This window comes from Osmerus eperlanus, chromosome 8, assembly GCF_963692335.1.
Source record: "Osmerus eperlanus chromosome 8, fOsmEpe2.1, whole genome shotgun sequence".
Taxonomy (NCBI): Eukaryota; Metazoa; Chordata; class Actinopteri; order Osmeriformes; family Osmeridae; genus Osmerus; species Osmerus eperlanus.
Genome location: NC_085025.1, coordinates 12,408,519 through 12,551,085, shown reverse-complemented (window position 1 = coordinate 12,551,085; position 142,567 = coordinate 12,408,519). Strand labels below are relative to the sequence as shown.

At 45.1% G+C, this 142,567-nt stretch overlaps 5 protein-coding genes across 26 annotated transcripts; 1 reads left to right on the top strand and 4 right to left on the bottom strand.

Moving 5' to 3' along the window:
• Positions 1–23,050: 23,050 nt before the first annotated feature.
• Positions 23,051–28,103, top strand: LOC134024787 (creatine kinase B-type). Its single transcript, XM_062467477.1, has 8 exons — positions 23,051–23,205; positions 23,949–24,153; positions 24,958–25,112; positions 25,579–25,711; positions 25,990–26,161; positions 26,666–26,789; positions 26,990–27,179; positions 27,647–28,103. Exons 2-8 carry the CDS (start codon positions 23,961–23,963, stop codon positions 27,823–27,825), a joined length of 1,146 nt encoding a protein of 381 aa, XP_062323461.1. The 5' UTR covers positions 23,051–23,205; positions 23,949–23,960; the 3' UTR covers positions 27,826–28,103.
• Positions 28,104–29,057: 954 nt separating this feature from the next.
• On the bottom strand, positions 29,058–70,523 carry LOC134024784 (MAP/microtubule affinity-regulating kinase 3-like). 18 transcript variants are annotated; one of them, XM_062467466.1, is made up of 20 exons: positions 70,111–70,523; positions 69,839–69,949; positions 65,163–65,354; positions 64,707–64,760; positions 49,538–49,586; positions 46,654–46,719; positions 46,409–46,479; positions 44,160–44,216; positions 43,072–43,308; positions 42,023–42,163; positions 40,807–40,906; positions 39,610–39,722; positions 38,932–39,082; positions 38,570–38,769; positions 37,918–38,021; positions 36,404–36,571; positions 35,313–35,585; positions 33,885–33,911; positions 31,684–31,728; positions 29,058–30,754 (listed from the first exon to the last, which is right to left on the bottom strand). In XM_062467466.1, exons 2-20 carry the CDS (start codon positions 69,887–69,889, stop codon positions 30,379–30,381), a joined length of 2,475 nt encoding a protein of 824 aa, XP_062323450.1. In that variant the 5' UTR covers positions 69,890–69,949; positions 70,111–70,523; the 3' UTR covers positions 29,058–30,378. The 18 variants fall into 18 exon arrangements, 14 of the variants coding, with proteins under 14 accessions (XP_062323450.1, XP_062323456.1, XP_062323457.1 ...); XR_009930926.1 differs by lacking the exons at positions 69,839–69,949; positions 70,111–70,523 and adding exons at positions 33,055–33,129; positions 68,919–69,054 and having other exon boundaries at positions 30,663–30,754; XR_009930925.1 differs by lacking the exons at positions 69,839–69,949; positions 70,111–70,523 and adding exons at positions 32,186–33,129; positions 68,919–69,054 and having other exon boundaries at positions 30,690–30,754.
• Positions 70,524–73,407: 2,884 nt separating this feature from the next.
• eif5 (eukaryotic translation initiation factor 5) lies at positions 73,408–82,974 on the bottom strand. 2 transcript variants are annotated; one of them, XM_062467460.1, is made up of 12 exons: positions 82,896–82,974; positions 82,419–82,650; positions 81,269–81,548; positions 80,828–80,909; positions 80,368–80,540; positions 78,298–78,409; positions 76,660–76,778; positions 76,318–76,479; positions 75,893–76,054; positions 75,418–75,582; positions 74,440–74,580; positions 73,408–73,890 (listed from the first exon to the last, which is right to left on the bottom strand). In XM_062467460.1, exons 3-12 carry the CDS (start codon positions 81,338–81,340, stop codon positions 73,792–73,794), a joined length of 1,287 nt encoding a protein of 428 aa, XP_062323444.1. In that variant the 5' UTR covers positions 81,341–81,548; positions 82,419–82,650; positions 82,896–82,974; the 3' UTR covers positions 73,408–73,791. The 2 variants fall into 2 exon arrangements, with proteins under 2 accessions (XP_062323444.1, XP_062323443.1); XM_062467459.1 differs by having other exon boundaries at positions 82,886–82,970.
• A 3,810-nt stretch (positions 82,975–86,784) lies between these two features.
• tnfaip2a (tumor necrosis factor, alpha-induced protein 2a) lies at positions 86,785–102,114 on the bottom strand. 4 transcript variants are annotated; one of them, XM_062467458.1, is made up of 12 exons: positions 102,011–102,114; positions 100,141–100,311; positions 98,387–99,062; positions 97,988–98,102; positions 97,668–97,790; positions 97,460–97,554; positions 97,054–97,146; positions 96,547–96,673; positions 93,589–93,714; positions 93,347–93,505; positions 91,214–91,335; positions 86,785–86,866 (listed from the first exon to the last, which is right to left on the bottom strand). In XM_062467458.1, the coding sequence occupies exons 1-12, from the start codon at positions 102,084–102,086 to the stop codon at positions 86,806–86,808; spliced, it is 1,944 nt and encodes a 647-aa protein (XP_062323442.1). In that variant the 5' UTR covers positions 102,087–102,114; the 3' UTR covers positions 86,785–86,805. The 4 variants fall into 4 exon arrangements, with proteins under 4 accessions (XP_062323442.1, XP_062323438.1, XP_062323440.1 ...); XM_062467454.1 differs by lacking the exon at positions 86,785–86,866 and adding an exon at positions 89,507–90,552; XM_062467456.1 differs by lacking the exons at positions 86,785–86,866; positions 102,011–102,114 and adding exons at positions 89,507–90,552; positions 100,452–100,784 and having other exon boundaries at positions 100,141–100,375.
• Positions 102,115–125,302: 23,188 nt separating this feature from the next.
• Positions 125,303–134,092, bottom strand: si:dkeyp-72h1.1 (uncharacterized protein LOC799956 homolog). The gene is made up of 4 exons (XM_062468190.1): positions 133,894–134,092; positions 129,053–129,165; positions 127,300–127,468; positions 125,303–127,038 (listed from the first exon to the last, which is right to left on the bottom strand). The coding sequence occupies exons 2-4, from the start codon at positions 129,137–129,139 to the stop codon at positions 126,977–126,979; spliced, it is 318 nt and encodes a 105-aa protein (XP_062324174.1). The 5' UTR covers positions 129,140–129,165; positions 133,894–134,092; the 3' UTR covers positions 125,303–126,976.
• Between the last annotated feature and the right edge of the window lie 8,475 nt (positions 134,093–142,567).

Sequence of the window (142,567 nt, the reverse complement as noted above, 5' to 3'; positions counted from 1 at the left end):
GCCCAGTGTTTACTGTGTCAAAGGCCCCTCCCCCCATAGTGGGGACAGCCCTATTTCATCTGCTATTCTCTTGCCACTAATATTATCATGGCAAGTGTACTGGGTGCCCGAGGGGGCCTGTAAAAACAGGCGCCGAGTCATGCACAGAAGAGACAGAGGACGTGTGTGTGTTCGAGATGGGAACTTTCTCCACAAAGATTCAAGCCTAGGGAACAACTGAGACCGAGTGTTCAACTGATACGGCACCTGTCAGGATTTCTCGATCTGGACTTTGCAGACAAGACCTTTGCGTGCCTTGTCTGTTAAATGTCAGCCTTTCTTCTTGCTCCTCCCTTGTTGCTGTGTTTTAGGTTTTCAACCCTCAGAAGCCTGTTGTGGATAAGAAACAATACTGTTGCTGGTACAATAAATGGAAGGTGTTAGATGTATGCTCTTGTATAGCTGCATAACATACTGCACAGCAGGCCTGAAAGTAAAAATAGAAAAACAAAAAGAGAGCAATTGTCCTCAGTTGCTCTGAGGCAGACAATTTGTTTAAAAAAGACCTTGCGAGTATTCAATCCAGACAAATCCATGGGGGAGAAGGTTTCTAGATTCGAAGCGTATAGGGGCTTGTATGCAGGACATGCATTTGGTTCCTCCTACTGTAGGAAGGATCAGCAAGCGTGATTCTAAGCATAAAGAGAGAGAGAAAGAGGAAGAGCGAGAAAGACAAAGAATAGCCGACCTGTACTCAAATACACCCATACAAAATGACGCTAGCCTGCAATAGCCATGTTCTGCTATTTTACTCACAAACCCTCTCTCACTTTTACTTCCTATTCCCCCCCCCCAGACAACACTCAAATGACCCAAAGGCTGGCCTGGTAAAGGTCACAGACAGTCTATGAAAACTAGAACACCACACCACACCATGTACTGTATGAGAGTTGTAGGCGGCCTACGGTGTTTTGTAGACATTTGAGACATGGATTATAGTGTAGAAGGCTATATTCCTTGTGCAAATGCAATTTCTACTGTAGTAATACGATAGAGAAATACTACAGGTTAGATTTGAACCACACATTCAAGACTGAGAGGCATTTCCACATCTGCATTTTCAAGAATTTCATATGTAAGACCTTTAATACCCCGCCTTCTCATGACTCATATCTACAAAAAACCTGACTACTCACTAATACTAACGACGTGAAGGCTCGAAAGAGAACGTGCATACAGAGAGACTCGAAGCGAAGAGGAAAAGCTGATTACGTAACGTGTGGAGCTCGTTGTGGGAGCTGTCGTTGAGAGGGCGCAAACGCTAATCCACAGCGTGCGCACGCACCCCAGCAAACGTCTACTACGGCTGTTGACAGTCCGACTGTAGCTCCCCTGCCACTATGGAGACTATTTCAGGAATTCCTAGCAAGTCGTTAAAGAGCACCTATTAATGAGGGATGTCACAAAGCTGGTCTTAGGAAGTAGCTCGTCAGAATCCTCCCTATAATGAGTAACAAGGAAAGGAAGCTGAGGAAACAGGAAGCTTGGCCCGAGGTTTAGTCGTCTGAAGAAGGTTAATGCCGTTAGACTATAGCCTTTACCACATCTCAGACAAGGTATTCTGTATTGTTAGATAGCATTACAACTAGCTGTTAGCCACTAAGCAGGTTGTTTACGTTTTTTTTAATCTAGGGTATCTGCACAGGCTCTACCTACTGGTTTACCTACAGTTTCAGGCCGATGAAGCAGTATTGGTTAGCCTGTACAATACAACTAGCATTGCATCGACCATGGAACCATTTGGTTCACAAATGTTGAAGGGTTCTAGGTTACTCAAATTTCACCCAGAAAAACCACTATATTTATTTTACGTTTATTTACATTTACATTTAGTAATTTAGCAGACGCGCTTATCCAGAGCGACTTACAGTAAGTACAGGGACATTGCCCCGAGGCAAGCAGGGTGAAGTGCCTTGCCCAAGGACACAACGTAATTTTGCACAGCCGGGAATCGAACTGGCAACCTTCAGATTACTAGCCCGATTCCCTAACCGCTCAGCCACCTGACTCCCTTATTTACATTTAGTTGGACAGTGTCCTACAAGCTAGAAAGAGGAACAGAAACCAAAACCAAAAATGGTGACCATCAAACTAAAACTCTGCTAAAACCTACTATAATTCAAAAGACTGTGTGAACCTATATACCCCCCCCCCCCCCCCACACACACACACACACACACACACACACACACATGCACACACACACTAAATCACATTTGTCCCGCTATATCATCATATACGTTCCCAATTTTTTCACCAGACCTCAGTACTCCCAGCTGTCCTGCAAAGTCACCTTAGGGAATGTGCCCATTGAAGCAGGATTAGTGCCAACACCACAGAAGAGACAAGCTACCCCCTCTCACCCACCCGGTACTAAAGAGGCTTATGGATTATAACCTGGACTTTACTGAACTCAGCACGGTCACGTGACACACTCATACACAAACTGTACCTCAACTAGCTGACCATTACCAAGTACAGTAAGAGTCTGAATCATGTGCTACTACAGTATCAACGGTTTTGTCAATGAGGGAGGTCAAGGAGGGTGTGTGATGAAATAGAACATAGAAGCCTTTTGTGGGTCTTCTTTTATCAATGCATAATATATATATTTGTTATATATATATATATATAAGGAGCATACAGTGGTAGAGGTTTTATGATTAGAGGAATTCAATAGATGAATAGTGTACATGTAGCGTATGGTCCTTGCTGTGCGGGTGTTTGCAAGGGCTTACCCCCACACTGTGGAAGTGAACCCATTAGAGCCGGGCTTAGAGTAAGCAGATAAAGGTAAGCAAGTCCTGAAACCACAAACTGTGTGAGTATGTGTGTATGTGTGTATTATTTTCTGTGTGAGCATGCATGTGTGTGTGTGTGTGTGTGCTGCAGGCTTTAGTCTTCAGACAGCACAATCCACTTTACTCTCACCTCTGGTTTGATGTGCCACAAATCAAGGTGACCAGGGCTGAGCCGCAGGCACTGTAAAGGTGTGTGTGTGTGTGTGTGTGTGTGTATGTGTGTGTGTCTGTCTGTGTGTGTGTGTGTGTGTGTGTGTGTGTGTGTGTGTGTGTGTGTGTGTGTGGTTGGGGTCAGGGTGAGTGCGTGTTCATCCATTATCGACTTCATTAAGATTCCTGGCTTGAGAACGTGGATAAGCACATCAACGTGCTCCATTTTCATTGTAACATGAGTTGTGTGTGTCAGTCTCCACAGCATATGAAGTTCTGTATGTGACACACAACTATTTAGTTTTAGGGGGTTCGTGTCATTAAGGTTGGGTTTAGGAGTAAGGGATCATTTTTGAATGGGACTGAATTGTGAGTCGAGAAAACCAATACAAACCTGTGTGTGTATTTAAAGTAGACCATAGTCGGCATGAACATGCTAGCCAATTAAACAACGACGCATTCAATGAAAAGAGTACAATCATTAAACTTCAACGGAACTACAACCAGTCCCGGTCCCGGCAGTGTCCCAGTGTCATCCCTGTGTGTTCGCCCTTTGCTTGTTGATTGTGTTACCTGCACCTGTCTTGTTTGCTGTCTTTGTTTGAATGAGTATCTGCACTAGTCCTTTTGTATTCATGGTTGCTTCCCTAGTCTTGTCTTTGTCTGTTTGTTTGTCTTTTTGGTAGGTTACATAGGTTACACATGACATTCTTTGGTAAAGGCTTTCTGTTCTTTAGATCCTGCCTGCTCTGCCACACGTGACACAACCAGCCCCAGATATCTGCACTCTCGTTCCAATAGTGTCTCGATGAAGACAAAATGGATCATGGGATGAGGGGGCTATGCAACAGTTCAGAGGTCAAAGGGCGCACTGGAGACATCTTGGGTCACAGGCGCAGAGTGACTAAGGAGATAACTCACTCTCAGACCAGCAATCTCATTATTTCACCAGGAGATCAATTACCTTCTCATCTGAGCCCGCGTTAACTGTGGTCGGGTGCTAGATTGACACAGTACGGCCAGCGGGAAACATGAGCAAACCCTGCCGTGCAGAGAATGTACTGTACATTCATTTCTGGGGAACGCTATGCAGCTTATACATAGTGTGCAAAACAATAGCATTCAAACATAGCAATGGAGTAGATCACAGGCTTCTGAGGGCTTATCTCAATCTGGCAGGGCAGCTAGCTGTTAGCATAATTTGACAAACACACACACACACACATACGAAGACGGGTGTCTATTCTCTGTGTCTCGCTCGCGCAAGCACACACACACACACTCACAGGCATCCTGTCAGCCTGTAGACATCCACAACCCCCCCTGGGTCCGTGCAACGCTAGCAACGTCACTCCTACGTAGCATTCCAAGGACAAGTGTCATTCTGACCTGGCCAAGAGACACTCCCAGAGCGGCAAGACATTATCTCTGAGGTACCAAGGGAGGCTTTCAGCATCGGTGTAGCCTTGAAGCAGATAGCTAGTACATTACAGAGCCAGACGTCAATATTTCCAATACAACACCATCAATATAACATGAAGGACAACAAAGATCCCGAGGGGAGGGGGGACAGTGTTCAAATTTCAGGCAGCCATGTTTTATGTTTACAGACAGTCATGCAAGGACATAAAAACAAAGCAGGTTGAACCATACAACCTCTGTGCCTCAGGTCATGTTAGGGAACAATGCATGGATGAGCAATGTCATAACACCTTTGGAAATATTGTATGATTGAGCGTATGTCAATATCTGCAAGGTGTCACATAGATTACAGTAGAAAGTATTGACATTAGCACAGCGGGCATTTCCATGGGACACTTTCAATGGCAAAATAATGCAGATCTTTTAGTCATCTCATGAACACATTGTAAATTGTTATGTATAGGCTACTGTGCATTATGTACCGTGCTGTTATTACTTGACTTCAGGCAATATGAGAAAAGAGAAACAGAATAAACATGGTAGACTCCTCCTCCTCTCTCGCACAGCTAAGTAGGCCATTGGTTCGCTTTTCCTCCATTGTATCCATTTTCAGGGCTGGTGTTTAACCATGCTGTGTTCCTAATGCTAATGAACCGAAATACACATCCAAACAAACCGAATTGGGTTGTAACCCATTGAATGCAAGTGCTAAGTGGTAGTCAGAATGCATGCCCATGATAACAACACATGAAAACAATGAGGAACTATCTTGGGATGGTTGTGTGTAGGCCTCCTGCTCAGTTTAGGTATTTGGCAAAGTAAAACATGAAAGCTAAATTACAATAGACATATTATCAGTCAATAGACATATTATCATCTGCCCAATAAAGGTAACTTTATTAGCTATTTTCAAGACAAGTGCTGATCTTGGATGTTTGTGTGACTGGCTGGATGAATGCAGTGATGGTTAACCCTGTGAAGAGAAGGTGGAAATTGTAGTTGGAACCTTGCAATGGGAAATTGAGTGAACTGTTTTCTCAGCTGTGTGAGTTGTGTGGGCTCTGCCTTATAAGTGGCTCATCAATACACCCATCAATCGATCACATCGATTCCATTCATCCTTGACACAATCACAATAATTTGCTGAAGTGGATTTATGACTGACGACGGTTTCGGTCTCAGTCGAGTTATCCTAGGGTATAGACAACAAGACACCACCCTCCCAGATCATAGAAATCCCTCTTCTATCAAATGAAGTAAACAATTTGTTTGTATGCACTTATTTTCCCATGCAATACAACAAAGGACTAGACTACACAAATGCCAAAAATGAACAATGATTTTCCATATTATTTCATTTTGTTGTGTGCACTACAGTGACAAATGTATGGACGGATAAGCTGTGTATAATTTGATATTGTAAGCAAAAATGTCAAACACTAATTTCCTTGCAAAATAAGAAAAAGTACACAGCAATGAATAATCAGCCCCTCTACATGGTACTGTACTTTTTACGTTTTATTGTCCTTAACCGTAATGTTATTAGTGCGTTTTGACGTAAAGTTTACGCTCCTGTTTCGCCCGCGAGACAAAAATGCTGCCTCCCCCTTCCTCAGTTACGACGCACTAAATTCTAAAAAATATATTTTTTAGACGCTACACATGTTATACATCGTTGGAAAGCTACGATTCTTGTGCTTCCATTGAAATAAACCAATTCAAGATCAAGTCGCAATAGCAAGCAAAGTCAACGTCTTTTTCCGGTGAACATTCCTTCAACAATGCCAAAGAAAAAAGTTGTACTCACCCTAAGTTGTTCAAATAGGTCCAGGTGTGCAAATCATGCCATCAAAACTTGATCTGCGTAAGTCCCAAGGGTTCAAAGTATCTAACCATGTAAAGTAATTCGTCCAAATACAATGTTTTACGTTCATGAATAGCCATTATCCTTTGTTTCATTATGCAAGTTAGCCGACGGAAGAAACAACTTGTTCACATAAAAGTGTTATTTTCTCCGATTTATCAACGGAGTATTTACAAAATGAAGGTCTCAAAATGTCCGTTGAACCCTCCCCTTTTGATTGACACCTTGTTCGACCCAATAGGAGCTTCCATGCCCCGTTGACAGCCCTCTAAAGCCAACTAGGTCTGTGCGTCCTGCACCCCACCCGCCCCCCCCCCCCCACACTCGTTCTAAACAAATTTCTCGAACTGGCTTCGACTGGCTCTGAAATTAGCTCGTTAGCCTTGTAGCTGACAGCTAGCTGAAAATGCCAATACCTCATTTGTATGCGTCTGTGGAGCCTTCAAAATAACAGTCGATTGCGCAATATGGTTGACAGAATCAGTGTTCTTTGTGCGCCAATCCTTGGAATCAGATAAAGCACTCCAATGTGTTCATGCTTCAGTTTTTGTGTTTCAGTATTACTAATTAGGGATTTAGCTATTATATATGATATTTCTAAGTACCAGAGATGGGCCAGAGATAACAATTATGAAAAATAATACCTTTTTATTTGACCTTGACCTTGGTTACAAAGGGTCATTTTGGAGTCTCCAAAAGACCCTTTTAGAAAATTCCTGGATGTACTCTTATAAAAACATGTGTCAAATATGAATATATTGTGGTATTATGTTTGACTTTTGATTTGAATTGGGTAAGGCTTCAACCTGTGGTCCAATTTAGTCTTCCAGATAATACCTACCACCTCTAGGCCTCTTCAGGCCTCTGTTTTCAAAACAAAATCTAGGCGGAAATAGAAATTTTCACTTTCCTTGTGTTCAAGCTTCTATTACTCAACACTAGAAGGACTGACAGGGGTCCTGACAACAGGGGACATAACTTCAGAGTGTCAGCTTTCAAAAGAGATCATTTACATGCATGTACTCCAAATGGTTCAAGAACAGCTTCCAATTTACTTTGGGTATGCTGTTTAGGCGTTTTCAGGCAAATTTAACAGGAACATGAAAAGGTTAAGGAGCTACTCATGCACACACGTCATCACACGCTGGACCGTTACTCTGGATCCTACTCTGGTACGTTTCAAGAGCACCAGCTAATCCTTAGCTACCTTCTAGACGGACGCATAATAGAACTATTGCAGGTAAATCCTGTCGTGTGGACACACCAGGGAGTACGGAAGATGAGGGAGGACACGGCAACAGGAAGTAAGAAGTCGTTTATATTTAATCTGTCTCCCGGCGTCTGTCCTGTCATTGGCGTGCTCACATAACACCTAATCTTATTTGGGTTTATGACGGAGAGAGACTGGCTGTGCGGAAAGCTGCGGTAACTTGTCAGTTGCCACAGTGCTAATGCTAATGTTTGGAGCTAGCCAAGTGGACGCCGCTGCTTGTTTTGCTTGGGATTTTGGTGTGGTCACGGTGGCAAGCTGGTGTTTAACTTCATTTGTCTCAAAGCTTGAGATTGACTGACTAACTCTTGAGTATCACCCAGCCACCTTTACACTCTCAGCCAATCAATGATCAAGTCTTTGTGTATCTGGGCAGAGCGTCCGCCTCCCGGTCAGAAGAGAGCGAACACGTTTGCTTGCATTCTATGAAAACACACAGTCAACAAAATAATCCAAAGCCTTGTTTCTTGGTGTGTGTGTGTGTGTGCCTGATGTGTGTTGATGGTGGTGACCAGGGGCACCTCATATTTTCATTCCAAGGTTTTCCAGGGCCTTCTCTCCATTGGGGCCCTGGGTCGTCAGTACCACTTTCCCCCCCACGTCGACGCCCCTGGTGGGGACCGATCCTTTAGTGTTGTTACCGACACTGTGGGGGATCACCAAACCTTCCAAACTTGCATGTGCTTGCTTATGACCAAAGGAACCCCCCTCACTGTCTTGAATGGAATCACCCCAGAATCAGTGAACTTGGAGATCTAACCTACATTTACATTTACATTTAGTCATTTAGCAGACGCTCTTATCCAGAGCGACTTACAGTAAGTACAGGGACATTCCCCCGAGGCAAGTAGGGTGAAGTGCCTTGCCCAAGGACACAACGTCAGTTGGCATGACCGGGAATCGAACTGGCAACCTTCGGATTACTAGCCCGATTCCCTCACTGCTCAGCCACCTAAGCTACCCCTGAGGGAGCACCAGGAGATTCATCAGGCCTCAAGGGAGCCCAGCTTCTTCCCTGGTCAACGGCAAACCTGTTCCTCCAGACCAGAGCTAACACCCAGATGAGGTACTACCATCCCAGACAGTGCAACCTCTCAATGGCATGTGAAGGTAGCCATTTGGTTTTGCAAGTTGTTACAGTAGGGATAAAAACTGTAGGCATAGCTCAGTGGTAGAGCATTTGGCTTTAGATCAAGAGGTCGCAGGTTCAAATGTCTCCCTGTCACTTTGGATAAAAGTGTCTACTAAAGAAATTAGTATTATGACTGTATTTGCTGGACTGTGGAGAAAATCTATAGTATTTTCACCAAGGCATGGGTCCAAATGAGGCAGGAATCGGTGCATAATCATTAACTGAAGGTGTTCCTCCATGGTTTCCGACAGCAACCGTGAGACCTTGAATGGTAGCGACACTGAGTAGTGGCACAGAGTCTGTTTCCCTTGTGTAACAAGTCGTCCATTGACAAATAAGTCAGGCAGTGTGGTGAATGCAAGCATGGCCACTATTTGCAGGTCGCCTGGCAACAAGGCCCAGGAGAGGAGCATCCAGGGCCATACTGAGTCAGCCTGCACTAAATTAAAGAATGAAATTAAATTATTAAATTAAATGCTGGCTACCTATAAATAATCAAGAAGTACCAGAGAAGCACTCAAAGCAATTCCACTATGTGGGAATTGTAACAGTATATTATGTGATTATGTGAAATATAATTTTGGAGATATCATATGGTTTATATGTATTACAAATGTACGGCTTCACATTGCTAAGGAAGCATCGTCATCTGATGGAAGTTGGGAGTAGGAGATCCTCGTATGTGTCCACGTGCATGTCGGTCTGAAGGATGCTCGCTCGCTCGCGTGAGAGAGAGAGAGACCCCGGGCGATGAGAGCTGACATGCTCCAACCTATAGGAGGAAATGGAGGCAGCTGATTGGACAGTGCCCAAAATAGCGTGCAAGAGCATATCTCACTCCACGCTCCTCCATTTCACCAGGGCTGCGTGTCATGAATAAATGAGGGCTGCTGTAGAGCAGAGCGATGCCGGGCTGCAGTCTTGTCTCCACTGTGCTGTGAGGATGTAGCTGCAGGCTGGTATAGAATGTAGTCTTTAAGAACAGAGCGAAGGACTACATTTGATATACACGCATGCTAAATTCATACCACACAATCAATACTGGGAATAACACTGTATTCACAAAGCATGCTATCGGTAAAAGGAATTGTTTTGCTGTTTTGTCAAGTCATTTTTAGTGTTTGTGCTGTACTTTAGGCGTGCTGTACTCTAGCTTCTGTCTTAATGGAGGTGAACTCACCGTGCTCAACGCAGACTCAGTAAAGCTTTTCACGCTTCACCGTGATGGCGTTGTTGGCGAAGCTATTTTTTGCGACATGTCATGGTAAAAAGGGACAGAGCACAGAGAGTGCACATGAATAGCAAAAGACACGAGGGGAGGGGATGAGAGTGTCACAGAGGATGAGAGCAGCACGCGTTGAACGCGAGACACGGAGAGAGGGAAGCGTTAAGAGAGGGATGAGGGAGTGAGAGAGGGTGATTAGAAGGGGGAGGAGGGGGGCGGGGGGGTGTTGGTTGGTAAGACGATAGTGGCAGCAGCACTTTCTCTGTCAGTCAGCCGATCATTAAAGTTTTATGCAATCAGAGCTACCAGGCTTGTGGGCTGACAGGCACAAAAGGGTCCAGTGCTACATGTCGGGGGTGAGAGGCAGGTGAGAAAGATTACCCTGCTGGATACGGTTTCACGGGTGTACGCGCGACCCTCTGAAACCTCCCTGCGACACGTGTGTCGTACGTTTCCTTTGAAACGGTAACGGCAGCGTTAGCGTTACCGAGAGTTCCCTTTGAGAGCGTTGTCTGAAGTTACCGTTCTTGTTGGCGAAGACGGTCGCCGCAAAGCTTTGACGGCTTGAGATGGGACATTGTTCCGATGCTTACCATCCTATTACATTCTCAGTCCTCCCTCGTTGACAGGAAATGGCTCGGTATTAAAACAGCAGCCCCAACACGTGCCACATCAAACATCATGCCAAACAGGATCGCCACAGATAGTAGATCCTTTCAGTGAGTAAAGCATTTACCTGTTGAAGCTGGCAATGGCAACGACGCTCATCCATCTCGGCCAGTGTTGTCTCTGGTCAGTGCCCAGCCTGGTCTGCTCTCAGACACTGGCTCTGCCTACTATGTCCTGGCTTCTAGTCTGCCCTTGGTAGCTAATATCCAGACAATGTGTGTTGTTTGGCGCTGAGACAACCAGCCAGGGGGTGTCGTACAGGGGCAGTGTGTGTGTAGGGCATTCATGACGGTGTGTGTATAGGACAAAACAACCAGAGGAGAGGACAGCTGGAGAGAGGGATGAAAGCAACAGTGAGGGAGGGTGAAAAATAGCACATACACGCACTGATCGACACAGACCTGGTCAGCCAGGTGCACTCTGGGAGATTGCAGCACTGCAGCAGTGAGCTACTGCAGCGCTTGGCCCCGCCTCCTCCCCCCACCCACCCACCCACCCACCCTCCCATCCCATCATCCCTCCCCCTCTCCTCGGTTCATCACACTTTATCCAGCCCACTGTCCAATTGCATTCCTCCCCTGGACCAGGGGAGGGGGGCGTGTGGGGTGGGGGGGGTTAGAGAGGGACTGTAACTTGGAGAATGTGAGACCAGGGTCGGGGAAAAACTCGGAGCTGCAGGTAGAGCCATTGCGAGTGGATGTACCATCCTCAGAGCTGTGAGCATCCCGACGCACGGCCTTCTCGCTGACCTCTAAATCATTCATAGTACGACGCAGGCCTGGGAGCACGCTGGTTCGGTACCGAGGCTCTGACGGTCTAATCTGCAACGCTACGGAAGGGGAAAAAAAGCCATCTGTGTCCTCCAGCACAGTGTAGAGAGTTATGTAAAAGGTCCCAGGGAGCTTGTGTGTGTGTGCGTGTGTGTCATTGAGTTCGGGGTATGGAGAATGGAGCGAGAGAGGGGGAAAGAGAGAGGGAGGAAAGCGCTGTAAAGAGATGAAAGGGGGAGGGAGAGCTGGACAGAGAGGAAGGAGAGAGGGAGTTTTCAATATGGAAATGGTGCTGGGGGAGAGGAAATCAATCTGTATTTTGAAATACAGAGACAGGAGTTCTATGAATAGTAAGACATGCACAAATTGGAAAAGGGGGGGGGGGGGGTGGAAATGCAGAGTTTATGAGGAATGGGGTGATGAGAGAGAAACGGGAGGATGGAGAGGGCAAAGGAAGAGACGGCAACACAGTGGGAGAAAGAGAAGAGGAGAGGTAGAAAGAGAAAGAGAGAGAGAGCCTGTACACACGGACCCACATTACAACCACCTCTGCTATCCCAATGCAGGGGTGATCAATACCTTGTGACAAACTCACCCAACCCCCACCTCTCTCTCTCCCTCTCTCCTTCTCTCCTTCCCTCCTCCTCCCTCCGTTCGGCGGTGTCCTCCAGCCTCACAAGCAGGCTGCCGCACTGGCACGGGACTCCTGTCATCCAGTCATAATGAGAGGAGGCCCACACCAGGCACGGAGGCCTTCGAGGCCGGGGGGACCATAAATAATACAATAGCCCCCCCCCCCCCCCCCACACACACACACTATAGCATACAGGCCCGCACACTTTTAGAGTACGAGGACAGGACTGCCGGAAGATCGTAAGCGGCCATCGTTTGGGTGGGTCTTGAGTCGAGCACTGAAATCCTCCCTGGGTGTGTGTGTGTGTCTTTCTGGACTTTAGTACTGTACAGTGGGTGTAGGTGTAGGTGTAGGTGGGGTAAAGGATGTCGTCGTGATCTTGACTTTCAATAGCAGAGAACATAGACAGAAAAGTCCTGCCACGCGCGACTGCACAAAGAGGGCGTGAATGAGAAAGCAGAACCCAGTTGAGAGCATTGTGTACAGCAGGCTGTTTGTTTGTGCTGTGTGTACATTTGGGGGGGAAAAAAATGTGTAGTAGGTCTCGCCGACTGTAACTGTCAACCATTAGCAACAAGCCGGCATGGACGACTCTTCGACGTTTCAGCACGCCATGTTATTGACACGTCTTTATTTGTACTGAATCATCTCAACCTCCTCCATGCCCCACACACTTACACACACACACACACACACACATAGAGGATCTCCCCTACCAAGACCAAGCCGGTCTAAACCTGTTTCACCTGTCGGTTGGCACAGTGGCCATCAGTCGTCATGGAGACCACCACGGAATGGTCAATATCACTTGGTCTCCTCCTTGGCATCCATTTGAACAACGTGTATGAACTAGGAGCGCGTGGGTGAAGTCACCTCACTGAGCTTGGAAAATCATTTCAGGCATCTTGTGTCATTCGTATCCATTTCTGGCCATCCCACAGAATGTTCAGTTCCCATTAGGCAGCACAAAACACATAGTGACTCAGCATAACAGGACCCCATTTGGATTGAAAGGGAGCAGACACTGTATATTAAATACACTCATTTCCATGCAAGAGATGGGACCAGGGGGGTGGCCATGGAGAGTGCCTGTCTGTAAACCAACAACTGGAAAATAATATTATTTCAGCAGATCATGTTGGTTGTCATACGCAATCTCTGTGTCTGACAATCAATAGGCTGTGGACAGGGAGCATTGATTGCTGCAATAAAGCTCTAAATACTATATAACCATACAATACATGAATGAGCACTGAAACAACATGACATTTCCATCACTGTGATGGAAATATTCAAAAGTGACCAGTACCACAATTTCCCATTAGCTAGACCAGAAATCCCCTTACATTACAGTCCATAAAACAAGGCTTGACAATGAAACTCAACCAACCATTATAGATGGTATTTTGGTATGCATGCTAGGGGTGAGTTTCTGCGTATTGCAAGAAGAAAATGGTGGGAATGCAGGACCTTCCTGTACAGAGCTTCTCTCCCCTGGAACAGACTTGCTGTTTCAGTCAGGGAGGCTGACACTGTCTTGCTATTTAAGGCTACATGAAAAACCTTCACTTTTAGTCTGTCTTAGAGCTGAACTGCTGCACTAGTTCGCACCTAACCCGGAGGGGACTTCAGTGTTACTGTAGCTGCTATTTGTTCTCCCACATTCTCTGATCCTACTTTCTTCTCTCTCTCTTCCAATTTTTGTCTCAGAGTTTTCCTGGGAGTTTTTTTCTTGTCTTCTTTGAGGGTTTTAGATTGCTTCAGGTGCAGTTCTATGGGCGTATGTGAAGACTTTCGTGACATCTCTTGTGAAAAGGGCAACCCAAATCGTATTGGATTTGACTTGATATACCTTCTGAGCAGCATAATGGTACTAAAGGTGCCTGTTGTGAGTATCTGGAGATGTCTTTGTTTTCAACTTTCTCTCCTTAGACAGTGACCAGACATCTGGGGACTGTGGGACTTGGCCACAGTGAGAGAAGCCGACCTCGCTAGCAGGTGTCCCTCAGCCAGGGGTCCGACTGAATAGAGCTGCGATAGAATGAAGACATAAACCACATCGCCAGCAGACAGGTTCATTAGACCTCCGACCTGAAGACTGACCTCAATGTCTTTTAGTCTGAGCTTAGGGAGAGTGTGTGCGCGCGTGTGTGGCGTGGGGGGAGGAGGGGGCGAGGGGAAGGGGTCCAGGCACATATATCCAATCAGAATCCCCAAACGGCGCCCGTCGGTATTCCAGGAGGAAGCAGAAGGGGACCCTGACAGTGATGGATGCTGGGTATTAAAGCGCTCAAAGGTACAGGGAAAGGGGACAGTGGTAGATCGGATGGAGCGAGGGGGAGAGAGAGAGGGAGCGAACAAGGGAAGAAGGGGTAGAGAGGTCTGAGAAACACAGCGGTGGTGTAGCACATGCTTCGAGAGAAGAATGTTGCCCCGCAGAGAGCTGAGGGAAACATTGGTCCAAAAACCTCTGTTCTTCAAAACAGAGAAGGTCATTCTAACCTCTTACGTACCCGTCACTGTTTTACACCGTGATATTTTCGCTGGTCTTCCTTTGCAAAGCTCACACTAAATTGTTTTCATCAACCTGTCCATAAACGAATTTCCATATCAAGCGACTTGACAGCCAGCCAGGATCTAAGCAAACATAAAAGGCTTTAGAAAATTGCTTTAGTGGATCCATGAAAAATACCGAGAAACATCATTCTGTAAGGCTCTTATCAATGTATGTTTGTAGACAGCATAAATTAAAATAAATTATATGTGTTGCCGGTTGCCATTGAATTTCAAAACCAACTCCATGTAGTTTTGTATATGCCTTTGACACTCATCCATCAGTTCCCAGACTGTGATCCAATAAACTTACAAATCAGCTGTAAACCATTACTTTAATTAAAAAAATAATAATAATGAAACTGCCTCAAATAGTTCAGGCCTAAAATCACACATTCAACAAATGAATCACTCGACTTTAATCTGCACCGTTTACACAAGGGTCTGTGTGTTTTTTTTATTCATTTATCTCCAATGGAGGACATGAGAGATGGATGGTGAAAAACCACCTTTTGAGAGAACCAAACGTACTCCACTCCACTGCCCTTTCTGGCAGAGCACTCACGGCCAGCCCACCTGACACTGCTGTGTAGGAGGTCCTTGTGAAGCCCACTCGTCTGACAGACAACCTTCTGCTACCTCCACTCTCCATCGGGCTAGGTCTGGACTCTAAACAGCCCCAGTGGCGGCCATTTTCTCTCTCTCTGCACGTTAATTCAAACTGATTCGTAGTACATTTCATGCAGTGGAACTCACTTGGTATTAGGAGCAGGCTTCTTTTTCAAAGAAACCCAAATAAGATTTTTATGTTTTTTTTTTGCAAATCACAGTGTTCACTGCCCACCTGTCAGGTTGTGTGTGCGCCGCATGTGTGTGTGTGTGTGTGGAGTGAATTGTGCATGTGGGCATTCAGGCCACCACTGTGCCGCTCACATTTGGGGACCCGTGAGTAGTCTGGATGTGACTGGCATACCCTGCTTGCCGAGGCAGAGAGGAAGGCAGGGGGTCGGGGGCAGAGAGGGGGCATCAAGCGAGAGAGAGAGAGAGAGAGAGAGAGAGAGAGAGAGAGAGAGAGAAAGAGAGAGAGAGAGAGAGAGAGAGAGAGAGAGAGAGAGAGAGAGAGAGAGAGAGAGAGAGAGAGAGAGAGAGGAGAAGCATTACGTCAGGAGTGTTTTTGTTCTCATGGCAACAATGGAGCCAATGTTTCATTAATACACTGGCTCCAAGTTCATATGCAAATGAGAGGCCGATGAATGGGACAGGAGGAGGGCGGGGGGGGTGTGAGGATGTGGGGAGGACAGTTGAAATCTTGACGGTGTGTGTGTGTGTGTGTGTGTGTGTGTGCCAGACAGAGATAGTGTGTATGTGTGCCAGACATAAAATAACAGACTACACAAGTAAACGTTCAGACGGTCTGACAGACCCTTTGTCTCCTGTTTACACACACATACACACACTCCACATACAGTATATGTACTATACTGTATATAGTTCCTTGTATGGTCATGGAAGTACTCCATTAACTGTCCTGAGGACCGGAATCAATTAAGACCGACAGACAGGAGAGCAAAAAATAGCTCCTTTCCACCCTCTGATTGCCGCGAGGCTTGCAGAACTGGGTAGCAGACAAATGAAGGTGACCGAGGAAGTGGATACTGCACTGTGGGGGTGCAGGGTGGGTGTGTCTATGTGTGTGTGTGTGTGTGTGTGTATGTGTGTGTGTGTAGGCTGAACAGAGAAAAGATTGAATAGGCTCATATAAAAAACATCAACCAACTCCACTGGATCTCATGATGTTACTGTACACCATGGTCGGAAATCGACATGGTTGCTGTTCACATCCTGTAGGTTGACCACAAGAGGTAGTTTACTCCTTTGATTAAAACCCATCAACTCGAGATATACGAACCTAAATGCTACACTTGCCATCCAGCAATGGAAAATGTCCATCCAGTGCGCTTGTCCATAGTTCAACGTGCCGCAAATGAAAAAGAATAAATCTTTAGTAACTTTTCTGACGTCTACTTCTGATCTAATAAATTCGATCTTTCCAGTCGATCAGCTCTCAGACAGAGCAGCTGTGGAAGGGAGGGGGTGTCTGAGTGTGTGTGTGTGTGGGGGAGGGGGGGCATGGGGCTATTAGACGCACCCCCGCCGACAGCTTCTCCACAGGACACCCCGTCGGTCCTTCTCCCCCCGTCTCCTCCAAATGTCACCACCTCACAGCAGATCTGGGGTACGGCCTTGACACCTCACCCCGTTCCCCCTCTCTCTGCTCTGCAAACAATGACAGAACCTGTTCCAGATGACCTGTTCCTCTTAACCAACACGGTGGAAGACCCACGAGGATCAAATCAGAAAGAATGTTATCTCGGCAATACGGTTCTTTCAACCATAAGTGGGTAACTGGGTAACGCTCCGATAAAAAACGGAATTTCAGTTACACGACAGTTATACTGACATGACATTATAGATGTACTGTACCAAGGACCAAGATAGACCTGGGACCACGCTGCACCTCCCTCCACAGTGTTGACACTCTGTCTTGCATGCGTAGCATTAAGGGCCGGGAGGGCTGTGGGTTCTGGGAAGGAGCTAAAAGGCTTGATTCAGTGGTGAGGTGCTCTGCAGCACATCAGCTGGCCCAGGATAACAGTCCCATCTGTGCGAGGCGAGTCACGTGACACATGGTTGACATGGAGGAGGGCAGGGATAGATCGGGACGTCGAATCAGAGGGGAGGAGGAGGAAGATCGACTGGAAGGTTCGGTAACGTGGTATAGCTTTCACATGCATTTACTCACACAAGCGCACACACACAGTGGACTGTGTATACACAGACGCACACGCACACACCCAAATACAGGAGGGTACGTGCACACACGTTCACATCGACACACACTGGAACGAATGCGTGCAGAGGGACATTCACACGCACACGCACGGACACACACACACACACACAAATACAGTCAGTTGGCTGAGCGGTGAGGGAATCGGGCTAGTAATCCGAAGGTTGCCAGTTCGATTCCCGGTCATGCCAACTGACGTTGTGTCCTTGGGCAAGGCACTTCACCCTACTTGCCTCGGGGGAATGTCCCTGTACTTACTGTAAGTCGCTCTGGATAAGAGCGTCTGCTAAATGACTAAATGTAAATGTAAATACAAACACAGGAGCGTAGGGATCCAGACAACATGTTTAAAAGGTGGCACGCGCCTGGCACAGACCAGGACGGTCGGCGCGGGGATTTACAGAGAGCGGATCCCTCACCTCACCGCGCGCGATCGAGGTTAGAGCCAGCGGACAGAATGACCTCGCACTCCCCGTAATAGCGCTCCAATCAAATCCGCTGCCATCGTCATGCCTTCCCTCCCCCGCTGAGCCCTGCGGCAGGCCATAGCGTGTGTGTTTGTGTGCGCGAGGGGGAGAGAGCGAGCGGGTTACGCAACGGGAAATCTGTGTGTGTCCACCGACTGCTCTTTCACTTCCCCTGCAGAGGTTTCTGCTCTGGGCTGTCACAGCCAAGAGTACATTCCAGCAGTCCAGAGTGATGATGTTCTAATGCTACCGCTAAAGCTAATACCCCTCATAGGGAGCTAAGGGATGTGAAGGACCGATCTGCATTAGCCGAGTCTTTCTGACACGAGCTAAAAGCCAAGTCTTCGTCACAGTGGGGCGAGATGGATTACGTAATCCGTGCATAATACACGGCTTTGCTCAGATGTACACAGTGACTCCTTCGATGAAGCCGTCGACTTACATTTAAGGGGGAACTTCGGTATCGGCATTGGAAGTGGGCAAAGAGGTTACTCGATGTCTCCTATTGTCGCCCGGGCCACCTTAAACACACCTGCTCACTGATCAAACTGGAGCAGATTGTGTGGGGGATGGGGGAAGGAGAATGTGACAAGGGGAGGTGGGTGAGAACCTGATACCCTCCGAGTCGCTGTGTTGATTAGCAGCAGTACGAGTTCTTCATCCTGGCTGCTGACTCATCTCCATTCTCATCCAGCTTCTCCCATAGGCTCAAAAACAACCCTTGTTCTGTTGCTCAAGGTCAGACATTCATCGAATACAAACAGGCGAGCTCGCCGCTGTAACCCACACAGTCCCAAACGAAGCCTTTGCCGGGCACGAAAGCACACACACGTGCCCAAAGACACACACGCAAAGCACACACACGTGCACACACACACGAAAGCACACACGCGGGTTCCAAACGCAAGCAAACAGTGCGGCTTGATTAGGCTGCCATATGCTGAACCTGCCTCTCATTCGTTACTCTGCTCCAACAACCATCCCGAGGACAAAGGCGTCCAAGCCTGTCTCAACCAGCACCACTCGCTATGCAATGCCGGCTTTTCCCTTTTGCTGAGAGAGTGAGGGATGGAGGAAGGGGGCTGAATTCATTATTCAAGATAATTGAGGTCTTCAAAAATGCACCGCTGACCTAAATTTACGCCACTGTTTAAAAATGCAGGACGACGCAGCATTGAATGAATAGTGCGGTGGAAGAAATGGAAAGTCAGAATTGTCTGTGACGTTGGCCAGCAGTTCAAATTTGTGTTGTTTACTTTGACTTTTATTAGCTTTCCAAGATAGCATTTTGGGAAGGAAAATGAGGATGGCTATACTACAGCAATGCCCTTCTGAGGGCAATCACAACTTGCAGTGAAGGATTATCATGGCGTTGGATGCCTGTACTTGTACTTACTGTCAACTGTAAAAGAAAGATCAAGTCATGACCCATCATTGGGAAAATCCTTGGTTGATACTTCAAGTAAGTCCAGCAACCACTTGGCCCATTTTTCCACTCCTCAGCCCAAGCCTGACTTTCGAAGTCACCTTCTAATTATAAGGCCTGTCAAGCTGTACTGCTAGAGGCATATCTACATCAATAATATAGAGACCTTGGCCTAAAGCCTGGCGCCTTGCCTGGCTTTTTCCTGCCATGAACTCCAGCATGGGGCCGCCCACAAGGACACGGATGGTTACCATTGGCTTGGATCCCTGTCTGGCCCTTAGCTGATCCAATCCCGATCAGCAAGATGGTCATGTTGCTGAGAGGTTATTGTGCTTTTCAATGGACAAAGTAATAATGAAGTCTGATGTGTTGACAAAGCGGGTTGGAAAACACCAAGACCTCTAATGAATTGGCAGTGGCTTGCCAGTCGAGGTGGACGGAAAACTACCAGAGTTATTCAAGAAGGTAGACAGTCCAAGACAGTGACCTTGAGGATTAGGCATCGCAATGCATGATCACCTTCAAAATTGTTTGCCACCGAAAGGGTGCTGTACTCTGCAATGTAACCCAAAGAAAATAATCAATTTTCAAATATCAACCCAAAACCTTTAGAGAGTCAAAACAGAGTCTTGAAATTGAAAGGTGAGCTGAATCTTGAGACACACCTGGAACGAGACGAAGAACATTTTTATCTACTATCATTGTTACCAACCGATAACACAGGGAGACCAAGGCTAACTGTCATGTGTGTTGTTTGAGAGGCACGAGGGCATGATGACCGCCGTAACAGGTGATAACAACCTCCCTGGATCGCACATCGTGTCCTACACCCCACAGTGTGGCAGGTGAGTGGTGAGGGTATTCATCTCGCACACATCAGCCTTAGGATTGGCTGTATACTGGCGCCCAATCCTCCTCGTCTTCACAAGCCTGGATGAAGCCTGCTGAGACAATCGAACATGAAAGGGGATCAATCATCCAAATGAAACTGGCGTCTTCCGGGGAATTGGCAGGAACAGGAGTGTCCCTTTGCAAGATGGGGTCAGATGGCTAAGCGGATAGGGAGTCAGGCTATTAATCAGAAGGTTGTTGGTTCGATTCCCGGATGTGCCAAAATGACGTTGTGTCCTTGGGCAAGGCACTTCACCCTACTTGCCTCGGGGAGAATGTCCCTGTACTTACTGTAAGTCGCTCTGGATAAGAGCGTCTGCTAAATGTAAATGTAAACAGAGGATTTGTTTCCTCGTTTGTTCCTCTTGTTCCGACCTTAGGCTCCGTATTTTGCCACAATATTTCACACAGAGCAAGAGACAGTGTTTCTGCTCTCAATGTGTGAGAGTGGTAGCCATTCCCCCGGGGTTGCTTTGGCACATCGTTGTGCCGACAAACATGACTGCGAGCAGGGAATGCGTTTAATTAAATGTTGTACCCCGGCGGGATGGAGAGAGACTGTGATTAGCATTGTGGAGGTTAGGATTGTGTGTGAGGGGAGTGCGCATGTAGGGGCTGATACCTGTGTCCTGCAGATACACAGGTGTCCTCAGTGATGGGAGAGCCAGGTTATTCATGTCAAGTACTGTAGTACTCTCAGAGGCAATATCCCGAGAGCGACCTTGACATAGATGAATACACAAGAACTTTCCGGACTCCTGACTGAACTCAAAGCCTAGAGAATGAAGCACTTTTTTTGAAACTCCATTTCTTGTCATGTCATTCGCACCAACCGATGCAACAGTCACTCTTTTGGCAAATTCAGCTCCCCACAATCATCAGAGACTTTGTAACATATCATTTCCTTCAGACACTGAAAGAGCCATTTGAAGAGCCGTTTCCTCCTTTGCGCTCTAAATGACAGACTCAAGTGACGCTTGGCATTTGCAATTCTCTCTTTATTACAGTGTGCCGGCTGAGCCTTTGTCGCCTTCCTCCCCTGGCTCTCTCCCCAATGTGTCTTCCGATCCCGCCCCCTCATGAATATTCACAACAACGTGTTAGTCTGACAGAGTTGGGCGGCCAAGGTCGCCTCTGGCCCGAGTTGCACAAAGTGCAGCCGACTCGGACATTTCCATGTCACCTCTGACCAGACTGCAGTAAGACAGTGCTGTACCCAGCTTCCCTTCCCCTCCTTCCACCGACAAGGAAGCCGAGCTTGAAAATGGCGGTGATTTATCGACGTTGACAGAATCCAAGTCACCGTGCAGCATCTGGCTTCAGGAAAGCAGCAGTATTCTTGGGTTGCATCAATTACATTCTAAAAATGCACGGACGATCAGACACACAGCAACTTTTCCAGAAGGCATGACAAATTGTAGTTACTGTATATTTTGACTTCACACTAAATTCGCTCTATACTCCTGCAAAGATGGATGCGAGGAACCTTTTGCGTGATCGATACACACTTTGAACGGGTGCCATCCTCCTCGGCATGCGGCTACTGCAGTGCTGTGCTTCAATCCCCTGTCCTCTATCTTCAGCTGCTTGGTCTAGCACAGAGGGGACAGGCAACCATTTTGGCTCTGTCCAATCCAGTCCTCCACTGTCAGGGCGAGAGGAAGGGGCAACACTGCGGTGTGTAAAACAGAACCGGGGTGTTACTCGAGACTCCGACCCGATGGGGGCGATTGTGCTGGAGGGCAGTCGGCATGGGGCAGTGGGAGAAGAAGCTCACAGCGGATTGGGGCTGTGGTAGTCTGCAGAATTTGGGACAAGGGTGTGCGGTCAGATTGAGGCGGGGTGCGTGATGGAGTGTGAGTGTGTGTGTGTGCCACAGAGAGGTGGCAACGCTTCCCTCTTTGCTGGCATTATCTATCTGAACTCCCTGCCCCCTGCCTATATCCACACCCCACATCCCATTAGCATACAGTATACAGACACACACATCACATACACACACATTATACACACAAAACCATCCCATGCACACGCACACACACACTTCTATCACTGATGAATAATTCAGATCTGCAGAGGAAAGTGCACTGTCACTGGTGGTGGCCCCTCCCCCACCTCTCACACAATACCGACCAGCAGCGCAGCAGCTGTGCCAAGATCCATGCAAATGATCCCAGACAGGAACACAGACAGACACTCTCAGCATTCGAATGCACGAGACACCTTTCGAAATCACAGGAAAGCCGATTAACCTTTGATTTGAAATAGGGACCTTCTCTTCTTCACATTGCCATCCAACTGGTTTCCTTTGTGTCACCAAGCGACGACACACACCTAACTCACTCAGGATGTGATATTGATAGAAATACTTGTGCGGACAGTTTTAGCATTTGGCATTCACACTTTGACTAGGCTATGCTGGGTCCAGCCTTACACACACCCATACACACAATCACTATAAAACTAGGCTATTAATCAATGAAGGTATTTTACTGAGTACCTACTGACATTTTAATTGGACAGCTTGGTAACATGTATGTAAGTGAAAATAATTAATATTAAATATTAAACTCAATGTAATGACCAAAAATGAATACCGTTTTTATTAATGGCCTGCATATTATGTCTATTAAGACCAAGACCTCTAAACGTAGGATTACGTGTAACTACTTAAACACTCTATTTCAGTATATAGGTCTACCCGTAATCATATTAACATGTTCGTTTAGTTGTGTAAACAAATGATGTAGCATTCAATTCTTTCCTTCTGCTGTCAATCACTTGAGAACTGTCAAGGAAAGGACCATGTGACCTGTGAGGTCTGCTGTTAAATTGCGGTACTGTCGCTATATGCAATTGCGTTATGTCCTCTCCAATAGAATGAATGGACTCTAAATAGTAACCAATCAAATGAGAGCTTGTCTGGCGTATAAAAACCTAGCAAAGCAGCTTAATTCTGGACACCAGTATTAGCGTTGGTGTGTTTGTTCCTGGTCGAAAGAAAGGATTTTTGTTTCTTTCCCAAAGAAAAGCATCATAAGGTAGGAGTAGTTCTTACGGGATTGAAACCCACTAATTTTCACTCACAATGCATATTGCTGGTGGCATTACAATAGTGCGTCGAATATTGCGTCAATACCTGTGTCAACTGTATGATCAATTTAGAAAGATTGGAAAGGTTTCGGTTATTTCAGACGAACAAAGAACTCTCCATATTTAATGTCAATATGCACGTTCAGGGGATGGGGAATTATAGATTTGGCTAATTGACCTGGTCTATTTCCAATAGAAAGTGAATGGTGCCATTTATTTGACGTTTAAAAACCAAATACATTTGGGTCGAAATGTATTTGACGAGATGTATCGCAGTCGACATGACTTGCATCGACAACGACCTTGCAGTCTCCCATCTGCAAGGTCTTGGTATTATCGTGCTGCGCATTACGCCTTTGCAAGCTTTGAAACAAATGTCTAAGCTACGATGCATTACGCACTGCATTGCTGTAAGTATAGACTTGCATATAGAATCACATTCCATCGTATTCGTTTTTATTTAAATAATTGGTAGTAGGCAATGATGCTGATATAGGCTGTACCTTAAGGATTGGGCACATCCTGAGAATCTAATAAATTGGGAACAATTCTGTGCGACTCGAATCAGAAATAGGATCTTATCTTGACAATTGCATCATATGTCTTCAGTCAACTTTATATCCTACGGCTATGGATTTCGGTCACGTTTGAACGACTGTCATTGATATCCCATTGTTTCGTCTGTGTGCAGGTGAGCGCAATCATGCCTTTCGGTAACACGCACAACAAGCTGAAGATGAACTATTCTTCGGAGCAGGAGTACCCCGACCTCAGCAAGCATAATAACCACATGGCTAAGGTGCTGACTCCGGAGATGTACGCCAACCTGCGGGAGAAAGAAACTCCAAGTGGATTTACCTTGGATGATGTTATTCAAACTGGGGTTGATAACCCAGGTAAATAAGCATAGCTTCTTACGTCGGCCAAGTCGACTGCATTGTACTGTGCTGCCTGCCCCTGAGTAATTTCGAGAAAAGCTTCCATGTTGCAATGCCAATCACGGGTGAGATCTTTCCCGTTGCAACGTGACCTTGCCAAGAGCCCCCCTTCCACCCTCACACGTGCGTGCGTACGTGCGCGCTCACCACACATGCACACATGAGTGTCTTGCATTAGGCTTGCCAATATATTAATTGACGCAATTAAATGCAGTATATTGACATTTACTGTAAAAGGCCAAGCTTACTAACTATGGCTGAAAACGTAACCATTACTGCTCAGCAGTGGGTTGAAATACGGTCTAGGGCCTCATTACTAGGCTCCTTCAGCTTGCCCTTCAATGTTTTTTAGTCAATGTAAACCCCAAAGCTCCAATAAGGGCATTCAGAGGATTTTGAATGACCTTGAGAGACATTCACTGTGCCACAAAGTTCAAGATTCCAAAAAGAGATTACAAGCTCAATCATGTTATGTAATCCTAAGCGGGCATAACCAACATTGCCTAGGTCTTTACCGTAGACCTGAAGCAACAGGAAATTAAACATTTATCCGAAACTGGGCAATTTTAAATGGCCAGGCCAAGGTATCACAGGAAATTGCATTTCACAAAATGTACATCTCTAATATTGTGTCGTATTATAGTTTAAATCCGTGAGAAATTATCACAAAATGGATGGGGGAAGGTGAGTGCTACACTGACCTCCCAGTCGGGAGTCTGCCAAGGGGAAACTGACCCCATGTGTGCTTTCTCCCTCCTCCAGGCCACCCCTTCATCATGACAGTGGGCTGTGTGGCTGGAGACGAGGAGACGTACGAGGTCTTCCAGGAGCTGCTGGACCCCATCATCGAGGACCGTCATGGCGGATACAAGCCCTCAGACAAACACAAGACGGACCTGAACCCAGACAATCTCCAGGTAGGGTGGGCCCGCATGCATGCATGAGCCTGGCATGCTACAACCTTCCAATATGCGGTACTGCAGAGTACATGATGTTCTCAAAGCGTGAAAATGTGACCTCGGGGAAAGAAATTGTCTGAAGGGATATAGTTTGTTTTCCAAAAAAGGAATTCGGCACAAGATTAGTCATGTCATTAGTCAATAACCATTTCAATACCCCAACATGGATTGAATCAAATCCTTTTATTGTCACAACCATTTATATACACGTGCAAGAGTGGGTGAAGTTCAAGGCAACATGGCAGTATAACAATTACCCTAAATTCTAACTTGCACATCATACTTTACACATCTGTTACACAACACTGTACAATATGCCGTATACACAATACAGAATAGAAGATACAGATCAGTGTGTACTTTCCCATGAAAACCCCACATCTGTTAGCATCGATGCTACATGCTAACGCCTGTGTTTGGGCAGGGTGGCGATGACCTGGACCCCAACTACGTCCTGAGCTCCAGGGTGCGCACCGGCAGGAGCGTCCGTGGCTTCTGCCTCCCCCCACACTGCAGCCGCGGGGAGCGACGGGCCATCGAGACCATGTCCATCGAAAGTGCGTAGCTCGGTCTCCTTCGATGCCTTGTTGGAGCTTAGATCCTTTTGTGTGCAGATGCTGCCCCCTGTCAGTATTGGGGGAGAACAGCAAATTGATGGTCTGCTATTTGATATGTACCGGTATAATTACCTCAGTTTTACATTTTCGACAATGGGTTTCCATGGGAATCGTGACACCACATCATCTGCTATTGTCTACAAATCTGGGGTATTGAGTTTTGTCAACTACTCAACACCTTGTACATGGGCAGAACTAATTCCTTGTTTCTTGTGTAGGTTTAGACTCACTTGATGGGGACCTTCAAGGCAAGTACTACGCCCTGAAGAACATGACAGACGACGAGCAGCAACAGTTGATCGATGATCACTTCCTGTTCGACAAGCCCGTTTCCCCCCTGCTGCTGGCATCTGGTATGGGCCGTGACTGGCCCGATGGCAGGGGCATCTGGTGAGTACCCTCCCAGGGATAGATGGGATATGTAGTGCTCAGGTGGCTAGTGAGACGGAGGGGGGGTTAATCAACAGTGCAAAAATCCTGATGTTCATGGGCAGTGGCCTTGGAAACATTGCTTGACTTTAAATGTAAACGATCCCAAACATTAACAACCATTTTTTGATGGTCATTTGCAGATCTCATATTCTTCGTCAGTACAAGCACCATGATCAAAACTCATGTACACATCTTTTATGTGCTTAATATCCATGTTGTAGGTGTTTTTTGGGCTGGGAATTAGAACTAAAATTACAATATGTCCCGTCAGTAACTGCTGTAGGTAGGTTACCTTAACCCTATAATCTCGAACAGAAGATGAATGTCGAATGACGGGAAAACCAGAGTGGCTATATAAAACTAGGAGATATTTTGGTTTCAGTCGCCACAGAATGCAAATAACAATGTCTGGATTCAAATGGATTGAGGCCTTCCTGACGAATCAAATGTGTTCTCGTCCAGGCACAACGACAACAAGACCTTCCTGGTCTGGGTCAACGAGGAGGACCACCTGCGTGTCATCTCCATGCAGAAAGGTGGCAACATGAAGGAGGTCTTCCACCGCTTCTGCACGGGCCTTACAAAGGTGGATGTTTCAATTATGCAGACTCCTTTGAATACTGATTAAGGGGGGGAAATGACTTCAGTGCTAAATTACAGACAATTGGTCAGTTCATGGATGATGTAGTTTGTCGTAGTCTGCTGATTGGTGCCGTTTCAAATACATTTGAATGAATTTGTCTTGATATGTTGTCTACATTCAACTGCATCATATTTCTCCTTCAGATTGAGAGCCTGTTCAAGGACAAGGGCCATGAGTTCATGTGGAACGAGCACCTGGGCTACGTGCTCACCTGCCCCTCCAACCTGGGCACCGGGCTGCGCGCCGGCGTACACGTCAAGCTGCCCAACCTCAGCAAGCACGAGAAGTTTGGCGAGGTCCTCAAGAGGTTGAGGCTGCAGAAGCGCGGCACAGGTATTTCTTTGTTTAAAAGTTTGTGTGTGTGGGGGAGAGGGGAGAGGAGAGAAGAGAAAGGAACATTGAACCTTTTTTTCTTCTTTTTTTTGGGGGGGGGGTAGTAAAGAGAACTAATTCATTGACATCACTTTGTGAAGGCATAATCGTTGTGGCATTGGGCTTGTCAAGGAAAATGAGTCATGTGTCCAGGCACTTTCCAGCATGTGGCAGAATATTCAATATTTTGTTGAACACTGTTCCTCGCGGGCAAGATTTGAAGCTTTTAAAAGATCAAGCCTCATTTGACCCAATTTTTACACACTGAAGGATCTGTACTGCATTTTTGGCAATTGGATTTTGTTTCAGTGGTAAACAATGTTTTTTTTATGTCATAAAAATTTGATAGGAAATAAGTTATGGATGCAGATACATTTATATATTTTCCCCATCGAATGCATAAACTGACATCTGTCTCTCTCTCTCAGGCGGCGTGGACACCGCAGCTGTGGGCGGAGTCTTCGACATCTCCAACGCTGACCGCCTGGGCTTCTCTGAGGTGGAGCTGGTGCAGATGGTGGTGGACGGAGTCAAGACTCTGGTGGACATGGAGAAACGCCTGGAGGCCGGCCAGTCCTTTGACGACATCATGCCCGACCAGAAGTGAAATGCTTTTTCGCTGACCTTTTGACCTCTTTGCCCCGCCCCTTACCCTCACCAGTATTTCTCCCCCCCACCCCGTCCTGTGTGTCTCTCCCCGAAAACCAATAATCGTAATTACATCCAGGAAATACACTCCGCCCAAGCGTTTAGTGGCACTAAAGTTAGACGAGTCTTCCATCAAGTGTGATGAAGGATTTTGTATCTCAAAGCCGTCTTGTTGCAAAAAAATGTCGAGGATGGATCCTAACACCTGAAATAAAGTCTCTTGGCCCATGGAAGATACTTGTGTTTTGCTACTTTTGTTTGTTTTTATCGGCCTATTACATTTGTTGGCAAAATAAGTGCACATTAACTACTATGTACATTGCAATTGCATTAACATTACAATTGCCTATAAATCCAATGTTACTATTTTTAGTTACATGGACTGATTCCTTTGGTTCCATCAACCCTACAATACATGGTCAACAGAGCAATGGGTGTGGGCCATTATCATAGCTAAACAAACCACTGGTTTTGACATACTGCTGCAATATATTTACTATGACAATGTCCATAATTGTAGCCTGAACAAACAAGTTGGGTATAACTGCCCAGGTAAAAAAAAAAGTTTGTTGTATACAAGTGGATGAATGGGTGATTGTCGTGGACATCCGAGGCTTATGTATATTGTTTTTGTACATGACAAATCTTTGTTCAACCTAATTTAAAATCCTTCATATTTCATGGCAAATCAAAAACCAGGAATAGAGCACGGCAGTGTTAATTGCACATGGGCCAAAAGAGAAGGTCCACCTGTTACCTGGTGTCAAATGAGGGCCCATTTATTCATTAGTGCTCAACTATGCACATTCTATACTGTATGTTATGTAACTAGTGAGTTGTGAAATGACTGTGGTGCTAGGGTGTTAGTACTTACCAGTCAGGACCAAAAGGGGAAGAACCTGTGCATCTAGTACACCTGCATATTATAATGACCTGCTTGCAGTGTCAGCCCTTCATATTCTGGGACACAAAGTAATTGGTTTTCATCCCAGGACTTTTAGTATACATCCTATGACTGGGATTTGAAGCCCAGTCCTGAAGTGCATTGATGTTCATGAAGAAATGATGTGCACAGTGTTAGGAATATTTTAAACTTAAGTACTAATGTCTAATACCTGCGACATTTCCTTAGTGTCGGTGTCATGAGCTTCTCCATCACGCACTGCAAAATCAGAAAGACACGAGGCCTGCTTGCATTTTAGGTGTTTTTAATGGAGACACTGTTTAGCCTTACCCGATGCTGTGTTAACATTAATTCCATAACTCCCGGCTCAGAGCCTGGACTTATAAAACAAAACAAAAAAGGAAGTATACCAATATGCAACTGCTGCAAAACTAAGGTACATTATTTACATTTAGAGGGAAAAAAAAGGTGAATGAACAAACAAAAAAACAAAACAGTGCCAACGTTCTTAGAAGGGGTGTGGGAGTGAATACTGAAGTTTGTTTTTGAAAAACTGTCCCAGAAGTGCCATTTATACATAACTCCGCCCAAAGGCCCAGTGGGAGGGACCATGTAACACTTGGCATTTCAGCGACATCACAGGAGAACAATAATAAAAATAAAACACTAACAGTGTCAAAGGAAATCAGCTAAATATTCATACGTATACCAAGAAGGAAAATCTTACTGATTTTCTGTAAAGTCTTTAACAAATGACTCAAAGTCCCATGTTACTTTGCGGCAGTCCCTCTAATTTTGGAGAGTCTGCAGAAGTGCGTCCTCAAGGCATGGTATCTTCTGGCCCTTGCTTTCTGGGCTGTGTGACACCATATAGCCTTGGCCAGCTAGTTTTAACCATACTTATGAACACTGGATAAACAATGGGTTGTTTTGTGTCTGTATCTAGGCTGCCTAGTAAAGGGGAGAAAGTGCCAAACCCTTTCGGGTTCTGACAATGATAAAAAATACCATCATGTTTGTGCAAGTAGCAGAAGTATCAAACTTCTCCATCTGGGGGTTATACTGTTAGAGGCCAATACTTCAACAAACGTCCTTACCCTACTGTGTGTGTGTGTGTGTGTGTGTGTGTGTGTGTGTGTGTGTGCAAGACTGTGTGTAACAGAGTTTATAAATTCCCACTTTAGGGGACATCTCCAGGAGCCTCAAAGGCAATAATGCATTAGTGCATTCAGAAACAAAATGAGATCAAAAATAAGATTTACTATCGACATTTCATCCAACATCTCTCCCTCAACTGCTCAAGACCAACTTTTGCATCATCAACAATAATAATAATAATAATAATGCTCCAAAGATGCAGAAGTTATTGCCTAAGCTATACATAACATGTTCAATACATACTTTTTTGTAACAGTGTATTGGAGGACAAACCGTTGTGTATCTGCTACTTAAATTGTTTACGAATGTACAGCACATTCCGATGTTACGTTAAACTTCTCAATTTCCAATCACTTTGTCAGTGAAAGTACTTTGGATACTGGTCAGAAAAACTCCATGTCCCGTTTCCGTCCCCCCCCCCCCCCCCCTTAACAGAGTCTTACTGTATCCCTACAACTTGAGTTCATTGGCAATTTTGGACGCGATGTTCTTGAAGGCGATGGACGTGCCGGAGATGCGCTTGAAGCGCACGCCGTTGAGCGAGAGGCGGGGCAGCTTACACACCTCCATCTCCCATTGGACCAGGCTCTCGGCGTGGCCGTCGCCGTGCACGCACAGCAGCAGGAAGCGCTCGCGCTGCTCGTAGTCGCAGTTGTTGGCGTCCAGGACCTTGCGGATCTCCCGCATCATGTCCACGGGCTCCATGGACGACGTGGTCTTCATGCTCCAGGTGAAGCGGAGCGAGCGCGGCTTGGTGTCTTTGTAGTGGGCCGGCGGCGGCGGCTGTTGCTGCTGGTCGTCCTTCTGGTCTCCCGAAACGTGGCGACTGTTCAGAAGGGGAGAGGAAAAAGAGGGCGTTCAGAAGGTCTCGGGAGCGGGTAGATGGGGCGGGGCTGTGTGGTTGGCATTTCAAGCAGACAACGTCGAGATGGAAGATTGATTGGTTGTGGTGGAACGAGTCTCGTGCAGGCGAGTTTTAGAGGCATGCAGCCATTGACGCATTGGGACGCACGATGCACTGTCATGTTTGTGTCTTCTGACAGACCCACACATGCATTCCTGCATGCAGCCTTAGATAGAGGACCTTTCTACACAGGTCCAAGTCCAACTTATCAATCCAACTTATTAAAACTGATATGCTTACCAAAGGTAGGTTTGCTAATATGAAGAATGTACATATTTTCAATAAAAAGAACAAACAACAAAAAGTGTTTCTTCAATAGGTTTGGAAGCTTCTTGAAGTCACTTGTGAAAAACCCTGTCCTCCAATATTGACCAAAAGGGAAATGTAAGTGTTCTAGCATTGCCCTCTATAGGCAGTCAAGCAACAGTGCAGGTGAAAATAGGTATTGTGCTGGCTACGGAACAACATTGAAACCCTTTATAAAGTCAGCAGTGTCTCTTGGCATACAGCCCAGGCTGTTTTGGGGCCATTGTAACGCCAGTAGGCAACTTAATCTAGTCCAGAGCACACAAGTGAGAACATTTAGTGCTGTGATGCCAAATAGGATGCTTAGCAGCCAAAACCTAACAGTCAACTTGTTCATTAACTAGGCTCATTTATATCCAATTAAGTGATGATTTGAGAGACACGATTCTATTTTTAGTCTATCAATTCCAGGTCCTCGTTTGAGCCTTCTCAGGCAACGTCCTCACCCAGCTTGTGGCGGGTTAGAAAATACAAAAGAATGGGGTGGGACAGAGAGAAACAGAAAAATGCAGATGAATATCTAATAACTGAGGATCCCATCTCACCTTGATCCCTCCAATCTCCCGTTTCTCTCAAACTCAGCTGTGCCTCTGACAGGAAAGGATGCGTGAGAGCACAGAGATAAAGAGAGGGGGTAGAAAGAAACAACACAAGCTTACAGTACATTCCAGAGAGGAAAAAGGATGCAAACTCCATCTCACTGGGGGAGGAAATGATATCAGGAAAACAAATTAAAAAGAGAAGGGGAAAATAGTGCTTTCTGGATGGGTCCCCCACTAGAGACATGCCTGTGTTGCTGGCTTCAGAAAGGGGCATGCACAAAGTGGGTGTCAGAAATGAGAAATGAACAGTGAAATTTCATGTTGAAATGTACAACTATGTTGCCATAATCTAAATAATCCCTGCCCCCTTAATGTACCCTGGTCCCAACTACAGTATCTCAATACTTAAAGTATTCATTGTTCAATTCAATGTCATAATTTTTTTTGTGAACCCACATTCTTTTTAAAGATCTTTTCACTCTAATGAAAAAAATTACAAACTTACAAGGAATAACATTAAGGTGTCAATTCATACTTCCTAATGAATAAATCACATTGCTGGACAGACAGAGGATGAAAACAGACATCAACAGACAAACAAACGGCATTTGAAAACAAACACGATTCAAAAACTAGGTGTCAGTCATGCGGATGGAGGGAGTGCTGGAGCTGGTGTGCTGTGAAAGACAAGAAAAGGTGGGAAAGAGACAGGAAGTTGTTTGAGGCTCAGACAGAAGGACCATCTGTAGATAGGATGGGCTGGACAATGTGAAAGCTGTTGATTAGATTCCCCTGTCCGACTATATAATTACACAGAAGTCGAGGAGATTACAGGACACAAAGCAGTTAATCACTGCATAGCTACGCTTCTGCTTAGCTGTTAAAAACATCTCTTTAGAACAATGATCAATAGCATGAAGACTTCTTAATGCATCACAGTGAAATCTTTTACAAAACCTTCATACTGCAACCGATTCATTATTGGTGTCCTGCTTTAGGGTCTAACTTATCCTAATTCCTGCATGGAGAAAATAGTAGCTAGCCAAATAACTAGCCACAAAGAAACTTCTATGACACTGATATGGTTCAATTATTATGCCATTGATCAAGGCATCACACTACTAAATTTGCAGTCTGGTACATATCAACATTTTAGCATATAACAAGACGATCGCAAACAAAGTCTCCCAGTAGCTCTACCCACAAATTGTCAAGGGTACAGTGGGATTGTATCGGTGCTACACGCTAGCAGGTCGGGAGAGATCAGGAACAAATTGTGGGACAAGGAGATTGTTTCTTTGAGGATACCGACATGAGGGGAAAGCGAGAGATCTGAGGGGGAGGAACTTGCTAGGGTCGTCGTCGTTGTGGTACCTGAGCATCCTGCAACGACCCACCTCTCAATCGTCACTTTGATCGGCGGCAACATTTATAGCCCAGAACGGTGTCCTAAATTGTACAACCAAGAAGGTGTCACACTGTCAAACAGGAGATCATATCAAGGCATTGCGTTGCTAAATAGGGGAAAGGGGAAACGGTGTCTGGCCTACCCAGTGCTGCGTTTGAACAGAGGGTGTTTCAGCCTGCAACATTTGGAAGGATTTCGAATAATGTGATGACATCTTCATTTAAACAGAACTAAAATCTCAATGTAGTTTCACCAAAGCATTGTGAATGGGTTGGAAACCCGCTGTAGTCACCAGTCTATCAAGAAAAATAGATTGGAGGAGGGAACAACTAGGTGCTTTGTACAAATTAGGATTTACAAATACAAATTCACTCAAACCCCCATAATACCCATTTTCAGGGAGAACACTTCTGAATAAATCAATACATTCGACCATGTCCACCTCTTTCACAAGACAGACAACAAACATTGAATCAAAACAAAAGATCAGATTGATGTCTTAGGAGTAAACATTAGTGTTTGCATACACGCCTGCTCAGTAAAGAGCCATGCATGGTTGATTAGTAGAGTCAGACTTCTGCTTTATTCAAAGACCGATAGAAAAGTGACAGGTCTTAAGACATGCTCAAACACACTCTGTTCAATGCTCAGGAGGCCGAGACGGCTTCGTTTCAGGCATTTTAAGTTTGTCCACAAAACAGTTCAAGTTGATTACAGTTGAAGACTCAATAGTGAAGTGTATAGATTAAGTGTATAGATTAATTGCATGACAAGCCAGGCCGAGAAGTCCTCCTACCTTTTGGAAAACCTGAATGACATGTTTCTACAAAAAGAAAAACAATAACAACCAGTCAAAAAAATGTGACGAGAGATATATCTGGTAAGAAAGATTTCGGCTCCACTTTGTGAAGATGAATATTTAATTACAAGTTTCAATTTTGATAACTGAAGAGTGCCCAAGTTTGAAATGTACACAGTACTTAAACTGGACTGTCAGCTCTTGCTGAGATAGCATCTGTTACTGGCAGATTGTAGACAGATTATATTTATTAGTAGCCTCCCATGGGTACAGCTGAGGTGTAAGAACAGCTACACACACACACCATACAGCACAGGCTGGAGAGACTACAATATTACATTGTACAAGTGCATATTTACCCGCAAAGACTGCAGCTTGTTTTGACTTTTTTATTTATATTGGGAAACCACAAAGACGGTGGCTCGAGATACCGAAAAAACTGCGGCTTGTGTGTTCTGGATTACCGCAAAGACTGTGGCCTTTGTTATTATTATTATTATTATTATATATTTATTATTATTATTATACTATTGTTTTTATTGATTTTTTTTTGTTGATTTTTTTATTTCGGGCCTGTTAACTCTTCGTGACCACTAACTGAAGAATCCAACACAACCCTATTTTAATCAGGTGAATGTAACATGCCTGGGACTATGATTAATAAAAACTTTATAATAAAAGACTAGGCCCACTAGTCTTACTGAGCCTTGAATAAACCTACTTATATGCCTTGACAGAATGGATGCAAACCAAAAAAAAATAAAATAATTTGGAGTCGTCCGGCTTTTCGGGTTAGGTTTGGTTGTCAAGGGAGACGAGCAAACATGGATATATATTATTGAGGACTACAAACAAGAATGAGATATTCTTGCGACATAGGTTATGGCGAGACAGGGCTATTAATTAAGTTATGGCTACACACATTTATAATGCCTGTAGGTAAACAAGGTTCTGAAGGAGATTGTTGCAGCTCCATCTCTGTTTCAGACCAGCTCTCTTATTCCACTCCGAATTTGCATATAAACTCTGTTAATATTGGATTGGTGATTGATGGTATGTCTAATGGTTATGAAATTACAAGGACATGCTTAATAATCATTAAAAAAATATATGAAAAGATAAGGTATAGTAAAAACTAATATTCAAGTCCAGGTCTGGACTGGGACTGAAAAATGGCCCGGGACTTTGAAACGCAGACTGGCCCACGACCGTGTATTATTATTATTATATGTATATATATATTTTTTGCATTATGCCACAGCTGTTTAACCAGCCGTTCGGGAAATCTCCCGACTCTCCCGACGGCCAGTCCCATCGAACCCTGTTCGATGTCCCATCGAAAAAAACAATATCCTTAAAACCCCCCTGACGCCAGGTAATCCGTCCAGGTGCAGGGTGGAGGTGGCGGTTGGGGGAAGGTCTTACCTGCGCGTGAGCTTGGAGGTGAGCTTGGTGAACAGGTTGCTGGTGCCGCGGCTGCGGGACTGCGAGAGCGGCGTGGCGTCGTGGGAGAGCGTGGGCGAGGCTGGGGGCCCGTTGTAGGTGGCCGTGCGGCGCTCCCTCAGCTGGCCTCCGTGGAAGGTGCTGCGGCTGGCCGTGCCGCGGGGGAAGCGCAGCCGGTCCGGGGGCGTGGCTCCACTGCTGATGCTGTGGGTGGAGGCCCCGCCCGGGTTCCGCTGGCTGGCCGTCGACGACGTGCTGGAGGGGGGGAGGGGTTTACGATTCACCGTTTGAAAACAAACTCCACTTGCGGAAAATAGTCTTGCTGCTGGTTCGTTTGTGCCTTCCGACATGATGGCGATACCGGCAACCACATGACATGACAAAAACTTCAATATGATGTTAACAGGAGCCAAGTTGACGCCAAGATGTAATTTAATATACATAACCGAAAGAATGTCAACACACAAACAAAACAAACACTTATCTTACCTCAAAAAAACTGTTGATGTCAAGGCTCGGTTATGGTTAGTTTGTCTAATCAACTACAAATGACAACGTGTTTTTTATTGTTGTAATTACTCACGTACACCTTCAACGAACCCAGAGATTTGACTCTTTCAGGACACAGGAACACAGTGGGTGAGAGGGTCTACGTTTTGGCTACATTAGGGAACGATTTGGCTCGGTAAGAGTCGGCACTACTCGAACAAACTACATTAGGGGTCGGTTAGTGGGGGAGAGGGAGTATCGTGCAAGCGACACATCTCGCCCCTCGTCAAACAGACGTCGGCTCAAAACGTGACCCCATACTGCTGTAGGGACCTCGAGGAGAGTGCGGAGCGAGGGGGGGTAGACGGATCCCAACGGGGGTGGGAGTGTTTGGGGGGGGTGGTGAGGTTACCAGGAGCGTTTAGCGAGCAGATGCAGCGGCGTTAAGATGGGGAGGTGAGAAGGAATGGACTGGAAGGGGAAACGACACGAGGCGGTTAAGACACGAACAGGACACGTCGAAAGCCCCCCCCCGCCCCCCCCAGGGAAAGAGCGTGGAGAACCCCCCCCCCCCCCCCCCTTACTTAGGCCGGAAGAAGTCGCCCTCCGGCGGCAGCGTTTGGCGGCAGGTGTGGCCCGAGGCCGACAGGGACACGGCCTTCTGGTGACGCAGCCGGACCGAGGCCGAGGAGGTGGTGAAGGCCTTGGCGTAGGCAGAGGGGGTAGTAGCACAGGCTGACATTTCACTCATGCTGCCCCCCCCCCCACGGTGGATGGGTGGTGAGTGGTGAAAACAAAAAGAGCCAGGGCAGAGAAAGGCGGTTTTAATAAAGCGTGGGCACAACAGAGAAGCTCTTCGCCACCGTGTGAAGGAAGCAAAGGACAAAATGAGGAATGCTTTGTTGTTGTTGTTGTTGTCCTCCTGGCTACCTGAATTGGTTGTCTTTAAAGCGAGGGAGCAACGATGCACATGAAAAATACGAGGATTTAGAATTGTGAATTGAGGAAGGAAACGATAACGGACACACTTCTGCCGCAGCCCTCGTAAAAAGCAGCAGTGGTTGCAAGATAGTTGAGAGAAAAAAAAAGAAAACAAAACTTAAACTGATGACTTTGCACAAGGGTATGTAGCGATGGGCCAAACTGCATGTTTATGGGCTTGGAGAAATAAGTCTGCGCGACCTTTAACACTTCCCAAAAAACGACCAAGTTCCTTTCAGATGTGGTGAACGACGCACACATGTGCTACACTGAAAAGCCCCCTTCTGGGCACTACACTTTGATAACCTCAACAACTAACAGGAGGCTCAGACGAATGGCACCTCTAGGGTATTTGTTAACTCATTTAACATAGGGAAGCAATCAGAACACTGTGCAGTAACAAACTGTGTTCCGGAATGAAAGGATAAATCTAGAGTCAAGCTAAAAACCCTGTAAATGGGTCCATCCCTTACTTGAGATTCAATGAGGATCAAACGGGAGGGAAGCAGACCCAACTCCACTTCGGCATTGAAGGCTCCTCCTTAAGCCCTGAACGCCCCTCACTGACTGTAAGGTCACAGGTGAGTTTGTGCGTGCTTGGCGAATGACTGCACATCTGAACTGTGACGTCACACAGTGGATGGGTAGAATGGAGAGCTCCCCAGAATAACATGACCGAAATCGAAGACAAAATATCTTCTTGGCGCAAAAGAATCCTTTCAGCGAACACATTTGTTTCGGTGTGCGCTCAACGTTTACCACCCTCCCCCCACTGCATATTCTAGAACCTTCTGGCATTTGTTTTGAGACAACAACCCCTGCTATGAGCCGTGTAACTAAACCACCATCTCCAGGGCCTGCATGAATTTAGCATGGCGATGCACAGAGCTTCCAGTGGGAGGGAGGGAGACAGGCTTTCTGGCAGGGGTGTGTGTGTGTGTGTGTGTGTGTGTGTGTGTGTGTGTGTGTGTGTGTGTGTGTGTGTGTGTGTGTGTGTGTGTGTGTGTGGAGTGGTGCAGGGGAGAGACCGTGTGAGGAGTAGAGATGGTGGTGCGCCCGTGTGTACACGTGTGTACACTTGGTGTGCGAGTTCGGGAAGCAGGCGCCTGACGCTCACCTGTTTTCCTTTCCGTTCTGGATGACGGCGTGGCGGTCCGTGGCGTTCCTCTCGCTGCACACGTACGTGTTCCTCCTCGTCATGCCGCCCGACGCCGCCGTACTCTGGGGAGGACAGACTCACGGTGAACACTTTCAGACCACGTCGTTACGCGGCGCGTTCTAATCACACCTCGATTTCATTGCCGTCGTTGGCCACAGTATGACATCCTTAGTTGTGATGCTGCCAGCGTTTCTTCAGGAGAGCGTGGGAGAGATTGGACGGATGGAGAGAGAAACAGACAAGGAGAGGGCACAAAAAGGAGAGGGAGAATCAGAGGGAGCGAGAGAGAGAGAAAGAGAGAGAGCGACAGAGAGAGAGAGTCACATAGCCCACAATACACACTAGCTCGCAGCAGTGTATCAGGGTAATGGACTGGAAAATACGCACTCCAAGGGACAATACAGAAAGAGGAGGCTGAACAAAATGAACATGTGGCTTGTGTGTGTGTGTGTGTGTGTGTGTGTGTACGAGTATATTACGTGTGTTACTCCTGCGGGCTTCCGAGATTCGGCAATGTTGTATTCCCCCCCCCCCCCCCCCCCATCCCTCTCATGATGCGTGTCCTGTACTAAGAGTGTCAGCGTGCATCGGCACATCCCGTGTTACTCACCGGGGTGGTGGAACCCTTTTTGCGGTCGGGTATGTCAGCCTTGTTGGGGTTGTTGGCGTTGCCCAGCAACGGACTGCCAGGGGCGCCTCCCCTGACGCCCGACTTCCTGGCCTGGCCGCCGCCCTCCTCCTTGATGTCGTTCTCCACTGTGCTGGTCTGGCTCCTCTTGGGGTAGCCCGCCGAGGGGATGGACGGCCCGGCTGGAGAGAGGGATGGGGGAGGAAGAGATGGAACCAGATGGAACTTCAAATCAAGGGCATGTATGTATTTATCTGTGTTTTGTAGTGAAAAAAAGACGGTTTTTACAACACGTTCTCTCCCTCGACCCCCCTCCCCTCCCACACCTCCCCTCCGGGTCTCACCTTGGTCGCTGTAGCGCCGCTGTTTCTGCGTGGACGAGACGGAGCGCTGGGCCTTGAGGTGGGCGGGAGACTGGCCGTTGTTGTGTTCGCTGGCAGGCCGTGCCTTGGCCAGGGACAGGTTACTGCTGGAGCTGGAGTCACTTACCTCCAGCTGGAGGGGAAGGGGTTGACATAGATGAGAAGTTCCATGTTGTGTCTGGGCTGTGAGTGTGTGTACATGTTGTGTCTGGGCTGTGAGTGTGTGTGTACATGTCGCGTCTGGGCTGTGAGTGTGTGTGTACATGTCGCGTCTGGGCTGTGAGTGTGTGTGTACATGTCGCGTCTGGGCTGTGAGTGTGTGTGTACATGTCGCGTCTGGGCTGTGAGTGTGTGTGTACATGTCGCGTCTGGGCTGTGAGTGTGTGTGTACATGTCGCGTCTGGGTTGTGAGTGTGTGTGTACATGTCGCGTCTGGGTTGTGAGTGTGTGTGTACATGTCGCGTCTGGGTTGTGAGTGTGTGTGTACATGTCGCGTCTGGGTTGTGAGTGTGTGTGTGTACATGTCGCGTCTGGGTTGTGAGTGTGTGTGTACATGTCGCGTCTGGGTTGTGAGTGTGTGTGTACATGTCGCGTCTGGGTTGTGAGTGTGTGTGTACATGTTGTGTCCGGGCTGTGAGTGTGTCCACGCCTTCCCCTCACCTCTGTCGACTTCCTTCCCAGCAGCAGGTATGTGGCTGTGATCTCGTCGTACTTCATCCGGGTCAGAGAGTCCTGGATCTCCTCTCGTGAGTAGCCCATCCCCACCATGATGTCTGGGGAGGGAAAACAGCGCAATGTGACGAGGTGTGGGGGACAATGCGGGGGGGGGGGGGGGGGGGGGGGGAATGACTGTCCATCCCATTCCCAGCTGAAGGCTCTAATGCTACAGATGTGGGCCAGCCTTAACCAGCGGTCAGGATGGAAACCACTACTACCACGTTAAGACCAAAATGTCATACTATCTTTATGAGGTACGTGTACCTCGCGATATCGTTATTCATTCGTTATTCCCCCTGAAATGTTAGAAGATATATCATATATGAAAGATTTAATAATAACAGTGAAATGTCTGTTTTAAATGGAGGAGTGGAACCGCTGTTAGTGTGTGTTTAGACAGAGCTAATGCTCGTCCCATGTGCCCCCTCGTCTCTCTATCCCAGCCTCTCCCCACTGCAGGGATCGATCCTGGCACTGACAGGCAGAGGGCATCGCAGGGGGCAAGCCCTGGGGGGCATCCCAGTGGAAAGAACAGAGCCACCCAGCCTCCGTATCGACCACTGGAGTGTGTGTGGGTGTGTGTGTGATGTAATGAGTGTGCACGTGCATGCAGCAGCAAGCTTGATACATGTCTGCATAGTGCGTTTGTGTTGGTGTGTGTGTGTGTGCGCGCGCGCGCACATGTGTGTGTGAGACAACTGGTCTTAGAAACATAAAACAACAAGTCCGGCTCACGTTGGGCAGAGCATGCCAGGTTAGAAGGGCAGGACTTGGGCCAACCATGATAATAACACCAGCCCACTTATGGCAGCGAGGCCACTCGTGGCTGGGAGCATCTCAGTAACTCAGCAATAAAACTGACAAACTCCTCCGAATGGATCCATCAGGCTGACATTGTGGTATTAAATTTAAATGACCGTTCCCCCCCCCCCCCCCCCCCCCATGTATTTACTCCATTATCCCATGAATTTACGACCTTTCGCCGTGACTTTAATGCGGCATCTCATGGATTTACTGCCTTCTTCCACGAGTCGACAGTTCCGTTATTCCCCAAAGCTACTGTGTTATTCCATGTGGTTGTGATGTGTCACATAAGTCTGTTTGTGTGTCTGGGGGGGGGGGGGGGGGGGCACACTGTACCTATCCTCTTCTGGTCACTGATGTCCAGTTCAGGCTCTACGAAGGGCTTCAGCTCGTCCTCCTCGCAGCCGGCGTTGATCCAGCGATCCTTCATGATTTGCTACGACGGAAAAGCAGCAACTTAGGACAGCCTCCACTCTCAGTAACGAGCGTTACCGGGGTGATACTACATTTTACAGTCCTCCTCTGAACTGGTGTTATGTTCATTTGAGTAGGTTTCTTTCGAATGGCTCCATACGGACATGCACTATTAGACAAACTCTGTCTGTCTAAGTGCCCTCAACACTACAGTTCATCTTCGTCGCTTCAGGGTGAATAGAAGACTGTAAAATAGAGAACCAAAACATTGCACATGAAATGGTTGTAAAAGGATGTTTGTGTCCCTTGTAGGGGTGCCGTCGAGGGGAACCGGACACGGATGCTGGAGTGGTCACATGCACGCTGGGAGAGTTACTCCATTATTTATTGGGTAGAACACATACTTTTTTTTCTGACCCTAGCTGACTTATTGGCAGGGAGAGATGGCGTCTGAACACGGACATTAGGCTTCTTTCCCTTCTATCCAGTGAGTGAGTTTCGGACGCCAGTGCCAGACGTCAGACACAAAACAATTCTCAATCGAGTTTTGTATGGGTGGGAATGGATTGTTTGTGGTGAGTGAGTGTGTGAAAGTGAGTGAGTGAGGGTGTGAAAGTGAGTGAGTGTGTGAAAGTGAGTGAGGGTGTGAAAGTGAGTGAGTGAGGGTGTGAAAGTGAGTGAGGGTGTGAAAGTGAGTGAGGGTGTGAAAGTGAGTGAGTGAGGGTGTGAAAGTGAGTGAGTGAGGGTGTGAAAGTGAGTGAGTGAGGGTGTGAAAGTGAGTGAGTGAGGGTGTGAAAGTGAGTGAGTGAGGGTGTGAAAGTGAGTGAGGGTGTGAAAGTGAGTGAGTGAGTGTGTGTGTGTGAAAGTGAGTGAGGGTGTGAAAGTGAGTGAGTGAGTGAGTGTGTGTGTGAAAGTGAGTGAGGGTGTGAAAGTGAGAAAGTGAGTGAATGGATGTGCGAGAAACTGTGTGCATGCATGCCCTAAGACAGAACACATCCCATCCTAAACATCCACACAGGAGGGAACCAGACAAAAGGCACGCAAAAAAAAAAGGAACCACAAAGGGAAGACCAGACTGACGTGCACGGAGGAGTAAAAGGAGGGAGTAATAAGTAGTAGTAAGCGGAGACATATTTACATTTTGGCCTTCCTCCCTCACCTCCAGAGTCCCCCGCTTGGCTGGGTTGAGCACCAGGAAGCGCTTGAGGAGGTTCTCGCAGTCGGTGGACATGTAGAAGGGGATACGGTACTTCCCCCTCAAGACACGCTCACGCAGCTCCTGCAGAGATAGAGAGAGAGAGAGAGAGAGAGAGAGAGAGAGGGAGGAGGGAGAGAGGAGGAGAGGGAGAGAGAGAGAGGGGGGAGAGAGGAGGAGAGGGAGAGAGAGAGAGGGGGGAAGAGAGAGGAGAGAGAGGGGGGAGAGAGAGAGGCACGAGAGAGCAGGAGAGAGAGAGAGAGGGGGGGATAGAGAGAGAGAGGGGGGAGAGAGGGAGGGGGGGAGAGAGAGGCGCGAGAGAGCAGGACAGAGAGAGGGGGGGATAGAGAGAGGAGAGAGAGAGGGGGGGAGAGAGAGAGATTAAGAGGGGCGAGAGAGAGAGAGAGAGAGAGAGAGAGAGACAGAGAGACAGAGAGAGAGAGAGAGAGAGAGAGAGGAGAGAGAGAGAGAGAGAGAGAGAGAGAGAGAGAGAGAGAGAGAGAGAGAGAGAGAGAGAGAGAGAGGGGGGAGAGAGAGAGGGGGAGAGATCTTTAATATAATCAATTTGGCAGATGCTTTTATGCAAAGCGACATGGGACCGATTTGAATCGGCAGCCAAATGCTTTACCACTGGGCTATCCTCATCCCCAATCTCATTGTCTACTGATGGTGATCATTAGCCAATGAGAGACAACCAATCCCTTCCAGTAGCATGTGCACACAGCTGTGTGAACCCCACGGTCGTCACGCGCCCCAACAGACCCGCACGCACACTCTCACACACGCCCCAACAGACCCGCACGCACACTCTCACACACGCCCCAACAGACCCGCACGCACACTCTCACACACGCCCCAACAGACCCGCACGCACACTCTCACACACGCCCCAACAGACCCGCACGCACACTCTCACACACGCCCCAACAGACCCGCACGCGCCCCCCCCCCCCCCCCCCCTCCCACACTCCCAACCCCCGTCTGGGACCCACCTTGAGGTTCTGCCCGTCGAAGGGCAGGGAGCCGCTGACCAGCGTGTAGAGGATGACCCCCAGGCTCCACACGTCCACCTCGGGCCCGTCGTACTTCTTCCCCTGGAAGAGCTCCGGGGCGGCGTAGGGGGGGGAGCCGCAGAACGTGTCCAGCTTGTTCCCCATCGTGAACTCGTTGCTGAAGCCGAAGTCGGCGATCTTGATGTTCATGTCGGCGTCGAGGAGCAGGTTCTCTGCCTGGGGGGGAGGATAGAGAAAGAGGTGGTGAGTGTGTGTGTGTGTGTGTGTGTGTGGGTGTAAGAGAGATAGAGGTAGCATGTGTCTGCTGAGTGCAGTAAGTGACAAGTGAGAATGTATTTATAAGCTCTTCTCAATAACAAATACTGTAGGCTACATGCACCAACATTTACTTTTGGCCATATTAGCAAACCTTACGAAATCCATCAGTCACTTGAACACACACACGCGCTTACTCGGCAAAGCAGAAACTTTATTCTTTCAAATCAAAAGGCAGGACACATACAAACGGTGAAAATGTTCAGGCTAGACTTCTTGAACTATGCTGCTATATCACCCAAGGTGATAGATGCAATATGCATGGATGTGCCAAACACGCATTTCTGTAATTCAATAGAATGTTGTGAAGCATCAACCTCAGCTGAGAAAGGGAGGGAGGGAGGGAGGGAGGGAGAAATAAGCGAGAGAAAGGATGATGGCTCAGACCCGAGACATAGAAAACAGGAGCGGAGGAAGAGGAGGACAAGAGGAGAGGTGTGCACAGGACACACTCCCCCACCGTTCCCCGCTCTCCTATCTCTCCATCCCTCCCCCTCCTCTCCCTCCCATCTTGTGGCCATGCATCATTTAAGGACGTGCCGCTGAGCGGAAACAGAGCGCGCACCGCGCCACACGGAGAGCGCTGCCGCGTTGTTCAACAAACACACACACACACACACAGTCAGTTATACACACACAAACACACGCACCCCACACGGGTATCCCAACACGATGCGGCAGGGGAAGCCCCTGCTGTTGGAGCAGGAGGTGATAATGACTTTGTGTTTTCTTGTCGGTGTGTGTGTCCTTACCTTCAAGTCTCTGTGCACAATGTGCTTCTGGTGACAATACTGCACAGCTGATACGATCTAGAAAACAAAGAGACAGAGAGACAGACAGAGAGAGAGACGGAGAGAGAGAGACGGAGAGACAGGGAGAGACGGAGAGAGAGAAAGCAAGCTGTTTAGACGGCCATGCAAAGGCAGATATCTTGCAAATGTAACTCATGTCTGTGTTGTTTTATGAAGACATGAAAACGGACATTCACGTCACTGTAGACGCCACTGTGCATCGTGGGGGAGGGGGGGGGGGATATTCAGTAAGAAAAAAACTACATTTGTCAAGTGGGGCAAAAACACACTCAGTGGCATCGACCGACAGGGAACACTGTCGTGGAACACCATCGATTGGCCGAACTGTGTGGTGTTAAGGGCGCACACAGAAGTTGTGTTAGAAAGTTGTAAAAAAAAAATTGGGGGGGGGGGGGGGGGGGGGGGTGCATATAGATCATGTAACGTGCGTCATAAGGTTTGGCTCCTCTGTCCTCAACAGTTCACTGTCACACGCACACCGAAATGCATCGTTCTAACAGCGGTTGGATTTCGACGGCTTTTCTACCGTTTCGACAGTCTTCCCCAGAGTGCTCCATGGTAGATGGGAGGAAGGCATGTTTTCACGTACACGTACACGGCGGGGAGTCTCTCGCACACGCGGAGAGGCTCAGCCTTGTGCTGTACACATTGTACAGCAATTGTCATGTACGCGGCGCTGTACAACGCCCACCCACACAACTGCACTCATCCATAACAGACGGCTGGGATGAAACCTTTCACGCGGCGAGCGTGCAGTGCCTCCTCTCCTCCCTCGTGTATACCCCTTCTCCCCCTCCCTCCCTCCCTCCCTTTCCACGACCCAGATATCCCACAATCTCCACAGCGACACGTGGGCTGCACCAATCAGGAGTGGGGAGGGGGGGGGAGGGGCGTGGACTGGGACAGCCCCTGTCTGGAAGCGTGGGAGACCCCCCCCCCCCCTACCCCCCACCCCCTTTTTCCCCCCCCGGGGCATATTCATGCATGCAATACACTATAGGTTGGCTGGAGTAGAAGGGATATTCCATGTGTGTGAAATGAGAGACAGGTTGGAGAATTGAGGAGAACGAGCGAGCCAGAGGGAGAGAAGTACAGCCTTGTCGGAGAGTGAACGAGGAGCGATGTGATATCCCCTAATGGTCGTCTCCATGTAGGTGTCTCTGCTCTCTGCCACTTCATTCCCTCTCCCTCAATCACTCCCACCTTCCTGTTTTCTACCGTGTCCTATGAAGGAGGGAGTTGAAGGCAGCCTGAGAGGCAGATATCAGACTGCTAGTACTACGCTTCACTGCTGGATCACGGCCACCACATCTTAATGAGGCTAAAAGACGTCCGGATGTTGAGGGAAATATGGACTGCACGTTCCTTCAGCCACAAAAAGATATATAAGCCTTCAATATACAAATGTAATTGTATACACACTTTTTTTTAATATATTTTTTTTGTTTGTTTAAAACGTTTCAGCACACGTCAGAGCATGGAATCTCTCGAACGTGAACCCCTAAAAGGCCTAATAAGGAATGCGCTGTACCGGCAAGCGACAACCAATCGCAGAATTTGGATCGGCATACTGTCGTCCGATGGGCTGTTGGGCGGCGCACTGATCGACGCACGGGGTCGGTGGAGCCATCGACAATTGGACTATGTCGCTTCTCGACCGTGTCAGACATGCGTACGGCGCTCCGACGTCCAAATTCGCATTCGCCTTTCTTTGTTTCCCCCGGCCCCCTGTCTAACACACCGCCAGAGGACTCAGAGATCTAGTCCAAGGAGGGTTATATGACAGCCTATAAAGGCTACGCGGGAGATCCTGGGTGGGTAAAATGGGGTTTGTATCCCTCCTCGAGTTCCGCCGAGCCAAGTCTGACGCCTTTAAAGAGAGGCGTGCGTGTGTCAGTGTGTAAAGTGAAAACGCGCGTGTGTGTGTGTCAGTGTGTTCGTGTGCATTGATAAAACGTGCGTGTGTGCGTGTGTATGTGTTTGTGTGAGTTCGTCCCTAACCGGAGGAGATGTGAGAGGAGTGGCCTGGCTTTGAACCTAGGCCATTTGAAGTGTGTGTGTGTGTGTATGTGTGTGTGCGCATATCTATGTGATGGCCCATGCATCCGTGTGTTTGTGTTTGTCTGTGTGTGTGTGTGTGTGTGTGTGTGTGTGTGTGTGTTCAGCCCGAATCCAGTCCACTGCAGTACCTGTCTAAATTTAGCCCTGGCCTCCTTTTCCTTCATCCGTCCGTGCGCCACCAGGTAGTCGAACACTTCCCCTGGAAAGACAAGCACAAGGATGGGTCAGCACACTCTGCCTGCGACCGCCACAGCCTTCCCAGGGAGACGGCGGGCAGACTGGACCGTCGAAGGACGCACGCCACGCGTCACGTTTCTCTACGCCGTGGCGTGCGTCGGGCGTCACGCCGTGTTGAGGTGAACGCGTGTCTCACCTCCGCTGGCGTACTCCATCACCAGGTACAGGGTCTTCTCCGTCTCGATCACCTCAAACAGCTTGACTGTGGGGGGGGGGGGGGGGGGGGGAGGGTGGAGGGGAGAGAGAGGATCGGTTAATCGTGGTTTTTCGTGCCATGCTGGTGAGCAGCCTGTGTGTTTATGCGTGTAAACAGGGACAGATGATGTGAGAGACAAAGAGGAAAAGTGTGTGTGTGTGTGTGTGTGTGTAGAGAGTGCTGTGGTGTTCCTGCCTGCTGCCACATAACAACCAGGCCCAGAGGGCCAGAGATCTCTCTCCCACGGCACACTAGCACCCAGCTCTGGCTTCTGCCCTTGTGTGTGTGTGTGTCACATGTGTGTGGTGTGTGTGTGGACAGGAGGCGCGAGTGTGCCTGTAGAACAGGGAGTTGGGAGACAAAGTCAGGGCTTCAGACAAGACAGGAAGGACACGCATACACACAAACACACACACAAACACACACAGACAGGAGCACTCCTAAACCAGCTCCTCGGCTGCCTGCACTCCCCTCCGGAGTCTTCTCCTCCCCTCCTCTCATCCCTTTCTCCGCCTCTCCTCCTGTGTGGAGCCGCTTCGCTCTCCCTCCCTCTCTCTGACCCTCCTCCGCTGTGTCCCTCCATCCGTAGCGCCGCCCGTTCCCTCCCTGCGTCCGTCCCTCCCGCCCTCCTCCCCCCCCTCTCTTTCGAAGGAGATCTAATTCTGACTCGACGCGCCTCGCCGGCGTCGCGATTTCGCCACCGCGGTGCGTTTCAATCCGCTGACCCCCCCCCCCCCTCTCTCTCTCTGCCCCCCCTGCCTCCACCTACCCCGCCCCTCCTTCCGTGCTGACCTACCTGGCTCGGCGGAGGGGTGGGGGAGGAGGATGAGATGAGGAATGGAGGGAGGCGGAGAGGAATTGGGTCAGAGGGAGGAAAAAAGAAGAGAGAGAGAGGGACTCGAGCGCCAGACGCGACCGATACGAGAAAGAGAGAAAGAACGGAGAGAGCCCACAGGGGTGACATTCCTCAGGCCCGACCAGACGATCTCCGAGCGCGCGTCATGGGCGGATTGAGGCCGGAGGCTGCGGGCACGAGGAGCCGATGGCAGATGCGGACCGTTGCGTCTTTGTTGAGGACACGAACCGTGAGTCGGTTTGGGGCGCTCTACTTGTGTGGGTGTTCACAAAGCCAGACGAATCCCACCAGCATGGTTCATCAGAAGATCCTGATGGGATCTGATGGAACGGATGTCATCCGTTCTCAATCTCTACTCCCTACTTGGTTTTCCAAAGGACTGACACAGACACACACACAGACAGGTTCTAATCCTTTGTAAGAGTCCTTATCTGTCCACTAAGCTAAAGACTAGCGATGACCCTGAGGAGGATGACTCAGGTCTGGTGGTTGTGCATTACTCATCCACACCACCGTGAGTCACACACCTCCACCACCTCAGTCACCTCCGGCAACCGATCAGCCTGGCTGTCAGACGCACCGAAAGCAACGAATGAAAACCAGGACTGGTTTAGGGGGAACGACCATAAAAGGAGCGCGCTTCCCGGTTCCGGAGACAACCGGAAATTTTCCCCCCCCTCCCCCCTCCCCCCCCCCCCCTGCCTGCGTCCAACACCTCCGTTCAACTTCCTGAGGGTTCATTTATTTTTTTATGTTTAATCATTTTCCCTCTCTCTCTCTCTCTCTCTCTCAATTTCCCCTGCTGCCGGAGCTATCCCCGTTTCCCCCGCGGGTACACGCACAAGCCCGGCCTTGGTGTGACCACACACACACACACGAGGAGAGGGGGGGGGGGGGGCCGTGATGCTGGATATAGCTGAGGGGGCGGAAGCTGAGTGATGGAGGTCCATTATCCTGCTTTTCTGAATGAGAGTGACGAGAGACGACTGGCAGGTGCTGATGGGGGACGTGGGGGAGTAAGGGGGGAGGGAGGGGAGCGTTATGGGGTGAGGGGATGCTAATATCTTAACGCCCCTGCCCTCCCTCCCCCCCCCCCCCCCCCCCCATCGGCACCTGCTAGTCTCCCCTCCTCACTCTCATTCAAACCCCTCCCCCTCCACCCTCCCTCTGACATCCCCTCCCCCTGCTGTGTTGTTGACCAGAGAGAGGTGTGGCAGACGCTCATATCGTTATGCATGGGCTTGGCACATGTACACACACACACACAGAGGTACGGATGGCCCCTGCACACAAGTTCACGTCTACTACAGAAGAAGGTCATATGCCGTCTTTTATAGGGCCGTCCCGATCTGGGTGGGCGTGTGCACGCACGTGTTGACATGCGCCGTCCAGAAGTGATTTATAGGAATATTGGGTGTGTGTGTGTGTGAAGGTGGGGGGTCAGGAGCAGGAGATGTCAGATGGACACGCGCACACACACACACACACACACACACGTTCATTCAAGGGAACGCACACACACACACACAAATAGACATTCCCAACCCCATCTGGATCTTAATCCATGTCCAGGAATTCCACAGTCTTTTCCCAGGCTGTTCCCATTCTCACACACACACAGTGACCCTTTTCCAGGAGGCACAAAAGCCCGTCTGTGCCTCTCTTTGTGTGTGCGTATGTGTGTGTGTTTTCAAACACGATGGGGGAGGGGAATGCCAATGTCACCCATCAAAATAGAGAGATTCCCAAACATCCAAACAGCAGATGGATGGAAAACACACCCATTCATTCATTCATTCATTCACTCAGCTCATGAATGGAAATGCGATTCACAAAATGCCAAGACTATTTCTGAATGTGTCGACCGAATTTCCTGAATTGAAGTAAGCTTTCGCTATCCCTCTCAGGCATGTGACATTAGGAGGATTTTCGGTGTCCTTTTTCTTTTTCTTCTCCCAGAGCACTTACCGATGTTTGGATGGTTTAAGATCTTCATTATTCGGACTTCCCTGAAGAGCTGGAAAACACACAAAAAACAGAGTTTAGACTGAGTGGTGAGCAGTGAAGTGACTGTGGAATTCCACTCCTTTTGACGGGAACCACTAGTGTAACTCGTAAGTTACTTAAAAGTAACATTAGTTACTGAAATGTAACTGGGCTCATTGCTGGTTACTTTTGTATTGCGGTTTCTACCGCGGAGGGTTACACCGGTTACCAGTTGGTTTCCGTATGCCATCGACAATGGCATATTCTTCGCAATGCCTATTTATGTCAAGTCTGGCCTCGACCGCCATCACACACACACACAGTTTCATTTCCTACTGGCGATTCCCACAAAGAACCACATGGTGAACTATGGAAAGAGAGATTTGAGAGTTACAGAGACAGACGGAGAACGAGACTAGGACTTCCTGTGAAACGCGGCCCAGATTCCCTTTGTCCCTTTTCTCTCCTTCTCCCTTCCTCCTTCCTCCCCTCATGACTGGACGACCAGAATCATGTCACTCGCTCTCGGGTCGCGGGATTGGCCGGCTGGGCGCAGACGACCTATTTTACCCCCGCCGACGTGGAGGCGACGGGATTGGGCAGCTGTCGACGAAGGTTGCCGTGCGTCGTGCGCACAAAGGGGGAATTCCCCTCTCCCTCTCTCTCTCTCTGTCTGTCCCTCTCTCTCTCTGTCTGTCCCTCTCTATCTCTCTCTCTCCCTCTCTGTCCCTCTCTCTCTGTCCCTCCCTCTCTCTGTCCCTCCCTCTCTCTGTCCCTCCCTCTCTCTGTCCCTCCCTCTCTCTGTCCCTCCCTCTCTCTGTCCCTCCCTCTCTCTGTCCCTCCCTCTCTCTGTCCGTCCCTCTCTCTGTCCGTCCCTCTCTCTGTCCGTCCCTCTCTCTGTCCGTCCCTCTCTCTGTCCCTCTCTCTGTCCCTCTCTCTGTCCCTCTCTCTCTGTCCCTCTCTCTCTGTCCCTCTCTCTGTCCCTCTCTCTGTCCCTCTCTCTGTCCCTCTCTCTGTCCCTCTCTCTGTCCCTCTCTCTGTCCCTCTCTCTGTCCCTCTCTCTCTGTCCCTCTCTCTGTCCCTCTCTCTGTCCCTCTCTCTGTCCCTCTCTCTGTCCCTCTCTCTGTCCCTCTCTCTGTCCCTCTCTCAATTCTTTTCCTCAACGCCCTTTTGCCTTCTCATCTCTTTCCCCCCTGATACAGTTCCAATAAGAGACCCTTGGAAAAGGACAGGGCCCTGCAGCGGGGACAATCTGAATCCATTCCTCCCTCTGTCCTTCACGGACGTGAGAGAGATGGACGTGGGGAGACGGAGAGGGCAGGGGAGGAAAGGAAGGATGGGGCTGAACCTCCACTGTGTGAGTCCAGGCCGAGGTCTCTCTTCTCTGTGTGTCGCCAGCCTTCATTTCCGTTCTCCCTGTGACCCCCCCCCCCCCCCACCATAGTCCAGTTTCTCTCCTCCCCCACTCCATCTTTTCTGCTCTCTCTCTCCCCTTCAGTCCCTATGTCTCTCTCTCTCCTGCTCTCCAAGGAAGGTTACGGTTGTGACTGTGGAGCCCTTGTACACATGAGTCGTGACGCGAGAGTGTGTTATTATATGCGAGGTGTGTGTGTACACGAGCCTTAGGTTTAACTTCCTGGCAGAACTCGGCCCTTTACATAGTTTCAGACTAGAGCAAGCGGGCCTTTATCCCACACACACGCATAAAAACACTACTCCGCGCTTCTACACATATACCACTTCACACGCCTCTCTGCACATTCTCCTCCTCGCAGACACTCAAACTCCCTCCAGACACACGCGCGCGCACACACACACCTTCGTTGACGCACACGGAGAAAACGAGGTCACGCGATGACGTCCGCCTCCTCACTCCACCAACGCCGGACCTCCGTTTCAAACCGTACGTCAGAAGACGCCTCGCCGTATTTCCCTGGCTTCCGAACGTCTTCCGACAAATATCGATAGAAAAATCCCACGATTAAAAGACGAACGAGGTTTCAATCAAGGGGGTGGGGGGGGTCTATGAAGTCAACAATGGCATCCTTTGCGATATCAGGGTGATATTTAGGCGATGGAAGTTCGTACTGGGATTCGAACCCTTGCGGCGCCGTCCTTCACGCCTCGCCGGGCTGCAGGCGTGGGGGGAATCACAGGGGCTGGGCGACACGGGCGCCCCCCTTTCCAAACGCCACATTTAGCACGCTGACCCGGTGGACAGACGTGACTATCCTCTCCAAGACCTTCTGACCACTCAGACGTGGCCTCGGGTCTGTGTCGGGCCGTGTCGGGGAGTGTGCACGTGTGAGGGAGAGAGACACATACTGAGGAGATGGAGAGAGAGTGGGAGGGACTGTGGAAGAAATTGCGATTTCCGGTGTGCTTACATTATTCACTAATCAATATAACTAGTCATTGGATACTAGTTAGTATGTTCTCATGTAAGCTTGCTATTAATAAGAGTAGATTGTGTCAGGGTTAATAGATGTTCGTGATCAGGAGAAAGTACTGGGTAAACGTCCTTTGTCATGACTACAAGGAGAGCGCCAACTATGATCTCTCTAGTCTGAGTGGTCATGTGTTGGGAGCTGTGAATCTCTTCCTCTGAGACTGTTGTAACGTCATTACTACCTGACTGTCACTATCTATGTTTACATTCCTGTGCCCTATAAAAGATGGTCCTCCGGCTTTCAGAGCTGAGAGAGACATGATTGAGACCTAAGCCTGGTGTTGTGTTGTCATTTATTGTCAGAGGTCTGGTTTTCTCTCCCAATCTGCAGATTGATAAATACGTATTAAAATCCAGAAGTCAACTGAACTTAGTCACTCCGTTTATGAAGAGACGGACAAAACATTTTCTTCATCAGAGACAGAGAGAGAGACAGACAGAGACATGGAGAGAGACAGAGAGAGACACAGAGAGAGAGAGAGAGACAGGGAGAGAGAGACAGGGAGAGAGAGAGAGACAAAGAGACACAGAGACAAGAGAGGAGGATCTCCAGTCTGTTCACGTGTCATTCTTTTTTTTCTGAGTCCCTAAGAAATGAATTTGAGAGAAGAAGCTCAACAGCTTCTCCCTGCCAGTCAACCCAGGTTCTCCTGAGGAGGGACGAGAGAAAAGGAGGAGGAGGAGGACGGAGGAAGGGAGCTAGGAAGCTGAGGAGGACTGGTGAGACCTGCTCCTGAGGGAAGGAGAGATCACAAACTAGAGCCTGGAGCCAGCTTCTTCTGGTCAGCACTAATCATGGAGTTTTAATTACACACACACACACATACACGACCCTCCTTCACAGATATGCGGAAAGCAGCCAGACGCATGCACACACACTTTTTGGGTTTCCAGACAGAAGCACCCTGAAGTGTGTGTGTATGTGTGTGTGATATTTTACCACTTTGCCTCAGCAACATCTGCCTTCTTCGCTGTGGGGGGTGATTCACTGAGGTACACTGGTATTCAGAGATGTCACCTCAAAAGCTATGCGCACACACACATACATACGAACACGCGCAGCACACACTAAACTGCCCGTGTGTGTTGGCACACATACACACCACCTGCCGTCACACACGGCAGAATGCACACACAGTCTGGCAGTGTCTAGCCAGCAAGGTTGTACTTTTTTCACTTTATGAACCTGCGGTTTGTGCGTGCGTGCGAGACAGAGAGTGATATTAGGAGAGGTGCCGTTTTCCTGGAATGAAAAGGCGTCCGTGTGTGTGTGTGTTGGCTGTACTCAGGATTCTTGGGAATAAGGGAAGAGAGTGGGGGGGTTCTAGACTGGAACATCCATAAAGTGACGGGGGGGGGCCTGGCCGTCTGCACATGCCCGCACATTAACACCTCGAGAAACACACCGTGTCCACCCGTAACGGCTTATACGACGAATGAAAACACACACACACACCTTTGATCTTGACATGGGTGCGTATCCTTGTGTTTGACTGCCCGGTCGCCAATCCAGCTCGTCTCTAGTGGGAACCATAGGTGTCGGAGTCACCAGGGACTCCGAAATCTTTTTTCCCCCCTTTGAGCACTTACTCCCCTCCCCTCCCCTCCCTCCCCCCCCACGCCCACCCCCCACCCCCCCCCCCCACCCCACCCTCTCAGACAAATCTTGACACACACTGCGAGCTGCAGGGACATAGCAGGACTTCTGCTGCTGCTCTGATGCTTCACTGTAATGAAGCATCAGAGCATCCAGGCCACCATGACATCTGGAAGCATGGAGACATCCCTACCAGCATGTACATGTGTGTGTGTGTGTGTGCAGGCGCATGGGACTTTTTACAGAGTCTGCCGCACATATGCGTCTGTGTGTACTTGAAAGTAATTATGCACAAGTATTTACGGGTGTGTGTGTGTGTGTGTGTTTGTGTGTGTGAGAATGTAGGAGCAGATGTGTTTGCGTGCGTCACCCATGTGGACACAAGCTCTTGTTTGCGTGTTCAAGGCAGGGCCTGCCTAGAGTTTTACTGCACGAGGGCTTAGAATGCGAATCTCTAGGCAAGTGATCATACCTGCTATGACCTGCTGACCAATAACTATTCACAGAAATAGATGTATATTTACAGCATTGTGTGTATGAGTGGATGCATCCGTGAGTGTGGTGCATGTGGGTATACAGTGTGTGTGTGTGCGTGCGTGCGGGTGTTTAATGTCACCCAAGGGAAGAGGCAGTTTGGAGGATTCTAAATAATTGACTCCAGTCCTGTGAGTCGAAACGCATGCTCTCCTCTCACACACAGTGATTATGAGATGAGACAGAGAGAGGATCATCTGCAGTCTGTTCCAGCGTCATTCTTTTCTTAGAGAGACAACAGAAAGGAAAAAGGCAGAGACAGGAAAAGAGAAAGAAATGAAACAAGACAGCACTGGAGGATGAGCAATGAGACAGAAGAGAAAAGAAAGAGGTGAGGGGGATGGAGAGAGAGAGAGAGAGAGAGAGAGAGAGAGAGAGAGAGAGAGAGAGAGAGAGAGAGAGAGAGAGAGAGAGAGAGAGAGAGAGAGAGAGAGAGAGAGCGAGAGAGCGAGAGAGCGAGAGAGCGAGAGAGCGAGAGAGAGAGAGAGATGAGGGCGAGAGCGAGAGCGAGCGAGAGGTGAGGGCGAGAGAGAGGGAGAGCGAGCGAGAGCGAGCGAGAGAGAACACAGAACAAAAGGTGCTGGCGTCCCAGACAGGCCGGCAGCGCCGTGCCAACAACCACACACTGAGGAAACTGTGTGCCGTCCCAGAAAATAGGAACGACAGAATAACACAGACACAGAAACCCCTGCTCGCCCGGGAGCTCCCTCTTCTCCTCCACTCTCTATCCCTCTCCTGCCCTCTTCTCCTCCACTCTCTATCCCTCTCCTGCCCTCTTCTCCTCCACTCTCTATCCCTCTCCTGCCCTCTTCTCCTCCACTCTCTATCCCTCTCCTGCCCTCTTCTCCTCCACTCTCTATCCCTCTCCTGCCCTCTTCTCCTCCACTCTCTATCCCTCTCCTGCCCTCTTCTCCTCCACTCTCTATCCCTCTCCTGCCCTCTTCTCCTCCACTCTCTATCCCTCTCCTGCCCTTTTCTCCTCCACTCTCTATCCCTCTCCTGCCCTCTTCTCCTCCACTCTCTATCCCTCTCCTGCCCTCTTCTCCTCCACTCTATCCCTCTCCTGCCCTCTTCTCCTCCACTCTCTATCCCTCTCCTGCCCTCTTCTCCTCCACTCTCTATCCCTCTCCTGCCCTCTTCTCCTCCACTCTCTATCCCTCTCCTGCCCTCTTCTCCTCCACTCTCTATCCCTCTCCTGCCCTCTTCTCCTCCACTCTCTATCCCTCTCCTGCCCTCTTCTCCTCCACTCTCTATCCCTCTCCTGCCCTCTTCTCCTCCACTCTCTATCCCTCTCCTGCCCTCTTCTCCTCCACTCTCTATCCCTCTCCTGCCCTCTTCTCCTCCACTCTCCTGCTCTCCACGGCTCCCTGACATCCATCTCTATGTCTAAGGCCTCCATTTCTCCATTTCTCTGCGTTTTGTTTTGACTTGCCTTCTCCATCCGTTTTTTGTGACATTTAAAACGTCACGCTATCAATATGTCTAGATAAAGCGCATAAAAAATGTAACGTAATTGGGGTAATTGGGGCACTTCAAGACACTAAAAGAGAGTACTTAAGTAAACTAAGGGGATATGGAATGATCAATTCCAACAAAATACATTGAATGGAACCTGCTCTAGTTAGGAGTCTTTGTTTCTGTGGTCTGCGGGGCTGACCTCTCAAAAAGTGTGGCCAGAGTCAACAAGGTCACTGGTAGCACTTCAATTTGCAGGCGTGCTCCAAATCATTAGAACACTAGTGGGAAAAAAGGGTTTGTTGGAGTTCACCCGGTAGAACCAAGTGAACAGACCACACCACCTAGCAGAAAACCAAGCTGAACCTCCAAAAATGGACACAAGCCAATTTAAGGCACGCTGGAGCACAGTGAAAGTATCTGAAAGGATTACGAATCGTGTAGGAGTCCAGGTTTGTCGGTAGCCGACCGTGGTAACAGCAGGTAACAGTTTGGGGGCCTTGAATAGTCTGCTACTTGCACATAGGAGAGGGACCTGGAGACCATCCAGGGTGGCCCCAAAGCCATTTCGCTTTTACAGCACACCAGTGTTCCTGGCTTCGTGCCAGCGTCGCGGTGACATGTCATGTGACAGGTGTGGAGTGGATGAGGGCTGGACCCCAGTCTGCTCTTGGTTTGGTGTTTTGGAGGCTTGGCTGTTTGGAGTGTTGTCAGGATCAGCCATGCCCTGTCGACTCCTTATCCAGCTAAGGTCATGTGCAGCAGGGTTGTTTATAGTCCCCTCCAACACTACGAGCACCTCGCCAAGGGAGTGGGGAAGGGGGTCCCCTGCGGTAAGCCGCGACCCAGTTCCCCGCTGACGTACGGCCAGGGCGACGCGTCGCGAGCCGACGGCCATCGCTACGGTTACCTGGAGAGCAGCGGCGAGAGCGTCGGGGCGAGCGCCGGTGCCCGGCGGGGCGCGGGGCGTCCCTGCGCAAGCCCCCGGAGAGCACAAACACGCCTGCCTGTTCAGACATGCAAGGTCATGGGCATCTACGCGCTCAGATGTGATGCACGCCTCCCTGAAGAAACACACTGCTTGGAGCACCGTCCACACAAACTTCTGTCGGTTCCTCAGCAGCAAAAATAGAAAGAAAGGTAATCGAAACTGGAAAAACAGCGTTTAGATATGAGGTGATATTTTGACAGCAAAAGATAAATGTAAAGCGTGCAGCACGGTTGTCAAATCAAATGGGTCCCTTCAAATAGTCGGAAAAGCAATTATACAGCTTTTCTTTGGAAGGCTAGAGAAGGGTTGCTAGAAATATCAGACTGGAATTGCATTCTTGCAAGAACAAACCCAACAAAATTGGGTCCTATTATGATAAAGCTATTCCCCGTCTATTTCAACGCTAAAACAAACGTTCAAAACTTAATTCAGGTTATGTCAACTGACTTTACATTATCGGTTAATTTATTCAGCAAGTTATCGGAACGACAATTCAAGTGATTCAAGTAAATAAATAGTAAGCTAAAAGCATAACTATGAGCTGTCAACTGACCTGATATGTCATGCAAATGTTAATTAAAGAGCCTGCCAGGTAAAATAACAATTAACTGAGGAAAAAAAATATCTTATGACCTGTGAAAGCTGGGTGAGTGCCAAGTTATCTGGAGCTGGATGCTGGGTGGCTTATCAGTGTTGTTGTGTTGGATAGCGGGGTTGTTTGTGTACGGCCCAGAGGGGCTGGCTAGGGAGTCAGGCTTATTAACACTTCCTCTTGTGGAGCAAGACAATAATGCCTGTGGTCAGCAACTGCAGGCTGTCCTCTCGTATACTGAAGAACACACACACACTGACCCATGATAACACACACTTCCCTTCATGTAAACACGTACATGAACTACCTGCTTAGGCCAAACTCACTTGGCCTGACAACCAGACCTTGTGTGTGTTGGTTCATAGGACCTCTTAAGTTATACAAGGTATGCAACTGGAACAGACATGGGAAGGGATTAGAGTGTCGTGAAACATTTTTGACAACTTTAGGCTTACTGCTCCAAATCCAAGCTTATTCTGAAGAGTGTACCCACACATCAAGACATAGAGCTTCTGTTGTAGCAGACCCAACTTGTTTATAACTGGCTGGCTGGCTTTAGCAATTGTGGTTTGACCTTGACAGTCCAAGAACATTAAGCAAACAAAAGCTGGGCTCTTGAGATGTAAACGGTGAAATCGAACACGTCTGGTGCACTATTCTGTGTCAAACACCGGCGTGGGATCCAGTTCTTTGACGTCTGGGTGTCGACGGGCGCCCCCTCACAGGAGCAGGTTCGGAGAGACCCTCCAGCCGTCACGACGCCACCATAACCTCACGAGACACGGCCGCAGATGAGGGGAGGGATTCCGCGAGAGGCCAACTCCGTCGGGTGTGCAGCGTGCCGAACGAGGGAGGGAAGGCAAGCCCGGCGGGGAGCCAGAACGAAAAAGGCACTTCCACGAGTGACCCATTTTCCTGCGCTTGCAACGCAGTGCAGGAAACAACACAGTCCCGGTCGAGACTGTTCTATACTCAGGAGGGAAAGACAGCTGCTGTGCTGTTCGACAAGCCGCGCAGAAGAGGTGGAACTTTCCGGTTGTAATGAGGCTCGTCTCTTTTGTATACGTCTTGTACATCTTGAGACTCTTTTGTTGGGGGGCGGTTTGTTAAGACGAACCGGTGTCTCGTCCAGTCACCTTCCGTGTCTGAACTGACCTGATGGAACAACAATAACAACATCCTTGGGAAATGGGACCTCTCTCTCCTCATGTCGGCGAGGTGGCCAAACTAAGAGAATGTCCTTATAAAACGGGTAAACAATATCATAAAACACCGGAGGAAAGAAAACCAGATATTTCATTTCTCATTTTCCAGGGGTTTACCCTAGTAAACTTTGCGGTTCTCTTTAGTAAAAAAAGTTTGTGTAGATGTCAGGACCCCTTCACCTCTGGTTCTAGGCCATGGAAATTGATGATAAACAAAGGCCCGGTTGCGATGGCTGACACATCGTCTCACAAACACTGACCGGGGAGGAAGGAAGCAGGCTGGCCCGGCTGAGGGTGTGTGTGTGAGAGAGAGAGAAAGAGAGAGTGAGTGAGTGATAGAGTCTCGTTTCTCAGTGGTGAGGCTGCCTCGTCTGCCTCTGCGGGTCAACGAGGGACAGGCTGCTGGAGATGAAACTTCAACGTGTGTGTGTGTGTGTCCCTTCTCCTCCCCTGAGCCTACACTGCTACCGGCCCCGATACCCACTCTCTCTAACACATGAGATGAACCAGACAATACCTTCAAGGTCAAACCCCACTGAGGGAATTAGGGGCAGAAAAGATACTTGTCGACAACCCTGGCGAGACTACTAAGAATACATTTTTAAAAAAAGGTGCGCCAGTCACAGCGCTGACTAATGAAATGTTCTCTCGAGCCGAGTGCTGCAGAGAGGTTTTGGGTCAGGTAAACACAAGGCAAAGGTGACTAGTGTTGGGGGTTGCAAATCAGGGTTTTGTTGAAATTAAAATTGTGTCGTGTAAAGTGAATAAAAAGAGAAAAAGTAAGAGAGGAGGAAAATGTGTGAAGAATAATTGTAGGGCAAAACCACCTTTTGCTCGTGGAGAAAGAATAACAGGAAAGGAAATGTTCCAGTCACATCTGATGGCAGAGTGCCTCTGGAGTGCGAGCGAGAGAGCGAGAGAGAGAGAGAGAGAGAGAGAGAGAGAGAGCGAGAGAGAGAGAGTATAAGGAGAGAGGGAAAGAGCGAGAGAGAGAGAGAGAGAGAGAGAGAGAGAGTATAAGGAGAGAGGGAAAGAGCGAGAGAGCGTAGGAGAGAGAGAGTGAGCGAGTCGGTCTGGCCAAGAGCAACCACTCACAAGCCTGGTTTTCCTCCGCGGAGCCTGACAATACCCTTGCTGATGTTACAATTCAAAACCTGGTCCACAGTCTCACAAACCCCTCACAAGCTATGCCTCCTCAACATAACTAGGTTACGTGGGAAAAGCTCTTGCCCGAGCCGGTCTATCAACGTAATTAAACTGCCTCCCTCCACTCTGAGGTCGACAATGACACCTCGATTGTCCCCCTTCCCCAGATAAACCTCTGTTGTTCAAGACGTGAACTTACCATCAAAAAGGTTCCATCAGCACTTGGCGTAGCGGAGAACACTATCCATTCTTTAGAACTTTAGTTTGTTTATTTATTGCATCTATCCAATGTATTAATTTACACCTTTCACACTGAGAGCATAGATACGCAGGTAGAATGATAAGCCTACACAAAAGGACTGAAATGTCTTGGTGCTATTGCTTTGCCCACAACCTCACTTCCAGTGTGCTCCAGTGACATTTGCCAGCCGGTGACAGCCTTGCTGTTCCAGCCCACACTGCGAGGAAGACAGCCTGGTGACTCAGTCTTGGAAGACATCAGCGGAGTGGAACACCAGAGAACAAAGTAACCAAACCCCCTCCCCCCCACAAAAAAAAATGAAGCAAGAGGATGCATGGCTGGCTTCACACAAAGCAAGCTCGCAAAATAACTTCTACCTTTGAAGTGACCCCCACCTCTTCAAAAAAAGAAAAAGAAAAAGGGGAAAAACGAGCTATACTCAAAAGCCAGACAGGCCTCTCAGACGTTATGAGAACTCGCCGGTTGGTTCCAGACACAATAGCTGCACAGATGAGTAAACAAATGGGACGCAATCTCTCTCTCTCTCTCGTTCTTCCTCCCTCTTATCAGTCTCCTCTGCTGCTGTTGCCGGGGTGATGTACACGACTATGAGGTCACTGACAGGAGGGGGACTGGCCTACATAGCTGAGGGACGACAGACAACGCCCCGGTCTTCCTGTGAGCGTTCCAGAGGATCCATCAATTATTAAGGAAGTCCTCCCTGCCTCAGGACAGTTGCGTATTCACCTGTTTGTTGAGTTATGCCTTGACATGACACTCCTGTGTGTGGGGGGGGGGTACTAAACCTGTTCAAGCATGCACCAGGAAGGATACTGTTCCACATTTCCCCTGAAATGATTTGTCTAGACCTAATAGACTTTTGGATTGATATTTTAGATGCTAAAAATCACAGAAAAAGGTCAACATAGACATTTGAGTTTCAATGGTTGATGAAACATACTTGTGTCGGTGAATGGGTGGATAAGGTTACTGAACACTAGGGTGCTGAGAGACATACCACCTGGCAATATAACACATGTTGACGTTTTCTAGTCATATCCTCCCTAACCCCTTCACACACACACACACACACACACACACACACACACACACACCCATACCCACCCACACACTGTAAGCCGACCAATGCGACCCTCAGGGAACAGCGAACGGATAACGTTACAGGCCTTTTAGCCGCTTCCAAACTGTGGGCCTTTTGATTTATGTGTCTCCTTTAGACTCTGGGTCTTCACTTCTATCAACCATCCTCGGTATCTGACCTCAGCACAGCAGCGTAGAAGGAGTTCAGAGTATCACTTTATCGATCGCCAGGGGAAGATTGCTGTGTTACAGTGAGCAGAGGTAACAACAGAATACAAAACATCATTCTTAAAATGGAGAGCTGGACCTTCCAAGCACTGCCCTCCTCCTACACCCTCCGATTATATAAAAGGGAAGTCATGCCGAAGCAAATGAAAATATCTACGACAAAGAGTCTACGAGCAGATTGACGAGCTAGGTTGAGAGGGTGGTGGGGCTGGAGGTGGGTGGTGGGGCTGGAGGTGGGTGGTGGGGCTGGAGGTGGGTGGTGGGGCTGGAGGTGGGAAAAGGTCTTATCAGTACAAAAGGTGGCCATTGTCTGAATGAGGTCCAAGGATGTGTGGGTGGACAGAGTATTTTAATCCCTCGACTACCGTTCTAAAATAAAATGTTGTCTGTCAGTGAATCGCAGGCTCTGCCCTGGGCAGCAATGACCTCGGACGAGCATTGTTTTGCCCGCACTTCACTGCATAATCCTCGTTCAATCCAGAGCTGTTCCCAGGCAGTTATTTTTAATCCACACTTCTAAAGTCAAAAGCTTTTTTCCTAATGCAGACGATGTTCAATGATGAGTTGTCTGGTAATGAATTAAGCTCGGTGCAGGAGATGTAACTGAGTTTTTTGATGAAAAGGTTTGTTGCATCCAAGCGGCAGATCTGTCCGGAAAAGGCCCGGCAGCTCTAAACTGAAGAGGTGCTACAAATAACAATAAATAATAATAAGTTTGTCCGCTTCGCCGATTCATCAACGGCATGATTGGGAGATCCTGAACCGTCCTGAGGACAGCGAGGTCACTGACGGACGGACAGCCCCCCCCGTGTCCTCACCTGCCTCCCGTCCAGCACACTGAGCAGTGAGGTGGCGGACTCACTGGGACGCCCACCAGCGGTTCAGTTACGCAACCCAGGCAGTGCCCGTGGCAGCATCCAGCTTATGCAACCGGAACACTTGGTCTTGCTCAACATAATTTTTTTTTTTTTGCCTTGACAGATGGGATCTTAAAACTAATGCCGTACCTTAAGTGCTACACTTGCTTACCTTGTAGGACAAGGGGATTTTGCATTTGCCATTGGACGTAATATTGAATTGAAAAAAAGCACCCTGAGCTATTTCAGGCAAATGTTGCGCATGGATTCCGGCACTGGACAGCAGCCAATTAAAATCCATGAGTGCGCGTCCATGTCTTGTTCCAGAAAGCGGACAACCGTTTAAGAACCTTGCGTGGGAAAGCGAATTGCCAATGAGCACGTTGATAGTGACCGTAAAGCTCCAGACAATACAGTCGGTGCAAATGCAACAGACAGTCATGGATGATGATAATGACAAGTACGTATGCAAGACTACATTGAAGCACATGCATCGACTGACTGACAGCAGGGGAAGAAAAAGTCCCTGTCATCTGCATGGGAATGCAATAAATTACGCCCTAATTAGCAAAGTAGTGCAACTTGCCTAAATAATTTAACCTGGAGCATCAAGCTCTGGCGGCAAGGAATAGCCATCATTTAGAACATTATGCTAGCTTTTTTGTTGATTTATTTTGGTTTATTTATTTTTACAAAACCATCTGCAAGTCTAACACGTTCATGCCATTACAGGACTGAGCGCAAGCCTCACTCACACCGTGTGTGTATCCAACAGATTTTCTGTCTGTACTGAAGTCCATCCCCATCATGTTCCCACAACCCAAGTTACAATACGACAGTGGACGTGACGAGAGACCAGTGATCCTCACAGGAGAAAGAACCAGACAGTTGGAAGTTACCTGGAGTCCAACTCCCCCTCTGAGGGCTTCCAGTAAGCAACCATTACGACTTGGGACAACCCATAACAGTTTCCCGGCAGAAGTAAACTGATGCATTATGGATGCGTCTCCAGTGAGGTTTCAGTACTTATTGGAAGGGACTGGAATGCCATGATGTAAGTGTGGTCCATTTGGATACCTACTGGGGATAGTCCAATTCCTGCCAGCAGTGTGCCGGCACAGCCCACACCTGGCTACTGTTTCAGAAAGCTTTAGGTGTCGTCTAAGAGTCCAGGACCACTTTATAACTCAAAAAGGTCCATTCGTTTAGATTTGGTAGTCTACCAAGAAAGCACTGGGGTTCCAGGCAAAAGGTGCCAAGCTTCAGGAGGGAACGTGAGAAAAGTAGGAGAAAGAGAGAGAAGATTTGTTCTATCGCTCATTGACGCTTTGCCTTGCTCGACCTCTCTCTTCTATCCCTCTCCGCCCCCTCCGCACGTCCTGTGCTCACAGTCCGAGCCACGGGGGATGTCGATTGCCCGTCGAATGGAAAACAAACTGAATCGATGGCCTGGAAAAACAAGCGCTGGCTAATTATAGGGGTTGGCGCTGGTGATGGAGAGAGTGTGTGTGTGCGTTTGGCTGGAAGGGGAGGGTCGAGTGAGGGGGACATCATCAGTCTTTCACCAACCCCAATGTGACAGCGTGATCTATATAGCTGGAAGGAAGGGGAGGACAGTCAGTGACAGAGGCAGACAGACAAGCTCCGTAACAGCTACCCCTCGCCCTCAAAACCCTACCCTCTGAATCAGCCGAAAGGCCAGAGGACCGGCGTTCGCCCCGGAGCTGTTCCTTCCTCGCCGTTATGAGAATGTTATCAACCTGTTTTGTTCAAAGGCAGTGTCTGGGTCCAGCCATGAGCTTAAAGTGGAAAATAGTAACTGCAATAAGCTCCTGGCCTTATCGCAATCGTCATAAAGGTGTGAAAAAGAGCAACACCCAAAATGGTGTTTATAAACCCATACATCCCTTTTAACACAATTGACAAAGCACGTGTTCCTTCGCCATGCATTTGAAAACTCTTTGACGACGGTACAAAACGACATCTTTTTCTAGAGAGAGAAGTGGACCTCAGCAAAGGGTTAGGTTTGTTCTACAGGTCAAGCCCCCCCCCCCCCACACACACACTACCCCTTTTGGAAAAAAAAAAGCTTTTCTTTCCATGCTTGTAGTGCCAATTGCATGTTATTGTACGAGCAGGCCTTTCTGATTTCTCCTCTGGGGGCTATTATTAGGAACCTCTGAGAAAGACCACAGAGGGCTCCTCCAACCAGCTCCCACTCTGCTTCCCGCCAAGCAGACAGGCTCTGCCGACGCCGGAACGGGGGGCTTTGCCTCAGACCTCAGTGCTACAAGGCCATACGTGAAGATACACTTCAAACAGTTTATCGCTTTCTGTGGTGAGGGCTGGTAGTGTGTGTGTGTGTATCACAGTATCAATTCATCATGGGTGTTCACCTCAGTATCTAAAAACTTCTACAACGGTTAGAAAACGGCAAAGCTACTTCGGAGGAATCATTTATCCTGTGCACAAAAGCTCAATTACAATAGCGAAGGCATGGCGTCCGAAACAAATTTCCCAGATTGAGCAACACTTGCAGGAGCTACAGAGTCACAGTACATGAGGCAAAAGGTCATTTCACATGACATTTCACGCTCAACAGGATTATTCCTAAATATTTGGGCACACAAACAAGTCTTCCGAGGACATTTGCATATGTTTCCCAAAGTTCAGATATAATTGCAGCCAGCCCCTCCCAAAAGAAGACAAACTGCATTGAGACCAAAAAAGCATGTGTAGTCATTTCGACATTTACCTTTTGAAGACTAGTGGGGTTCAACTGGGTCTTATCGATGATTTTTATGGCAACCTGTCACAGGAGGCAACGGAAGGAAATCGTTAATTCACTGCTCAGGCACTCAAACAAGATTTAGAAACTTGAATGTTCACTCTGCTAAACAATATGGCTTCTTGAGATTTCCAGGGTGCAGTTTCAGAGAGTGTAAAGAATGTGGCTTTAAGCAGCACTGTTGTGTGCCTCTTAAAACAATTAAAACAACAGCTTTAGTTGGGCCCCATTTTTGGTTGCCTCAGTAAGTGTCATTTATTTCGCATCAAGAGAACCTTTCATTCTAAATCTTAAAACAAGAAAGAATTACTTCTCAAAGAAGTCTATAGTGTTGTAGTCTACGTCATTCAATTGTCATCAAATACGAATATGTAACATATTTCAACAGCAAAAACTGTATGTACAATGGTCCCAGTGACTCACCTCTCGGCCTGTGAGGATATGGCGTGCCAGCTTTACCTTGGCGAAGTTGCCCTTGCCGATAGTCTTGAGCAGCCTGTAGTTACCAATGTGCGGCTGCTCGTCGGCGCACGATGCGATGGAGTTCCGGCAGCGGGCGCCAGGACGGCCTGGCCGCGCGCTGACCTCGTTACGGCCATCAGTGTGCGAGGTGTGCTGTGGAGAGACAACTCAAGTGTCAGGGGATGTACGTTTCAGAAACCTGCTGTGTTTCTGAAAAATTCTCCAGAGAACTGGATTCAGTGTGTGTATGACCCGGGAATGTGTGCGTTTGGTTCAAGTTCAAAATGAGAGGGAAACAACTTCAGTTCCACGGTGCAACTTGAATAAGATGAGGAAAATGTGTCCTGTTCCTATTGCAGCCATGTAAAGGGTAGATTATTGTAGCTACCACACACACACACACACACCACATATAGATATGCAATTACTACCACGTAAGTATTACAGCTAAGTATTCCTTTTTCAGTGGAAGCATATTGTTTTAAGAAGGTATTAAGTACTAGTTGGACAACAACAAGTTGTAAACAATTTGTCCAAATAGTTGGGTAATTAGCTTCCTCTTCCAGGAAAGAACAAAAGGAACTGTCTCCAAAGCCAAAATACCAAATGTTCCTGGCCTAGAGGGCATTGATCAACTGTGCAGCTATCGACAACTGCAAAAAACCTTACAGGAATCAATAAGGGCTGATGTTTTGAAGGGAAAGTACTGTTGGCAAACTCCTAATGGTGAGTAGAGGATGCAAATGGTGGAAAAACTAAAGTGAACTTTAGAGTGAACCGATGCTTGTGAAGAACAAAATGTTGTGCTAATGTCGCATGGTCAGGTTGACTCAGGTAAAGTGGGTCATACATGTAGAGGTGGCATTCAATATCTGGGCAAATATAGTCGTGGTAGAGTGGGAGAGTCAGCATTCGAAATTCATCTGCACAAAAGCAAGCAGATCTTCACCACCTTGTCTGTGAAAAACCTTCAAACGGTGCAATAATTCATCTGGAACAGTTGCTCTCATTTTAGAACACAGTCAGCCCTTAAAAGAGGCTCAAAATAGCTGGAGAGGAGTGCCTGTCTACTTGACGACTATGCTTGACTAAAACAACTCGAGACCTCTTTTGAGGTGGCCAAAATAGATCCGGATGAATCGGATGTTTGTATGAATTAATGAAACTAAACTTTCCTCTAGCATTGATCCTTTATCACCTCATTAGGCTGTAAATCAGTCATGGAATCGAGTGACAGACTGACTTGTCTACAGAATATTCTGTGGCATGCAGTTATTGATTGATACATCACCCATACATAGATAAGGTGGATATGTCGAATGGGGAAAAATGAATTAATCTCTTCTCTTAAACCTAGTAAATTATGACGGGTAAAACTCGTATGACAATAGTTTTAGTTCATAATTTTATAGTGTTGTGATGAACAGGCTAGTAATTGCTGTGAGTAATTATAGCAGCAGAAAAAATGTATGAAATGTAGAATGCATGACTCTTAGATTTCTAGTTTGGTAGAATAATGTTAGCAGAGGTCTGTAGGCGACACTATGTTGTTGCACACAAGTTGTATCCATTAGCATTGATATCCTACAGCATCCTAGGCTGATATGAAAAACATGCTCAACATAAGCCTGGGGTGGTGACACAGGTCCAGACAGTTAAATGGGTCATCTCTCAAACCAGGATGTCTGATGGACCTTCAGAACCAATGCACTGCCCTGATTTTACTCTTGGCCCAGCAACCCTTGTTTATAACACTTTTTCTTGATTGCTGGGACATCACAATGCTGTGAACACACCAACACATTTGTTTACTCTTGCATCCGGATTTAAACCTTTCTCCCGCAGTGTTCTTCAAGAGACACGGTGCAGACCTCTTTCTAGATGTAAAACAAGACTAGCACAAGTGTAGGATTTTGCTACCTTGTGCCCAAAATGTGTTTCTTCTTCATTATCTCGGATGCTTATGTGCTAATTTGAGGCAAAGCCACCTTGCCCATCCTACAGTAACCCACTTCTGACAGCGACGATGAGCGAGCATGAACATGCCATAAGCTCCAACTGACAGGAAACCCAATTTCCCTATAACCTTTACAAAGGTTGCCAGTGCAAGCCAACTATGGGTATTTCAGCCAACTGTGAAATATCTGCCCAAATCGTACAAATGGAGCGTGTGCGCTTACTGACTAAGCTGAATAATGGTTTTAACCCTTGTGCTGCCTTCGGGTCACATGACCCAAAGGTTCATAACGAACCATCGTTGTGTTTACCCAATTTTACCCAATACAAAAACAAATAAAAATAATTTTCTTTTAACCTTTGCAATGTGGGGGGTCTGAGACAGCCCGACGGTTAAAATAAAATGCTTCATTTTGTTTTTGTATGCGGTAAAGTTGTTGCAATACGACGGTGGGTCACAATGACTGATGGGTCAGAATGACCCGAAGATAACACAAGGGTTAAGGACCAAGTAGTTTATCGCAGGTATTGTGAGAAGGATATTCTCTGTTCATTAACCCTCGTGCTGCCTTCGGGTCACATGACCCAAAGGTTCATAACGAACCATCATTGTGTTTACCCAATTCAAAACCAAATAAAAATACTTTTCTTTTAACCTTCGCAATGTGGGGGGTCTGAGACAGCCCGACGGTTAAAAGAAAATGCTTCACTTTGTTTTTGTATGCGGTAAAGTTGTCGCAATACGACGGTGGGTCACAATGACTGATGGGTCAGAACGACCCGAGGAGAACACAAGGGTTAAGGTGTTGATCCAATTAACATGTTTGAGTCCCATCTGTCCTTACATGTATCTTACCCAGCTGGACCAGCAAGCCAGTTAAAAGGCTTACACTGCAGAGGGGGGCACACAATGTTTGTCTGCTATTTGACTATAGGACCAAAACAGGCTATACCCATTCTGCCTCAGGGGTTTCAAAGACATCCAGTGGCATTTAGTCCGATTTAAAAAGGCACAGTGAAAGGTCACGTATAATTATGAGTTGCGTATATGCAAGGGGTCTCGTCTTAGACACGACACCGGTATTTCAACCTAAACTTGAATGTGTCGCAAGCATACTGATTTACATTTACATTTAGTCATTTAGCAGACGCTCTTATCCAGAGCGACTTACAGTAAGTACAGGGACATTCCCCAGAGGCAAGTAGGGTGAAGTGCCTTGCCCAAGGACACAATGTCAGTTGTCATGACCGGGAATCGAACTGGCAACCTTCAGATTACTAGCCCGACTCCCTCACCACACTCTGCGTGTGTTCTCAACACACCTCATTCCCTAGCACTCTCTATGTTTTCATTCAAATGCAGGAAACAAATCAAATGTATCACTCATTGCAGGAGAACTGAATATCTATGCAAACTATCAACCTTATAGTAAAATGTTTAACACAGCTCATACAGATACGTCCTAACAAATTTATAATTTATTGTAACCACAACTATTACAGAAGCCCACCAACAGATTATTCTTCATTTAAAAACTATAAATAAATGTGGCCTAATTGTGTAGTTGTTACATACACAATACTACGTCACTAAACATTTACAACATAAAAACGACATGTTAGAAGTACGCCCTGGAACTTTCTCAGAACACAAATTGAGCAACGACTTCTACATTTCCTTATTTTCCCATTGTGGCAATTGTCTTGAAGTTCCCAATATTCATTCAAAAATGGGTCACCTCGAAGAAAAGGCATACTTACTATGGTGATACGATGTCTTTTGACGGAGTGGGAGACCTTCATCCTAGCATTGGCAATCTGAATGGCATTGAAACAGAGTGCTTGTCCCGTTTTGTGCTGGTGGCAGTTCATTGATCCGACTGATATTCAGAGAAGCGTGAAAACCTTTTGGGCACCTGTCTCTCAACTACTAGGGGGTGGGCTCTAATAGCTTGCTCTGATTAAATGGTGGCATGTGATTGCCCTATCAGAGGCTGGAACCCACAATACCGACACAGCCTGGAGGTGGCCACACGATAAATAGAGCCGTTGACTCCTCTCTCTATGAATGATGTTTATAGACAGACCAAGGAAGTTATTTAGACGACCAAGTTAATAGATGACCGTTTCTGCCGTACACAAACACGTATGAATGAATGCCGACTGGATATAGGCTTCTCAAACAGTAGTCATCGTGCATCGCATTGGTTCTCATATTGCAGTTCAGTGCTGACTCTCTGACCATGCATGTACTGCAAAACGTTATTGTTTAGGAAACTGCCGTATGTGTGTGGGGTCTGAAACAGCTCTTGGTTTTCTGAAAGTTGGAGAGCCCTGTTGCATTTCAGTGGGTTGATTCGCAGAATTGATTGCAGCCAGTTATAGAACTGTGAACCGATTACATCAGACATGTATAGGTTTCTGCCTGAGATTTGTCAATTAGTCTGAAATCGATAGGCTACGCGTTCTGCGTCACAGGACAGGCTCAGCCACAAACGTAGGATACATTGGCATGTGGATGACTGGCAAGTTGGTCACTTTATAACTCTTTGTGCCGCACGATCATCGGTTACATTGTAATGCAACGACCACACAAATCTGTGCAACATATGACTCCTAGCATAAAAGTTGGTCGTTGGAATGAGAAATTAGTGTTTATTACAATATGAGCATATACTTACATTTTCAGTGTCGCGTTCATTGACAGTAGGTAGTGGCGTTCTGGTTGACATTTTAATGTGTTGATCCCCGAAGTGGTTCTGCGCTCTTATATATTTTAGACTTTGTTCCACCTTAGTCCAATAGATGAAGAAAAGCAGGTTCAGGGCTGCTTTTGAAAAACATGAACTTGTGCATCCACCGACGTGAAGTTCCAGCTAAATTAAACGCTGGAAGAATTGAATCCTCTACTAATTAAGCAAATTAACAATCTGCATTACTGTAGACAACTTACCAGACACCGGCAGTGGGACAGAATGCGAAAAAGAGACCTTCCCCCTCAAATTTGACCATGAACAAACCATAACACTGAAGTAAAAAGTGTCCGAATCCCTTTTCGGTCAAAAATAGTCTGTTGAAATGCTAAAAGAACTGTAGCAATACTTCATAGGCCCTCAACAACTGCACAGAACGTTCAGACAAGGAAAGAGGGGAGGGGAGGGGGAGTTCAAGTAAAACCGGTCTCAGAATTTGCTGCCAGTTTTTTGACGTTTGAGTTCTGTTGGTTTCCAGCTTCCGATGCCCACAACCTCGCTTCCAGGTGGTGTTGGTTCCTTAAAACCCCAAGTTCCGTTAAAGTCCCCACATCTCAAAAGTCTGGGTGGTTTGCTTGATTGCTAGATCCAAGATGGCGGCTTACTAGGTAGAGTGCCAAGCCAAACCCAATGCGTTCAGAGGAAGTGAGGAAAGAGACGGCTTTAAAGCTTATTGGCGCTTCAACCGGAGCCGTGCTGTTTGTTGTTGCTAGGGTGATTACTGAAGAGAAAAATCTACCTGATATACAGTGCATGGCATATTGTACATAAAAGCTTCTCCTCTCCTTTAGTGCACTATGAATAATTACAGTAATTAATCTAAGCGCATGGAATTTGGAATTTACTATTAGTGTCTGTTCTATCACCCCTCCAAATGTATTTGGTCGTAAATACCTCTGAAACATACCAAAACTTTGTCTTCACATTCCACCTTATTTCTGTCTCACATACACAATACACAACGCTACATGCAGAATGATGAATGATTACTGGAGTCCTCTTGTCACTGTCTGAGACAGCTCTCAAAAGCCCTCGTTCTTCTAGAAACACAGACACACACACAGGCAGCGTCCTGTCTTGTGTTTCTCACATGAGAAGGAGGATGAGCCGCACCTCTAACAGTTCACTTCCTGTGTGGCCCACACACACGATCAAAGACTCTATTCACCCAAAGAGAAAGATGGAGAGAGAGGCAGAGAAAGTGAAGGACAGAAAAAGAGAAATAGATGCAGGAGAGTCAAAGAAAAAAAGGAAGAAAGAGAAGGGAGTGTAAAAGAGATATAGGGAGACGTTAGAGTTATGAGAGGATAGAGTTATGAGAAGGCAAGTGAGAAAAAGATCTATGGAAAGAAAGAAAGATCAAATATGGAGATACTAATATTTTTATGTTATAGAAATACAAATATGTATTCCCCATTTCTGGTAAGACTGTTAGTGTCAAATGGTAAAATCCAGAATAGAGAAATATACACAGAAGGCAATGAAGGATACTTCAAAAAATGACTGGCTGAAGGAAATAAATACGCAGTGAGACTGATCGATAAGGACGTTCCTGTTTTTGTGTGATTTTAGCTTGTGATTGGAAAAAAAATCTTATTTCTTCACGTGTGAAGTCTTCCCAGAAGTCTCCCCCACGTGATGGTCTCAGGGGTAAAGAGATAGAAAGAGAGAGAGAGAGAGAGAAAGAGAGAGAGGGAGGGAGATCTCAGGGGTAAATACATGATGTTTCACTCTGGCTGTCACCAAAAGAGGATAGAGCAGAGAGGAGTCTGGGAGTTCACTCACATGTCACACTGACCTCACCTCATTAACACAAAGGTGTCTTTGTACGGATCCGGTGTGATCATCACACACCCATGCACACACACACACACACAAGAGCATGGGTTTATGCGATCACGCAGTCATCTACTGTACACACATGACAATGGATTGTTTTCTACTAATGCAAACACACTGGAGCCCAGTCACAAACAAACACACACACACACTACCACTGCATGAAGTGCTCACACACACACACACACAGTGTGCACACACACGGATGACTCCTTCCCCCAACGTGCACATAAACACTCAAAACAAACAACCCATCAAGTCCTCAGTCAAACACACTCACCACTTGGAGTTGCGTCATTGCAAATCAATTACATTCTGATCTCTCTGGTCAGTTGAGGTGTCTCTATGACTATCTGCTTGTAAAACACAAACCAAAAGTGTTAGTATTATGTTTCATACTGGAGAGTGGTATAGAGTTGTTTCACTCCATTTGAAGTCACCATGGAAAGATCTGTAATGCTTATTGTTGAAAAGGGGCCTTAAGGTCGTTCAGAACTATGGTTATTATACTTCCTGTAATTTAGACAACATATGGGATGCAGGGAATGCAGCACATAAAATGCTTTTTATGTGAGGGATTGGTCTAATTACTGATACAAACAGTACACAATATTTTATGATTGCCAAGTGTACCGTGTTTAGTAAAAGGCACAAACAATAAGCACACCGTTTCACAGACCAAATACATATTTACCCTCACCTATCATCCATTCCAATGCATGTTTGACACTGATGTACAGCATGACCATCACAGTGCATACCAGTAGTTAAATGGAATCGAATTTCCATGAGAAATATAAAACCGTTTCTATTCTATACATTAATTGACTCATTGTTTTATTTGCTCAATGGTCTTGTTGGGTAGACTGCGGAAGGTTGGATTATAACTCCCTCTAGAGGTTATGTTGGCAAACTGTTGAAATTGTAATTCACTAATGCAGCCTTTCTCAACCCTGGTCATTACCAGGCTTCTGCTGAGCTTGATAAACCATTAGAATCAGGTGTGTTGGAGCAGGGAAACATCTAGAACATGCAGGACAGTGGATCGGATTGAGAAATACTGCACAAACGGATATTTTTATGTGCCACAACATTTAAGTAGAAAACAAGGACCCCATCTAGTGGGTACATTCGCATCCTGAAAACAGTCCTCTTCATTTGAACCTTGGTAAATACTAATTTATTGACACAGATGACATAGGCTACAGTAACAACCTTAACACCCCTTCATCGATCGACAAACCCGTTTGATAAACATGGAATGTGAATCTCCTATTATGCGCATTAGAAGTATTACTGCCCTTATTCAATACATATACAGTACTAAAGTAAACAACTAAATTATCATTTATAGTGACACTGTCCAGTACAGATGATAAACAAATTACACTGTAAAGTGGTGACTTTATATACAAGATAACGGAACAATGTCATAAGTTAGCCAGCATTGAACTGCATGACTCAATGTTCCCAATCACTTGTCTCCTCTTAGTTGAGGAAATAATCATGCTTGAGAATCTTTTATATGTAGACCCTGAAAATACATCTTCCCCGTTTAAAAGAAACACAAAAAGTCAAGTGAAATGCTTTCCATTCACAGCTCAACCATTTAACACCCCCAAAAGCTACCATCCTCCTCCACAAACACAAACACACACTTCAGTGTTAAACATTCTTTAATTGATTGGATAGAAGAAAAAGTACAAGAGGAAAAATACAATGCGTGTGCATTTATAGCTCTGTCTACCTAAAAAGACTCCAACGATTATACAGAATACAACAGCAATTTCTCACCACTCTAACCAGCAGGCTAGATATACTGATGCAAAGTTAACAATGCACCTCGGAGCCGGAAGGTTAGCCAAATAGCAAAAGCAGCATTGGAAAGGAGTTGAGGGTCAAGACTGACCCAAGGCATGCTGATATTTTGTTGTTGGTCAGGGGGGGGGGGGGGGGGGGTGGTTGGGGGTCATCAATAGAGAACTTGGGGAATAGGTAAGAACAGGGTTTGGGGATTTAGGTGGAAAACAAGGTCGGTTTTCTTAGATGGCATCGATGTCAATGTCGTCCTCTTCCTTGTCGGGGGTGGGCCTTTTCACCGTCTCCACTTTCAGCTCGCGGGCGGTCGGGGAATATACCACCTGGAAAGGTAGTGGTGTGTGTGGGGTTAAGAAAGAGTAAAGTAGGAAATCCTTACATTGCTTATGTCCCAGGAAGAGAACGTACACTTTGCATATCTGTAAAGTCATTTATATTTTGTCAGCTACTGAATGTTACATTTTTTTCCGCTAACATCATTTTGTACCAGAAGACTATGGTATGGCTAAAATGTATTTAGTCTAATCCCAATGTTAAGGCCGACTTGACTGTGTGACTGACTGAGGGCCCAGGTGTGGGAGGGCCCAGGTGTGGGAGGGCCCAGGTGTGGGAGGGCCCAGGTGTGGGAGGGCCCAGGTGTGGGAGGGCCCAGGTGTGGGAGGGCCCAGGTGTGGGAGGGCCCAGGTGTGGGAGGGCCCAGGTGTGGGAGGGCCCAGGTGTGGGAGGGCCCAGGTGTGGGAGGGCCCAGGTGTGGGAGGGCCCAGGTGTGGGAGGGCCCAGGTGTGGGAGGGCCCAGGTGTGGGAGGGCCCAGGTGTGGGAGGGCCCAGGTGTGGGAGGGCCCAGGTGTGGGAGGGCCCAGGTGTGTGATTACCTCCACGTTGTCTTTGTCCTCCTCCTCATCCTCCCCGCTCCCCTCGCTCTCCTCCTCCGCCTCCCTCAGCCACTTCACGAAGGGAGCTGCCTTGGCGTGGATCTCTTTGGCCAGCTCTTTGGACACGTACTTCTTGGAAACCTGGCAGGACGCCAAAATGGACATTTCAGTGTTTTTTTCTTATTCTTCACACAACAGTGGTTACTTCACATCTTCAAATGGCATTTAATGCAGTGCAGTAACGTGTCTGTAGAGTTGGATGGATGTTCCTTATCAAAAAACAAAACCTATATTTCATGAGGCGAGTTTGTGAAAAGCCTCAAAAGAAGGGACATTCAAATGCCCACTACCCTTACTCTACTGTAGCACAATAGACAGAGACAGCTACAGTGCTGTAACAGCTGTGTACTGGAATCAACATGGCTTGTGCATGGGTACAATAACTAACCAACTTATGCTGGGTACACACCACAAGATAAATCGGACTGATTTTGGGCCGATTTCCCCCTTCCGACAATCCTAGGTGATGTCCCAACAATCGTAGATAATGTCCCGATTATCTACAGATTATTTTATCAGATTTTCCCTTGGTGTGAGGTGTGTTAAGAGTGACCGAACTTGCTCGGAAGAACGTCGGAGCGGCCCCGATCGCGAAATCAGAAATCCTGATGTGTGGGGGGAACCCCGAGGACAAACACCACACACTATAGGAGCAAAAGGGATCAATCTAGGATTTTTTTGTCCTCATGTTTGTGGTCTCTCACATTTTTTCAAACCTTTTAGTGTGTACCCAGCATTAGCTAGCTAGCTAAACACTAGTCCTGCAGATGTTTCTTGGCTCCGACACACCTGATTCAAATGCATGTTCGTTACCAGACTTCTACAGAGCTAGATAACAACCCAGATACGAGACCCAACATCTAAAACATGCAGGACAGGGGTGAGAACCACTGCACTAAACGGAGCGGTAAGGTTCACCTTGTCGGCCCAGGCCAGGATGACGTCTTCCTCCAGCAGGTCGGCGTCGTACAGGTCCTTGAGGACCAGGGGCACACGGCCCAGCAGCTGGGCCTGGTACAGCTTCACCAGACACTCGAAACCCCCCAGCAGGTACTTCTGGGCCTTCTTGTTGTTGTGGCAAAACTACGTGACCCAGAGACAAGAGGGAGCAAGGGGGGAGATATTCCGGTCACTAGCATGTTAAGATATCTTGTCCTGTTTTTTTTTGCTCTTACCTGAGCAAGTTTGAACAAAATCGTATCAAAAACCCCCAAAACTGTTTGCTTGCATTTTTTATTGTTTGGCTTCATATGCTGTAACTAGCTTCCTTCTAAACAATAAGAGGAAAAAGTCGGTGATTGGCAAAAACTGCCATATTTACAGAAACCCTTCTTTCAAATCCTTCAAAGCAAACTTCTGCGCCGTCCCCGACGGCGCGCGTGTGGCAGCTTACCCGCAGGAAGTGGCGCTTGTACTTCTTGATCTGGTCGCGGATGTTCTCGTCAAAGAGCAGCTCGCTGAGGATGAGCGGCGCCATGGCCTTCACGTCCAGACGCTCCGCCTCCGCCAGGATCTCCTTGTCCGAGGTGTCGACGGTGCCCTCCTCCTTCTTTAGCTGTGACGGACGAGAGAGAGACAGAGAGAAGGAGGGAGAGACAGAGAGAGGGAGGGAGAGAGAACAGTTAGGTACGCGCGCTGACATGTGACTTCTGCTACATCTCGAGCGTCGGTCCTCCTCTGCCCTTTACGTCTGCTAAAAAGCCGCAGAGAAGGCAACGCGGGGGAGATTGATTCGCCGGGCAGGACCGAGGCGAGATGACGCTGAGCGTTACGGCAGAGCGGTGCGTGAGGGGAGGCGGCGGTGGAGGAGGGCGGCACCTTGACGAAGCTGTAGAACAGGTTGACCCTCTCCTCCAGGGGCTTCTCCAGGTCCTTGCTGAGGGTCAGGTTCTTGGCGTGCTCGCTGATCTCCTCCATGCGCCGCCGCTGCGCCTCCTCGGTCGTCTCCTCTGCCCAGTCCTCGTCCTCGTCATCCCGGTCCTAGAAGGGGGGGTGGGGGAGAGAAGGAGCTAGATCAGACACCGGGGGCTTCAAATTCCCCTTCCTCGGTGGCCAACGATGACCAGTGTCTGAGAGACGCTGACGTCGTAAGTGAAGCCTAACGGGAAGACAAAGGCCCACCGAGAGGTGTGTGTGTGTGTGTGTGCGTGCGTGACATACCACAGCATCGGGGGCGTCTATGTCGTTGTGGTTCCCGGCTTCGCTCCCACTGGAGCCGTTCTCCTTGTCCTTCTTCCTGTTCTTCTTCTCCTTCTCCTTCTTGGCAGACCCGCTGTCCTCTGCCGAGTCAGAGAAAGAAAAAAGAAAAAAACTCAGTTTGAACAGTCGGACCCTCGAACCTCTACCCAATGCCAGCGACTGTGCTGCGTGTCTGGCGACGCGATCGATAGGCCCGGACGAGATGCGACGTTTACATTTGAATCATTTTAGCAAATGTTTGCATGAAGCAAAACCAGCGTGCCGACCTATAAAAACATCAGCGCGCGAAGGAAACGAAGACCGCCTTTCCAGCTCGACGAGGTTTCCACCGCTTGTGTCAGTATCAAGGGGCTCTGGTTCCACACCGGGCGGCCATCCAAGACGCCTTCATTTTGTCTCATTCGCTCGAACGACTGAATCAATCCCTCTCTGTTTGCTCTGCACGGGCAGCTGGGCTAGCGACTCCCGGCAGCCGGAGCGAGGTCTCCCCTCGGCTCCCTTGATCTAGAATCTTCCATTTTGACATTTGGAAGGGTACACACGCGTCAGCTACAACCCCTGAATGGAGGGTAAATAAAGTCGACGAGGCTGCACTTCTGGGCTGCTGTCGAAGAACAGATGGGCCTGCAGATGTTCTACTCTAAAAGGAGGGATCACAGGATACTTTTTTAAGCCGCGAAACATACTGAAGGTGCATTGCTCATCCCTCAGGTGTGACTGGTAAATAGTACGGGGTCTGCAAACCTCTACTGTGACCCCCCCACCCCCACCCCACCCCCGACAGCAGGTTCAAACCAAATGCGTTCGAGTCACATGTTGACCTTTGGCTCGATGGCATTGTTAATATTCATATTCATTCAGTCAATAAAAACCAGGCCCTGAAAAACATTGACATCAATTTGAAAGCTCCCAGGACACATTGGTTTGAGAGACTGGCAGAGGCAAAGCCCGTCATCCTCATCCTCACAAACGAGGCCTCTCTCTTTAAGTAAATAAAAGCCCATGTTAAAAGCTAAATCCTCCCTACATTTTTCTTCATAGACTAGGCTATGCACAATGTCCATGATTCTTCCTGGTGGAGGTGTGTGTGTGTGTGTGCGCGTGACTGGTGGAGGTGTGTGTGTGTGAGACTGGTGGAGGTGTGTGTGTGTGCGTGTGTGAGACTGGTGGAGGTGTGTGTGTGTGTGTGTGTGTGTGCGCGTGACTGGTGGAGGTGTGTGCATGTGAGACTGGTGGAGGTGTGTGTGTGTGCGTGTGTGAGACTGGTGGAGGTGTGTGTGTGAGACTGGTGGAGGTGTGTGTGTGTGCGTGTGTGAGACTGGTGGAGGTGTGTGTGTGAGACTGGTGGAGGTGTGTGTGTGTGTGCGCGTGTGAGACTGGTGGAGGTGTGTGTGTGTGTGCGAGACTGGTGGAGGTGTGTGTGTGTGCGCGTGTGAGACTGGTGGAGGTGTGTGTGTGTGTGCGTGACTGGTGGAGGTGTGTGCATGTGAGACTGGTGGAGGTGTGTGTGTGTGCGTGTGTGAGACTGGTGGAGGTGTGTGTGTGAGACTGGTGGAGGTGTGTGTGTGTGCGAGACTGGTGGAGGTGTGCTCGCCCCACCTGGAGGGTTCCTGAGGATGAAGGTGCAGAGCTTGTGTCGAGTGTCAAGCATGCCCCGGTATCCACAGGCCTTGCAGGAGTTCCCGATGGTTTGTTTCCTGGGGTTGATGTGCTAGAAGATCAATCCAAACACAAGACAGTTTCAGTCGATAACGATGCAACTGGAAGGAACTTCTCCCTATTATGTCCCTTTAAAGTATAATCAAGGGTGCGTTTAACAATAATGAAGTTGCAGGATCCAACTTATTATTGACCAATAAAACTGTACTTTCGTCAAGTGAGCAAAATAAGATAAAACGCAAGTCCTCGTAGCATTGAATAATGTAAAATAGCAAGTGCTGCAGGGGCCTTGCAGAGGTCTATGAATAATACAAGACTGTTCCCTGTCTTGGAATAGAACTCATTTATCAGGACATCTCAAGCACATGACCATTATCGCCAGATCTATGAAGGATCCAGGAGAGGTACGCAGAGAACAGATTTTTGTTACTTGCTTGTCACAAGGGGCAGTCTGAGATACAGTGTGGAAACATCTAGAAGACACACCCTTAGTACATGTTTATGTAGCAGATATATCGCATATGTCATCCGGGCGATGCATAGCCATTTTCCAAAAAGCTGGCTGTACACAAAACAGGCTAGAATGTTCGGTAGAAGCTACCTAAATATAGGCGTGTCATGGCAATGAAGTCAAATCTCTGAGCATAGATGAAACCTCTCCCATGAACTGATGTTTGGTTAGCTGTACGTTACCCCTCTCCTTTCCCAATAATAATAATAATTTAAAAAAAGGTTGAAAATAAGGAGTGTGGGAACCCTATACCAGAATGCACTTGTGTTTACCCAGCACCCCAGTGTTCTGCAAGTGTGTGTGAGAGAGACACACACACACACATCTGACCGAGAGGTGTCAGGAGACGAACAACAACATCCTCACTGCCGCAGCGTCGGGGATATCACGACGAGGCGTCACGTGACTCGGGCCGTCTCTCTGCAGTGCAGAAACCCCACACGGCCGCCACGGTGACCGAGAGCGCCCGTCGTCCTCAACCGAAAAAAACACCGCCTAGCCCCCCCATGAAGACGTTGTCAGATGTACAACAAAGGGGGTTTTGTATCTTGTAATGAGACGCCATCTGCCCCCATGACACAAAAGGTATTTTGTGACAGGCGAGTGTCGGGGGGAAACAGTCGGTCCGGATATGGAAACCGTCAACAGACACCCGCACACGGGCACCATTAAACGTTAATGTGTATTGCTCCTGAGTTATAGGGGTCCGCATGATAAACTACGTCATTCGCTAGCAGGCACTTTCTTTTGTATTTTTCCTCCCCCACTTCCAAGAAAAATGACCACTTAATCCCCAATCCTTTTCCGCCTCACAGCTACATGGGTTACATAACAGACGCAAGTTTGTTTTTTGCCCTCAGGGCAGCTTCACGCCCCTTGCAGTGGGCTCAGCTCAGCACCGGCTAAAGCGCTGTGGAATGAGTCGCAGTCGCACATTCCATTCATGCTTGCTCGCATCATCCGTCGTGGGCCCCGTCCCATTATATGCTAGTGGTGCTATCAACTCGTGATGCAGGGCTTGCCTGGATATAGCGCAGCAACAATAACAGTGTCCTCTGAGCTGTACGCCAACAGTGCTGACCTTATTGGAAACTTGCTCGGTCAGCGTAAATACGGCAAAAACAAAGGTGGGGGGGGGGGGGGGCACAGAGTTCAGACCCAACTCTGCTAACTGTACAGACACAAAAGAAGTTCCAGGCATAGGGACGGCAGCAAAGTCGAAAAACCAAAAGGAAAGGGCTTCGACATGTGACCGATTACCTGCTAAACAGTGGAATCTGTTTTCAAAGGGAAAGACTGTTCTGTTTTGGAAATAAACGCGTGTTGGGCAGAGCCAAACTCTACATAGGAGTGGGAACAAATGAATAGTGCTTCTTTGTAGTCCATTAAAGCCCATTTTATTGTACTTGGCAAAAATGACCCCACTGCCTGTGATTATATTTCTTCAGAACGAGCTTCGAAAGAAAACATGACGTAGAAAAAGCTTCCTAAATATTTACCAGGTCTGTTTCAGGATTATCGCACTCGGGGCACAGCACAAACTTCCGGATGAATCCATCCAGCATGTCCTGCAGTTTGTTTGCCTCGTGAGAGCCGTTGACAATGTAGCGGTCGTTCTTGGCATCAAACTGGGTCTGGGCACCCAACTCACAACCAAAAAATTTGGTGGGATCTGAGGGATAGAGGGGAGGCTTGTTTGAAAGAAGAATAGTCACAGAATGAAGCCCTACACTGGTCAGGGCTCATCTTTAAAGACCAAATCAACACCTAAAAAAAATTATAATAAACATGTTATAACTTGGTGTCACTGAAGTCGCTGATAGTGTACAGGAAATAAATGTTCAAGGAACCATTTTTTATGTTATCTGTCAATTATTAAAAGATGCCAAGTCTACAGGCTCACAGTCAATGTTGACAGATGGGGCACGTTAGGGGGTCGATGAACACCTTTCTACTTACAGGTGGGAGGCCTATTTAGGGCCTTGGCCACATCCGTCATGTTCACTATGACAGTCTTAATTCCATTCCCCTTGCCTTCCACCTGGAGGATGAGGTCAAAAAAACAAATTGAGAAGGAAATCGTGGCAGCCGCAAATACTATATATATATATTTTATAACCCTGTCAAAATGATGGCATGGCAAGTCCTGAATCCTGTCAGAATCAAACTGTCTATGGATTTACTATACACAAATGTCTGGGTCACGAGCTTAAGGTCTCTATTTGAACTGAAGGTCTAGGTCTAATCACATACGTTATATGACGAAGGGTTAGATTAGCCAACTGCTATTCCAAACTTTGACTAAGTATTCAATGGTTTCAGTGTGGACATCTAGTTCCACTGTGCTTCTACTGGAGGCGCCATGTAACACAGCAACTCCTCTCCTGCTAGGAAACTCACCTTTGCGATCAGACGGGGCATCTTGTAGCGGTAGAACTGGTCCGACACGCTACGATTGACGTTGACAGACATGTTGGCACACTGTGGACTCTATCAGTACGACAGGAAGATTTTGGACTGACAATTTTTGGTATCCTCTGTCTGGCCAAGAGGGGATGACATAAACAACTGCAAGAGGAGTCGGGCTCGGACATGAAAAAGGTCTTGCCACTGAGGCTGCAAGCTCCGTGCTTGTAGGCTAAGTTTCCCCCACACAGGTTCCAACAGCTGCGCAACAGCTCTAGAAGGAGAGAGGGAGAAAAGGATCAATGCGCAGGGAAATATGGGGGGAAAACGGATTCACACACATCAAATGAAGCTGACATATGATAAGACCAGGGTGCGAATTATGGGGGGGGGGTCTGACCCCCCTAATTAAGACTTGGACCCCCCAAAATAGGTAAAAACAACAGGTGGTGGTGGGGTCGATACACACCTGGAGAAGAAGTTGACCCCCCCCCAATTGCCATTGTATAATTCGCACTCTGGATAAGACAAATCTAAATCTAAGCTAAATGGAGGCTTCCCACCATTGCACTTCATTCCAAATAAACTGTGGTCAAAAGCTGCTATAGAGTTGCTTGGTGGGATTATGCATTTAAAACGGGTTATAATGTAAAATCTTAGAATTACTCGTCCCTGATGAACTTGGATCTGATTTCAATTAGGACAGTTCAAAGAGTTATCAAACAGTCAACAAGGAAACTGTAGTTGACCAATGATGAAACAAATGATGCATCGCCGGAGCAATAGTAGATTTTCTCAAATAGATATCAAACAGAATAACTGGCAGTTTATGTATACGTCTGTACTGACATTCAAGACAGACAAAACACTTTAAAATAGCAAAGCACATACCATAACGTCAACTGTCATTTTAACTTTAGATCAACAGTAACCCATCGCACATATTATCAGGTGGCAGGGGGTTTAAGAAGCATGCCAGGCACCGATTAAGCAATGTGCTGCATAGTGCGTCATACAGTGGATACGTGCGTTAAGGGAGGAAGACGCCATCTTGAAACACAATTATTCCCTTTATAAAAAGCTTGGGGTAAAATTAAACAATACCAAACACACAACAAATGCTATACATTTAATGTTAAAGTACCTGTCCCATCCGTCGCTCCTGTCGTCCGGGTACTCACCGTTTTCGTAAAACAAAGACATAAACACACCGCTGGTCGCCCAGAGACGCAGTGAAGTGTTGGTGGGTGACTAGTAGGTTGCAGTTATTTAGAAGCAGAGCGGCACTGCAACGGTGCCGAAAGAGTAGAATCCGACCTTGCGGTGGGGAGAACTAAAACCCACAGAGAACTCGAGATGCCCAAAAAATGGGGAATCTAGAACAAAACACAATGAGGGAATCAACTATCGGTAAAGTAAATCATTAAAAAAAACAGGTGAACTGCTGTGCTGCTAGCCAATCGCTACAAGCATATGGAACTGCGTAGCTAGCAATCTAAGTTAAATATTTTTCAAATAAAGCTTTCTCATAACCTTTGATTGGTAGTGAAAAATCTGTTGAACTAATAATGATAAAATGTCTATTATGGTACTCTAGCTCTTGAAATTTACACTGACTCACCTCCAGTACGTTCTCAGCGAGTGCTTGCAAAGCCACAATCTGCGACTGTCAATCTGCGACAGTTCCAACACTATTTCACGCCCACTGTTCTCAGTCACTCTCATACTCACTTTTAACTGGGTTTAAGTCATGCCAATCATCCGCTTTGGATCTCGCGATAAAAGAACTTCGCTATGAATGACTCAGAGTTTATTTTCTAGAAAAGGTATGAATGGAACAGTGCTCCGCTGGTTGTGAACGTAGAACCAGAGATTTCGTATCCTTTCATAAAGTCCGTGGTCAAATACTTCACTTATTCCAGATCATACTGTACTTGTTCCATTCAGTACTCTATTTATTTGTCAACGTAGAAAATTAAGACGTATTGGGTTTTAGGCTTCAGAATCAGAATCGGTTTTATTCGCCACGAAAGTTTGCACAGACAAGGAATTTGCTTTGGCAGGAAGGTGCATACATTAAACATATAGGAATCTTAAATTAAAATATGAGGACTAACTATACTAAGGGAACATAAGTAGCAATACTAAGTGGAATTAGAATTAAAGTAAAATGTACAATAAAATATAAAATAAAATATAAGTTGCCGTAATTTACAATAAAAAAATACAAATAATACAAATATTTACAAAAAATACAAATGGTACAAGATACAATTGTGTGATGCAGTGCAAAAAGCAATGTGTTTTAAGGACATTAAGTCATACAAGTCAGTGTGAACCCTTGGCCTTGTTGAAGAGGTCAACAGCGGGAGGGAAGAAACTGTTTTTGTGGCGTGAGGTATTGGTCCTGATGGACCGCAGCCTTCTGCTGGAGGGGAGTGACTGAAACAGGGAGTGTCCAGGGTGGGTGGAGTTGGCCACAATCTTCTTCCCTCGCCTCAGGGTCCTCGAGGTGTGCAGGTCCTTGAGGGTAGGCAGATTTCACCCAATCACCTTCTCAGCAGTGCGGATGATACGCTGCAGCCTGCTCTTGTACTTGGCAGTGGCAGCAGAGTACCAGATGTTGATGGAGGAGGTGAGGATGGACTCAATGATGGCTGTGTAGAAGTGCTTTGGCAGGTTGAATTTCTTCAGCTGCCGTAGGAAGTACATCCTCTGTTGTGCTTTCTTGGTGAGGGAGCTGATGTTCAGTTCCCACTTGAGGTCCTGGGAGAGGATAGTGCCCAGGAAGCGGAAGGACTCCACAGTGTTGAATGGGGAGTCACACAGGGTGATGGGGGTGAGTGGGGCTGTAGACAACCATCTCCACTGTCTTAAGAGCATTGAGCTCTAGGTTGTTATGGCTGAACCAGGTCACCAGGTTGGCCGCTTACCTATAATCAGAGTCGTCTTCACCAGAGATGAGCCCAGCTGAACGCACTGCTTCCTGTCAGACAAGAAGTCTGTGATCCACCTGCAGGTGGAATCAGGCACGTTCAGGCACTTGATTATCTGACCGTGTCTTTCGTAATCATATTGTTGAGATGTTGATTATAAAAAACAACTATCAAAACAGGTAAACGTTGCATTGGCTGTAGTTCAATGGAAAACAAATAATGGTCAAAATGGTAAACAAATAATGTTGAATAAACAGCTAAATGCTTATATAGTGTTGGAAAGAGAGGCATCGACAGGCCGGGTGTTCTTTGTGATCCTAATAGGTCACACCTTCTGCACACATGCCTTAATAACATGGGCACACACACACAACAATGATATGGTCAGACAGGGGAAGAGGAGGAGAACGACCTAACGTGGCTGAAGATCACTGGGTCCTCTTATAGTATGCAGAGCACAGCCATCCAACCCTGCTCCTGGAGGTGTCACGGTCCAATCAAAATCCAGCTCACCTGATTCTAATCTTTATCTGGTTGACAAAGATGACAAAGTGGAACAGAAATTATGTCTATAGTATTCTTCTGTGACACTGACAGGAGTGAGATTTATGTTTTGATTCTCATTTTTTTCACAGACCTCTAAAAAGTTCCTTTTCACTTTCTTTTTACATGGATCCTTGGATTTGTTGTGAAATGCATAAATACAATGGCCGGGTTTCCCAGATTCGTTAAGAAGCTCTTAACGCTAAGAGCTTCACGCTCCTAAGAAGCTCTTGGCGTTAAGAGCTTCTTAACGAATCTGGGAAACCCGGCCAATAGCTGTCAAGCTGTTTATCAGGGCTACCAGGAAGGTTTTTTTTATCTAGAGAATGTACAACCAGAAATCATTGTACAGTATAAATAGATGCATTTCCACAACCACAAAGTGAGTAGGCACAAAGTGGAAAAGTATAGAGTTAAAATCCAGTTCCAGAGTATACTGTTCTTTCACTTAATCGACCAGTAGAGGGCAGCAGAGCTGAATATTTTGCTGATAACTGACAGACAGTACATACATCCAGTCAAAGGTTTGAACTGGTTTCATAATTTTATTTGGATAGTTGCTAATTAGGTTGTTTCATGAACTCCACAACAATTCCAGACCTCCCTGTATTCTGAGTGTGAGCCTGTGGAAATACAGCATGCTACTAAGTCTCTGCTTTCTGTGTGGAAAATGTCAACATGGTCTTTGCCAATCAGTTTTAAGCTTGTTTTTTTCAATAACATTCAGCAGAGCTTTACTGCTAAACCGTCGTATGACCCTGAAAATTAAGCCTGACCCTCCACCCTGACCCCTTTCAGCAAACAATGGGTATTCCCCTCTGAGCGTGAGTAACTTCATCACTAGGAGGAAGACAGATGCTGGTCATGCCCATTGTGGCAACACTACAGTATCTACAGAGGGCTTCTGTCAGGGAGGTATACAGAGGTGGGAGGGCCACACATACAGTATACATCCCTGATTGGTTCACACATCACATGACTTGTCATCACGGTGAGGTTATTTTTCCAGAGGTGGGCAGGAACACTAACGCACACACTCACAAACATTCTTACAATGGGCTCTTTTAGCTGGTCTTATCACCACTGGCTGTAAATGACCGACATTATGTCATCAAGGCCTGTGAATGGACAGTGAACGTGAGACAACAGTGAAACTGTGTCACTTGTTGGAACGATGATTTTCATCCTTGAGGAATACTTGTTCAACATAAAGCAAAACATTACAATTTTGTATATTTAATTAAATTGTGCAATGCGTTTTATTCAGACATTATGGGTGGATAACATGATATTCAGAATTGACATGCGTTAAGTTACCAGATGCTTCAATCCAAAGACACATATTAAAGTGCATATGCAGCTAGTACAGAAGATAACCAATGACTAGAAGTGACAGTTCAAATAGTTATGGTAACAATAGTTACAATGGTAACACTTTATATAGGCTACAATATATAATTACTGTGGAAGTTTTTCTGAGAATCGTTAAACTGGTTAAATGTCCTTCAAACTTATCTTCTTCAAACAGAAGAATCATTACACCAACATAACCATCTCTGACACACAAACATTTAATAATAACACACAACCATCCAACAGTTGATGGGATCAGAAGTAGCGCACGCCCAAACAGCGTCAAGTTCTGATGCCCAATCTATCTTCACCTTCGATATTTAAAGGAGCACCCTGGAATTTGTTAAGCATCTTCCTTGCTGGACACACCGCTTAAAACAATGGCCACAGAGAACTAATCGCTAACTTCAGGTGACCAGTTTCACCTTATATAAAAGCGCCTCAGCCTAAGGTCAAAAGGGTGACATCTCTTGATCCAATCAGAATACATCTGTCATAAACCCCTTCCTATGATCAACCTAATCTGAGGGAGTCAGGTGGCTGAGCGGTTAGGGAATTGGGCTAGTAATACGAAGGTTGTTGGTTCGATTCACGGCCGTGCAAAATGACATTGTGTCCTTGGGCAAAGCACTTCACCGTACTTGCCTGGGGGGGATGTCCCTGTACTTACTGTAAGTTTGTGCTAGTTTGAGTTGTAGTTCAGTAATGGCAGCGGAGAAAGATGCGAGCGAAGCCATTCATTCGGTCCGTTGTGGCAACGCTGCCGAATATCCAAAAGTTAAAGCCGGAGCAAGAACAATCTTTGCTAAGTTTTGTTGGTGATTCGCTAAGAAGCTCTTAGCGCTTAAGAGCTTCTTAACGAATCTGGGAAAGGCGGCCATTGTGAGTAGCCTACATAAAACCAAGTCTGCACGCTTGGCCATGATTACAACAGTGACCTTAGACAACTCTGTATTAACTTGTCTAACACGCCTCTGAGTCTGAGGGTGGTGTACTGTGGGAAGGCAAGCAGTGCAGAGCGTTAAAAAACGCTGTAGTGGACACGCACCGTTAATCAATCACATGTTCCACCTAACACATGCACACTGAGACAAACAATAAGAGTACGATTCATTTGAGGGGTTTTTTAGCAGCGTTGTTGTACAGCATTAAAGATCCTGTAAAGTAAATTCCATGTTTTGCTTCTAAGTACATTATATACGTGTGAAATGAGTTCCTGAAAGCATGTGCAAAGCCTAAAACTTTGTCACACTGAAATGTGGAGTTACACCGAAGAACAGTTTCTCTTCCGTTTTCAGATCAGGTTTTAATGGGCGGAGCCAAAAAATGCCCTATCTACGTCATTTCACCCTATCTACGTCAGATCACTGAATGGCTCCTCCTGCTGTACTGTTATTGTAGTCTACATCAGCTAGCTAGCTAGCTTCAGGATGTCTCCCACCACCCGCAACTGCATCTTCCCTGGATGCAAGAACTCCAGCTGCGCTGCAACGCCATTTAAGTTCCCTATTGATAATGAAAGGAAAAATAGGTGGATAGATTTTGTGAAGAGTCACGCTCATGGAAAGCTTCGGATAAACTCCAACAGCCGCCTCTGCACTGACCATTTCACTGCGGACAGTTTTAACATGGACCAGAGACAGACGGGGTTCACCAACACACGGCTTCTCTTGCAGCGCTGAGCCGTACCGAGCCCCTCTGGCCGTTCATCCTCCGGTCGCACCTGGATCATCCACCGCCGCCAGCAGTTCATCACTCAGTTCTGTGTGCTTGTTATAATTATACTAGATAACTTTTCCAGAGGTATCTCTGCTATGAGTTAGTGCAAACCGCTAAATTGATATTAGGCTACTCGGTGTAGAATTATATTTTGGTGAAATGGTAGCTAATGTGTTAGAAGTAGCCTAGTTGGAGAGCTCACTGTCTGCTGTCTCTGGTGTCCATTTTTACTGTTACAGCTCAGGGGAACATTTCATTTATATGCATCTGTATGTTTCACTCATTGAACAAATAAATTCTAATTCTATACGGTTTTGTTCGGCTTGACATAGCGTCCATTATCTGGGTCAGAGGTAGGCACTAGGCAGCGAGGGGCGGAGCTTCAGCTCCTTCAGCTGTCTTCCTTGAGGGTTTAGGTTGGTTGAGGGGCAGTTCTATGGGCATATGTGAAGCCCTCTGTGACATGCTGGCGTGTAAAAAGAGCTATACAAATACATTTGATTTGACTCCTTCAGGCGACACGCCCCCCCAGTCTCAAGCAGAGAAGACTGCTGATTTTTTCACGATTTCAAAGCCTAATTTAACATACTTGTCAGTGTTATTTTTTCATTCGAATTTGGATGGGTAGTTAAGAACACATTAATCTGTGGTGTGGTGAACTTAAAACTCGTTTCCGGGTCCACTTTACAGGATCTTTAAATAGAATTAACTGTAACTGAATTACTTCCAAAACATTCTGGTGAAATTTGCAGATAAAGTGAGATGATCACTCAACAAATAAAATATATATATAAAATAAAAGATTTGACTTTCCATGTTGGCAAATTAAAATGTTTGCAATAGGTTTGGATAGTTGCTAATGATAAACTCCATAAGCGCTCCTGACCCATCTCTCCCTTCCATTATTGAAGTGTGTGCTTGTGATATAACTTAGTGCTGCTAAGCACCCGTTTCCTAAGAAAAAAATGCTACTACTTAGTTTAGCTCTGTTGCCTCCCTGTCCTCCCAGGCATACATACACACCTGGTAGGGGCCAGACATAAGCGATGGTGAAGGATAGAGAAGGCTTCCTCATGCTGACGTCATTTTTACAGACAAGAGTAGAAACACATGGCTGATTGCACACGCTCATGTGCACAGGCTACGTTACATCTAACAATGGGCCCTCTCATTTGCTCTTTTTTTCAACAATCGTTGAAAATGACCAAGATCAAGACAATGTCATCGCAGCCTGTGACCTGCCAGTGGAACTCGAGACAGCAGTCAGACTGAGTCACCTGTAACGATTTAGATTCATACGAAATATTTAAATAGAGAAAGGCAGAATATGATTTTCTGATACTTTTCAAATGGTGCAATACATTCCTATCCTCAGCCACATTGTTCCCGTAGGGGTCTCAACATGATTGAAAACAGAGCTGTGTCCCATTTTCAAGATTCTGGCAGAGAATAACATGTTCTTTCTTGTCTGATTACTCTTAAGCCACACCGAGGGATTGTTGATACTGCACCTGGTAAACATAAAGTGACTTTAGTAGCATTGTTACGTACGCCACCCCAGAGGGTGGGGACCGACTGCCCGCTGCTCAATGACAACCAGTGGACAGTGAAAAGGTCATGGAGTCGTGGGTGCGAGCAAGGACACAGAGGCAAAATGTGAAGTGAAATCAAAAGGGCTTTATTTACCCAACAGTCAATGTTAGGGAAGGGGCTGGATATGAGGGGCCGTTTAGGAAAGAATTCAGACTGACCTTACACAAGCACATATTTACATTTACATTACATTTAGTCATTTAGCAGACGCTCTTATCCAGAGCGACTTGCAGTAAGTACAGGGACATTCTCCCCGAAGCAAGTAGGGTGAAGTGCCTTGCCCAAGGACACAACGTCATTCGGCACGGCTGGGAATCGAACTGGCAACCTTCAGATTACTAGCCCGACTCCCTCACCGCTCAGCCACCTGACTCCGCACATATGAAACGCATTCACATTCACATGTGAAACGTTCACACGCATTCATACTACTGAAAGCTCACATCCCCATATGTGAAATGCTCGCATCGACACATAAGAAACGCATTCATTATTCAAATGTTAAAAGTTCCCGCCCGCATTCAAACTACTGAAAATTCACATCCACATATGTGAAAAGTATGCTTCATGTTTTGGCTGCTCGCAATGTTTGGGGCTATCTCGTTGTTATGATCAGTGACCTATGCTCTTTTGTAAAGCTCTCTCTTGGAAGTCGATTTGGATAAAAGCGTATGCTAAATGCATAAATGTAAATGTAAAAGACATTCACACGCTCATATATGAAACACTCAAAAGTTTTATGAGGATGAGTAGGAAGTGTAAGTGTGCAAGAACATTTTCACTATATCCGGAAGTCATTTCAGTATATTCGGAAGGCAGTTTAGTAAAGGCCCCATCTTCACGACCGTAGCTCTTGAGCTGGCTAAAATATGGATTCTCTAACTTGGTTCTCCTGTTTAATACACTGATGTCATTCAGAATCTAGGACTAGAGCTTAAATGACATCTGGTTTCCATTGAGGGTTCTCACATGATCTTGATTATCCATTTCACTGGAACCTTAGAGAAGAACTGAGGCATGTCATTGGCTGTGGTGAGCGAGAGGCGGTTCTCCTCCAGGCTTTCTTTGATGGTGCGAGTATCAGCTGCCGACAAGTTGGTTTTGAGGGAGAGCAGGGCGGATACATGACTGGTTCTGGAAAAAGTGACCCAGTAGAATGGAAAAAAACACAACGTAGATCATTGGTTTGATAGCTCTCCATAAATGAATACATCTAAACACCACTCCTTTATCACCCAACAAACGTTTGGAAAACGTTTGAAAAACATCATAAAGTATTATAGCAATAGTACTGCAGTGTGGTAGTGATACTGATACTTCAATGGCGGTGACGATAAATCAGAAATTGCAGCTCTTTCATACAGTACAGGTTACATATACCCCATCGGGAGTTCTCCCTTTGGGTCAACAGTAACTAAACCTATTATCCCTTTATAGTGCAGGATAGGAAAAATGGGAGGGACAGACATGACAGGAGATACCTGATATGAGACACCTGATATGAAACAGCCAATCAGACACCTGAGCTTCACAGCAGAAGCCCCTCTCAGATACACCTTCCTACGTATGGGTTACCGGGGTAACTTTCAGGGCATTCTGTATTTGACCAACTCTGTTCCCTCATGCAGAAACCAAATAGTAGAGCTTCAGTGGGTTCAGCTTGAAAAGGCTGGCTCGATAGCAATAAGCAACAGGTAAAATTAAGATTCACCTTTTGCATCAAGACCATTCAAATGTAATTTGCACTAAAATCAGACAAATGCTGATGACCCGAGCCATAATTTGTCTTTCTCACCTGAGGTCAGGGTGGTCTACAGCCAGTGTGACAATCTCCAGCTGGATGCTCCCTGGGTCTTGTAGTCTCAGGACCTCTGCCAGTTTAGGAAGGATCTCACTCAGCCAGCTCTCTTTAGAACCCTAGGTAAAAGAATACAGCAGACATCTCAGGGCCGGATTAACCATTAGGGCAACTGGGCACTTGCCCAGGGGCACATGACATCTAAGGGGCCCTGGACAATGTCAACTAAAATGTTATATCACGTTATGAATGCAGTCCTGACTTTCCTTAATGTGAGTACTTTATTGCAACTCGTTCGATCAAAATGTTATGTTAAATCACGTCAAAAACAGTGTTTGTGTAGTCTAGTAGCCAGTGCCGCCGCTCCCATAACGCTCACTACGCGCTGTGCGTAGGGCACCAACTCCTGAGGGGGCACCAAAAAATAGCCAACTGAAAAATCATCATAGTTATAATACTTATAATACCGATATTATTTTAGTATAGAAATATTAGACACGTATATTACAAAACACCCCCCCCAAACAAAACAAACAAATAGGCTACACACTCAACTTCCCAAGCTCGCTGTGTGTAACGGTGCGGCTGCCCGTTACCGCTAGCAAGCAACGTGCCGTCGCGGGGAAGCCGTTCATGCACCGCATGGCGAACGTTGTGCGGGGCTGGGCAGTGGCACGGGGATATCCTGTGTCCGGACAGAGGAAAGACCCGACGGAAAGTCGGAAGGGTCTTTTTAAGACGTGAGCGCACGGAACGTAAGACTTTGTTGGTGGAAGGACAGGGGTGTTTGTATAAGGTGAGCGCTGGGGAGCTATTTAGCGGGCTAGACATTGTGTAGCAGGATGGTATGTGTATTTACCTGTCGGTAGTATTTTAGGGAATGTATTTATTTTTAGTTAGGTGGAGTAGGTAGTATAGTAAGATTAATTGATTTAGGAGGGGGATAATGGTCAGAATGGTTGAGGCTGCGCAGATAAAAGTGCAGCGCAGAGCAGGTGGAGGCAGTGGGGACTAAGGGGAACAGCCGACCACACCTCTGGCGAGCAAGTATGTGAAATGCCGAAATGACCTGAGTTAGCGGAAATGTTTTGAAAGTGTCTGGTTATTTGGGAAGTTGTGTAGGTAGGGGAAATTAGGGTTCCAGAGTTTTCATTTTTTTTCATTTTATTAAATAAAACCTGCGGGGATTGACTCTAACTCCTTGAATCACTGCCTCCAAGTTTTTGATCACCGCTGCAAAGTTGGCCATCTTACACTGTGGGTGCCCTTCCCTCAGTGGGCTGACAAACTTTGACAGTAGGCTAGGTCAACTTTTCTAAAATGGGCTTAAAAAGATAACAGGAGTCAGGGGAAGGAAAAAAGAAAGAAAGAGACTGCGAGATGGTGCCCGTGCATCACTTTCAGGTAAGTTTAATCATTGTTAAATACGGGAAATGTGCTGCTAATTTAATGGTTAGCCCATGCACCTCAAACTTGCTGACGTTATTGCTAATGTTAGCACACTCAAATATGTTTTAACTTATTTAGGTGCAAGCTAGATTGAGATTTTACTGTTAAACATTATCTATGCATTTTACAAGTAACTGACGCCAGCTAGCTGTTACTTTCTTACCTACTGTCTGACAAGATTTTACCAATTGAAAAACAGCTTGTAAAATGTTTATTTTACATAAAGCTCAAAAAACTATTTTGCGCTCAAATAAAGGCCCTGTAACTAGAATCACATCAAACAAAGGGGGGGGGGGGGGGGGGGCCTTAAGCCTTGTTGCCCAGGGCACAGAAAATTGTTAATCCGGCCCTGAGACATCTATGTTCTCTGTAGCAAAATTCGAAAAGGATGTCGGAGCACATTAATGGAAATCATTGAGAGGCCAGCATTCTCAAGATACAATGTACAAGGACTAAAAGTCTGCATAATCAAATTCAAAAGTTTCTCAGGTCTATGCCGTTGCTTCTTTTTTATACTATCAGTTCATGTAGAGGTTTGTTTAGAGGCTTATGTAAACTTGAGAATAATTGTTCCATAGCTGTGGTGCAACAACTCCATTTGTTTTGATAAACCCTGCCAACATATGATGCAACATTCCCCAGTGTTGGGGAGGTTTCATGCAGCTGTTTTGGTTTGCTTACCCATTCTTCAATGAAGAAACTATTGAGTTTTCTGTTGTCTTCACTTAGTAACCTGGCTGCATTCTCCTGCTGTTCACTGTTTCTCAACTTTATCTTCCTCTTCATCATCCTCTTCACATACTCCACCATCACGTCTGTGTGGAGCCTACCCAGGAGTTCCTGTACACGAAGACACAAAATCAATCTCAGTTGGTGTGCTTTTGGGTGTACGTGTGTGTGCGTGCGTGTGTTAGTATTCTTACCTCTCTACAGACAGGTTTCAGATCTGTGAAGTTTTCCAAGTTCTTGTACAGAGCCTCTAGAATGTTTTCCAGTACATTTTGACTTCCTGTAAGCCAGTCATGAGTCCACAACCTTTTATACTGCACCTGGCAAACAAAACGTGAATTTGAGATTAGCCAAGGATGCTTTGCTCAGTAAAAGTTATTTGTCTTTTTTTTATTCCCCCCCCCCCCAATACATTTTCAGTTGTTACAGAATTAACTTATGGTCAAACAAGGGACATTGTTATTCCTTTCCCTGGTTTGGTCAGCAGTCAGTTGAATAAACTCAGGACATTACTCATTCTCTGGGTGTAACCAGGGCTGTACACTAACCTTTTCCACTGGTGGCACTTGCGCTACTAACTTTTTCAGTTACTGGCGCAAAACATAATTTGGTCGCACAAATTATTTATAGTAAGCCGCTCTGGATAATAATGAACAATAATGAACCTGTATTGCATACAGATGTGCACTCTAAAGGTCCCATGGCATGAAAACTTTGAGGTTATTTACATTTAGTCATTTAGCAGATGCTCTTATCCAGAGCGACTTACAGTAAGTACAGGGACATTCTCCCCGAGGCAAGTAGGGTGAAGTGCCTTGCCCAAGGACACAACGTCATTGTGGCAGGGCCGGGAATCGAACCAACAACCTTCTGATTAATAGCCCGACTCCCTAACCGCTCAGCCATCTGACTCCCACTATTTAACATTAACATGAGTTCCCCTAGCCTGCCTTTCGTCCCCCAGTGGCAGAAATTTCGATAGGTGTAAACCAAGCCCTGGGTATTTTTCTCCCCTTTTGAGAAAATGAAAACTCAAATGCTCCGATCTAAAAATCTTCCCCTTATGTTGTCATAAGGGGAAAGGTTACCTCCCCTTTCTCTGGTTTGCCCGCACAGAGAATTTGGCCCATCAATGAGAAAATGAGCTACGACATGCGAGCGCTATATTGTTTTTCCCTCAAGAGACATCATGGCTTGCAATGGCAGCCCCGCCTCTCTCATAGCATTTAAAGCTACAGACACAGAAATTACATGTCCTAAGGAAAGCTCATTGTGGGACTGCTCGTAGTGGCTGTAATTCTGCATCAAGGTTGAATTTCGGGAAAGATATTTCAGATACAGTATTAACCCTCGTGCTGCCTTCGGGTCACATGACCCAAAGGTTCATAACGAACCATCGTTGTGTTTACCCAATTTTACCCAATACAAAAACAAATTAAAATAATTTTCTTTTAACCTTCGCAATGTGGGGGGTCTGAGACAGCCCAACGGTTAAAAGAAAATGCTTCACTTTGTTTTTGTATGAGGTAAATTTGTCGCAATACGACGGTGGGTCACAATGACTGATGGGTCAGAATGACCCGAAGATAACACAAGGGTTAAGGGACCATAAAAGCATCCAAAAACAGCATGCCATGGGACCTTTAATTACTTGCCATCTTTTAAACCACATGCCTTCTTGTTTTCTTTAACATTGATTGGGATAGATTTACTGCAATAGAAAATACAGTAGGACTACATTATGAAGTGCAAAATGAATTTATTTTAGATTTCAACATGCTATGGTTGGGGCACAGATGGGCAGACTCCTGAACTCTTAAGCAGCGCCGCCGCCGTCAGTTTGAAACTTTTGAAACAAGTATTGCCTCATTTGCCTGCTTTTGTTTTACTACTTTTTTGCCGACCTTATGAGGTTTATTTAATTTAGAAGACTTAAGTAAACTGTAATGACAACCACATGTTATGTAGTGAGGAATCTGAAGCGATACGAAAACATTAGACTTTTCAATAGGCTACACGTTGCGCCTTGCGCTGGCGAAAAAGGTTGGCAATACTAATGGGTTTGGCACCTATGACCGCTGGTATTCTTCGAGCCACTGGTGTCGAAATTCATGTCCGTATCATTCTTCTCACTCACATGCGCCGTTTGACATGGCTAATTGTCCGCTTCATTTTAACACGTCAGATTTGAGTAGCCTATATATGCGATTGCTGCGTTCGTCTTGACTAGAGGTTGATTTTATTTAATTTTATCAACGTTAGCAGAGCTGCCAACTCTCACGGTTTCGCCGTGTGACACACGCATTTCAAACATTTCTCACGCTCTCACGCCACACATTGTATATCTCACGCTGAAAAGGCAATGCCAAACAAGTAGCCAAGCTAACGTTGTAAACAGTAACGGAAGAGGCGCAGGTTAACGGAGTGAAGCATCATTGACGCGCAAACAGCCGTGTAAACTCGCCTGGGGGGGGGGGGAGCTCGCGATAGCTCGCCCCAAATCTTTGCTACCAAATCTCACGCCAAGGTTTTTGGAAAAGTTGCTGACATTAGGCTACACTACACCATTCCGGGTGGGGGTCGCGGGGCTGAAGCCAACTTCATCTGTTGAATGCTCAGAGTACGTTTTAAAACGTGTTCTTAAAATACACATTACTGTTTTAATAAATGCTCATAATAAATCATAGCATATTGCTAAAACATAAGGTAAGCACAAAAATAATCAGTGATACATTTGCGACCCATTAAAAATCGCAAATGCGACCATTTCTGTCGCAGTGTAGTGCCCTGGTAACCTTCAACAGCTTTAGTTATGATGGAGATTTGTCTGACTGACAATTACTAATCTACTTCCTGGTTACCCTAAGCTAAATGAAAAGGTTTCGAGAAACGTATCAGATTGTCCATCAAGGCTTGTCCGTCAAGGCTTGTTTGCTTCAACCCTTATCTTATCTAAGTAGGCTTTATTTTAAACAGAAGTAGCATTCATGATTATGATCATTTGCTATTTGCAAAGTAAAATGTGTATACCTATTTATATGTCATCGATTATTGACATTAACTGGGGATGGGGATGGTTTGATTGTTAATCAGATACTGTACCAAGTAAATGTGAAAGGTTGGAGAGTGCTGCAACATGTACAGTAACCTACCTTTAGCTCTTCTTGCATGGGACCAATGAAGTATCCATTGCCACAATCTTTCATGGACATTAAAGTAAGCAAACATTTTGCTTTTATCTCCTCTGACATTGAGTCGTCTTCTCCTATTATGAAGTCCCTGTGGGTGATTTAACAGCCTTTACATTTACGTGTATTCATTGAGCAGACACTCTTATCCAAAGCATTGGACAAATAGTGCACACTGTTTAGTAAGTACAGCAGACAATCGAGAATTAGAAGAGCACAGCCGTAACAGTATTACAGCTCGACTACAAAATTGTAGGATCTTAACTACAATATGGCATGATTCCACAAGCAACAACAACATCATATCTCAAGTACAACCTCATATATTTTTGCAGGAGCAATCTCTGATACACTATAGTGCTACAACATCATCTCAACTACAAAAAATATCAAATTAATATTCAAATTAATTTAACTCAAAATAACTTCAGTTGTTTAAGGGGAGGTAAGAGAAAACACAGGTAAGCTTACCTGATTTGCTTGATGCTAACCAGGTTAGCTTTCAAGATGGCCTGTGTGTTGTCTCGTCTTCCTTTCATAAACTCATCCAGAGAGTGTTTATAGCTGCAAATATAAGTTCATCAAACATATTATTCTGTGGTGACCGGGCATACAGTAAAGTTCAAATTTCAAATACCTATTTGAAGCACAAAAAAACATTATGCAGTACACACAACTTATAGGTTTCTGCAGTTGACATAAAAGTACTGTTACCATCACGTGTCATGAGCACTAGTTTGGCTGGGAGCACACAATACATGGAGGTATTCAAATGATATGATAAGAAGTCATATGACTTTCAGTAGAGGTATTGACACGTGTTACCAAATATACTGTGACGTCCAGTGACAGTTGAGGGAGAGAGAAAGTACACTACCTTATTAAGAAGCTTTCCAGCTTGGACAGGATTCTCTGGCCTTTGCTCTTGTTGCCCAGAATAGACTTGCATTCTTTCACAGCACAGTTGCTAACCTGCCAAAAAGTATCTACTTAATTAGTACAGTACATCACCGGCATAGTATGATTTCCTTTTGAAACTGTTGTTCGGACCATTTGGAGTGGGAGGGGGATCAAATGAACACTACCTGTATGATGTCTATGGCAAGGGGGCAGAAACAGTATCCATCTATGATCTCAGGCATCTTTCCCTTCTGCCAATCCTTCACTTCGTTCTTTAGAGCTTCATTAAACCAAGTTATTACTTTATCCTGGAAATACAAAGTTATTTTGACATGTTGATTGCCCCTGTGTACTGTAAGCAGGGCTTCCCTCAAAAATTAGTTTCAATGCTAGTATCGCTCAGCCACTAAACCATGTTTGTCTGAATTATAAATTAACTGAAGACATGAGATCAATCACAAGTATCAAACAAGTTCATTAGCAGCTTTGTCTGGTAACTGTTTACCTCTTTGTGTGCTAGATACTGTTCCTGTAATACTGCCTGGTCTTCTTCAGGCACAAGGCTTCCCATGGACTCACTGTTGATGTTCATTTTAAGTTCTTTATCTTGCAAGATGGTGCTGCAATATATATATGACAAGGGGGTGTTACAACAGTTCTATACCTACTTGGTTCAAGCCTTACACAGCTGACATTATCCACAGAGCGATTGATTGATTAGTAACACTTTATTGTCTTTGTTTCCTTGCATCCCAGCATTTCCTAATTAAAACTCCTCAAGAAAAAGAGCACTATAACTTAATAGAGACTCCTTCAAAGATAAATATAGGAAAATAAAAAGTAAATGGATCCCGATGTGTAACTTATTGGATCAACCATCACTTGTTTCCAATGTCCCACTTACTTTGGATAGTAATCATTGATCCAGAACAGAAGATAGGTACAGTCATCCACATCAAGTCCAGAACGGGCTAGCTCTGTTAGTTGTGTGGAGAAGGTTCGGTGATACATGCGTGCGTACAGATTACAAATATCCAAATCCTGTGGGTAGCAGTCTTTCACGTCTCTGACGACCACAAGAAGGTCTTTCTTCAAGCATTTCCCCACCTTACACACCTCCCGCTTCATATCTGTTGACAGGTTGTCTGCACCTTCAATATCTTGTTGCACGGTTGCATTCCTCAACCGTGACTCCACCATCGTTTGAAGCAATGAGTTGTGGGTGCTTCGGCACCTAAGAGGACGCCATTCAGGAGGACTGAGACCATCCGGGCGGTCCTCCCATTGGCGGTCTTGCTCTTCCTGTTGCATTACGGCGATCACAGCACCACGCAGAACCTCCAGGTGTTCTCTTGAAGGCGCGGGACTGAAGCTGTCATGAACAGCCATCCATAACTGGACCAGTAGAGTTTGATAGTCTGCATGCAGCTTGTCCTCCTCTTCCCCACTCCTGGTCGGACTCCCCCCCTCAGTCTGTGCACTTTTCTGAGTGAAGAGCTGCTCCTCCAGAGAGATCAGATGCTTGGAGGCCTCTGCCAAGGCTTTCTGACTCAGGTGATCCATGAAGCTTAGAACTACCTCTGGAAGCAAGGCATTGGAAAGACAGGAGGATCACACCGTCATGTTTATCATAATGAACTTACAACCGATTTATAATAACAATAAATATTCACGCCAACAAATATGGGATTAATCTCATCTGTCTTTATTGTGGTATTGTGGCTTACTTCATCTCTTCCGTGTAAACGACTATGTTAACCCTTTGCTTTATGATTTATTGATATTATTGGGTTCCATGATATTGGTCAAACTGGACCCTTATCCTGAGATTTGGATATTTCATTGAAACAGTGGAATATGGAAAATATTCTCCTGTATGCAGACATGTCTTTAAAAAGATCATGTCATGACTATTCTGTGCTCCAAATGAAATATCACACTGGTGGAACAGGTAGCAGACATGTATGTAGCAACAACACATACAGTATAAGATGACATACTTGAATGTGGATGTCATCTGTGGCATGAGAACAAACGTGAATATGAGGATGTGTATTTGTGAATTGAACACTAATACCAATTCGACCAATGGAGATTATGCACATCCTTTAGGAAAACCGATGGAGATAGTTTTGACCCATGTCATGGCAACCAAGGGTAATTTCAGACTAAAATATTTAACTTTAAGGTACTAAATAGCAATACCTATAGTAAAAACATGGTAAGGTACATATTAATTACAATGTAAATAAATTGTATTAAGTAGCTTATTCCAAAAAGTCACTGAATCGTGGAGGGTCAAAGAAAGTTATAAAGGGGCAGTTGAAGGTTGTGTTCCCAAAAACATGATCAATGTTACCCCTGGAAAGCCGAACCTCCTTATGGCATCCTTAGTATCCTTACCACTACACCTTAATGACATGTACAGCGATGTATTGTTGTAAATGGCAAATTATGTAACTTCAGTGTTGTTAGTATTACTACAGTATGTAGTTGCGCAGGAGTCAATGTTTACCTCATGTGAGGTAAACATTATACTTTTTGAGAGAGACAAAACAAAACTATTTTACTGCCAGTATTCATTTGAGATTGTATGAGAAACACATGATAATTCTAAATGCACCCAAACAAGGATTTAAAACATGCGGATAAACTTACCCTTTGGAGGAGGGTTCTCCACTGCATTACTGGTGCTAGGTTTTGGAGTCTTTGGGCATCGCTTAAAGCCAGGTATTTTCAGTTGCTTTTTTATCTTATCCTTCACTGCTCTGAGGTCACTTTGACCGTCTGGTTTTGGGTAAACCATTCCACGAGGTCCGGATCCTTTCGCTTTGGTGGGAACAAAATATAATGGTCTTTACAAAAGCTTATTTACATGTGTTTTCAGGAACATGTCTGTAAACTTGTAATATGTCGCCTAATCTATATTACTATGTCTGAGATCTATTGTACTATGTCGCTGTGTACAGTTATAGGCAACGCATGATTCGGTATTATGATCCATTAAAAGTCAAGTAAGTGCGTCAGATGTGTTCCATTTGTTTCCCTACAGTTCTTTTTAATTAAAATTGTCCTTAATATCAATCATACACGAATAAAGCCAGTAGTAGCCGTAATTTCATATTTTAAAAACCTAGATCCATCTCGATTTATATTGTAGCCTACTTGGCTACAAAAACCTGTCAATCATCTTAGTTTGATCATTTATTTTATAATTAAAATGTTCTTTCTAGCGTAGCCTACAATGTAACCGACCTTTCCTTCTCTTGCTTGGTGTCGACAATGTAACAGCGGTCTGAAGGGACAGTAGTCTACAGCCAGAGGGCGGAGTATTAATGTGATCTCAACTCTTATTATCAAATCAAATCAAATTTATTTGTATAGCCCTTTTTACACGCAAGCATGTCACAGAGGGCTTCACATATGCCCATAGAACTGCCCCTCAACCAACCTAAACCCTCAAGGAAGACAAGGAAAAACTCCCCAAAAACTCAACAGGAGAAAAAAATGGAAGAAACCTTGGGAGGAGCAATTCAGAGAGGGATCCCCTCCTCCAGAGACGGTTGGTGAGAGAAGCAATGGCAATGCTTAAATGGCAAGCAGGGATGTAGTGGGGGCTAAACGCACGTAAACGCCGTTAACGCACCTCCCGATATTCGGTAATAGCGTTTATCGACCTCTAAATTGCAGAAATTGCGTTTATCCACCTCTAAATAGCGTTTATGCGCGTTTACGCGCATCTAAGTTCCCTGCGCCTCGTATTCTGCCGTTGGAATAATCCGAAATAAATTTGGTGTAATTTTAAAACACCAAAGACTAAATTTCATATTGTTTAACATATAAAAGCTGTAGTCTGAATCATTTCATCTGCGCTGTAGGGTCTGTGACCCTCCAATCAATGCGTTGCGGCTGCGGCGGCGACACCAATCAGGATCCACGAAGTAGGCTATGTACACACACGTTGTGGATTAGTTTACCTGTTCGGAATGGATTAATTAGCCATGGATATCAGGCGATTTTTGAAGAGACCATCGAGTGCCCCCACTCCCACAGTGATCAATTCACGTTTGTAAACGTTGTTTTGGTTTGCACAACATCGCATCGCGGTGTTGAAACGTGAGACGTGAAAGCTCGTCTCTAAAATTCATAGTTTACCCACCTCTATTTTTACCACTACACCACTGATGGCAAGGGTTGGCCACGGGGTTACAAAACGATGTAAGCCTATCAGTTCACTATACCGTCCTTCTCTCGGACCTAGATTCGGTAATGCAGATGATGTTGACTCATCAAACATGCCTGGGTATGTAGCCTACAGTCTATGGCGTTGAGGGGATACTTTCAACTACAAAATTAGCACTCATTTCTATATGACTTTGCAAATGACCCAATAGCCAACTTAAAGACAACATAATCAGCCTAACTAATAGATTCATAAATGTAAATTCCAAAAGGTCAATTCCACACAATGAACAATTCATCAAAAACATCCCGTTTCAAAATCATATAAATGTCTGTGCCATCTTACCAACATCCATCTTCTTAGTCCGCAACAATACTTTTGCCAACAAGAGTAGAATAAGGAACGATGCTATCAGCTCCATGTGATGCTGGTCCTCTGCTGCTGCTGTAGTGACACCACGCCAGGTCTTAGCATCAAAGCATTGAAAGAGGGAGCGCCTTGTAAATTCACTTTCTGTTTCATTTTAACACGCAGCATATGCAGTCTTAGCTCGTTGCCTCCCTGTCCTCCCAGGCATACACACTGGTAGGGGCCAGACATCAGCGATGGGGACGCATAGAGGAGGCTTAGTTCATTTTTACAGCAAGAGCAGAAACACATGGCTGATTGCAAACGCACATGTGCACAGGCTACGTTACATTTAACAATGGGCTCTCTCATTTGCTCTTTTTTTCAACAATTGTTGGAAATGACCAAGATCAAGACCAGGGCCGGATTAACAATTTTCTGTGCCCCCCCCCCCCCCCTGTTTGATGCGATGCTAGTTACTGAAGTCCAAAATTAATGCGAGCGCGCGTAGCAAATTTTTTGGGCCTTTATTTGAGCGCAAAATAGTTTTTTGAGCTTTATGTAAAATAAACATTTTACAAGCCGTTTTTCAATTGGTAAAATCTTGGCAGACAGTAGGTAAGAAAGTAACAGCTAGCTGGCGTCAGTTACTTGTAAAATGCATAGATAATGTTTAACAGTAAAATCTCAATCTAGCTTGCACCTAACTAAGTTAACATATTTGAGTGTGCTAACATTAGCAATAACGTCAGCAAGTTTGAGGTGTATGCATAGGCTAACCATTAAATTAGCAGCACATTTCCCGTATTTAACAATGATTAAACATGGATTTACCTGAAAGTGATGCACAAGTTGACATTGTCCAGGGCTCCTTAGATGTCATGTGCCCCTGGGCAAGTGCCCAGTTGCCCTAATGGCCAAAAATTCGCAAACTCGGGTAAAACACAAACATACAAACAGAACAGTAACTGCCCTCAGACATCTGGGGGACGTAACAAGCATGTTACGTTTAAGTCCTTGTAATGAGAGTCAGTTACAAGGTTGTAAGGCTTGAGTGAGTTAAGTCCTTGGGTCAGATGGCTGAGCGGTTAGGGAGTCGGGCTATTAATCAGAAGGTTGTTGGTTCGATTCCCGGCTGTGCCAAATGACGTTGTGTCCTTGGGCAAGGCACTTCACCCTACTTGCCTCGGGGGAATGTCCCTGTACTTACTGTAAGTCGCTCTGGATAAGAGCGTCTGCTAAATGACTAAATGTAAACGTAAGTCCTTGTAATGAGAGTCAGTTACAAGGTTGTAAGGCTTGAGTGAGTTAAGTCCTTGTAATGAGAGTCAGTTACAAGGTTGTAAGGCTTGAGTGAGTTAAGTCCTTGTAATCAGAGTCAGTTACAAGGTTGTGAGGCTTGAGTGAGTTAGTAAGTCTTATTAACACGAATGAACATTGATAAAAGGCACATTTATGATTAAATCACAACCCTAACCCTTCAAGAATTCAAATATGGAACGCTTTATTGGCGCTTTATTCATAGTTCTCTCTCCCTCTCATCTCTCTCTCACTCAGTAGACACTCTGGCACTTCTAATGTTGCTGATGTTGCACTCAGTTAAACCACAAGAAAGCCCATGAAAGTACACGGATCTCTTGGATTTCACAAACTAATTTCAATCATTTTTCTTTTCATTTTCATTTCCTATTTAAAAAAATGCATTTATCTGAAAATACATGATAAACATTTTTCTTTTCACAAGACTGGCATCTACCTCATACAAATGATCGTAACTAAGGAGTTCTGATCAGTTACACGTTTTTTTTGTTGGAAGACAAAGTGGGGATGTGGATGAAGACATTGCATATCTAAGATAGTGGCAGACAAAAATATGTGTTTTGTGTAGGGTCAAAGTTTGTGAAAATCACAAAACTGAGACATAACTACTGTAAGATGTTAAACTGGTTCCCTTCAATATCTTATGCTGCATCTCTCCCATGGGAAAGCAGAGAACAATAGTCATGTCTGATGATTTGTTTTATTCTTATAGTTTCACTAAATGTACTTCCTTTTGGTGAAAAATATGAATGCCTTTCACACATACATTGACTCATTAATTGGTTGGCATGGGCGTGGGGTCCTATACAAGACCAGTTTGTTGTTTCCTTTACAACATCTGATTTTAGCATAATGGTACAGTCTCTCTCCATTTGGGTCACTATTGAGTTAACCTAGAACAACACAGAAGAAAAAAATTGAATGCAAAGGGATTCCAACTGAATCTTTGGGGCCACACCAAAACAGGCAGCAACAAGACATTTTTTCTCTTTCATGGCTTTACAGGGAACTAACTCTCAGTGAAAGAGTTACTCAATCCCTTGATAAAAGTATTTCCATGGATGTTTTGTACTTTCTGTCTTGAGGATCTGACTCAATTGTCATTGCTGCCATTCAGATCACCACAATATGTGATTAGATACTGTACACTATACATTATGATGAATGCCCTAAGAGGAATTTATACATCCCAAGGGTGAAAAACGATGAAAGAACAAAATGCTGTCTGTGAAAAATGTCAAACAATATTAGGTAGGCTTTGTGCTAAATAACATTTAATTAACAAGGAATAGCTTTTAATGACTGAGTTTTAAACTGCTTAACTGCATTGCTCCTTGAAAGTATGGAAGTGCACTGACTGTGTGCGTGTCCCTGAAAAGGATCTGTGACCTAAAGGTTAAAAGGTCGGTAAAGCAAGTCTGACCTCACATTTGAATTCACTGAATAATGCAATTCTGCGGACAAACCATACTTTCCATGTTGCCTAGTCAAAGTAAGGGAAACACTTTCATTGGTCATGAAGATGTATATAACATACCCTACATTTGGTAACATCTAGCTCTTATGACTTCCACACAACTAATCCTAATCTCCCCTGCTGTCTTCATCATAATAATTTTCGTAATAGTCAAACACATCATTTCAAGGGGAGGTTCTTGGTGCAGTGTAACCCTTTGGTTATTGGCTGGGAAGTAAAAACATGCAGCAGGCATAGTGATGTGTTAATGTGTGAGAAGCAGGAACATGTAAGTGTCAGAATCACTAGCTAGCTGGATTTGAAGATGGTGTTGAAGTGCACGTACAGTGGAAAACAAAATAAAACATTTGGAACTCTGGATAATCTGGAATTATGCCAGAGCCACAGAGCCAGGCCAACATAGACAGAGTTTAATCAGCAGTTACTGATAGAGCATGACAGGGACGTGCACAGACATTTTCTGTGCCCCCCCCCCCCCCCCCCCCCCCTGTTTGATGCGATGCTAGTTACTGAAGTCCAAAATTAATGCGAGCGCGCGTAGCGAATTTTTTGGGCCTTTATTTGAGCGCAAAATAGTTTTTTGAGCTTTATGTAAAATAAACATTTTACAAGCCGTTTTTCAATTGGTAAAATCTTGGCAGACAGGAGGTAAGAAAGTAACAGCTAGCTGGCGTCAGTTACTTGTAAAATGCATAGATAATGTTTGACAGTAAAATCTCAATCTAGCTTGCACCTAACTAAGTTAACATATTTGAGTGTGCTAACATTAGCAATAACGTCAGCAAGTTTGAGGTGTATGCATAGGCTAACCATTAAATTAGCAGCACATTTCCCGTATTTAACAATGATTAAACATGGACTTACCTGAAAGTGATGCACAAGTTGACATTGTCCAGGGCTCCTTAGATGTCATGTGCCCCTGGGCAAGTGCCCAGTTGCCCTAATGGCCAAAAATTCGCAAACTCGGGTAAAACACAAACATACAAACAGAACAGTAACTGCCCTCAGACATCTGGGGGACGTAACAAGCATGTTACATTTAAGTCCTTGTAATGAGAGTCAGTTACAAGGTTGTAAGGCTTGAGTGAGTTAAGTCCTTGGGTCAGATGGCTGAGCGGTTAGGGAGTCGGGCTATTAATCAGAAGGTTGTTGGTTCGATTCCCGGCTGTGCCAAATGACGTTGTGTCCTTGGGCAAGGCACTTCACCCTACTTGCCTCGGGGGAATGTCCCTGTACTTACTGTAAGTCGCTCTGGATAAGAGCGTCTGCTAAATGACTAAATGTAAACGTAAGTCCTTGTAATGAGAGTCAGTTACAAGGTTGTAAGGCTTGAGTGAGTTAAGTCCTTGTAATGAGAGTCAGTTACAAGGTTGTAAGGCTTGAGTGAGTTAAGTCCTTGTAATCAGAGTCAGTTACAAGGTTGTGAGGCTTGAGTGAGTTAGTAAGTCTTATTAACACGAATGAACATTGATAAAAGGCACATTTATGATTAAATCACAACCCTAACCCTTCAAGAATTCAAATATGGAACGCTTTATTGGCGCTTTATTCATCCATCCAATGTGGATGGATGAATGCCATAGTTCTCTCTCCCTCTCATCTCTCTCTCACTCAGTAGACACTCTGGCACTTCTAATGTTGCTGATGTTGCACTCAGTTAAACCACAAGAAAGCCCATGAAAGTACAGGGATGTCTTGGATTTCACAAACTAATTTCAATCATTTTTCTTTTCATTTTCATTTCCTATTTAAAAAAAATGCATTTATCTGAAAATACATGATAAACATTTTTCTTTTCACAAGACTGGCATCTACCTCATAAAACTCATTTTCAATTCCACTTTACAGGATCTTTAATAACCTGCTGTAAGACAAAAAAGAGGAAGGAAATTCTGGATTTAAGCAATAAAAGTATTGTTACCTCTTTTTCATGTTTCATGTTTGGCGTGTTTTGCAATGACCAATTCTATAATCCTTTTCCTGTTTTCCCATTGTACCCTCTACAGCTTGGTCATTTCCTTTCTCTCAAGTGACAGATTAATTGTTTTGGGGCCTCCCTGCAGAATGTGTGGGGAAAACAATTTACATTGTATCGCTTTTTTGTAGAACCCACATGATAGGTCCACTGGGAGAGACACTTTTAACACAGTCTGAAGAAAAGGGTTGTGGTGAGGTGAGAAAGAATACCAAGTCCTTGGTTAGAGAAGGGAAATGTTAAACCAACTTTCCACTTCCATTCCATTCATTTTCCATTTCAGGTACAAAAGAGCAGGAAGGAGCTGTACACATCAACATCTGTTGTTGTCATGCAATGTGGGTGACACCTGAGAGTGTCATGTTAACATATTTAATGAGAGTTTGACTTCTGTTTTCTTACTCATTGGGATAGATTTTACATTCCCATTTTACATTACATTTAATGTTAAATGTTGCATACCTCAAAAGTCACATAACTGCATTCACAGGCTTGTTATGTGCTGAGGTTTCAATAGTGCATTACAAACAACTCTATCGCAATTTAACTTTAAATGGTTTTTGTGTCGTCAATGACACGTTTTTTAGTCAAAATAAGTATTCATCCCCCTCTTAAGGAAAATTGTGAAAGTCCAGCCTGATTTCATCAACACCACTGCATTGTTTACGTGTAATTTTACAGATCTTGAAAACATAATTGTGTTTTTTACTCTCAGGCCCGCTCAATGACCAATTGTTGTAAAAGGTGGAAGTCGGGAAACATTGAGAGACCACTGTACATGACGGTTGGTAATATTATCTTTAAACTGCATCACATTTAAATGGGCTGCATTTATATAGCGCTTTTATACCTTAGCGGCACCCAAAGCGCTTTACAATGTTTGCCCCATTCACCCATTCACATTCACACTCACACTCACACTCACACTCACACTTACCGACAGCAGCGAGCTACCATGCAAGGCGCCGGCCTGCCCATCGGGAGCAACTTGGGGTTCAAAGTCTTGCTCAAGGATACTTCGGCACATGACCTAGGAGTCGGGGATCGAACCGCCAACCTTGCGATTAACAGACAACCCTCTCTACCCCCTGAGCCACAGCCGCCCCAAAACTGAGCTGTGTAGCGCTTGTGTGAACACTAGAGGGTGATAAAGGCATAGCCAATGACATTTTTGGGATCTCTTGACCAGTAATTCAACTCTATGATGATATCGGACATTTTAAATGTGCATACTTTGCCCATTCTTTGGAGCATCACACAATATTGACACGTAATGATCACAATAATGAATAATGTTGCGAGACAAAATATTGTATTTGTTTCATTTATGTCATATAGATCCATGAAATCATCTATAGGGCTTCAGGCCAAGAGTTGAGCAGTAGTGCTGCCTGTAAGAGAAAGAATTACAAAGTTCTGTGTCAAAACCTTAAAACAAAGAACCAGATACTTTAGGAATTTAAATTGATCAAATGAGTGTAAATACTACTGATGTCACAGAGATCCGTTTGTGAGAGATATAATGAGACACATCGCAACGGTAATGCCATAGTTGTCAAAGGGAAATTACCTGTAAAATCTGAATGTCAAAATAGACCAAATAGTGATTGCTGGTCAGTGGTGAGTACACTTCATCATAAGAGCTCAACATTTTTTGATTAACAGGATATGGAAAAGGTCAAGATTGGGGGTTAAGGGGAGGGGATTAGCTTGATTTTAGAGCCTACAATGTCCCAAGATATGCTTGATAACAAGATGATTTCTGGGCAAAAATAATACATTTTGGCAAATGTTTCTCCCATCTTGTCTCAAAGTCCGCCTTTACAGCCAATTTATCATGAAAGGATTCTGCTTGTTATGTATCTAATGTGGAAATGGGAATCTACTTATGTCCTTTACATTTTACAAGAGTGCTAATGAGAGGCTGTGGGGACATTGTTTTACAAAGGTTAATGATTCTTCGAATGGAGACTGTACCCTTATCAAACACTTTCTTATCTTCCTCAGACCTAGCAATTAGTCTTTGGGCAATTAACGTTCGAACCATGCTGCCCCTCGTATTGGTTTCTTAGGACCACTTGAGAGAACATTCTGGGCTTTCTAATGATGTGATGAGAACTATGTCTGGAATTGCCATTGTATTGTAGTTAGTAAGAGGTCAAATATGTTCAACAATTTCAGCAAAAAGAAATGTTTTCTCTCCCTTATGAAGATGATGTGTAAGCTAATGAGAGTGGTTGAGCAACACAGACAGCTCAGTGCCAGTGGAATGTCCATATAAGATTTTGGAGCAGCCCGCTACTTACCAACCAATTGTGTTTCAGCAATATTGTTCCAGCCAATCAGCGATGCATGCCTTCCTCCTTGGCTTATTTAGTGAAATCACTGTCAATCAAACTCAAGCTGGAGGAAATCTCGGAAGTTCAGATAAGAATTGGAGACGCTGTTCCTTAGAATTTATTTTAAAACTTTACCTACTGCAGCTTTAATTAAGTTATAGATGCTTAACTATAACACAGATAAAATGTTCTTTTCCTTAAAATGTGTTTTTTTTAATCCAAATATCTATGTTATATAAGTTTACAAAACAAAAAAAGGTGGTCATTTGATGGTCATGTTGTCAAATAAACCAAGTTAGTTTATGGATGATAATACACATCGCAAAAGGTAATGGTCGCGTTTCCCAGACTCGTTAAGAAGCTCTTATCTGGGAAACGCGGCCAATGTTGGTCGTGGATAGAACCTGAGAGGGTTAGACAGACAGACAAGTTATTACAGTAGATTGTTTGAACACAGCCATCATCTGTCCAGAGGTCCACGAAAATGTAATTGCATACTACATGGAAAATTGATGTGTGGAAACCTACAATTTATATGCAGATCTAAGGACCTATATCTTAAATAAACAAAGACACTGTTTGCTGTGTGGTTGAGCTTAGGGGATGCCCTGGGGAGACCTACACCCATTGTAAACAAAGCTCTGAAACAGAAATGTTTTTACGTAAACGTTCTCACAGAGATACCGTAAACTGCAAATGGACAGAAACAGTGTTCTTCTGTAGAGGTGAGGGTGTTTGGACGTTTCACCAGGCAATAATGGCAGGAAGCAATGTGTTGATCTTGACCCTCATGTACAAAGTCACATTTAAGTTGGGAACAGCATGAAAGGAGATTCAAATCAACATGATGATTTAACATGCTACAACCAATGCCACAAACAGATCGTGATCGAGCGTGAGAGGAAAAGGATAAGAAGAGAAAGAATCTCATTGAAACGATACGACAATGAAGGGCAGAAAAAGTAGAAGCTTGAGAGACTAACAGAGGAAGACAAAACCACTGATTTGAAGGAACAGATAAAGAGGGGGGGGAAGAGGAAGAGGATGATTGACTGGAGGAGGAAGGCAAGGAAAATGCACATCCTCTGAGGATGGAGTTAAAGGAAGAGTTTAAGGACAAGTTGAACAATGCCGTGACTGAGGAGGAGGAAGACGTTAAGGAATTCAATACCAATTGTGTATGGAAAATATTAAGCTCAAGGCTTATTTATGCTTGAAATGGCAAGTGGTACGCATGCCAAATAATATTTGGTGTCCTAACAATATCTTAGCATGTACTTTAGAGCATGTAACTGCATCACAGAATGTGGTACATTTGGTTCTTCTGCATTTTTGGAACTGGTCAAAGTTTTTCCTGAATAGAGTTTAAGTAGAAAATTGTTTATACTTCCAACCAGTGGATGTTGTGATGTCAAAAATGTCAATTGCTTATGCCTTTGTTAAAAAAAATCATATTTAAGAGCCTTTAGGAACATAACACCCAATCAAGATTCAATGTTAATGAAAGTTAAAGGGAGAATGAATAATACATTCATGAATGTAAGTTTCAATTTAGGTTAGCCTACCAAAAGCAATGAATTACAAACACTTTCTCTCTTTAACCCCCTAGGAAATTAAAAGGCGATGGACTTTGACACAAGAATAATAGAATTTTTTTTCCATGTTAATTTTGTTTTTGTTAAGCCAGTAATTAGTCTAGTCATCACTAATAGGTGATTTAAATTGCCAATTTGTTCCAATCTGTAGTCTTTAGACATTCATACTGTATTCCAGTTTTTTTAATTGTACAATCATTGTGCAAGACATGAAAGAATCAAAACAGCTGTCATGTTCAGTGTTTGGCCTTTGTATGAAATGACTGTCTGAAGTTAGAGACCCATCAACATCCACAGATCCATGTAATACGGACTTCCAGTGGACAAAGTCCGTGGTTACTCATCTTGGTTGGCCGCCAGACCTTGTGTCCATCCTCAGGTAACGGCTGTGGGACGATTGGGCCTTTCTGTGGCAAAATGGGCATGGAAGATTGAGGTCAGGCCTTTTGTGACCTGGAATGATATTGTGAATGAATCCTTCACCTTGGCCTAGTACTTTGATTTAAATGGCTGCAATACAGGGGGCAATCACAAGCAACATTTTTGAAATGGGGGTCTTTGTGGCCAATCCAGCCTGCTCGATTTGATCTCAATGGATGTGTCCTGTTTTAAAAGCCTGAGGTGTTGTTACATTGTTTGTCTTTTACCGTCTTCCGTCTGAGAGAGAAAGAGACCGTAACAACCCTCCTACGAACATATCTTTCATGTTTCGAAGAATAGCAGTAAAATCTACTCTGACAACTACGATTAAACTGCACTCCTATTTCAATAAATGTGTTCAAGCTACTGTAGATACTCTGACACAACCAAAGGTCTTGATAAATATATTGACACAGGATATTTCAATGCACACAAAGATTGACAATGACTGATCATTTAATACTTGCTTTAATAAAATACCTGCTGCATTCATCAGGATGACATTGTTCTCTAGCTACCCAAACCAGAACACACTCATTAGATTTGGAAAAGCAGAAACTGATTGTCAGGCTAAACTACTGATCAAAATTATATATTTTATATTGTCAAGTAATTGCAAGATATTCTGAGAAATAGTCAAATGAATCAGACACTTGCCCTCATGAATTATGACGAGAACTTATGCTTTTAGCATAGATGCTAAGCTTGCTTGTAAATGGGGGTCACGTTCAAAGTTTCTTAAGGTCAAACGGAACATAAGAAGATTGCCCTGAACAATTGGTGCATTCAAGTTCCATTCAAATCATTGAATTTGAATGTCTCACACGAATATTCAAGACAGAATGTCAAAGCTGGTGGAAAAGCCAGTCGTGGAGGGGTCAGCAGGTGAAAATGTGAGGGAGAGAGAAAGACGCCATGGAGAACAGATGATAGGCAAACGAGGCATGACGAGTGTCTTCTTGTTAGCACATGGGCCTGGTGACAGCATGCTCATCCTTCTAGTCTGCATCACACACTGCAGACGACTATTTTTGTCTTCCTTGTAATGCTCAACTGTCTGCTCCATGAATCTGAACTTGACCTGATTTCTATGTGTCAGTGTTCCAACAGACCGTGTTTTGGTTGCAAATTCACTCTGTGTTGTGATTTACAGTATTCATATATTTTTTGTCTTATGTTACGACTTGAATGAAAATGGTTCAAATCTCCCTCTGTGCATGGCTTTGGATGAAATGTAAATGAATGCATTAAATAAGTTCAGACTAATACTGAAGTTTATTGAATTATATTTCAACATAAACAGTAATGATTACAATTGGAAACCCATGAAAAAAATTTGTTCGGAGCATACTGAGTGAATTCAGCATTGTATCCTAGGTGTTTTCTGCAGTACATACTGTACTGCACAACAAGACTGCTAAATATCAAAGGTTATACCTGAGTGAAGAAAAAAGACTGCTCTCCAGTACATGTAAACACACAAAAACATGTACAAACACACACACACATACATGCACTCTATTAGTGTAAAATTGGCTTTTCATCTATATTATAGATATTATATTATATCTATATTCAGATGCTCAGTTGACTCTCGTAAAAACCATGTGTGGCTTTGCAATTTCTTTCCATTATTGCCTTCACAATACGCCATCAGTCTACAGTATCTATAAATAGTTGCATTCTGTTCAAGGCCACTCTTACCTTGAGTGCAGTTAAGATTACTTGTTTGACTCAACTTGCAATTATAAAATTAATTAATTGAATGTCTTGAGGGTACAGTTAGATTTCATCTTTTTCTTGATTGCATCACCTAAATATGGTTCCTTGCAAAAGTATTCTAAATTTTTCTTCCAAAAATACTCGAACATTAAACCATTGTCACCTTTTAAAAGCTGATTTGAGATGTGAATTATGTGGGAAACAGAACAAAAACTCAACATGAGAGAATAGGCCATATAGGCCTGTATATGAAAAACTGACGGGTGACAGATATGAAACGATTTACTTTGAAAAAGTTAGTGCTTTAACATAGCACGATAATTCACATGACTGGAGAACATAATTATGAAGTGAGATCAGTCCTTCGGAGCAAGTCCCAGAGAAATAAATCAGCCAAGGTGACCGTATCCACGGCGATGCCACTCTCATTAGAGCTGCTTGACCGCAGACTATGTCATTGTCCGGATGTGCCCGTCATCTGGGGGCGGGAAAGCCAGGGGTGGTTTCTTGCTCTCTCTCTCTCTCTCTCTCTCTCTCTCTCTCTCTCTCTCTCTCTCTCTCTCTCTCTCTCTCTCTCTCTCTCTCTCTCTCTCTCTCTCTCTCTCATCTCTCTCTCTCTCTCTCTCTCTCTCTCTCTCTCTCTCTCTGCCTCTGCCTCCTCCCATCCTCCTATGCTTGCTCACCCAGCGAGCAGTGAGGAACTATGATAATTGTCATAGTAACCAGAAGGCAGTCCCCTAATCAGCCTCCTGGCGTGTGGCCGTGTGTGTGTGTGTGGCCTAATCTGAAAGGCTGGCATACCCTCATGTAGATGTGCTCATTATCATCTGCAATCGAAAAGTCTTTGTCTGGTCTTCTCCCTTGGTGAACGCGGTAAAGCTACCAAGGGCTAGCTGCTAATGTCTTGTGTGTGTCTGTGTGAGCTTGCCTCCATACACAACCACACACGTGTGTGTGCATAGTGCGAACAGGTATTCATACTTTGGTTAACATTTCACAGTTCATTGTGTCCCCTTTGAGATGATGTATGACAGACACAGACTGTAGACGCAGACCATAACTAAGTGTCAAATGTTCCACGTTGGGAAGGTGTTGATTGGGCGGAGTCTCTGTAGTACCCTTTAGGCCTGTTACTGTATAACTAACAGGAGCGTTCCTTTGGCAGGAAATGTCCTTTATGGAAAAGGCCAGGAAGTAAAGGATTTGCATATGCATGCTAGCGAAATAAATTTGAATGATTTATCTGAGCCACATTTCAGACCCCAGATGGCATGAGATACTCAGAAAACATCTGCGTAAATGAACAAACTCAGATGAAAATTAAATATAAAGTCATTGGCGGAAAATTATTCTTTTGTACATTTAAAATGAGATTACCAGGCAACTCTCTTGTACATGATAGACGGTCGCATGGGTCCTGAAGTGCTCACTTGCACTTGACAGTTCCAGCAGGACAAAAATAGGACGTTGCAATGGTGTAGCGCCACAGTGGGAATGTTATCCATCACATATGGCTTCTGACGTCTCCTCAGGAAATCCATGTTTGCACGCTGGCGAGATGAAAGCAGAAAAAGGTGAATGCGTGCTAAATGAGCTCACAAGCGATACAATTTCATCTTTTTGATCGCTGACAATTTCCCATGTGAGTCGAGGCTCTATTTGCATTCATTTGATCTTGATGGCAACGTTTTGTGTTTTGTTTGTGGTCATAAATTTCAGATGAGATGTTGCAGACATGAAATGTCATGGCTTGAACTAGAAATATAGTTCAGGCTCATTTTTGAAGGGCAACCCGCCATGGTGCATGGGCACACAAAATCTAGTAAAAATGTGTGTGTGTGCCTGTGTGGTGTGTATGTGTGCCTATGCATGTGTGGCAGTGCAGGGGCACAGCAGACAAGGTTAAGTATAGAGGCTGATTAGAATGTATACATTTTAATCTGGCCCTCTCTTTGTGTCTTCTCTCTTTCTTCTCTTACTCTCCTCTTTATCACTTTATCATTCATGCACACATTCTATCTTTGCCTCAGAACAGTCCCTCTTCCTTCCTCCCTCATCTCCCCCTCACTGCTTTTGATCCCGTTTCTCTTCCCCCCCTTCCTTATCTGCATATTAAAAGTGTGCGTGTGTGTGTGTGTGTGTGTGTGTGTGGGGAGGGGGTCATGGGGGTAAGGGATACTGTGAAAGCGAGATCATTTACGTGGGATTCAAATTGGTTGACCCCGTCTTTTGCTCGGCGCTCGCTCTCTCTTTCTCCAGCTCCGTCTCTCCCTCTTTTTCGGTTTCCCTCTAACCCTGTAACTTCATCTCTCTCGGTCGCTCGCTCTCTCTCTCTCTCTCGCTCTCGCTCTCTCTCTCACTCTTAAAACCCCTTTTCCTCATCTCTTTCTCACACTAACAATCTTTTCTCGATTTGCTTCTCTTGATGAGGTTGTGATGGCGACGGTGATTGACTATGCATATTCAACAGGCCTCTCTTGTACCTGACCCCAGACAGGAATTATTGCAGCTTCCTCAGTAACAGGTGGATCTGGCAGATGTAGCAGATGTATTTACCAAAGGTTAACACACTGGGCCATACTCTATCTATTAATGGATATAATAAGATAAATGATTCTACAGTGATTATGGTGGACCATCCATTTTTAAACCTTGCTTCTCTGTGGTGGTTTAGTGGTCTGTTTGGCAGTTCATTATTAACTAAAGCTACCATAGTCACCATAGTGAAATGGACGGAACAATTGAACCATGTCAACCAAAAAAAAAAAAATACATTTACAAAAAAAGTGTAATAAGTTGAAGATAAAGCCATATAATGGCAACACTTGTTTCTGCATTACAGCATTAAAGAATATAGTCTTCTCGGTCCCCCAATATTGATCACTGGTCATGAAAGCCTCATCCACCTCCCCTCATTTAAAAAAAAAGTTTGTAAAATGTGTTTTTAAGTGACTTACAAAACACTCACACTTCTGGCTGTAAGCTTTCTTTCCATCCTAATCAGTTATTTGACTGTTTCCATGAAGGGTTCAACAGTGATACTATATTTGCAAAACGTTAAAAACAAATGGTTTCGAAGGTTTGTCGTGATAAATTCATTGGAGGAGGAAATCCGCAGCTTGTGCTGTGCTAGCGCTGTCTAGAAGAGCCTCCAGCTGTTTCCCAATACGGATGGAGGAGAAGGTTCAACACATCGTAGCGATGACAATAATGAGGTCCCCTTAGATTTGATTGGGAGGAAGGCAATACTTGGGAGTTAAGCAGGCTAGCTGTGCCGAATAAATAAGTGAATTCATGCAGCAGATACTTCATTGGAATGCTAAAGGTTCAAGAAGTGGGGAACTGTTGTTGAACTGCTGTTGACAATGCAAGACAAAATTGTTAAACAAAAATGCAGTCGGCTATTTACCCAGTACTGCTTGCGAACATTATGATTTTGCTGATTAGTTACTATCTAGTTAGCAAGGAGTATGAAGGGAGATCAGTCCTTTTGGGGCAAGTCCCAGAGAAATAAATCAACCAAGGTGACTGTATCCACGGCGTTCCCTTAAAACAAATTCTCCTGGACTTGGGTTGCTCTGCCCTCTCAACCTGAGGTTCTGTTAACAACAGAGATGAGGTTTCCTTCAAAGGAATCAGCCTGAAAGCAGCACCTCCTCAGACAAGCAAGAAAACCGCAATCCTCTGAAAATCCCCCAAAATACAATTACTTTTGAATTGTCCTCTGGGTCCTTGAAGAGGTTGAGGTCTGGGAGATTCTGAACATAACCCAGAGAGGGATGCTGGGACGTCTCGTAGCTGCCTGCAGCTGTTGCCACTTCGGATCAGTCTGCCTGTCGTTTAGATGTCTGGGGAAGATTACAGTAAAGGAGATAAGTGTGAAGCGTGTGTACCAGATATCACACTTGGCGGGCACTTGTCAGAAGGCCTAAGTGTGCTTCTTTTTGTGACTGTGCGCGTGTGTTCACTTTGGACACGATCTCTGCGTATCAGCAAGAGCAGAAGAGGCATCTGCATCCCTTACCATGTCAATATGTGTGTGTGTGGATGTGTGTCATTGGGTGCATGTGCATTAAAGATGTACACGAGCCGCCAAAGCCAATTGGACCTCTGAAGGAGCTAGAGAGATACGCTGTAGAGATGAGAGAAACCATCCACCGTACGTTTGACTTTCCACAAACGGAGCTTTCTGGAATGCTGGTGAGAAGAAAGCCATTGCTGACAAACGAAACATACCAAATCCCATGTGGAGTTGACCTAAAGGCCCGCTGGAGGAGGGACAAAACATATGATGAAAGATTCTCTGGTGAGAGGAGACAAGTTCATCTCCCCGAAAAAACCATACATGTGAAGCCATGAGAACACTCTTCCCCTTGGTGAAGCGTGGTGGAGCCAGCATCGTGTTTACAGGGATGCTTTTGATTGGCAAGGACTGGAAATCTGGTGTGGATAGGAGTCAACATGGAGGGATCCAAATACAGTGACATGCTGGCCAAAGCATGTCTCTGGAGGGGTTTACAACCAAGAACCTGAATGGCTAGGGCTTGAAATAGCTGTTCCCCATACAGTGTTGATGTCACACTTACACATGGATGTTGGGTCTAATCTTAGGCACACGGCTTGTCAGTCTACCAGCACAGCTGGACCCCCCCTTGCTTCTTTTCTTGTGCTTTCAGGGTGAGATGTTTATTTTGAGCTGTCACAGCAGTGTTTTGCCCGTGTGTGTGCGCGCGTGTGAGTGTGTGTCTGTGGGGTTGTCTCTGTGCCTAAGCCTGTGTGTGTATGTGTCTGTGCTTGTGTGTGTGTGTGTGTTTCCTAGCTTCCTTCTGTCTGTCAGATTGCAACCGCTAGACCAACCCCAATTAGCCCCTGGGTGGCGTGGTGGAGAGCTTGTGGATAAGGGGGAGTGGGTGGGGTGTGAGGGAGGGGGGGGGCATAGGGTGGGGGGGGGACAGAGGGGGTGGCACCCTAGACACCCTTCCTTGTCTTCCAGACACATTAAAAAAGAGGGTTGATGTTTGTCTGCAGAGAGGTCTTTGAAGGGCCCTTAGTGGGTCATTAATAGCCCTCCCGGTTTCTGTTTTTTTCCCCTTTCCTCTCTCTCTCTCTCTCTCTCTCTCTCTCTCTCTCTCTCTCTCTCATCTCTCTCTCTCTCTCTCTCTCTCTCTCTCTCTCTTCTCTCTCTCTCTCTCTCTCTCTCTCTCTCTCTCTCTCTCTCTCTCTCACTCTCTCTCTCTCTCTCTCTCTCTCTCTCTTCTCTTACTCTCTCTCTCTTTCTCTCTTGCTCTCCCCCTCTGCCAGCACCTGTGTCTCTGAAGAGAGAAAGATTGTGAGGAAGATGGATGGATGGAGGACATGCTGAAATATTCATAGGGATGAGGGATCTGGTCCAGATAAGGCTTCTCTCTGGGGAGGTGTTATTGAGGCAGCCATGTCTCTGTCTGTGTGACCAGTGTAGGTGAGGGCTTGAATGATGAGGACAGGAAGGTTGTCAACAGTTGAAGGGATCTTGTGCTGACCCTGGAGATGAATACACCAGTTAGTGTCTGAAAATACATCCAGGGTTCTTTTTCAGTTCAATTCCCGAAGAATTATTAGCTCCTGTCGTTGACGCCACTCAGATCATTGGCACTTGTGTCCTTGTCTAGAATGTTGTAGGCTAGAAGATGACATTTCTGGCCGCGATAACCTTGGCTCCGTACAATAACACAAGACTCTATCCCATCTCAAATCTCCTGAGAGGCCAAACCTTCTGGTCGTAGTTATCATATTGTGTGCTGGCCCGTGTGGTGTTTCATGACCCAGAACGAACAGGAGCACTGTGTGTACTTCTGTTTCTCTCTCTTTCTCACATGCCAGGAAAATCTCTGCGGTTTTATGGCTGTGAACTTGCCGCACGGCAGACTTACCAATTGAGTAACACCTAAGTGTACTAAGTATACCACAAAGTGAGCTAACTACCTTCAGTGCACATGGAATACCTGTGTTGCAGTGACACGTGTACACCATGGTACAGCGGGTGGGGCCTCCAGGGGTAGGTTGTTGTGAATATGGATCTTGTTTTGGCAACATCCTTCTAGCCCTAAATTCGTTAATTAATTAGTAACTTAATATAGCGATATGATAGATATAGCACACAAACAGGGTGTGGAGGAAGCAGAGGCTGAAGTATTTCATGCTGTAGAAAGTTACAGCCTAGTATTAACACAGAATATTTGTGGCATGTGAATATTTTTTGCATATAATGTATTCACATACTGTGGTAGACGTCAGGGAGAGGTGAGGGGAGTGGTGATTGAGGGAAGATATCTGGCAGCCCGTTGGATCCACCCCCGAGCCATGTAGGGACTTCCTGCAGCAACAAGACAGGGTGTGTCTCGTTGAGTGACTAATCGATTACGTGTGACGGATTAAATATACATCTGCATTGAAATTGGACTGTGTGTGCCAGTTTGTTTTTGAGTTTGATGGTGTGGAAACCCCACACCCCTTAACATGCTACCATACATACATACATACATACATACATACATACATACATACATACATACATACTCAAGATGGAATATTCTGAAAATGTACACAGACACTCACATTAGAACATACACACAAGCACACACTTTTTGCACAAAAGAAAACACACAAATTGAAGCTTTAAAAACACATCTGAACACACTTGCTTCCCGAGTGTTACGTAAGAGGCATTTCCTCAATAAGCTCTGCCAGGAGGTGTGACCCATCTTTGGCTGCTCTCAGCTGGAAGAAACCCCTGGGTTTGACATTTCCACTGCAAATATCAGCCTCCACCTCTGTGTGACAGATGGGAGAATGGTGGGGGAGCTGGCGTGAACTTTGACTCAGCATGAAGCTTCTGGCCCCAGCGGGCCAGTGTCACACAGACACACACACGCACTTAGGCACAGACACACACACACACTTAGGCACCCACGCACTGCGGCACAGACACACACGCAGGCACACAGGTACATGCAGCTAGCATGCCAGCAATACAGAATTGTCACGCAGCTACTCAGACTCAGACAGAAACACACACACACACAACTCTCACGGTGTATGTCTCCAGCACGGTACGTATGTGGCCTCACGCTGAAGATTGAAATGAAACGTAAGGTCACCTGGCGCAGGGTCGTGAGAATGTACAGGTGTGACGTGTGTGATTCCGCCTATTCAACCAGTGAACAGGAAGGGGTCTGCTTGCTTTGTGTTGTATGTGTGAATTTCCCAAGGCAAGCAATTTCACTTTTTCTTTTGAACTTCTTTACACGATACTTTGATAAAGATGTTACTGTAAAAGTATGGACCTTTTTTCTGTTTTGGTGTGTAAAAGTAAAACCATATTTTGTCCTGCTCTGTCGCCACAAAACAATCAGCCACTGTGATTAGTTGAAGGGTAAAGGACCAGTGCTAAATGTAAATGGAGAAACATGACTGAAACCTTTATGTTGGACTCTGTGCACCTATCCACTCACAACCCCCAATTGTTGGGTGAAAATGTCCACTGAGCATAATATTGTCCCTTTGAAGATCCCCTTAGCCTTGGCCTTCATCGTGGCTTTGAAGTTCTATTTTTAGCCTTTCTATGACAAACCCACACAAGCGCCCTGCTGGAAGGTTGTCTTTGATTGTGAATGGCACGTTTGTTCCTTCTTGAAGTGATGTAGCGGCTGTAGTCCAATGACCCAGGCTGGAAATAACCCCAGTCGCCACAGCTAACTCATTCTAGTCTGTCTGGCATATTTGTGTCTAGTATGAAGGAAGTATATTATGTAATAATCTGGGTTAAAGATGGGCTCCATCATATATGTTCATTGAGGGCATGCAAAAAAACTGCAGATGTTTGGTTGCTCAAGGACAGACAAGCCAATGTGGCTTTTGTATTTGGTCTGAAAGGGACCAAGTTCATTTCATAAGGTCTTAAACGTTGAGGTTAGATATCATCTCTCATTCCTATTTATTATTATCAGGGATGAATTTGTGTTTGTTCAAAGAATAATCAATACCGCATGTATTATGAAAGTCAACCAGTGTTCAACATTATAGCTTGTGTTACTATACATAAACTGACCTTTTAAAGCCCAGCCAAAACTGATCTTGATACTTATGGAGTCTTGTGTTCATGGATACTGTCTAGCTGTATGTAGGCAGTATGTAATGTAACCTTTTGCAGTTGGTCACAAAAAAAACACAGAAATCAAACATGCATTCTTTAAGACATTACGGGCCAAGCAGTTCAATTATTCTCCACGTGACTTTATCCTTAGTTTCTATTATAATGCAGTCGATCCTTGAAGCTTAGACTACAAAGCAACTCTAATCACAGAAGGCATTAGTCCTTTCACCAGGATGTTTGAATAAACCTATGCCCACACACCAAAGTCCCTAATTAGCATGATGGTATGACTAAGCTACATATGGGTGACTGGGGGGAGGCTGAAAGATACAATGCTGAGTTCATTTACAAATAGGGTTGAGAGGTTTGAGACGATATTTTTAGTGATTTTTTCGCCGTGGAAAATTCTGTATATGTGCCAAGCCACTGAAAACCTTTCATCAGCTTTGTTAATAGTTATCAATAATCACATTTCCAATCTTAGCAGCTGTACTCTTGAGGATCACTTCTTCTAAAATACGATAATAAGGTAATATGCTAAACTATTGAATAACTATGTCATTATACACATAATGGTCACAGACGTTGATGAGAGGGCACTCGTGTCTTTTGTTTAAGCGTCCCATAAGAGATGCGTTTGGATGTGTGAATGGATGCACAAGCTTTTGATTTCATGCCTAACCCAAATCTTCATCTTCACATACTGTATCTAAAATATCGAATGACCCAGGATAAATCTTGTTCTTTAGTATCTTTTTGGTGATAATGGTGATAACGTCCATCTAAATTGCTCATTTGTAACTCTTTCTGTACACAGTACATACTTTCTATAAGTCCAACTGGTGGATGTGACCAGAAACGCCTGGTTCTCAACAAGGAATGTTCCTTTTACCCAACCACTGGCCAGTCTAACATTGGCTGTGCAGAGGGAGTCCTCATGTAGATATCTGGGGTCCCTGGAAAGAGTAAAGAATCAGAGTGTTGATGGGAATGAAATGAGGCGTATGGTGATTTCACACCCCGACACCTCAGGTGTCAGAGCAGCAATTTATTCTTCATATCTCTCGCATAAACAGCATGCAAATATTTAGCGTCCCTCTCTCTGTCTTTTTCTCGTTTCCCATCCCTCAATCTCTATTTCCTCAAAATCCTCCCTTCTTATTTATTTATTTTTATTTATTTATTCATGCTTCCTGCTGTTGTCCCCCCATCCTCCCGGTCCCTGGCAAATTACAGCTCCTCAGCATGGCTTTTTCTTTTACCAGACAGCAAATTAGCCATAGCTTTAACGTATCTCAAGGGGGGGAGAGACAGCCTTCATCAAAAAAGAGATTTAGAATTTATTAATTTATGGTAACCTGGTGGAACTCAACCAAGTATAAGAAAGAGGTCTCAGTGATCTCAAATAGAGGATAATCGCAAGGGTGTTTTATTTTTCATACGCTTCTGTTAGACATCCTTGCACCAGAGCTTTCTGATCTCCTCTGCATCCCCTATGGGTTCACAGGAAGTCTAAATGTGTTCCATTTATACAATATTAAAGGACCAGTCAAACAAAAATAACCAAACAGTCTGGGTTGCCAGATTGCCCAATAATTCACCATTCGGCCTCCCCACAGTCACTGAGTTATCTTGGAGTGCCATTTTCTATTTCAGACAAGCTATGGACAGCGATGGTTCCACATATTTAACAAATAACAAGCAAACTAGCAAAAACATTCTACTGTCTGCTATTTCAACCAATTCTACTTATTGCAGGTTCATTTATGATTGGTTAACATTTGCATTTTTGAGTGGATGAGTTCATTGATGGGCACATAATGTCTCAAGATTTTTGCTGGTCTCCTTGCTGGTCTTTTAATATGTGCCTCAACTTGAGAGAGGAGTGTCAGGTTAGCTCTTCCCCAAGCAGGTTTTGACCTGCTAAGGGCAGCTTACAAAGTTTTCTATCCATAATTCCCAAAAAATTATGAATGGCTGTGACTCATAACCTTATGCTACGCTTGCCTTCACAGGTTAGTGAATGTAGAATTTGGCTCATCCTACTCCTTTCTTGACGGCTCTTAAACTTGCCCCTGATTATTCACTAGCAGAGACTACATGCTACTTCCTGGTGTTGCAGCTGCCTATCACGACGCAGTTGATTGGACTCAATCAGGTGGCAGATGCAGTAGTAATGTTATTCAGCCTGTGTTGTGTAGTCTATGAATGTGACTGATACTCTGGCTTACATTCCATGTGCAATAATCCTCCATTATAAATAAAGCCTCTGTTTCATGGGGCCATCATGACCCAATGTGGAACGGGTTGTGCTGATGATCCACAAAGCAAAATCCATAATCCATGTCTCTCTCCACATCACTCTTTCTTCTTGAGTCTCACTCTCTCATTCTTCCTCTAACCCTCTTGCTGTTTCCCTGGTTCCATTTTAAGAGCCAAAGCTGCACTTAAACAACAACAGCAAACTCATATCTCTCTCTCTCCCTCGCTCTGACACACACACACACACACACACACACACACACGTACACAACCATCCCATTTACTTTCTCCCTGGTTCCATTAAAGTTTAAGAACAAAAGCTGTACTTTAACATCAGCACTTCCGGTGAACCTGATAAATACTGTATTTGGCCCTTTTGCCACCACACATCTAGCAATGCTCTTCCTCCCTCACCCCCCTTCTTGGCAGATATTCAAGAAAAAGATCAAACACGATCTGCCCTTCTTAGGCAGGAAGCAGGATAACAGCAGTAGTGTGATGTTTTCAATTCGCCAAACGAGTATAACGATGGAAGCACCACAGCGTTAAGTGCTTGGCGGCGATGGCAGGAGAGAGTCTCGTCTGCACTGCCTGCCTGACAGGGAGGTTGCCGTGGTGATGGCGGCAGTTGATGTGACAGCGAAAGACAAGTGCGCCCATAAGGGCTCTCCAGCACACAAAAGAGAGGAACTGAGGGGGATGATAGAAAGAACAACAGAGGTAGAGAGAGAGAGAGAGAGAGAGAGAGAGAGAGAGAGAGAGAGAGAGAGAGAGAGAGAGAGAGAGAGAGAGAGAGAGAGAGAGAGAGAGAGAGAGAGAGAGAGAGAGAGAGAGAGAGAGAGAGAGAGAGAAGTAAGCAGAATGTAAAAACTGGTTGGTATTGATTAACAAATCGTGTCAAAGAGGGTTAGATTTGGCAGACATGAGGAGAAGGGGTGTGGGGCATTTGGAGGGATTAGTTTCAAGGATTGTTGCATGATAGGCCAGAGTGGAGAGTCGCTTTGCTTTTTTATCTGCCTGTTAGTCTTCATAACTGTTATCTGTTGCTTTGCATCATTGCTGTGCTTCTTGTGCAACGTGGGGGGGAAAATGCATTACAATCATATTTTTTGGTTTGGCACTAACTAAAAATGGAATGAAACGAGCATTCATTTTGTGACTTGGTGTAAGGACAGATTGAGTTCTGTGCTGGGATTTAGGAAGTCAGTGTAGTCCAAGTTCACCTCAGAATATTATAGCATGCATCCCAAGTGTAGTCCTTGCCTGCCAGCGTGTGTTAGGTCTAGTGGACAGGACACATCTCCCTACAGGCCTCTGAAAGTACATTGGTAGAGGAACCACTCAGAGAATGCCAAAGACACCTGTGAACAGCATCCAAATGAGGACAGTGAACGCTGGCGTAACCCCCCCCAAAAAAGAATACATCTCCCTACTCCCCCCAGGGAGGCCTGTAGGAGTGTGTGTGTGTGTGAGTGCCTAACCCCTGTGCCAACACGGCTGCCAATACAGGTGTGCCAAACCGGCGGAGCCAGTGGAGAGATGGGGCTGATCATCAGAGTGGGCAGAGCTGACGGGGCATGTGGTGGTGATGATACGATATGAGTAGAGTGGCATCTGCTGTGTGGCAGGACCAATATGGCCTGCTCACGCTCCTCTGTGTCGGTGGCACGGTCCACACAACAGCACAACAGCACTTGAAACTCCATCAGAGCTCCCTCAGCACGGAGGACTGGCTGAGGTCATCACCAATTATTGGAACAATTATTGAACTGAAAGGCAGAAAATGGACCTTCCGTCTAGAACGTTTATTATAAACAGCCAGGTATCTTACAGCAAAACACGTACATACACATAATTACCCACAGTGACAATGCCCAAAGCCTTACCACAGTACCAATACATTCTTACAGACCATGTTTTTACCATATCTTGACAAAGTATTAAGCTGTAAGACATTTGTTTAGTCTACAAAAAATAGAATATCAACTCCCAAATAAAGGAACATACTGTATAACGCTGTATTCACACAAACGGCTACTACATGACTCCAATGCTGTGCGTCATTTATTAAGAAATCACAAACAGTATATTACCATGACTGTTGTCTTACGAAATCACATAAATGATTTGCACACTTATAGTACATACGTTTTACAACAAAGTTATTACATTGTTGGTTATGGAAAGTTTTATTACTCATAGAAGATGTCCATAGATGTATTGGAGCTACTTTGTGTAGATGAGCAGAAGGCACATACCTTTGGACAGAGATGAATCCTAGGTGCAGTTCACACTAAAATAGAGTGACATATAGTTTTACTACAGTTTTTACAGTAATCGAGTCAACACAAGCTAAAATCACTCCTCATGTCTACATGACATAGTCAACACTTGGTGACAGCACAAATCAACCGATTCCAAAAACAATTTTGTGCATTGTAATATTGTTGTCAATTGGTGTTGGTCCGAAGCACACACTGTTCTCTATCCTTTCAACAAACAAAAAAGGTTATTGCACGTCCTGCAGACCTTGTGAGACACTGCTTGCCTGTTCCTAACCCACCTTCACCATAACAACAGCGATATCCTGCCTGTGCTACAGTACCAATGCTGCAAAACATTATTATCCCACACATGTCCCTGTGATGGAAGTACATGAGTGGGATAATGAATAGGTTTAAATACGATTGAAGAAGTGCCCATGTAGTTTCAGAGAGAAAGGCAGGAATTGAAGATTCTGATGTGTTTTCAATGAATGTTGACTGACTCTAGTTTCATTATGTTTGGCTCATTACAATACAGACTTTGGTGAAAAACTGAAACACATTATGGTGACTCTGGTATTTAAATGTATCTCAGGTCATCCACGCTTTTGACCTTATTTGCAAATTATTTGATCCACAATTTGACCACTAAAACAAATATCTTTAAGGAAATCTAGGAAATCTAAAGTGCTTCAGCATCTATGTTTGTGCATATAAAAACATCCCATCAAAAATGTTGCCTATCTATCAGAGATTATTTGAATCAGCTAGAATAGCTGGATAGGATAACAGTTCATTAATGAACACGAACAAAAGCATAAGGAGCAACAGTGCAACACATATTAAATATGATGATATGACCTTTTCAGGTGAACATTGGTCTTGACATTTCAAGTGATCCATCTTTTTGAAGCTCTATGGACTGGCTTTGGGGAAAGTAAAACATCAACTAATAAGAATCTAATGATACAATGTGTTTACCATTAGTGGTTCAAAAGCTATGAATCTATTTATTAGTAAAGTCTACAGTAGTCGAGCAGTTGTAGTTAAGTAAAAGACATGCTCTTCTCATCCAGTGTTAATCTCAGTACAATGTCATAGACTTTGGTCTAAGGCAGAAAGATTCAAATTATATTTACAGAAAAACGCATTTCGATCACAACTAAAGATGACACAACAAACTCTGAAAGGGGTGTGTGTAAAAACGTTGCTGTGAAACCCCATCAATAGGAAAACAAGCAACAAGATCATTTACAGGAGCAAAATACCCACTTTAGAGTTTGGCACGTATGAACTAATTAAGACAGTTGTAAAGGGCTCTGCCAGGTGTGGTGTGGAGGTCTACCGATGAGTTGGTTGGACGGGCGGAGACTTTGCCGTGAAACCTCCTCCTCAGGCTGCAGTCCGTCATGGAGACATTCACAGTGAGTGGCTGGTTTGGGGCCAGCACCGCAGAAGTCACTTTGAAACTCCGTCCATCGTTCTGTCCAGGTGCTCGTCCTCAACTGGATGTTTCTCCTCTGCAATGAACACACACACACAAGGGTCTCTTTATACACATACACACAAACAAACACACACACACACACACAGACAGGCCTGGAACTACATGAGGGGAACACCCATGTGTGGGACTCAGAATTATTTTAGTGATCCTGTCCAACTATGTCATAGGTCTAAGTTGCCAGTCATTCTTTCCTTACATCTCAATGAAATTCAAGCACTATACCAGTTAACCCTGTCGTGTTGCTCTGTACAAAATGGGATTTAGTAGTTCTCACCTGCTTCCTGGGCTTGGGCCTGTTCAGGGGCGACCTCCGGGGAACTGAAATCATCTGGGGGCCAGCGGAGTTCCCCGCTCTCTACCTCTCCGCTCTCTGTGGGCTCGACCACTATGGAGGGCAGCCGCTTGGACAGTTTGGGGAACCGCTCGTGGGAGTCCGGAAAGATCTGAGAGGAACAAAATCGCACCGGGTCACCAATAGTTGGACTATTTTCGCGGGGGGGGGGGGGGTCATGCGGGTCCTCGCTCATTCCTCTCTGCATCATCTTCCCAAAACAAGCCTGAACGTTCCATTCCATTCCTTGAACTGCTCGCTTAATTTGGTCTGAACATGTTGGTCTGAATGTTCATGGGTATGGCATCATCTCTGAGAGGACATACCACGCATGTTGGTAGGCCAAACTAATACCTCAAGGACCACAGACCACCTTAATTTCTCTCGCGGTTGTCTAAGTTCCAAGAGAGGAAAGCAGAAGTTGCTGAAAGATCCCATCCCAACCTGTTACAAAAGCTGACAGCCTAAACATTCATCACAGTTCTCCTGACAGTTACAACTGGAGATAACATCTACAAAGGTAGCTTGTTGACTGAGGGAAAGGTGGTGACGAGAATGGTAAACAGCCAATTGAAACCATAAATATATGTTTTCAACCTTCTTCGTATATTCACTCTCGCTGTAAAATTAAGTTTAATGCTACGAAATGAATAGAATATAACAAGGAGTTTTGAATTCAGCGCATGCTGCGAGCGTGACATCTCCCCATGGCTTTCATGGGGAGATGTCACGGCCTCACAGAGCTCTGAAGGGCTTTAACGGACAAGAGGATGTGAGTCACAATTTGTGTGTGCCGCAATTACTTTCATAACACCATCCCTCCAGTGGAGGAAGAAGGGTGTCAGTGGTGGCAGACAAGCAGAAACCTGCATCAGCAAATAGGCCAATCTGGTAAACCGAGAAACAAACTGGATTGGCTGCTCTCTTCCTGCAGACCTATGGGAGTTCTCCGGCTTCTTGTACAGTGGGTCCCTATTCAACGAGCCAATTAAGACCTCCCCATGTTCTTGCTCCTCACAAACTAATGACACTAATTTCCTGGGTGGATTGTGACCTTTACTGTGGAGACACAAGAGCGCAGCAAGTTTTCTCTTTTCAAGGACCCCTTTAATTCATGGGGTTTTTTAAAAAGGGGAGAAATTCGGCTGGAAAGGGTGGGTGGCGAACGAAAGGGGGAAGAGGAATGGATGGCAGTCATACAGAAGTTCAGTCAGAAATAGATTCTGACAGCTCAGAGGAATGGATGGACGTTTGCACCTGTCACAGGTAGGAGACACAGGTAGGAGACACAGGGAGGAGACTGAGAGGAGACACAGGTAGGAGACTGAGAGGAGACAGGAGATTCGAGAGGCTGGAAGCGATACAAATGTGAGTGTGTGCTTGTTTTTGTCACAGTTTGTGCAAGTGTTGTCTTTGCATGTTTTTGTGTGGGTGAGAGTTAGAGAGAGAGATAGAGAGAGAGAGATAGAGAGAGAAAAAAATAATATATATATATATATATATTAGAGAGAGAGAGAGAGAGAGAGAGAGAGAGAGAGAGAGAGAGAGAGAGAGAGAGAGAGAGAGAGAGAGAAAGAAAGGGAAAGAGAGAAAGGGATGAGAGAAACGGAAAGAGAGATGGAGACACAGTGACATTTTTAGATGAGTGAATTAGCTGTTCTTTTTTTTCCTGTTGTTTGTTTGGCTCATATCCTACCTGAAAGGATATGCCCTCCTCTCCAGAGGCTCCGCCCACTCCAAAGTCTCCGACCGTCGAATCACAAGTGTTCATCACTTCTGTCATCCTGTCAGGAAGCCTCAATCAACAGCCTATGCAAAGAAGGAAGAAGGAAGTCATTCCTCAGTTTAATAACAAAGCCACACCTCAAATTCCAAACATAATACTCCTAATATTAGATTATTGTTATCCCTTACACCAAAAAAATTATATACCTATTTTTTACCACTCACAGGATTGACAAAACTTTACTGACAAAAACAAAAGGCAGAGTTGTATTCAGTAATAATTTCACCAAAACATTAAAGAATGTTGTCAACTGGATTGGAAACTTCCAGCTTCAAGAATAAGGCCGCAATGAAGCCCCTTTTTGGAATTTTGCAACCTTGGTAGCCTAAATTATGTATACTTTCTTCAATCTTATTTAAGTGCTTTGGAGTGCGAGCAGGAACATTGCTGCTCTACTTGTGGGAAGAAAAATGTTCATACAAATGAGCATTCTTTTTATAGAGAGGATCATATGAGTTAGAACATTGTTTCTGAGACCAGGAACAAGGAGGTAATAGATCAGTAGTGGGGAAGCCAAAAGTTCAGGTTGTCATGATCTTATTTTTCTTCATGGCTAAAGTTGTTAAGCTTCATTCTTGTTCAACCTCTCGCTGGAAGTTATTTACATTTAGTCATTTAGCAGACGCTCTCATCCAGAGCGACTTACAGTAAGTACAGGGACATTCCCCCGAGGCAAGTAGGGTGAAGTGCCTTGCCCAAGGACACAACGTCAGTTGGCATGACCGGGAATCGAACTGGCAACCTTCGGATTACTAGTCCGATTCCCTCACCGCTCAGCCACCTGACTCCAGTGAAGTTATATGTTCATGCATACTATTTTCATGACAGTAAACTATCAACTATCACCTGTGTCATCTTGAAAGGGAACAGAAAGCAGGAAGTTGGAAAGTATTACAGATAGATGTCAAACAGGTTCATTCAGTGGTGCCTGAAAGAAAATCATTCAGGTTTGACAGTGACACACGCTTACAGAGACACAAACTGTTCCATAACTTCCCTGTACATTTTTGATGTTAACTTAAGTAACCCTAAATCTTGACCGTAGGCAACATTCATCATTTCTAAAGTAAACTTTGATGTTTACTAATAGAGTTTTCTATTACCTCTAAATTAGGCCTAATTTGAAGTGGGTCAGGGGAGACAATTGCCACCCCCGAGGGTTACTCAAGTATTTGCTTTTCTGGGCCAACTAACACAACTGATTACAAATGATTACATGCTACCTTACTTAACACTATAGTTTCACATGTTGTGACAGAACTAAAAGATGAGTAAAATTACAAAATCCACAAAATAAATACATCCCACACGAAAAACTCTTGTTCGTTCTTGTCCACTTGCTCAATGCTAGCTGATGCAACAGTGTAACTCAATAAATGATGGCGTGGTTTGTAAGGAGTGTTTAAACTCAAGCCTCACGTTTTTCCCTTGGTTCCAGCAGGGATAATATGAAAATGAGAAATGATTCAGCTGGACCTCAGCTGGGCCACTAGATACTGATGAGTGTGTGTGTGTGTGTGTGTGTGTGTGTGTGTGTGTGTGTGTGTGTGTGTGTGTATGGTGGTATGGAGTGACTAATCTACTGATTGGCTCCCCTCTGCTAAGCGACCTCTCCACTACAAAGCATGCACGTTTCCCCCAGCAGTTGCCACGGAGACATGGCAGGCGGTCAATAACCTAACTGCGTGTATATGTGTGCGTGTGTGTGCATGCGTACATGCATACATTCATATGAGTTAATTTCTTACAAGTGCCCTAGCCCTGAAAACTCTCAATAATACTTGGGAGCCAGTATAACGGAGATAGTGAAGTAAACTTGTCCGACCTGAAAATGTCTAAGCGCATACCAAGGTGCATACCAAGGCTACAGTTCACAGTACAAAGAATCCATGAAAGTGTTGGTTTGTAGGTCCACAATGGCAAAAGCTCAAGAACATTTTCTATTTGCATATCCTCCTTGCTTCCCCTAAATGTATATTTGACTATCATACCTTTATCTCACCAATTGTAGTTCCACGATTCTGTCACGAAATAGTACTCAAATGTACTTCTTATGAATCTTTTTGAGAGTCTGAAATGGACAGTGTTTTTGGATAGTTGATGTGTTTTTGAGTGCATGTACTCCCTCCCCCTCCAACCAACCTCCCAAAGCTTCCCATAGTCGTTGCACTCTGACATGCTGAGATATTGGGGCAAAAGTGGGATTCTCAGACTGCATTAGCTGACTAAACTAAAGCCTAGGTCCTCAAGTCAAAAGCAAACTCATCATCCCTTACACCTCTCATTGCGCTCCACTTTTATCCTCATACCCTCAAGACTCGAGCCACGTTTGGTTGTAAAGCAGTATTGTGAAACAAATTTACTTGAATCAATTTAACCAAAATCGTCACCTGGTTTTACGTTTTAGCAACTCGGACCTTAAATGACTGCTAAGCAGCTAGTAAGTAGAGTCAGGCGCGCTTCATTTGTGACACAGCAAAAACAAGCAGGACAATATGATGCAGCTTTCCTGGAAAAGAAGACCCAAGTCTTTAAGACCCAAGTCTTTCAGACCCAAGTCTTTCAGACCCAAGTCTTTCAGACCCAAGTCTTTAAGACCCAAGTCTTTAAGACCCAAGTCTTTCAGACCCAAGTCTTTCAGACCCAAGTCTTTCAGACCCAAGTTAATTAAACATTTTCATTACATGTACATGTAGGGAGTCAGGTGGCTGAGCGGTTAGGGAGTCGGGCTAGTAATCTGAAGGTTGCCAGTTCGATTCCCAGCCGTGCCAAATGACGTTGTGTCCTTGGGCAAGGCACTTCACCCTACTTGCCTCGGGGGAATGTCCCTGTACTTACTGTAAGTCGCTCTGGATAAGAGCGTCTGCTAAATGACTAAATGTAAATGTACCCAATACCTCTACCACCCAGAAGGTTCCCTTTAAAGGCATTGTTTCACTTCCAAATAAAGAAAAAAGCACATTTTTGATTTTCAGCCACTAATGTGGATTTGTTAGCTTAGATGAGATCCTTGCGTCCAATATACTTCTTCTTGGGATCGCAGAATCCAACTACTCCATCTGTATCAGTGCCGCACACTCTGCAGGCACCAGAGCCCTTGTTAGTGTGCAACCTTTTCATTAGTAATGATTGAGTGGGACAAACAAAGAGGGCCTTGAGTGGAGGATCAAAGGGCTGAAAACACGTGTTGGCAGTTGGCATTTTGTTATAAAACTAAAGCCAGATACTTTCTGTGGGCGTAACGGCTGGGTGAACAAACTCATCATAATATTTTGCATCTTATCATCTCTTTTGTCTTGATCTTGTTTTGGTAACGGGATTATTCCTCTCTCCGGCTGGTGTGGCTGGTGTGGTTTATATCTGCCCGCCTGGCTGTCTGCTTGGATGCCTGTATTCCTGCCTGCCTGTCTTTCTGCCTGCATGTCTTCATCTCATATGCATTACTGTGTGCATGTGCACAATTCATGTGTGCGTGAGAATGTGGTTTTTCTGCAGGTATTTCTGTCTGTGTGCCACACGTTCCCTATAGGGCCACCCTGACTATTCTTGATTGATTTCCCATTCTTGACCGTGGAGACCTGCAAGCTAATGACCGAGGAAAAAGCTAGCCATTGATGCAGTTCACTTCCAGCTTCCTATAAGTGTGCACAGTGGCACATAAGGAAACAATGAGGGAGAAGCATAGAAATATTTCTCTTGAATAATTGAGCAGAGCCAAGGAGAGTTCTGCTTGCTCATGGCGTCATGGAAAACCATATTCAAATCTATGGAAATTATAGACTTATCACAGTTCACTGCCACATTTACATGGTGATGAGGAAATGGTATCATGTATTTTGAATCATTGCTACTGCTTGAAATAAGTAGCATCCGAAATGTATCATCACCTCAAAGAAAGCTAAGTTTAAAGTGATAAAGTGTTAAGAAGTATTACAAGAAATACTCAAATGACTCTTTCTCAGTCCCACAACTTTCACTACCATCACACTTTCATAAAGAATTCACTTGAATAAAAATAAATCCAGCTAGGATAGGATCATCTGAGAATAATGTTAGACCGAATAATGTTAGACCATTTTTGTCTATGCGATGTAACCCCTCAGGGATGCGTGCAAGCCACCCCCGGTCATTGCCAGGTGCAATTCAAATCCATGCAAATGAACAAGTCTTTTCATATTACAGTCAGATGTGAAACTAATGTCTAAGCTAAGCTTGCAGGCACCAGCCTGTAAAGACTCATGTTCATATTTGTCTTTACCAGTAGCAGATTGTAAGGCATATTATATTACATCATTTTGCAAACCATTGCCAAAAGAGGATCACAGGGAATCTGTTCTGATGCCAGATATATTTTGTAAAAATGCCCCAAAGCCAGCCAGGTCATAGAATAAGTGAACCGTGGTCCACATGAGTTATTTATGCACTGGACTGTGTTCCTGTTGAAAATGTGAGATATTTCCCCCCCAAAAATAACAAATAGGTGTCCAAGCAAATGTCCAGTTTTCTGTCTGAAATCCTTTGATACCAACAAACCAAGTTACCATATGTTACATCTGCCTTGAAAAATATATCACATTTTATGGTTATACTACCAGACTTTACAGCTACTGCTATAATATCAAATTACTTCCATCATGTTTGCATCATCCACACATAGTCATCAGGCACAGTAAAGTTGTGATTCGCGGTACCTGGCAATGGATGAAGAGTCCTCTAGACTAGAGTAAGCTCAAACATCAAAGAACACATACCTTTGTGGACGTCGACTATTTTGTAGTTTTGAAAGAAGTACTCCGATATGGGAGCTGTTGTCGTATTGAGTTATGAGATAAAACACTCTTTTTCGCTCGCTCTGAATGCGAACGGCGAACTTCCAATTCCACTTTCCAGCGGAGACAATATCTTCAGGTCACTGGAGCGTCTGCTTTAAAGCTGTGTGTGAGTGCGAACGTGTGTGTCATGAGTGAGTGAGGTAGCCTACGAAGGAGGGAGGAGAGGAGGAGGGATGGATGGCAAATAGAAGATTGGGTGTAGACATTTGCACATTCTTTTTTCTCAAGTCATTAGTAACTTGATCCAGAGCCGGGTCCAATATTTGTTTTCTTGTTTCTTGTTTTTGAGAAGCTGTTCATTTTAAAAGAGATGCCTTTATGATCGTGAAACAATCTGTTTCACTGTCATCCATACCACTTAACCGAATCAACAGTGTTTCACATGTAAAGCCTATAATTAGCCTACCAGTCAAGAAATCGTGATCGCACCATTATGACGGTTGGACAAGCGTGACATTTATTTAATGTCATGAACTCCCATAATTTTCGTTACTTAATTATTCAAATAGTAGGATTGGTTCATTATTTTTCACAGCGAACATCAAGGGCTAAATGTAGAATCATTCAGAAAAATATAACCTGTCAGACGGCTATAGCAAACTGCTCACTCATGTAGTACTATCCCGCGTTGACGTAATAGAACATATCTTAACGCCACCAGATTGTAAATCAGGTTAGGGCCTAATAGTTGTACACGGAGCAAAGACAAAAGACTGCAATTTTTAGTGCGAGTGTTTACAGCAATACTGGAAATCAATGTTTGTTTGGAGGGATGCAGGCTTTTTTGTCAACACCAAAACAATTTCTCTTGTTCCAGACCAAACCTCTTTTTGAAAATCTATCATCCACACATCAATAGGTTGGCTATCAACATCCATTACAGCATATTTGGCCAACACCACAGGTTAGTCAAAAAAACAACCAATGGCACTGCCGACACATACTAAATATAGGGTCAGAAGGCCTTGATTACAAATTGAACTCATTGTAAAGTTCACCCACTCTAGCTATTTATACCTGATACGCAAGGTTCGTCTTCAGAGTGGAAACTTCTCGCTTCATGACCCATCTGGATCCTCCGTGTGGTTTGTAGGAGTAGGAAAGTCAGCGATTTATCCAGGTGGATGCATTATTGATTAGTATTGTCATCAATTCTTAATCAGTGATTATGTATTGTGTTACAGTGGCATGCGCGTGGGGGGTTGCTGGTTACAGTTCAAAGTCTGTAACGCACACACACACCTTATCCAAGGGAATATTTGATGCTCCTAGGAAGCTCCCTGCCCTACAGCACAACTACCACACATGATGCCTCAGGAAAGCTGGCAGGATTCTAAGAGACTGTTGCCACCCATCCGTCTTTTTACCCTGTTGCCTTCTGGTAGGCGATACCGAAGCATTCGGTCTCGCACACGTAGACTGGACTACAGTTTCTTTCCAAGGGCCATCAGGCTTCTGAATGAACATTGATATGGACATTGATACACTGTCGACACTCACACTAGTCACTTTACACACTGTCACTTCAGCTACTGGTTGCACTTTCAGCTACTGGTTGCACAATCAGCAATATTGCACTAATTGTACCCTACTTGTCTCTAGGTTAGTATAGGTTATACGGTTAGTATAGGATATTATGTGTATTGTAGTTTTAGTATACTGTATTGTTTATTATTTGTATATTTAGGTGGTTTATTATATTATATGTTATCTTATCATAGGTGTAACCTATGTTCTGAGTACTTATATGTCATGTTATGCCAGGTTGCTTTGCGTTGTCTTGTCCAAAGAATTTCAGTGCCCAGTCTGAACCTGTGTTGTTCTATGCATCTGACAATAAAAGACTTGAACTTGAACTATGTTATTTTTCCTAAAGGAACAGTTCGATTGATTGAAGTGATTAGACACATACCAATTGTGTGCTCAACGGATTTACTGATTTGAAGGGTTTGTAGAGTCTGAAGGGTCTGCTACATTATAGACCACACGATGGGTAATTATGAAGACTTCATACATCAAGAAGAAAACAATCATCATTATACACAGTACATTTCATGTACAACACATGCTAGCATGCCAGTACTAACACACAGTCACTGGCTCACATCAAACACAATCTAATGCAGACAACACTGACCTCTACTGCCCTGTTATATTTAGATTTGACTTTTCATCTTTATCGGAACATCATCATGGTCAGTGTTTGCAAAACAGGTGTCCTCACAAAGAAAGTAATATATATATATTACATATAAACACACATGCACACACACACACACACACAACAACTTGTGTTCTACCATTAGACCAAAACAACATCATTAAGTTCTGAAAGAGTTTTGGGCTCAAAACGTCATGGATGATTTTAACTATGTCAAAGACAATGCCACGGATGATTTTTAGCACTACAATATCCTCACTACACATACACACACCAAGGGACAGCATCCAAGCACACACACACACATGCACACACTTCTCAGATGCTCATCTTTCACCTTGTCAGCCTTCCCAATGGAAACAGGGGAATGGGGTGAAAGGTTGTGAGTCAGTCGCACACAGCCTCACCTCGCTCCCTCATTGGCTGAGGCCAGTCCATGATGTAACCAGAGAAATTCTGCGTTTCCAGCTTCAGGTTATCACTGTCCCGGTGTGTGTACAGTTCAACTAATGTGGCTTCACTTCTCAGCAGGGCTATTTTTCCAGTATCTCAGTGACACACTGGACACAGGTATCCAGGTGTCCAGACAGCCATACACACCACTGGCTTGTAAATGTTTAATTATAGTAGCAGGACTAAAACCTGATCTCGGACTTTAACTGTAATATTTTATCAAATGCATAAGGGGTAAGGTCAACCCAACTGTTTAGGCAAAAAAAAATATGGTTATCTTTAAGGGAAAGGTTAAAGGTTCATGTTGGAACAGCCCAGTTCTATAGCTGTCTTCACTACCTTGTGGAGCTTGCAGTAGAGCGTGTGTCGTACCAGGTAGTAATGCAACCAATGAGAACGCTCTCAGTCGTGCACCTGTACAAGTTGGTGACAGTTTTGACAGACACACCAAACATCTCCTCAGAAAACATATTGGAGCATTTGGGTTTTCACTGCCTGATTCGATGGACCAGTAGGAGTCATCGTTGATGAACACACTGAGGAACTTGAAGAAGGAGACTCTGTCAACTTGTGCTTCTGAAAGAGGCCTTGACCTTCTCCCTGTTGCTTCCTGAAGTCCACAATCATCTCCCAAGTCTTGCTGATGTCCTGGCACCATGTCGCCAAGACATTGACGTCCCCTCTGTTAGTGGTCTTATCATTGTTGGAGATTAGACCTCTAATTGCTCATATTGTGTTATTTTAGACTGCCACAGACTGCTATTTTAGATATATCTCTGTTCTTGTACTTGTACTTGTACTGTTTAATATGAATTGTGTCATGAGAGGTTAGACTACGAAAAGCAAGGCTAGGACTGAACCTAGTTAGCATGTGGAACTTCCCAATGTACTTCATGAAGTTTCAAATTCTTAATTGCTCGAAGTTTCCTTACATTTTTTCATGCATACTCTCCCAAGGTGACGTTTCAGTTTAAATCCAAACTGCAGCAGTCACTCAGTCTTTTGTGTCCTCTGCATACATACCTGAAATCGCTTATTTGAACTCCCTCAATCATCTGCCTGTAGGTAAATGTAGCGAGACTGCAAAGTGAAACATGATAATTGCTACTGCACCTAAAAAGAAATCTGGGAACCATTTGACCAATAATGTAATTATATAATCGTGTTCTACTCTCTGCAATGATTCCAGAATTGAAGAGAAGTAAAATCTCAATATGGGCAAAAAGATGTGACAATGAATTCTTTAAAACCAAAGCAAACCTTTTCTTAGAGCTTAGTGACACAAAAATACATGAGTGTATGTACTGTAAATACATTGATTTGACTAAAATCTTTGACTGAACATGACAGCAATAATCTTGTACCTGTTATCAGTAGAAAAAACATACTTCTAACACATATACATTATACTGTACAGTACAGTATACTATACCGTAAACATCCTCTTTTAATTGTGGACTCCTAACCATAGCCACACATGGTATTTACATAACTATAATTAATAAATGCCATTGGTGAAAATGGCAAGTATTTTAAAATAAGTATGTCGATTTTTCTCAGATATTATTTTTTCTACGCAACCCAGATGACAGCAAGATTATTTGAATGATGTTAAATAAAAATATACTAGGTCTAGGTCTTAATTCCCAGTTACAACAGATGTTGATTGGTGATTGGTGATTGGCGGTCCTAGGAGGTACATTCCTGTCATGTTGATAGAAAAGGAGAGTTGCTCTGATGTTTCCTAGGATATTGGGAAGAGATTGAGTGAGGGATAGTGAGTGTGTCTGAGTGCTTGTATTTGAAAAAGACAGAAAGAGTGAGAAATAGCTTTTTCCCTCTTCCAGTTTGTCAGTGAATGTATATGTGCATGTGTTTGTGTGTGGGGGGGTGAGTGTGGGGGTGTGTGTGCGTGTGTGAAAGAGATTACATAAATCGTCAACCATCAGTTTTTTTAAGAAGATTACGCGCCCAGGGAAAATGACACAAGCTGGTCAACCTAGAGGGCTTTTAACATGATCGTGCATCAAAACAAGATCCTCTTATCTCCATCTCAGTTAGGAAAGGTCAATGACTGCAAATGCCAATGTCATACATTATCACCAGTTTTACAAAACTACAAACTCCTCAAACATCAAACAAACATGGATATACACTAAACAGTATCCTAGATTTACCAATTTTTTTTAATTACGGTTATCCAACCTTCACTAACAAATTGTAGAAAATCCCTTTAGAACACAGGAAAGATTACGTGTTATGCTTTAATAATACCAGCTATGTCCCAGAGGGTGATATGGAAAAATTCCAGTGGCACTGTGTAGATTTGAATAGTCAAGAGATGGCGGTTACAATACATTTATTTTGCTTGTACAAATCAAGATTTAACAAAGTACTTTGTGATCAGTCATAACGAAGGAGGTGCTAGCCACAGGTCGTTCGCCAGAGTGATACAGAACAACCCCAAAACCCTGCCTTATATAAACTTTAGATCAAATGGTTATTCTGAACTCTGTGATTGGTCAGCACTGCTCAGTGACAGTGACTTCATATCAAGTTCCCACGGTTCTTTATTGTGGCCTCTCTCCCCAAACCAGTAGATAGTAAAACCACAGGGGTTCACCAGTCAAATGGTCAACTGTCCTTTGTGTGGGCCACTTCAAACAAGTCTACAGGAAGGGTCAGAGCAGCAGATCACAATAACAATACAGTTGAATTCACATTGTCTCCAGACCAACTGTCTCTTCCTCCCCAGGTGACAAGAACTCTCTCAGGTCACCCAGACTTCCCGTCTCCTAGTTATAAAACTGCAAATGGCATCTCTACCAAATGGAGTTGACTCTTAATCAACTTTAGACTTCCGTTAAAACACATTCCTCATATATGAAACACACACATTATAACTGTATTCAAAAATGTCCATGACAAGGGTGAGGTTGGAATCAGAAATCCCAAATTCAGCTAAAGAGGGTGGAAAGTAACGTTTCAAAAAATGGAGAAGGGGATGAAATATTTCGAGTATATGGAGTATTTCATCAATTCAGCATTGCAGGTGGTTTAAGTTTTGGTTTGTGTCGCATCTCGATCTTAGATTTTTTTTTTCTTCTGTGATTGGCACTCATAATTGGGTGTGCTTTGCCTTCGGCAAGGGCACAACCTTTGTTCTCTCACATATATATTATTGGGTGTGCTCAAGCCTTCGGCGAGAGCACAACCTTTGTTCTCTCACATATTTATTATTGGGTGTGCTCAAGCCTTCGGCGAGAGCACAACCTTTGTTCTCTCACATAACGCTATATATTTATTTATTTATTATTGTTTATTTTCGCCCCCCTAAGGATCAGTCAATATTTGGACTACATACACAACGGCGGTGTCAAAAGGTTCGTCTTGTTAGCGATTGCGTTGGTTGTATTTTTATTTACGTTCCGTTGCATGGTTTAAGTAGAAATTGCGTTTTTGTGGTGAAAAGTGAATCTAACGGTGGCTAATTTGCTAGCCACAGTCACTGACGTTACTAACGTCACTACGTCACTAACGTCACGAAAACACGAGTGACTACCTTTGGCAGAACATTCGTTTCGCATCTGTTAACTTGGGGGATAGCTAGGCTAACTATAGCTTTACTGCAAGGCAGCTGCAGAAACGCCACAATCAAAGAGGCCAGGGTGATAACTATTTACTCATTTTACTTTGTGATATGACACACAATTGTGATGTGTAATGTACAATATAAGCTGATATTATTAAGGAAGTACATCTACTTTCGGAAACAGTAGTCTACTATTTCACTGAAGTATTAGCATCATGACATTAGCCTGTGTTGCCCGGGAAACACATACTACAGTGGTCTATGATGTAGCGTTATCTGTTTTCAATCGTTAAAATAAACATTCCTCACATATACATTTTCGTTGTAGGATTTATTCTGACATTAGTAAACGATTTGTTGGTGAAATTACCATTACCTGTGGTTTCAAACCAGTGTACTAGCTCACTGCAACGCTGTAGCTTACGCGAGACACACTACAAAAACATCTACAGTACACAGCTGTTTAGGAAGTCAAACGGCGACAGAACATGTTCGGCACTCCCCTTACTTAAATCAAAAGTCTATCTAACTACTAACCTGAACTTCATTGCCACAGCCTAAACGTTGTCAATCTGTTCATGAAAATAATTAATTTCAGTTTAAACCGTACAACGGAACGTTAAATCCAATTCAAGTAGTAGTAGTACAATTTACCGGGGCAGCTTCTCCACACAGGGCTATATCGCATTTTGCGTTGTTACTGACAATGATCGCTACCAGTGAGCTTTTTATGAATGAGCGATTTTCCACTAAATAAATGTCAAACTTATTTACGTTTTGGGGGACATATTTTCAGTTAGCAGATGGTACTGTTTGAATCGCGATTCCATCTTCTACTGCCGGGTAACGTCGTAGAATAATCTTCAAAGGGGGTTCTTTATTAATGAATGAATGCAATGAGTAGGCTAAATGCCTGAAAATATCACGAGAAGGGAAAAACTTAAAAAGACGTTTAAGTCATAGAGATTAGGTAAATTTTAACACCGGTCTGCCAAATTTATTCGTTTTGATTCAACGATGAGGCTGCCTCTTGCAGGGGAAATGAGAAGAAATCTATTTCATTCTACACTTCACTCGTATTTTCAATTGTAAATGAGCAGCAAAAATCTATGTAATCTTTATAAATAATAAGTATGCATTTTTATATAAAATAAACTGAAGTATCAGTTGTAAAAATGTCATTCAAAAACGGACCCCTGTGCAACGGACGCAAGCAAGCACACCCTACAATTTCCCCAGAAATTGTACCCTCTCTAGTTGGTGTTTGGTCCCATTGCAAACTTAAGGGAAAAGTACATAGGAAGCCTTAACAAGCTACACCTTGATTTGGATAAGTCGGGCATGTGAAGTGTGTTAGTAGCTTTTTATGCTAAAATCTTTATGGTAGAAGGCCTATATTGGAAGATAGATATGATTGCAGCACAAATAACATACCTTATTACACACACAAATGAAATCCGAATATGATCATATTGGAGGTCTCTCAGCTTTACCAAATATAAGTTTTCACATGAATGTACCTAAATATTATGTTACAGAATGTGATACTGATGTTTATTTGGTTTTAAGGCACTAAGGGTTTTCTAGTGTTTAAAAGTTACATGCAGACAGCAATGGATGATGGAATAAACATAGGTAGCCTATCACCCCATTGAAAACCAGACCTCATAAGCACATTTCTGATCAAATTCTTAAATAGGACTTCGTCTCTAAGGCATATCTTTCCAATAATAACAGTGGAGAATCCATCCTGCCACCTTCTCTCTCTCCCGCTCGCTCTTACTCTCCCTCTCTCTCGCTTGCCCTATATACAGAATGTCTTCCCTCTCCAACAAACAGACTCTCTGCAAGTTCTTATCGCCCAGCAACAGCACCGGCAGGCAAGCACAAAGCTGATTGGTGGAAGCCTTCTGAAGGTGAGGTGTGAAGTAGCAACCAGCAAGTCAGGGCAGTGCACCTCCTCTCAGACCCCTAGCTGTCAATCAACAAAAACTGAGTGGAAATAGGCAAAACATTCCTTTCCTATTAAATGAACTGTGAGTGTTTTCACTGGAACTGACTAATACATAAGTAAAGATAACAGGCAATCAAATGCTGTTTGATTTTCAAATGGTTTCTACACAAAACATTATTTTGCTAGGTCCATGACTTCTCACAAACTGTACATATCTCAATTCATGAAAATATTTGAATGACACATTTGAACATTCTTGACAACTGGTTGCATCTACTCTGAAATCTGTTAGAGCTAGCCTTTTGATAACGAAAAGACAAAAACACGAAGAATTGCAATACACTTGATCAACAGCAGAGGGGGACGTTTACAAACGTATGAATACTGTTTGTCACAGTTCACACCCTGAAACACGGTATCCTCGAAAAGGAAC

What these genes read in the sequence shown, in the direction of transcription:
- LOC134024784 (XM_062467462.1), bottom strand. Translation starts at nt 69,029, where the DNA reads ATGAACTGCCACCAGCACAAAACGGGACAAGCACTCTGTTTCAATGCC. An exon ending in TGGGAAGGAAGTCGACAGAG is followed by an intron (nt 39,083 to 39,609) that starts GTGAGGGGAAGG and finishes CTTCCCCTCCAG; the next exon opens with CTGGAGGTAAGTGACTCCAG. An exon ending in GCGGCGCTACAGCGACCAAG is followed by an intron (nt 38,770 to 38,931) that starts GTGAGACCCGGA and finishes CCCTCTCTCCAG; the next exon opens with CCGGGCCGTCCATCCCCTCG.
- si:dkeyp-72h1.1 (XM_062468190.1), bottom strand. Translation starts at nt 129,139, where the DNA reads ATGACAGAAGTGATGAACACTTGTGATTCGACGGTCGGAGACTTTGGA. An exon ending in AGGAGGGCATATCCTTTCAG is followed by an intron (nt 127,469 to 129,052) that starts GTAGGATATGAG and finishes TGTTCCTCTCAG; the next exon opens with ATCTTTCCGGACTCCCACGA. An exon ending in GGCCCAAGCCCAGGAAGCAG is followed by an intron (nt 127,039 to 127,299) that starts GTGAGAACTACT and finishes TGTTCATTGCAG; the next exon opens with AGGAGAAACATCCAGTTGAG.
- eif5 (XM_062467460.1), bottom strand. Translation starts at nt 81,340, where the DNA reads ATGTCTGTCAACGTCAATCGTAGCGTGTCGGACCAGTTCTACCGCTAC. An exon ending in CATCCTCAGGAACCCTCCAG is followed by an intron (nt 76,779 to 78,297) that starts GTGGGGCGAGCA and finishes CTGACTCGGCAG; the next exon opens with AGGACAGCGGGTCTGCCAAG. An exon ending in TAGACGCCCCCGATGCTGTG is followed by an intron (nt 76,480 to 76,659) that starts GTATGTCACGCA and finishes CCCCCCTTCTAG; the next exon opens with GACCGGGATGACGAGGACGA.
- tnfaip2a (XM_062467454.1), bottom strand. Translation starts at nt 102,086, where the DNA reads ATGGAGCTGATAGCATCGTTCCTTATTCTACTCTTGTTGGCAAAAGTA. An exon ending in ATCAATGATTACTATCCAAA is followed by an intron (nt 98,103 to 98,386) that starts GTAAGTGGGACA and finishes TATATATTGCAG; the next exon opens with CACCATCTTGCAAGATAAAG. An exon ending in GTTTCTTCATTGAAGAATGG is followed by an intron (nt 91,336 to 93,346) that starts GTAAGCAAACCA and finishes TCTTTTACCTAG; the next exon opens with GGTTCTAAAGAGAGCTGGCT.
- LOC134024787 (XM_062467477.1), top strand. Translation starts at nt 23,961, where the DNA reads ATGCCTTTCGGTAACACGCACAACAAGCTGAAGATGAACTATTCTTCG. An exon ending in AACTGGGGTTGATAACCCAG is followed by an intron (nt 24,154 to 24,957) that starts GTAAATAAGCAT and finishes TCCCTCCTCCAG; the next exon opens with GCCACCCCTTCATCATGACA. An exon ending in CGAGACCATGTCCATCGAAA is followed by an intron (nt 25,712 to 25,989) that starts GTGCGTAGCTCG and finishes TTTCTTGTGTAG; the next exon opens with GTTTAGACTCACTTGATGGG.